The following is a 141,630-nucleotide window of genomic DNA, read 5'->3' as shown; positions in this document are numbered from 1 at the left end:
TCAGGAAAGAAAGAAAGAAAGAAAGAAAGAAAGAAAGAAAGAAAGAAAGAAAGAAAGAAAGAAAGAAAGAAAGAAAGAAAGAAAGAAAGAAAGAAAGAAGAAACAAAGGAGACAAACAAAACAAAAACTCTAGCTCTGGGGGATCTAATGTAATGCACTGTGGTCTCCAAGGGCACCTGCACAAATATAGTGCACAAAAATTCACACGGGCACATGGCATACACATAAAAAATTATTATTTTAGTGTATAAAAGAAAATTGCTCAGATATATGTATACAAAACCATCATTATCTTTATGCTAAAAATTAATTTTAAAATTTAGGGGCCCACACCCAAGAGTAGTTGAATAACACAAATTAGACTCGTTTGTTTGACTGATTTAGAAAAGAGAGAGAACATGAAGCAGAAGTGGAAAGAGTGGATCTGGGAGAGGTTGAGGAGTTGGATGACTATGATTAAAATACATTGTAGGACATTTTCAAGAAATTAATAAAAAAAATTTAATTGGGGGCCAGGGAAATGTTTCAGCAGGTAAAAGTGTTTGCTGAGAAACATGATCTTTGGGACCCACATGAATGGAAAGAGAAAATTGAATCCCAAAAATTATTCTCTGACTTGCACACATATTATGGAATGTACACTCCCACACACAGACGTACACAATACATTTTTGAATTGAGGTATAAAATCTGAACATATCAGGCATCATCAGGTGTTTAGATCTCTGAAGTTTCACTAGATCTACAATAAAGTTCCAAGAGTTGAACTCAGTTCTAAATGTGCCTCAGATTGACTAAATACCCTTGGCAACATCACTCAACTGTCCTGAACCCCAGTGTTTTCACCTATGAAAATCAAGAGTATCTATTTCATACAGATATTTTAGAATTAAGTGATATTACATAGGAGAAAACATTTTGGAAATGATTTGCTAGAGCTGTAATAGCAAAATACCACCCACAAGGAGCCTTGAAACAACAGACATTTATTTATTTTTCCCCCCAGTCCAGAGGACAGAAGTCCGAGACACGGGTATTGACAGGACCTTCTGCCCCCGAAGGCTCATGGGATGATGTGTTCCTGGCCTTGGCCTGTGACCTTTGTTCTGCTTTGTCTTGTAGATCTTTGCCTCCATCTTCACATCTTCCTGTGTATTTGTGTCCAAATTCCCCTCTTTTGTAACGACACTGGGACACTGGTCTTAAAGGATTAGGGGCCCACCGCCCTCCAGTCTGACCTCATCCTGCTGACTTTATCTGCAAAGAGCTGATTTCCAAATAAAGTCCCATCCCCAGGTACTAAGAGCCAGGACTTCAGCATATGAAATACAACCCATGATAAGCTCTCTATGAGTGTTATACTAGAAAATCTGGGTCTCTCACTGTTACTGTCCCTATTTTCAGGTTACCTCCTTGACCATGTCCCCTTACCTTGTTACTGTTCACTCCCAGCTTCCTGCCTCTCTGCCCCAGTCTTTTTGCTTCTGACATTTTCTTTCCCAAAATGTACCCCAACAGTTCTGTCAGATTCCCTCAAGTTTCTCCACCTAGCCCCAATTTCTGTCTCCCACAGTCTCAGTGTTCTCAGCCTGGCAGCCTGCTTGCCAGTTTGCCTCAGTGGGACAAGAAGTATATTGCTGTCCCTGGGAAGGCCTGTGCACAGACATGTGTGGCCATGCTGTCACTTTCTGGCTGTAAGTCTGTGTGTCTGCCTTGTCCCCTGTTCTTTTTTTCAGTTTGGTATTTTTAGACAGGGTTTCCCTGCATAGCCCTGGTTGTCCTGGAACTCCCTCTGTAGAGCAGGCTGGCCTCTAACTCACAGAGATCCACCTGTCACTGCCTCCCGAGTGCTGGGATTAAAGGTGTGCACCACCACGTGGTGTTGTTCCCTGTTCTTTAGTAAAACACAGCAAACCCAGAGCACTGGACAGGGCCAGCCTTGTCACGGTATCCTGCCCCATAGTTCCTAGGGACTGCAGCTTTTGGTGTATGATTGTTGCTTCGTCTGGTAGAGTTCTGTGCAGCTGCCAAGATGACCTATCCCTCACAGAAACATGTTTTCCCTCTTCCCTGACCATTCACTATGGTTTTCTGCAGCTAACTGGTCACAGAATCTGTGGCAGAGGTGTCTCAGGGACCCCCAATGTGATAACATAGCAGCTTCTCCTCCTCCTACAGTACCTGGGGGTTAGCCAGTTAAAGAAGGAAGGGGAGGCCTGTGGCCAGCAAAGCCTTGACAAGCACACACTTGCCTCTTTTTAAGACAGTCCCAGACACCTGAAGTGCCCTGGGGCCCTGAAGAGGTACCCAGCACCAGCCGAAGGGGGTGGAAGGTGAAAACACTGGGGAGGAGAAAGCTGGGGTGAGAAGACTGAAGCGTGTCTGTTAGATAGTATTGGATATTTTGGGGGAAGGAAAATGGCAGACACGAAAACTGGAATTGTACTGCTGAGACCAGGAAGGGTTATGATAGGTGAGGGACAGTGGGAAAGGAGCCTGGACCTGACGAACCAAAGCAGTTGGAGCCATTGGGTTATTATCAGGTAGTGCCTTAAGGCTCTGGGGTACACCAGAGAACAGGAGACAGAGATTTGAAGGCAACTGATGGGCCTGGGGGGAGGGTGATAGGACATAGGGCTGGATGGGACAGGGCAGGACAGAACTTGCAGGGTAGGAATCCTCCCCTGGAGGCAGAATGAGGCCACAAGGGTGGATAAGGCAACAGGGTACCTATTGATTGCCTAGGCAGAGTTGATCGCCTCAGGCAAATGACAGCAGATATTGAAGCCAGCTGTCCTGGGACTGGGACTGTGCTGGGAGTGTCACTTATGGGCAGTGGCCTCCTCGAGGTAGATCCCAATTTTGGGCCTCTCCAAACCCTGGCAGCCTAGTTCAGGACTAATCCTAGGATACAGTGTGTAACTCCCTTTTCCAGGAATGATGGTGGGATGCAAAGCAACAGCTTGTGGTCCCAGATCCTGGGCCCTGCCTGGAATCAGCTGCTCACTGCCCTGTCCAGCTGCGCACAGCCTAAGTGGACTGTAGGGCAGAAGTCTCAGGCTTCCAACTCTCTTCATTCCTGGCTCTAGCCACCTGGCTAGAACCCTTCCGTGATCCAGGCTGGGACAAGGTACTAGAGACAGTTATGGCCTTTTCCCAGGGTTGGTTAGGCTGGGGTTTAAAAAAGAAGTGTACCTTTTCCTGGCAGAAAGACAGACTGAATGAGGGCAGACAGGAGTAGTGATAGGGATGGAATAAATGTTTTGAACACACTGTTGATGTGAATTCGAGGGTCTGAAAGAGAAATTACTAAGCTAACTAGTGGCCTCACAAAACATGAGTCCACCTGCAGCCTCAGAATGTGACCTTATTTAGAATAAGGCAAAGGGACACTAAATATCCCAGTGTATTATGGAAACTGCAAATAAAGATCTGGGGATGAAATGTGAGCAGGGAGAAGTGGGAGAGGGGAGGCCAGAGGGGCACAACAGCCAGGTCACGTAGGACCTACAAACTGGACTTTGTTCTCAAAGTCACAAGTTACCATTAAGGGGCCCTAAAGGGAGGAGTAGCCTAGTGTCTGTCTTTGGACAATTCCTCTGGCTTTGGAATAGGAATGGGGGCTGGGAAGAAGCTATGCTGAAGACAGAACAGTGCAGGTCAGGAGAGGCAGGAGTTGATGGAGCCAAAGGGATATGTATATAGACCTTTAAAGTCTGTAAGAGTATGTGAAGGCCATGGAAAGGGACAACAAGCTAGAGGTGTGAAGGAATGACCATGAACTCAATTTTGGATGGACATCTTGAAGTGTCATGGGGCTTCCAGGTGGCAATAGCCAGTTGACAGTTAGAGGTATGGACAAGACACACTTATGTCACAGTTGTGACCAAAGAAAGAAGCTGAGATCACCCAGTGAGGACACGGGAAGGCATGGAATGCCTGAGAAGGAGACCTGGGGCAATTGATCAGGAGGAGGCAAAGCAAGTCAGAAACCTGGGCAGCTGGGGGAAGGGAGGGAAAGGTAGGAAGCCAAGAGGGAGCACCATGGCAGCTGAGCATCAACGCAAGTGCAGCTGAAATGCCCTTGCCCACAGAGCTAGGTTGTGGGAATCTCAGCAGGTAGGGGGATGTGTGGTCCTGGGCACAGTGGCTGGGGAGTAATTACATCCAGGCCCCAGGACTGCTGGGGACCAGAGTGAGGTGGCATTCAAAGGACTTACTGAGGGAGGAAAGATGGTATGTGTGCACACTGATAGGAAGATAACAGGATGTCCTGACAAAGGAAGAGGTCTCTGCTGGGTTTGAGGGTGTAAATGAAAAGGCTGACGTAAGACAAGCAAAAGGCCCTGCGCCACTGAGTCTGAACACCAGGTGTCCAGAAGGCAAGCTGTTGCAATGCTCTGTGAAATCCAGCTTGCCCCCCTCCCTGTCCCTCCTGCCCATTCCTTATCAGAGTCATCTACCTCAGGGATGGAGTGTAACATGAAGGAAGGGAGGGAAGGAGGGAAGGAGAGAGGGAGGCATAAGCTAAAACCAAGTCACCAGGGACAAATGTGGCAACAAAGTGGGGGGAGGAGTACCTCCACCGCCCAGCAGCAGTCTGACCCCAGGTGATGAGTCACAGACCTGGATTCTTGGGAGATGTTTGCAGGAGAAGGCAGAGCACCCGCAGGAGGAGCTTGGAAACCAGAAGGCGAAGTGGTGCTACCTGATAAGCACAGATTAGGTGGCAAGATGGATCCTGAGATGCTGGCCAGGGAAGCTTTTGAAAGCCAGTCAAAAAGAATGAACAGAATTCAGGTGAAGTCAAGGATGGTGATTAGTTGGGGGATGGAAACTAGCTGTACAGAGAACAGAAGATGAAGGCCTCAGCAACAGGGCTGCGACAGGGAGACAAGCTTCGCCAGGAGGAAGAGGATATTCTTAAGCACAAGCCTCCCTGCTCTGAAGCCAGGCTCTGAACACTACTCTTTAATTTGTAGCCTTCAGAGCCCTTATCAAACAGCCTGGGAGAAGAGGGATTGGTCCCTGGGAGACAGCACATTAGGCTTGCCTCTGGGACGTGTGAATTTGAGATATCTTCTGAGCGATCCAAAGAAAGCCACTCAGAGTGCAACTGGGCCCAGGGTCTCTGAGGCAGAGGCCTTAGGATGTGTGTCAGTATGTGGACATTGGTCAATGGTATGGGCTTAGAAGTGTCCTTGAGAAAGTAGGACAACAGGCCCTACTCCGTGACACTGGTGGACAAGGGGGATGCCACAAATATGGAAGACAGGATTTCCCAACACCACTCCTCTTCCAAATACAATTCAACAACCACTTACCAACAGACAGGACATGTAATGACAATCCAAGCTATGAAGTCACAACATGCAGAGGCCAAGCAAGGTGTTTCCAGAAGGTAGCGAGACCCTCACTAGAACCTGAGCCTTTGATTGGTTTTAGTGAGCTCCTTGAGGCTCTGGCCAGGTCTGGGACATGAACGAGACATTAAAACGTGTTTACAAATTCCCTGGTATAGTAGCATATATTCATAAGCCCAGCACTGGGGAGAGGGAGGCAGGAGGACCAGAGTTCTAGGTCCTCCTCAGCTATGTATACAGTTTGGGGTCAACCTTGCCTCCATGAGATTCTGTTTTAAGAAAAGCAGTGTTGGTGTAAAGATGGTGACCTGACACCAGCCCCATTAGACCTAGGAATCTTCTACATCAGACTTCAAAGATGTGGCTTGAGGAGCTGAGTGTGGGTGGTGCAGACCAAGCTCCTGAAGAAGCAAGCATCTACTGAGATTAATAACCAAGGTCCCAATCCATGACCTGCAGGCTGCCCAGCACTTAGACCTTAGTATCAGGAAGCAAGCCTTGGTACTAAGCCTTCCTCTGGCTAACCTGTGTCACTCTTCTGGCCAACCAATCCCAAACTGGCAGCTCTGACCATTGGGAAGTTTTCCCAGGCTTATAGCCTTGGAGCTTCTGTCCTTCACCCATCTCTTCTGCCACCGAAGCTGTAGAGAACAACTACCTCCAGGCCACATGAGACACAGCCCTCAAAGCTGTCGCCAGCTCTCCAACTACATGACCCCAGAGCTGAGTTTTGCAAGTTGAAAGACTGGGTCACCCGCACAGTCACTTACATTCTATATGACTCACAGACATTCTCCCTGGAGTCTTCCACTACTAGAAAACCAAGTCTCAGGTCTCTCACCCAGGTGGTAACAACCAAGAGCTCATGGCCAACTGAGCAGATCTTAGAGTCACCATGTTCTTCCTTCTCTCTGTCAATGCAATGGCGCTGGACACAGCTTGGGTAATTGCTTAAAGGAAGCAGTGCTGCAGACAGTTCAATATCTGCAAGCAAGACAGTAAGGTACCCTCGGAAGAAACTTAGAGACGTCATGGGTTTGGTTGGCAGCTCTCCACCCTCAACATTTCTCAGGCCTCTCTGAGACTTTGCTGTTCCCTGCCTCAATCCACTGCTCTCTCCATTTTCTCACTACTCAAGGCCTAGCCCCAGGATAAGTAGATCACGTGGTGTGGCATCTGTGTCCTCCTTGAGGGGCTCTCAGAATGCTAATCAGTTACCAATGTGGGAAGGAGGTACTGAGGGGGAATAGCTGCTTGCTAAATTTAGGTGGGAAAATCCCCAAAGAGATGGCAGAAATATCCTGAGCCTTCCTTGTGGCAGGCAGTCCTCAACAGGAAAGTGGTGAGGGGTAGCGAAGATGTCAGGATAGGTTCACCTGCAGTGTCAGCCTGGGGCTTTGCCTGGTGGGATGACCCCACCTCCTTTCTGTTCAGCATTTTGTCCATCTAAATTGCAGTCCTTTATAGCCAGGAGCAAAAGGAGTTGACTTCTTCCTTGCCCTGGTGACCAGATGGGTCCTTGTAGGATGCACTGAGAGCTCAGGCCACCCAGGCCCAAACCTGTGGGGAAGAGTGGCCCTAGTCCCCACGTTCAGAGGTCATGTCCCACTCTACAGACTGAGACCCAAATGGTGGAGTCTGTCAATTTGGCTTTGGCTCCTTGATTGAAAATAATAGAACTAACTCCACCACTTTTTTCTGTGCCCCAGGAGCATCTAGAAGCACTAAATGAAAGCATAAGCACCCTGTCACTACCAGCCAATGCCACCACTTGCCCTCATGGTCACCATGACTTGAATGAGGCCTTCCCACAATCTCCCAAGCTCCTCATTACCCAAAAGGCCCATAGAGGAGAACTTCCTACATATAAGGAGACTCCTCCTGACATTTCTAAGCTTAAAAGCTAAGATAGAGGCAGTAATGCTTCAAAAGGCAATCAGGCTAGAGAGTCAGGACAAGGTGCCAGGCCTCCCCCAAGTCTTTCTCTTGGAGGCCACTTAGCTCGACCAGCATTGAATCTTTGCTTAGAATGTCATTTCTGGTACCTAAAGCCCAGACTGTGCCCCAAGATATGCCACAGCTTACCACAGGGACTTGAGAAAGTCTCATACTGAGCAGGGCAGGAGCATCTGAGGCTCAGCCAGCCTGGGAATCTAGGGACAGGAAGTCAGTGGAGCCCTGGACTCTTCAGTTCTGGGGAAGCAGGATAGCTGGAGAAGAAGGCCACCAGAGGAACCAACAGAGAAGATAGTTGGGGTTCTTATAGCTGCATAGGACCCCCCTACAGCCTCTCCAGGAGTGTTCCTTCCCCTCCCCATGACAGGAGCCCTGATCTGGGTTGTCCATGGCTGCCTGCTTCACATATTATCTTGTTTCTTATGATGAGCAGGCCTGACTAGCAAGGCACATTCCTGGCAGGGGGTGGGGGAACCATCCAGAGATGTGTCTAGAAACAACACTCACAGAGGCCTTTCTCCTGACCCGCGAAGAAAGCAGTGGTAGGAGATGTCTAAAGTAGGAAAGCTGACATCTGTCTGTGCAGCCCAGTCCTTCCGTCTTTGGGAACTCACCGTGTTCCTGGTCTCCTTCTGTTTTTTGACATCCCTTGGGTAAGCCTGGGAGGCACTGATTTGCCTGTTCTTTCCTTCTGCATAAAAATCACGACTTCTGTCCACCCTCACCTCCCTTTGCCTGTCGAGCCAGTGGTGTGGGTGGCTGGCTCTTTCCTGGTAGAAGGATTATATCATCTGTAATGTAGATACAGACACACACAATCCTTCTCTAAAGGACAAGACAAGGAGTAGGAGCCCAGCAACTGCCAGAAGGGGTTTATAACCACGTTATTGGATGTGGCTTTGGAAGTCCTGCCTCCAGAAATCAATCACTCTGCAGACTGACTCTCTCTATTCCACCCTCTCCCCCCTCTTCTCTCACCTCCCTCCTGTTCCTGCTTAGAGTTTATACACCTGGGGCCCTAGGACTCCGCTGCCTGGTTGGCCCCGCTTTTGACCTCATCTTGCAAGAGTAGCTTGTAAGCTGCCACCATGGGCCACTTTGTTTAACACGCCTGGGTATGACCCTGAAGAAAGCCACCAGGTTCAGGAACATCTTCTAAATGGGTCTATAATTTGCATATGAAAGCATGATACATGGTAGCAAGATGCATCTAGAAGACACTAACTGAAGCACTGTTGATCAAGGATGGGACCAAGGAAGGGGTTGGGCTAAGCACAGAGCTAAGCCTGCTTACTCACAGATGGTAGGTGCCATGGCAGTCTGGGGCACCTGTGATAGCAGATGGCTTCAGCCACAGGCATTCTTCACTGTATTATTAAATGGTTGCCCAGAAATAAAGGTACAGGTGTGTGTGTGTATGTGCATGCTCGCGTGCATCCAAACAGTGCCCCCAGATGTGAACAAGGTTTCTATGTGAGAAGCCTTCAGCCTGGGCACAGCACTCAGAACAAAATGCCACGGGGCACAGAAGAGGCTGTGGAGAACTGGGTGGGGGCAGAGCTCCAGAGCAGACAAGAGCCTTCCTCTCTGTCCAGCTTGGGAATCCTACACCAGGACTGAGGCTTCAGCAGGCATTAATTTCCCACGTCTCTCCCACAGTTCCACTTGCTTGGACAGTGGTCATAATTGGGACCAAAAAAGTGTGCCTTAACAGTTACAGGTGATCTTACTCCAAGGACTGCTACATCATGGAGTGGCAGAGCTGGCCCAGACATGTGTGACACTGCCAGGTTGAAGATTTCTCCATCCCAAGGAAAGCCTGTCATCCTAGCTCCTCCGCTTTGCCTGGGTTTTGGGGAAGCAGAGAGAGATTCAAGAGAGCATGGGGTCTGGAATGGCAATGAGATGGCCTTCACCCAAAGGCTGTCCCTAAGGAATGGAAAAGAAAGGAAAGGTGTGACATGCTCGTGGCCCTGTGCGAATGCCTTGATCTTTTAGGAAACAAAGGGACTGGCTAGAATGAGCTCAGAGGAGGCGGCATAGAGAGGGCAAAGGGATAGAGCTGAACAATCCTCTTATCCTGAGGTTTGTCAGGAACCACGAGGACCTAAACATTTAAACATGGCTGCTACAGAGATACCGTGTCCCCACTTCAGCGATGGGAATCTGCACTCAAGCCTCTGTCAAAAAAGTTGTACTTTTTGTTTTTTGTTTTGGTTTTGTTTGTTTATTTGTTTGGTTGGTTTTTTGAGACAGGGTTTCTCTGAGTAGTTTTGGAGCCTGTCCTGGAACGAGCTCTTGTAGACCAGGCTGGCCTCAAACTCACAGAAATCCACCTGCCTCTGCCTCCTGAGTACTGGGAAGTTGTACATTTTAGTCCCCAACCTCAACAGAGCACAGGCTGGACCCTGATAGTCAAGTAAAGTCCCTAGAGATAAAGAAAAGACTCTATTTCCAGAAGCCAGACAGGCCTGGACCTTTCAGTTTCCCAGACATCTTCCAACCAGCCTGGCTTTCTTCTCTTGCAGCAAAGAGTGGCTCTTATTGCCTGAAGAGCAGCGATTACTGTGGGAGGCTTGAATGGGAGCTCTGTAAAGATGGGGCTACAGAATTAAGGCAAGCATACCTCCTCCAGCCTCTCAGCTCTGAGTCACTCAAGTGCGGATGCACGGTGGGGGGGGGGGGGCGTAGTTTACAAACCTGTCTAGAAACACATTTGAGCCAGTTCATCAGATGAGTGCCCAGGCCACATGCAAAGTTGCCCCGTGTTCTCTGTAAACAGGAGCAGGGAATGACTGTCCTCATCTTTCTTGCCTCTCTGTATTTTCCTGTGTTCATAGATAAAAAGAGAAAAGTCCCTTATGATAGAGCACAGCTTTCAGCTTTTTTTTCTGTTTTGTTTTGGTTTTCAGTTTGGTTTTGGTAGGGTTTTTCTTGGTGTTTTTTGTTTGTTGTTTGTTTTGGGGTTTTTTGTTTTGTTTTGTTTTGACTTTGTTTTGTTTTGAGACAGGTTTCTCTCTGGCTGTCCTGGAACTAGCTCTGTAGACCAGGGTGACCTCAAACTCACAGAGATCTGTTTGCCTCCGCCTCCTGAGGGCTGGGATTGAAGGTGTGTTCTTTTACTTTCTAAAGAAAGGTCCCATAACCTTGGAATAGGGCACAGTTGGGACTGCCAAAGAGACCCGGGTCCAGAAGTAGGAAGGAACCAAAGGCTGGCCTGTGTGCCACCATTTTGGCGTTTGCAGGATCCAGTCCTGAGCTCATCAACTAGTGCTGAAGGGCAGGAAGAGCCCGGAGTTGAGTGGTCTAGAGAGAAAGCTGGCAGCCAGTCTGGTGTCCCTTCCTGGAAGGGAGGCGTTGATAATGCTGGCTTCTGCCTAGAAGAGAGTGACGTTTTGCTGAAACTGAGATAAAGAGGGGAATCTAGGGCCAAGAGCATGGTAAAGAGGGGAATCTAGGGCCAAGAGCATGGTAAAGAGGGGAATCTAAGGTCAAGAGCATGGTGGTTGTGCCAGGATGCAGAATCCACATTCTGCCCTGGCTCACACATCAGAGTCTGATCCTGCTGTAAAACTCAGCTGAAGATTATAGGATATTGCTTCCCTTCCCAAATGTACAGACCAAGAAACCAAATCCCAGGGATGGGACCTCTGTGGCTGGAGATTGGTGGCTGGAGGCCAAGCTGTCACCTTCCTTCTTTCACAGGGGTAAATGACTCAGGGGAATCCGCACTGCTGCAGACACAGCCTGCAGCCCAGCAGTCAGGCCTCCCTTGGCTGCCCCCCCCCATCCAAGGAGTTGCTGGCACCCCAGCCTTCCTGGCCTCACAAGCAGAGAAGCCAGCCCTTGGCAGTGCGTGACCAAAGACTGGTTCTCAGCATCTCCCCAGTGTGGAACTTCCTGAGTCCCAGATCACCAATGACTCCCTTGGGAGCCCTAGAAAGAACAAGTCCTTTCCTCTCAGTCCTTCTGACCCAAAGCTGGAAATGAGACCTGGAAACAGTTGGTATCCTGTACAACTGTTCACCTGAGGCTCTAGACTTCAGTCAACTTGTGGCCTGAATGGCCACACAAGTAGTATGGATTCGCCATATTACTTGGCACCCTTTTCCAACCACTGCCTCAGTTGATCTAGCTGTAGCATGGGAACCGTCTCCCTTGACTTCCACAGAACTGATGTGAGGTTCAAATACAGTACTGGATGAGAATGCTTGGGACCTGTGATGCAAAGGGAAGTAAATGGAAACCCAAAGGCTCCAAGCCCCTCCCTCAATGTCCTAGCAGCTCCACCCTTTCCGGGCACTAAGGCTCACATGCTATTCCTATTAAACAAAATCTGACACATGAGAAGACAGTGACGGGGGGGGGGGGGGGGACCTGGTGTAAGGGGGCACTTGCAGCACTGTCCATCAGACCTTACACCCACTCTGTTGTGGGGACTGGAGGTGGCCCTGGAAGCCAAGCCATATGCCCTGTCGCTGGTGGGCCCCTTCACTTCTGCAGGAAGGAGGTATGCCAATGTAGACTACTATGCAACCACTACCCAACCCAAACACAGATGAGGTCAAACCTCCCCACATACTGTAGCGCCCAAGCTCGTGGTAAGGGGGGATAAGCAACAGTGCTTTGGGGAGGCATGAGACCACAGGAAGCATCAATCAAGCAGAAGAAGAGGGCAGGGGCCTGCAGGTGGGTGGGAGAGGGGTAGGGTGTGGGAGGCAGGGGAGGTGTTGGGCAGGCCTCAGCCCCTCCCCGATCCTTCCCAGCGCGCCGCTGGAGACATTGCCCCTCCTGGGCAGGGGGCGGAGAAGACCGCCACAGGAGGGGAGGAGGCGGCGGCGGCGGAGGCGGTGGCGGAGGCGGGATTTGGAGTTTCCCTCCGCTGCGGCGGTAGCAGCGGCGGCCCCTAAGCCCCGGAGCTCTGGTGGCGTTTGCGGGTGGCAGTTGTGTCAGCGGCGCTTTTCACTGCCCAAGCTACGGAAACTTCCTGACCGCGACGCACAGAGCCAGGGATCAAGCTGAGGCCAGCAGAGGTGAGCAGAGCACGCGGAGCCCCACCCCGCCCCCACCCTCTGGCTGCCTACCTCCAAGTACGTTCCTCCACCTTGGACCCCCAAAGTCCTGCCAAACACGTCCCAAAGGCCCCTAGGCATGCCGGGGAACAAGAATCTACAAGACCCATTAGATCCTAGCACTACATACCCCTGCCACCCTGCCCGTGCGCCCTTCCATGTCCCCTGCCATTTCCACCAGCTCCACAGTCGTGAGCGCACAGGTTCCTGTACTGTACATAACAACACCCCCTGCCTCACTACTCACCACTATCCCCAACTCTGCCAACACCATCCCAGACCCTGCCACGCCCCAGTACACCCAGGTGCTGACATAGTGCCAACACATCCTGCAATGTCTGCACTAACATAGCTCTCTAGCTCTCTCTCTCTCTCTCTCTCTCTCTCTCTCTCTCTCTCTCTCTCTCTCACACACACACACACACACACACACACATACACTATGTCCCTATCATCACAAACTTCCCATATGCCCATTACAGACACCCACCCACGTCCCCACAGTCCAGAGTCACTGTTACCCACCCACTATAACAAAATGCACACTCCAGCGGCCGAAACTCCCCATTCCCCAGGCAGACACCTCCAGATCTCCAACACCCTAATATACAGGGACACCTGCTAGATTGCTAAAGCTTCAGCATCCCGCCCTGCCCCCATCGCAAATAGCCTTGAACACTACCCTACACGTCTCTGAGTCCCTCCTACCACCACCCCAACACCTGGCACACAGGCTCTAAAGACTACAGCATTTGGTTGCATCTCTGCCAGGCAGTGGCTTTCTAGCTTGGGACACCCCTCCAGATGCCTCCTTAGACCTTGAGATTCCCCAGGGACTGATTTGACTTCTTCTTCTCTAAGAGATAAAGAAGGCAATTGAGGCCCAAGGTATGGATGGTACTTAGATCTGGAGACAATGGGTGTGGGGCTGGAAGGACAGGAGAGGCAGGCACTGAAATGGAGGAGGCCTAGCTGGGACCAAAGGGGTCCTTCACATAGTGGGTTGCTTCCTTAAGGGCTGAAGTCTGCATGCACTGTTTGTGTTCCAGACTGCATGTATGCTGTGAGGAGTGCTATGTGTGCACGTGTGTTTGTGCGTGTCTGGGAGGAGTGTGTGCTGGATAAAAGGAAAAAGCAGGAGCAGCAGGAGCAGCACCCTCCTGGGCTCCCCCAGGCAACAATTGGTTTCATTCATTCATGCCTTCTTTGTTAATGAGTATTTCTTCTGCGAACGCCCTCAGGCCCTCACTGGGGGGCTGGGGCCAGCTTGGGACCGGGCACACACCAGTTCCTGCCTTGGAGGAACTCCCAGTCCGGCGAGGAGCTGGACCTGGAAAAGCATAAAGCCATTCCCAGTGGAAAGTGGGTTTTGTGGAAAAGACACTGCATTTGGTAGAATCCCTGTCTCTGGGAGTTGCGCTCCTGGCCATGTGACCCGGCCGTGACGGCTGAAATCCTACCACTGGGCCAGGTGGGAATCGTGCATTTTGCTGGGGGCAGTGCCGCTCTTGGGCAACTCAGGGGGACCTAAGAGAGCCCGCATCACGCGCTGAACCTGTGGGGGTCATTGGTCCGGCCAGGAGGCTCTGGGGCGCTCAGCTGGAGCGGCAGTGGGCTCAGCGCCCACCCTGCGGCGGGTCGCGCGAGCGCCGCCTGACACTACCGCCGCCAAAGGGGGCCAGCGGAGGCCCTAAGTGAGGCGGTCTCCCCAACCCTGGCGGCTGGGAGAAGCGGGCGAGGGGCGGGGCCAGCGCGCAAGCAGACGCTGCCAGGGACATGAGTGGGGGCGAATGCGGGGGGGGGGGGGGCTTGGCTGCACCGAACCCTGCAGTGCGGGGGTGGCAACAGGTTCCCATTTGTCCTGTTTGCTGGCACTGCGGGCACGGCAGGCGTCGCGCACTGAGCGCTGACTTTGGAGACTCCCTATTTCACACTAGAGTTGGGGCCTTGCCAGCAGGGGCCTAGAACAAGGTGTAGGCAGGAGTAGGGCCAATTGTTGACGCCGAGGATTCCCTCTCCTTCACCATTGCGGGGTACCTCCCTCCCATGTGCATCCCCAGGACAGTTCCTATCACTTCTTCCAGAAAACCTACTCCAGAGAGCACACCTAGACTTCTATGAGTATCCATATTTCCTTCAGGTTGAAGATCCTCCCTTCAAGCATTCTGAGCCTCCAGGATTGGGAGGGTGGGATACTGGTTCTCCAGCTGTCTGCATCCACGGTCCCATGCCACCACTACCCCATTCACAATATAATCAAGACAACCCCAGCCAGCCCTACTTACAAGTGTGGTACGTTGCAGAACTTCTGTATTGTCTTCAACCTCTGGCCTACCGCCAAGGTCTTACCTGTAGGTGCAGTGGAGTTATGGAGGAAGGACCTAGTCTGGATACCCATGGCCAGGCGGCACCAGATGCCCACTTCTGACACTGTGAAACTAGTATGGAAAGGAGAAAGTAGAATATTGAGAAAGAAAGAAACCCACAGCGCTGCCTCTTCGAGGCCACTGTGAGATAGAGAAGGAAGCCTGCCGACTTGCCCATGAGATCAACAGGGTATAGGGACTGGGACAGGAGCAGCCAGCAGAGGAGACTTGGGTGGAACTGTGTCCACAGAGCCCCAGAACCCTTTGAACACCAACATTGAAACTCATCTTGGAAGCGGGGACATGGCGAGGTGGGAGCTCAGTAACCTGATCTCCTTGGTAGTCCACTACAGTGGTGAAGGGGGGGGTACGACACACGACTGGAGGGCCCTCTGAGGTAGCCTTAGTCTGCTTAGTCTGTATGGCCAGCTTCTTCGCTAGCATCACTTCACACAGCATCTCATCTTAACTCTGACTTACTAGAGGAGTCTTTTCAGAAGGCATACATGGTCTGCAGTGGTGTTAAATGTTACTCTTTATGAGACTTTACATTTTTCACCCCTGAGAAAAATGCTTGCAGTACCCATTATGTGTGCACCAGTCCGCTTTCTTGTCTTTCGTTCCTTAAGCTGGAGCGCCAGAAGTAACTTATAAGTGTGAGTTTTTCTTGTCTGATTATTTTTTGTTTGGGATTTTCATTGTTTGTTGTTGTTTTGTTTTGTTTTGTTTTTTGAAAGGCCGTTTGAGACAGGGTTTCTCTGTGTAGTCCTGGCCGTCCTGGAACTAGTTCTGGACCAGGCTGGCTTCTAACTCAGAGATCTGAGCATCTCTGTCTCTTGGGTGGTGGAATTAGAGGTATGTACCACCACCCTTGTCCAGCTTTCTTATCTGGTTCTCCCCCCCCCCCACACAGGATTTCTCTGTGTAACAGTGCTGGCTGTCCTGGAACTTGCTTTGTAGCCCAAACTGGCCTCAAATTCACAGAGAACTGCCTTCCTCTGCCTCCCAAGTGCGGGGGATTAAAGGTGTGTGTTACCACCGCCCTGCTCTTGTCTAGTTTTTGTTGTTTATTGTTACACTTGTTTCCAAAAGGGTGCTGCCAAAACAAAATCCCCCCTAGGGTGAGAACAGCATACTTGTTTAACAGCAACCTTGCTAACACTGGGTGTTCTCATTTTGAGAACATTCTACTAATGTTAGTTAACAGGGAAGTATTTTCCTTATTTTTTTGAATTGCCTTTCCTTCCAAGCCTGAGCTTCAACCTTTCCCCAAATATTCTTACCCCATCGCATTCCTTCCTTCAGGCAGAGTGTGCAGTCCTTGAGTTCCTTACCCATTTATCTGCGGGGTCTTAACCCTTTGATTATTTTGTGCAAGCTTTATCTTATCTGTTGTGTGTTTTCCTTTAACACTGTTATTTACTTTTCTTGGGCTTTAAGCAGAGAAAGAACACATGGCCAGATGGGGCTTTTTTAGAAGCCTCCCCCTACCTCTCCTTTCATTGTTAGCACTTATCACCCTGATATCTCATTCGGTGTTTTTGCTTATTGTTAGTGTGTCCTGCTGGACTGGAAGACCCAGGCAAGGGGAGCCCCTGTGTGTCTTTCCTGTTCATCACCTGTCTGGTGGGCTGGTTGGTGGCCACCAGCTTTTGTGGACCGAATGGTGCTCTGGCATGGGGCAGGGTGGAGATCAAGCTGGTTTCAGAAACTAGGACAGTGACTTCTGTAGCCATGGCCAGTGCAAAAGACAGGGAGGATGGAGATGGTGACACTGCAGTGGAACGACTTACTTCCGTGTGGATCCATCCAGGGCTTTATGGGAAGAAGGCCACGAGGAGGCGGCAGGGATGGCTTTTAGGATTCATCATGTAATAAAAGCATAGTGTCCCAGTTTAGAGTTGGGTGCTCAGAATTTCTGGGTACCTTTAGCCAGGTCTGTACAAATAAAGCCCAGATGGGAAAAGGGGACCCAGGAGCTGCCTCGTACCTTAAGTATTTTAATGGCATTTCACAGTAGCCCAAATTGGATGGCTCTGATTAGCCCATTATACAGATGGGGGCCATCTAGTTCCAGACAAGGGCTGATAGTTTAGGATTATTAAGTGAGTTGTTTGAGGTAGTTTCTGGTTCTGGGGCTCTGGGCTTTTGTCCCCACCCCTCTTCCTGCCTCCAGAGACCAGACTGGCGCCGAGCAGGGGCAACAGCAACTGGTCCCCTGCTGGGCCCCCCGACCTGCCCTTGGCCTCTGCCCCGACCCTGTCCCGCCTGGGTTGAAGCCCTAGCTCAGCCTGCTGCTCGCAACTCCCACCGGGCTGTTCGCTCGCACTGGTAGGCTGGCCTGGCCCCTGAGCCCGCCCTGCCGTCCCACCGCCCCGCCCCGCCCCGCCCCTCCGAGTTGCTACTAAGTCAGTCCGAAGGCAGAGGCTTCCAAGGTGGAAGCTGGATCGGGCTGCCAGGAAGCGGCCAGCGCAGGAGTGGCGCGAGGCTTGGCTTCCACGTGTGAGCCTGCTCCGCCACCCCGCCGTCTCCGAGAGCCCAAGCCTGGGGACTCCCTCCCCAGGGACGATACCTGCGCCCTGCCGTGGCACTAGCTGTGGCCAGGACGTTCACGCGCGGTCGCCTGCCTCTGGATCTCGCTCCAGGTCTCTCCTTTTGTTCTCTCCTGGGGTGGGGAAGAGTGGGGCCGGGTCAGCTCTTACAAGGACTCGCCTAGGCCCCTCACCTTGGTGACCCTCTTGTTCTCTGGGTTTTTCTGGGCATAGAGGAAATCCAGGCCTTGAACCCAATTTCTCCACACATCCAAAGTCGAACTTGGGAAGTGATGGAGATCGGGGCAAGTGAGAAACTCAGAAAAGGGGTGTGGAGGGAACTTGCTTTAGTTCTAGAACCCCAGAAAAAGTCTTCGTTCAGGAGGCCACTAGACGCCCAGCTTTCTTCTTCTGGAATGTCTCACGCAAACTATCTAAGCGGGACCGGGAGCAGCATCCCAGTGGCGGTAGCCTCGGGTGTTTTTCCTGGGGCACCTTCCTTGGTCTTCTCACTGTGGGTGGAGTGCAAGGAGAGAAGCAGGCGATGGAGGAATGTCCCTGTAGGGACACTGGGCGCCTGCCCTCAGGACAGGGGTTGACTTCCCTTCTCCAGTAGTCTGGTCCATGCCGCGGGACTAGAGACAAACCTGCCCTCACTCCGCGCCTGATCTCTCTCCACAGCACCCGCTGTCCCTGTCCGACGTGCAGAAGTGAGGAACGCCGCGCACCCATGGAGAGTCTGGGTCGTTCGTGCCTGTGGCTGCGCCAGACGCTGTCGCCCCCGCGCCCACAGCTTCTGCTGCTGGACTGCCGCAGCCGGGAGCTGTACGAGTCGGCGCGCATCCGCGGGGCGCTGAGCGTGGCCCTGCCCGCCCTGATGCTGCGCCGCCTACGGAGAGGGAGCCTGTCTGTGCGCTCGCTCTTGCCTGGGCCACCGCTGCAGCCTCCCCCACCCGCCCCTGTGCTTCTGTACGACCAGGGTAGTGGCCGAAGCCAGCGTGGAGAGGCAGACGCAGAGGCACAGGCACAAGAAGCCCCAGAGTGGGAGGCTGACTCGGTTCTGGGCGTCCTGCTCCAGAAGCTGCGGGAAGAAGGCTACCTGGCCTACTACCTACAGGGTAAGTGAGGGGCAGTGGGCCGAGAGAGGGCACAGGCCGCCTCTGGTGGCATCAGGTCAGGAGAAGGCCGTGCCTTCCGAGGAGGTTTCATAATTACTTTATCCTTGGGCAAACTTCACCTTATTTTGTGTAAAATGTAGGTAAGACTCCCTCCCAATAACCTGCCAGACAGCTTTTGGGAAGGTAGACCTGAGCATGGCCTTGGGCTTGTCCTTCATCCCTCTGAGCCCATTTATAAGTTTGGAAAATGGGGAGAATGGTCGTGAAACAGCCACAAGTGCTGAGTGAGGATGGGTGGGTATCGCAGCACTCACCACACGTGGTGCTCCAGTATAGGTGAAACTGATGGCTTGCATGTCCCCTTTGGCAATATCTGCAACCCACCTGGGCTGTGTAGGGTCAGCTCTCTAGCCCCAGCTAGGGATTCTTGGCTACCCAGGTGGCTATAATAGCAAGACCCCCTCCCATTCTTTCCTGACAGGTGGTTTCAGCAAATTCCAGGCCGAGTGTCCTAACCTTTGTGAAACCAGCTTTAGTGGTCCTGCCAGCTCAAGCTTGGCCTCAGTACCTAGCCCTGTGCCTGTGGTGGGGCTAGGGGGTCTGTGCTTGGCCTCTGATGTCTCTGATGCAGAGTCTGAGGCTGACCGCGACTCCATGAGCTGTGGCCTAGATTCGGAGAGCACCACATCCCCTCCAACTGGGCTGCTACCACCCTTCCCAGTCCAGATCCTGCCCAATCTCTACCTAGGCAGTGCCCGAGATTCAGCCAACTTGGAGAGCCTTGCCAAGCTTGGCATCCGCTATATCCTCAATGTCACCCCCAACCTCCCTAACCTCTTTGAGAAGAATGGTGACTTTCACTACAAGCAGATTCCCATCTCTGACCATTGGAGCCAGAATCTGTCCCAGTTCTTTCCAGAGGCCATTGCATTCATTGGTGAGTCCTCCCTATCCCCACTGTGTTCTCTCTCAACCTGTCCCCACCCACCAGACTGACTCCTGGCCTCTCCTGCTCCTTACCCTCTCCTATAAGATTAGCTACCATTCCCAGAGCCCACAAGGCACTTGGGGAGGGGGTAGAGCTCTGGTCATCTGCCAGTGAAACTTCCCACATATGGGCATTGAAGGATGGGGAGACTGAGATGCTGCGCCCCAAAATTCAGTTGGCTCTGACCTCACTCGTGCTGACCCTTGCCTGGGGGGGGTGTTTGTTTCTGTCCTGCTCTACCTAGATGAGGCCTTGTCCCAGAACTGCGGGGTGCTCGTCCACTGCCTGGCAGGGGTCAGCCGCTCTGTCACTGTCACCGTGGCCTACCTCATGCAGAAGCTCCACCTCTCACTCAACGATGCCTACGACTTGGTCAAGCGGAAGAAGTCTAACATCTCACCCAACTTCAACTTCATGGGGCAGCTGTTAGACTTTGAGCGCAGCCTGCGCCTGGAGGAGAGGCGCTCTGGGGGGCAGGGCAGTGGGGGGCCGGAGTCCACTGTCTCAGACCCACCTTCTTTCTTTACTACCCCTACCAGTGATGGGGTCTTTGAGCTGGACCCCACATAAGAGCTGTGTGGGGCTGCTGGGCTGATCCCTACCTACGACCCCATGTATTAGCAGGGATGGGATGCAGCCATAGCGGGCGGGGGGGGGGGAGGGGGAGAGAAGCTCAATACCTCACATGGGGGTGGTGGAGCAAGGCAGGAACAGAGCAGAGGCCTGCCCTACCCCAGATTCTATTACACGTGCCTATGGGTGGATCCGTGGCTACGGGCCAGACCTGCACCGCTTTAGAGCGGGACCATGCTCCAGAACCTGCCTCTTCTGCGACTGTTACTTTATTCTTTCGGGGTGGGCTTCCTATCCAAGAGACCAACCATTCCAGATTTCTGCCTGCTGCCTGGGCCCTGCCCCTTCTTGCAGTTTCCTCTTCAGGAAGATTGTATCACACTTTGCCACAGGGACCTGCTCTCAGTTCCTTCAGTCTCCAAATGGCCACCTGTGGGGAAAGGCCTCACAACTTTCACTGTTGTAGTCTCCTTCCTTCCTCCCTGACTAGAACTTCGACTTCTTGGGGCTCTGGGATGGGGACTCTGAGAGGCAATGGCTGCTCTCAACATCCACAGGGACAGCCTCTCTGGGTGGCTTTTTGCTGGGCAGTGTCACATGGGAGGGCATGGGCCTGGGAGCCAATAGGCAGGATCCCAGCCACACATCTGGTGCCCCGACTGTTTCTTTCCTCCTCCCCCAGATGTCTTGACAGGATCACTGAGACTCTTTGTGACTGAGGGTGGTCAAACTGCCACCGGAGGAGATGGGGTCTCAGAGTGAGAGCTGAGGGGGAGGGAGGGAAGGATGAAGGCCTCAATTTTGCTGCTGTGTGTCTCACACAGCCGGTGTTGGTTTGGGGGGCAGGGAAGGGGCCAAGCTGCAGACACACACATGGTCATTCATCGAAGTCCACACCCCTTTGCAAACAGTGTGTATGTATGTGTGTGTTCACACTTGCACACTAACCTACTCACACATTCAGCCTGGAACTGGCAGTACCTGTGGCAGCAGGACCATCTTGTCTTTGAACCTGGAGAGGGTTGTGCTTATTTGTTTTTGTAATCCACTTTATAATCGCTCACTTTAATTGTTCCTCCTGAATAAACAGTTTATTTAATATACTCAACAGAGGGTGCTGCTTCTTGGGATCCTTGGGGAAGGGAGGGAGAGGAAAGGGAAACTCACCCATTCCTCATTTCCCGTCTGTATGCTCCCTGTTGGTTACCTGATCACTCACAGTCCATTTGAACTCCTATTCTAGCACACACTTAAGAAACTGGGGTACAACAATAAGCCAGATATGAAGAAGCTGCTTCATTTTCAGAGGAGAATGAGATACAGTGTGTGGGCCAGTGCCACAATCAGAGAACGGAATTAAATACCCCAAATCGGTCAGGAAGGACGTGAGCTGGGTAGATCATACAATGTGGAATCGAAGCTACAAAAGCCTAGGCAGGGTCAGGGAGAGTTGTGCGACTCTTGTTCACTGGACCGTCTGGCATGTTAGGTAGAGTCCACATCACTGAGCCATGTAAGTTTTAGGTAGGGCTTTTCTGCTCAACACTGCCGGTGCCTTCACCCTTTCACGAGCAGACCTGGGAAGCTGTTTTCAAAGCCTAGAGATAGAACAGAAGGGAAGGAAGAGCAGCAGAGTGTGTATGAAGGAGAAAGTAATGGAGACCGAGTTGTATCAGTAGGGTTTCCAGTCAGCACAGGCATACCTGAGGCAATAAGCTTGCAGAGAGAAAAAATTGATTTTCGGCTCACATTTCAAAGTTCCAGGCCACGGCTGGTTGGCCCTGCACTCTGGGCAGCACCTGATAGCTGGAGTGTCAAGTGAGACGCATGACCAAGAGGAAAAGGAAGGGACTGGTGTCCCCTAAGACCCTTCAAGACATCTCGAACTGGCCTGGGCAGTGGTGATGCACATGCCTTTAATCCCACCACTCAGGAGACAGAGGCAGGCGTATCTCTGGTCTAGAAGAGCTAGTTCCAGAACAGGCTCCAAAGCTACAGGGAAACCCTGTCTGGAGGGGTGAAGGGGAAGATGTCTCAAACTAAAGACATAGCCGCTCCCCCTAGGCTCCACTTCCCAGTAGCAGTGCCTGAGAGACTAAGCTCTTAAACACGAACTTCTGAGACATTCAAAATTCCAACTGCAGCAATAGACTTAGAAATGGGATGTTCAGGTAACACTCCCAATCCAAAAACCCTAAAATGAGGGTGAAATTTAAAACCCTGTGACCAAATGGTTGAGCTGCTGATAAAATAAGAGAAAGGTTCTGAGGTGGGGAAAAAAACAGTGAGGAACGTCCAGTCCAAAACTGCCTGGGGCATAATATCCTAGGCCTGAGAGCCAGGAGCCTCCACAGGAATGTAGCCTCTCGTACGTGTTGGTCTTTAAAACTAGGATACACTACTTCTTTCTTTCTGGCAGGGTCACATGTAGCCCAGGCTGGCTTCAAATTCACTGAATTCATTTTGAGGCTGAGGATGACTTAGAATTCCTGATCCTCTTGCTTCCACCTCCCAAGTACCAGAATTCCAGGCAGATACCACCACCATAGCAGGCAAAGTGCTGGCTGACTCATTAAATTTATGGTAGTTTGTGACAGCAGCAAATAAATACAATAGATGACCTGGAAAAATACCCCTTCAGAAACAAATAAGGATGCATACTTATCTTAAACTTATATTTGTGTCAAAGTGGAATGAAAAGAAAATGTCACCCTCTGAGAATTTCTTGCTACAATAAAAGCAACACGTATACAAAAGGACTTATCACACCGGTGCACATATACAAGAATGCAGGCAAAATACTCATAAAATAAAATATTAAAATAAATCTTAAAAATAGCAAAGTTTGGGGCTGGAGAGATGGCTCAGCGACTAAGAGCATTGCCTGCTCTTCCAAAGGTCCTGAGTTCAATTCCCAGCAATCACATGGTGGCTCACAACCATCTGTAATGAAGCCTGGTGTCCTCTTCTGGCCTGCAGACAGAATACTGTATACATAATAAACAAATAAATAAATATTTTAAAAAAATAGCAAAGTTTAAGCTGAGTGTGGTAGCACACACCCATGATTCTGGCATTGGGAGTTGGGATCAGGAGGATTAGGAGTTCAAGGCCAACTTGTACCTTGTCAAAGAACTACTGGAGAAATAGTCTTACCCAGGGAAGAGCACACCAATTGATTATTCAATACCAAATGGTCGGCCCTAAAATCATATATACAAGTAATATTATACAGACTGAGCAGATTGTATTTAGAAATATATATATATATATGTAAAAACAATTAATACAAATAGAAGCCATGAATTTGAAAGAGAGGAAGGAGTGGTTTATGAAAGGATTTGGAGGAAGGAAAAAGAAGGGGTAATTTATGTAATTATAATCTCAAAAAATAGAAAAAGTAATTTTGAAGAGACAATGCCTGAAAATTTTACACTATGGAAAGACTTTATGGGGGAACTGCTAAGTCTCCCCAGTCTCTGTCTTCCCCTTTACATTTTTATAAATAAAATACCCAACAGTCAATAGAGTATAAACATCCCAAGTACAGACTTCATTTTCTGTCCTCCCTTGTGCCAACTGTGGTCTTGTTTTTATGTATCATCTACTTTTTCTGGTAGTACCTTAGCAGTATGTGTGTGTGTGTGTGTGTGTGTGTGTGTGTGTGTGTGTGTGTGTGTGTGTTCTTTGAGCTCACCAAGTAGGATAGTCTGTCTGACTACTCAGTATGCCCCAGCAATCCGCCTGTCTCTGCCTCCCCAAATCTGGATTTATAGCATGAGCTATCACCTCCAGCTTTTTAATGTGGATTCCTGGGTACTGAATTCAAGACCTTCTGATTGCAAAGCAAAGCACTTTACTGACTGAGCCATTTTCCTAGTCCAGCATTTTAGCATTTTATTTATTAATTTTGGTTTTTTAAGATAGGGTTTCTCTATATGGCCCTGGCTGTCCTGGAACTAGCTCTGTCAACCAGGCTGGCCTCGAACTCACAGAGATCTGCCTGCCTCTGCCTCCCAAGTAAGGGATTAAAAGTGTGCACCACAACTGCCTGGCACATTTTAGCATTTTAATAAGTTATTTAAAATTCCCAGTCTGTTAAATCCAACCTCCCTACACTATCTGATTTTGGTTTTGGTACCCACTTTGACTCATCCTTGGAACTGTCTTGTTGAGAGTTGAGCATTATATACCAGGGGAAAGGAATCACTATAACAGTCCCCTGCAATGTGGTAATGAAGTGGCAGCGAGAGGCCATGTTCTATAATGCATTATGTCTTGGGGAACCTGTCTCTGCCCTGTGCTTCTCAAATTCTGACTCTCCAAAAGTGGGGCAGGATGACCACAGGAAACTAGAGCTGGCCATTCCATTTCCCCATCCACCCCTGCCATGAAGGCTCCAATAAAGCCCAGCAGGGCAGAACCTGCCTCAATAGCTTCTCTTGAGGTCAGGATGTGTTAAGAATAATGTGGTCTGGATGCATTTTTTAAAATATATTTTTATTGATATTTATTGAGCTCTACATTTTTCTCTGTTCCCCTCCTGCCTCTCCGCTCCCCGCTTCAGTCCTCCCCCAAGGTCTTCATGCTCCCAATTTACTCACGAAATCTTATCTTTTTCTACTTCCCATGTAGATTAGATCTATGTAAGTCTCTCTTAGTGTCCTCATTGTTGTCTAAGTTCTCTGGGATTGTGGTTTGTAGGCTGGTTTTCTTTGCTTTATGTTTAAAAACCACCTATGAGTGAGTACATATGATATTTGTCTTTCTGGGTCTGGGTTACCTCACTCAAAATAATGTTTTGTAGCTCCATCCATTTTCCTGCAAAATTCAAGATGTCGTTATTTTTTTCTGCTGTGTAGTACTCCATTGTGTAAATGTACCACATTTTCCTTATGCATTCTTTGGTCAAGAGGCATTTAGGTTGGTTCCAGGTTCTGGGTATGACAAACAATGCTGCTATGAACATAGTTGAGCACATGTCCTTGTGGCATGATTGAGTATCTTTTGGATATATACCCAAAAGTGGTATTACTGTGTCTTGAGGAAGGTTGTTTCCTAATTTTTTGAGAAATCGCCACACTGACATCCAAAGGGGTTGTACCAGCTTGCATTCCCACCAGCAATGCAGAAGTGTTCCCTTTTCCCCACAACCTCTCCAGCATAAGTTGTCATCAGTGTTTTTGATCTTGGCCATTCTTACAGGTGTTAGATGGAATCTCAGAGCTGTTTTGATTTGCATTTTTCTGATGACTAAGGATGTTGAACATCTCCTTAAGTGTCTTTCAGCCATTTTAGATTCCTCTGTTGAGAATTCTCTGTTGAGGTCTGTACTCCATTTTTTTTTTATTGGATAATGTGATCTTTTGGTGTCTAATTTCTTGAGTTCTTTGTTTATTTTGGAGATCAGCCCTCTGTCTGATGTGGGGTTAATGAAGATCTTTTCCCATTCTGTAGGCTGTCGTTTTGTCTTGTTGACTGTGTCCTTTGCTTTACAGAAGCTTTTCAGTTTCAGGAGGTCCCATTTATTAATTGTTTCTCTCAGTGTCTGTGCTGCTGGGGTTATATTTAGGAAGTGGTTCCCTGTGCCAATGCATTCAAGTGTACTTCTCACTTTCTCTTCTATAAGGTTCAGTGTGTCCGGCTTTATGTTGAAGTCTTTGATCCATTTGGACTTGAGTTTTGTGCATGGTGATAGATATGGGTCTATTTTCATTCTTCTACATGTTGACATCCAGTTATGCCAGCACCACTTGTTTAATATGCTTTCTTTTTCCATTTGATATTTTTTGCTTCTTTATCAAAGATCAGGTGTTCGAAGATGTGTGGATTGATATCCGGGTCTTTTCTTTGGTTCCATTGGTCCTCCTGTCTGTTCTTATGCCAATATCAGGCTGTTTTCAGTACTGTAGCTTTTTGTAGAGTTTGAAGTCAGGTTGTGATGCCTGGTCTGGATGCATTTTAAATACCTAGGTTCTCTTCCCCTGCTGGAAACATGAGCTTGTTCTTTGTGTGAGCCCTACTAGGTTTATGACGACAAAGTTCCTAAGAGCATGCAAATCTGCAAAAACTTAAAACTTTTTTAAAATTAAAACTAATTGTTTAAACTTTCCACTCTGAGCCTCTGCAATTCAGCAATTTCCATGAAGTAGGTCTTCAGTGATCCCAGGTGGCTTGTAGGTTCCTTGGGTTCCTGTGTGTGCTTGCCCCATTCCAACCTGGTGAGGATGGTTTATGAATTTGAAGGAGTGCTTCATTTTCAGCTACTTTGACATTGTTTAGCATGGCAATGACTTCTCAGCTCCTTATGCAATGGATCACACATTAGTTTCCTAGGGCAACTTCTAGAATAAATACAGAGAACACTGACTCCAGACTAGAAAAGGGAAGCGTGAAATGATGAAGGGAAAAACTCTCTATTAATGCAGAAGTCAAGAGAGAAATGAAAATACAGAAGCACTGGAATAAGTAGAAAATATAAGATGACCTCTGGGACAATATTAAGCATCTAAGGTGGACAATTTAGAGATATGAAGAATGAGAAAGAGAAACAAGCTGTAGCATGACTTTTCCTGGAGAAGATGGGAATAAGCATCTATTCACCCCCAGACAATATATCAAATGAACAATTCTACTCAACTCTAGCTTAGTGAACCAATGAGTTTATTGGGGGCATAGTTACAGGGGCATTGGTGAGCATGATGAGTCCAAGGCAAGCTGTCTCACCTAAAAGCCCATCTCAGCAGAGATAAACAACTCATGAAAACTCCATCTCTGGAGCTTCCTGAACAACTTGCAGGTTTCTTGGTCTACTGGAGAGTCTCTCTTCAGATACTGTTTACTGCTGAGGCCAGAGAAATGTCAGTGGATAACTCTTGTATGGGACCTGGGTTAAATTCCCAGCACTCACATCAGACAGCTCAATGAACCCTACTAAGAAAACGTGGGCATTAGTCAATGTTTCAATAAAAGGACATACCTCACACAGACTACTAATGAGGAAAAGAGGAGAATTTCAGTCACAGTTTTAGAAATTTAAAGTAGAAAGAACATAGGCAAGAACTACCAGTTAGCTGCATCAGCTCAGATCATAGATAGCAATTGCACAAATCCCAGGAACAAGTAACCACCACATTCCAAGACAGGAATAGAGAGGCTGTAGGGAACTTGAGAGGTCACACAGAACTACTTCCCAGGAGCATACCCCAAATGACCTAAGGACCTGTCACAGGCTCCGCCACTTAAAGGTCCCATCCAAGTCTTTCATCACAGAAACTTTTGATAGAGACACAAACTCTATTTCAATCATAACAAATACAAAGAATGCCATTCACAGATACTCCACAGTCACCATTTAAAGACAAAGATACACAAATTGAGAAAGTAGCAAGAGAAAAATGACCCACAAAGCCAAATTAACATCTGACTTATGGTCAGAAACAATGTAGGTCAGAAGTCAGAGGAGTGATGCATTCAGAGTGCAAAAAAGCAAATAATATTATCAATCAAAAGGTCCATACCCAGCTTTTCAAAAGTAAAAGTTTGGGGTGAAGATGTTCAGTTGGCAGAGTGTGTGTCTAGCAAGCATGGAGCTCTGAGTTACATTCCCAGCACTGCATAGAACCATTCTCTAAAATACATTTACCATTTTCCAGAGGTTTTATTTTGTTTTTATTTCTATATGTGAGTGCCCATGGGAACAGAAGAGGATTTCGGATTCATCGGAGTCAGCTGTGATGTCAGCTCTTCAAGGTATTTTATTATATAACAGGTCTCCTTTCCTATCTTCTCAGGCTCAAATCAATGTTTCAGCTAGTTCAGAACTGGCAAGGACACTATTCATGACTTTCTGCCAGTCAGCTTCTCATTGTGTCCTCACCTGGCATCTCTTCAGTATGTGCCTGTTGAGAAAGAGAGCAAGTGAGCTCTCTTGGCGTCTCTTATAAGGACCCTAATCTTATCAGATAGGGGTACCATCCTCACGATTTTTAAATTATTTCCTTATAGGCTCAGTTTTCAAATATAGTCCCATGAGAGTTTCAACACGTGAATTAGAAACATACCTTTTCAGCTCATCACAATCTACAGATTATCTGAGGATTCAATGATATCTCTGCCAAAATCTCACTTTTTTGGCAGAAATTGACAAACTGATGTTAAGAATTTATATGGAAATGCAAGAAACTTAGAATAGACAGAACAATTTTGAAAAGAACAAAGTTGGAGGGCTCTCAAATCCTAATTTCAAAACTTATCACATAGCTACAATAATTAAGACACTATGGTACTGACACAGGAATAAATGGAATAGAATTGAGACTCAAACAAAAGAGATCTAGCAGGGTGTGTAGATTATGTCTAATCCCAGCATTTGGGAGGCAGAAACAGGTGGATCTCTGAATTCAAGGCTAGCCTGGTCTACAGAGTGAGTTCCAGGACCCAAAGCTACATAGTGAGACCCTGTCTCAAAAAAGAAATGGTACTGGGACAGCTAAACAGCCTATGTAAAAGAGCAAAATTGCAGACTGGGAAGATGGTTCTGTGGGTGAAGCACTTGCTCTGGAAGTATGAGGACCTGAGTTCAAATCCTCGGAACTCATATTAAATGCCTGGCATAGCTGCATGTGCCTATAATCCCATTGCAGAATGGGCAGAGACATGTAGATCCCAGTGCTCAATGGCCAGTCAGCCTAGCCAAAATAGTGAGCTTCTGGATCAGAAAGAGGCCTATTCTGAAGGCTATCAGATAGACAATGACAGAGGAAGACAACACACAAAATCCTGCTCTGACTGCCTGAACGGTCATACACATGCACACACAAACATACACCTACACATATACACACTGTTCTATAGCAGTTTCATCTCGCTTGAAACTCCATCTTGGAAGGAAACTTGTTAGTTAAGACTCAGGAAGTTCTAAAAGGAGGCTCTTCCTTAAGACTTAGGAAGTAAACAACTCAGGAGTCTCAAGAAGTCCCTGAAACTGACTATATTTACAAGACCCCTCCATTTCTGAGGTTACATGTGCACACACACATAAGAAATTGAACCCCAGTGGCTCACGCATTTAATCCCAGCACTTGGGAGGCAGAGACAGGCAGATCTCTGTGAGTTCGAGGCCAGTCTGATCTACAAGAGCTAGTTCCAGAACAGGCTCCAAAGCTACAGAGAAGCCCTGTCTCAAAAAAACCAAAAGAAGAAGGAGAAGGAGGAGGAGGAGGAGGAAGAGGAGGAAGAGGAGGAGGGGAGGGGAGGGAGGGAGAGAGAGAGAGAGAGAGAGAGAGAGAGGGAGAGAGAGAGAGAGAGAGAGAAATTGGACCCTAAACTCAAGTGGCATACAAAAATCAGCTCAAAATAAATCAAAGACCTGAATGCAGAAATTAAACTCCTGTTGTGGGATGCCGGCCTCAGCATGGTATGGCATTATCATCTTGAAATTAGAGCAGCTGTGATAACAGGCAAGAGAGCCTTAAAATTGGACCCCCTAACATTCTCTCTTGGAAGTAGAGATCTGGCTCATAACGTCCATGAGGTTCCACCCTTCCCCAAAGATATATAAGGGTTCACAATTTCTAAAAGAGGAAGAGTTCTTTCTGTAGCTGCTGGCGAGTTATCCAGATTCCTTGTACGTAACTCCTCAACTATGCTCCTGTACGTAACGCCTCACCTATATTCCTGTAAGTAACACCAATTAACCTTACTAGTCCCATTGGTGGAATAATTTCCTTGGTCTGTTGGTGCCTTATTTGGAGTGAATATATGTTTATCTGTATCTCCTCAAAATGTTAATACAACCACTTAAAAGAAAATATTAGCATCAATTTTGTTAATCAGTATTAAACAATAGTTCTTCACAATATTATGTAATTATGACCTCCAACTTAAAATATTGTCTCCTGGAGAGAGGAGGGAAGCTCAAGTAATTTACCAGGTTCAGGAAAATAAGGAAATTTCTAAGGCTCTGAGAGCTCAAAAATTTACAAGATTCTTTCCCCAAGGTTGAGAAAGCAGTAAACAACTGTAGGCTGAGCTGCCAGCAAATTGTTCAGGAAGCTCCAGGGATGTAGCTTTCATGAGTCATCATCCATGCTGGGATGTGCTTTGCAGAGATACAGCTGTCTTTGAGTCACCCATGCTCCTGTAAGTAACCCTTCACCTGTGCTCCTGTAAGTAGCACCGGGAAACTCGGAGGCTCATTGAGCCACAGTTGGGTGGAATCATTTCTTTGGTCTGTCATCAGTGCCTCATCTGAGGTGAACACACATTTGTTCATATCTCCCCAGGAAAAGTCACAAAACATACACCACAAGCACAGGAAACCAAAGAAAACTGTTGGAGTTTATCGCAAGTTTCAAACGTCTGTGAATAAACAAGTAAAAAGACAGCACACAGAGTGGGAGAAAAGACAACTTGCATATCTGATAATGAGCTACTAATAGAAAATAAAAAGAACTCATTAACAAAAAGACAAATGACTCAAAAAATGAACAATTAGAGAATCAGAAATCTAAGGGTAGCTAGGTAGGATTAGCTTCATAACAAGCCCTGGTCAGTTTGTCCAACATAAGTCCCTGTCTCAAACACACACACACACACACACACACACACACACACACACACACACACACACAATGTGAAAAAGATGTATAACATCATTGATCGGCAGAGGAATGCAAATCAAAGGTATGAAGTACCCTTGAGTGACTCTAAAAGAAAATCACAGGCAATAGCAAATGTGAGCAATAAGGTGGAAAATGGGAGCACTTATGCTATGTAAAATGGTATTGTCTGCTTTGGAAAACATCCTGCTATTTCCTGCAAACATGGAATTTCCATATGTCTTGGCATTTCCTTTTCTAAGTCTATATTCAAGACAGTTGAACCAGTTAGGGTAGTGCATGCCTATAATCCCAGTTCTGGGGAGGCTGAGGCACCAGGTAGTGAGTTCCAGGCCAGCCTGGAGACCTTATCACAAAAAAGCATGGATAATGGAAAATATGTTTACCAAAAATCTTCCACACAAATGTTCATAGCAGCATCATTCACAATATGTAAAATGAAAAAACAACCCAAACATCTATTAATGGCTAAACAGAGTTTATCCATTAATAATAATGAAGTCTCATACACACTGCAATAAAACATTATGCAGAGGCTAAGCAGCCAGACATTGAAGCCCATAGATGGCATGACTATGCTTCTTTGAAATTCTGGAATAAAGCAAATTCACAAAAGCAGGAAGTAATTTAGTGGTGGGCAGGGACTAGGGAGGACTGCTAATGGGTACAGGGTTTTCTTTTGCAGTGATGAAAATGTTCTGAAGTTACACAGTGGTGATGGCTGTGAAACTCATTGAACTGTACACGATACTAGGACTGAGAATGGAGCAGTGTCTCATGAATCCCACAGTGGCCTTGAAATTGCTATGTAGTCCAGAAAAACTTTAAACTCCTGATCTTCTGCCTCCACCTACTGAGAGCTGGGATACAGATCTATGCCATCATGCCCTTACACTTTAAAGAGTGAAGTTTGTGCTGTGTGAATTTTGTCCTCATATATGTTGTGTACTATATACATGCCTGGTGCCCTTGGAGGTCAGAAGAGGGTGTTGGAGTTACTGATGGGTGCTGGGAACTGAGCCTGTGTCTTCGGCAAGGGCAGCAAGTTTTCTGAACTGCTAGGCAATCTCTCCAGGCCAGTGAAAAAATTTTAACCTTGGGGGGAAAGTAATTTTTTAAAACCAGTAAGAAAATAATAACAAAAAATAGTAGTTGCCATATTAATGTTGACAAAGAGGATTTTAAGGCAAAGGCAATCTTAGTACTACATTTTAATAAAGTATTGGACCAACCTGAAATGTGGAACTGAAAAGTACATAAAGCAGCAAACCAAAGGACTACAAAGATATTCTGGAGAGATGGCTAAGTGGTTAAGAGCACTGGCTGCTCTTCCAGAGAACCCAGGTTCAATTCTTATGGTAATCAACAATTGCCTGTAACTCTAGCAAAGAGAATCTGGCAAAAAGCACTTAGCCTTTGCTTAGAGGATCATTCAAGGCATCTTACCCCTGGGGACAGTGAAGGAGGAGACCTGAGGATGAGGTTTTAATTTTGATCAAAATGGCCAGATAGAGTTGAAAATATTGAAAACTATGGCTCTGCTTGTGAAAGCCCCAGCCATGAAGTCTGACAACCTGAGTCTGATCGCCAGAACACATAAAGTGCTCACCTGGTGTTAAGGATGGAGACCCGAGGCCTGGCTAAAGCTAGGCTTAGGTAGAGGATGTGGTTGCAACATATCCTTTGGATATACGCCTGACAGGAAGGAACTTGTGGCTATGTTGATAACTCAGTCACTGTCTGTCCAAAGGACCTTCATCCCTAGCTCTTTCCTGGGTTTTTGGCCACACCCTTGACTTATTCATGGCCCACTCCTGCCCTTCCCGACAGCCTACATTCACTGAGTCCAACTTCAGCTAAACGTTCTTTGTGTCACGTGCCTTGTTCTTCTGTGAACCCAGAAGTGCCTATCTCCAAGTTACTATTTCTACTCTAAACTCTAGAGGGATCTTTGTAGGGCCCAAATCTTATTCTCCACCCCTACCACCATGGGAAGATTTCCTGGCTTCTATTTAACAGGACATTAAAGTAAGTCATAGAGAATGCTAACAAGTACACAAAATCCTTTAAAGACAAGACTGAAATCTAGCCTGGTATTCTCTCTCCTTGAGGACACTGATAAGAGGGGGCTGGAGAGAACTCTCCCTTTTTTCAATTACCCAGTCCTTATGACCCAAGCAAGCCCCTCCTTCACATGAAAGCAGACAGGATAATTCAGGGTGAAAGAACAGTTTTCAGATTCTCCCTCTGTCACAGGCTGTGTTTCCTTGGCTCAGTTAGCATCTCTATGTTTCAGTTTCCACACATTAATGATGAGGGTGATGGTCACCTCATTCCCAGGTGAGCTTTAAGTAACTATACATTAAGCTTTTCCAAAGCCTGGTCTAAGGTAAGTGCCCAATAAAGAGTCATTGTCAGCTTCCTTTTTAATACAAGAGAGAAGCCTTCCATAAATATTAGCTATAAAGTTAGATACATATTTGCTACAAGAACAGTGAAGAGTAAGTTGCTCTTTCTCTACTTTTGGATCCCTCAGGCATCTTGAACTTACTGTATCCAAAAGTGATCTTATTACCTCTCCCACCAAGCATTCCCAGTTGAATCTTTCTCCAGATCTGTTGCCAGAGCCACCCACTCAAGTCCTAAAGCGTTCCTATCACAGGCTGGGGTTGAGTTTCAGTTTGTAGAGTGCTGCCTAGCATGTGCTAAACCCTGGGCTGGCTGTCCAACAGCACATCACACACCTGCAACTCCAACACTCAGCAAGTGCAAGTCCATCTATGGCCACATAGCAAGTTTGAGACCAGCTGGGTCTACTACATCAGACTGAGTCTCAAAATAACAACAAAACACGCTCCTGTCTGTCCCTGAAAGACTGGGCCCCGCTCCTGATTCACAGCACCTGACTTTTATAGGCATCTCAAGTCCAGCTCTCACCCCAAACTGAACAAGATTGCCGCTTGTGGAGAATACATCAGGAGCACCATTGACCACAGGCTGTCCCCTTCCAGGTTTTGGTGTGGCTCCTTCCTCTGTTGACCAGTCTTAGTGCCTGAGCCTGCAATGACGGACGTCTTAGAGCCCCTACTTTCCAGTAATAGGCAGAGAAGACAGGGAGTCCCTCTGCCAGGTGACCCAAAGCTCTGCTCTCACAAACTGCCTTCCTCCAAGGGGAAGATCTGAGAATGAAAAACATGCTGCCTCTGTATAAGCCAGGGGTACCCTGGTATTCCACTCCAGTATGATCAGGATGGACCTCTCGCCCCAGTTCAGATTTATCTAGGGCAGGATTTAGGAGGCTGGTGGCCAATGAATGGATTTGCGTCACTGCCCCAGGTACTGAAGGAATAGTCTAAACATGTGTCTGTGGCATCCCCTGCTGGTGGTGACAACGTATTGCACCCTATGCAAGGCCATTGCGTCAAGGGGGCAGATGTGACCTTGCCCTATGCCTAGACAGGAAGAGCACCCACTCAGTGATGCTCTGATGCTCATGCTCAGAGCTCCCAGAGTAGCTAGGAGAATACTTTTCCTGTAAAAGTCATGATGGTCATCCTCATCAAAACACCCACTTTGCCCACCAAAATCCTCCCCTTGCAGTGGCAAGGTTGGTTCAATCAATTCTTCATCAACAAAATAAGAATGGATAGGTATCGTGAGTGACTGAGGGGAAAGGTGAGAAGCAGGGGCAGTCTGACCAAAAGAGGCTCCAGGACAGGTCACTGGAGGTGAGTGAACCAAGCTGCTGAGACCCATTTATGGTACCAGATGTCCAAGGTTTCCCTCCAGTGACCCCATGGGGTGAAACAACAGGACACTGGGCAAGCATGTTCAGGATATCTGGTCCAAAGCCTGAAGCACAAAATAGCCTGGGGTGACCATCAAGCTGCTCACTTGCTTCCAGACCTCCTGGCTCCCATCCCAAAACTTAGGCCAGCACTGTATTAGACCTCAGTATCTCCCTTTGGATCCCGAAATTTGATGAGACTTCTCATACACACATCCCAGTCAGGCTCTGTCATCCAGCTCACATACTGGGAGTTGGAGCAGAGAAAGAGGAAGCAGAGCCTCCTCCAAACTCTGGCTGGCTGAGGCCTTCTCCTGACTGTCCCAACAAGGCAGGCTTCTGGAGCCCTGAGCGTGGTGGTTAAGTGGGACTGGAGCCACTAGAACCAGTGGACAGCCCACAGCTGTCACCAGAAGCAGCCCTGTAGAGGAAAGTACCCCAAACTCCAGTCACCTTCCCCACAGGCTCAAGTCCTTTCCAGCTCTGGGCATCTATTCAGCCCTAAGGATCTGGAGTTGCTGCTGCTGGTGGTGAATTATGTCTCCTGCCATCGCCCCCTGCTGGCAGCCCAGTAGACCTTGCTGGCATCCATTTTCTATCAAACTAGGGACAAACAGGCAGCCTATTACTGGCAGCACCCTGGGGGACAGAATCAGAAAGTCCTTGAACAATCCAGGGTGCCTGTGCCACAATCCTAGCAAGAAGAGGTTCTGGAGGCGAAGACAAGGCCCAGTGCATATCCACTGGCGGTGAACTTGCTTCCATCAAGTCCTTCCATGAGGTGACCCGCAGGCCCGTACTAGCCCAGACTCAGTTCAGCACCAAGGCATTGCTCTGTTTGTCTTTATTGGTTGGGAGGAGAGGGAACTGAACAGCTACAACACAAGCAGGGCCACCCAGTCAGCAAAGCACAGAACAGCCATGCGATGCATGTGTGCGTGCAAGGTGCAGGAAGGATAGCCCCGAAATTCACTTGCAAACACCTCCTCAGTGTCCAAAAAGTGTGACGGCAACATGGGGAAGACAGCCTCCACCATAGGTAAGGGTAGGGACTGGGAGGGATACACTGGGGAAGCCCCCTAGCCCAGTGCCATGCACCACACCCACAGTCTCAAACTTTCCAGCAGAGAGGCCAGCTCGGGAGACAAGGGGCAGGGAAGGAGACCAAAAGGGCCGGAGGAAAGAAAAGCTGGGAGTCAGTCCACTTGGTCTTCTTTGACATCCACCTTGGATAGAGGAGAGAAAAAGGAAGCAGAGGAAAACAGGTTCAAAAGGCGCCAGCCTTCCTGGATCCTTCCTAGCATCTTACTCAAGCCTTGGCTTTCCTGAGACTCCAGAGGTCATGCCCCTATCCCTAGCATAAAGTGTCTGCTATAACGTTCTGCCCAGCTTCTCCTTCTCTGACACTCTCTGACCTTGATCTGCAGATCCCACTTAGTTCACTGCCATCCTCTAAATTCCCTAAGAACTCAGTTCTCAGAGAGCACTGGGCATACACACCTGCTTGTCACCACTTGGGGGACTGGCTAGTCCCAAGGCCTGGGTGGCTGTGACAGGTCCTACCCTGCCGGGAGACCTCCTCACCCTCTGGGCTCTGCCCCAGCTTACGGATGTGGTGTAGGAACGATGTGGCATTGAATGCTCGCTGTGGGAAGAGAGTGGGGTCAGGCCAAGCTGGGTCCAGCAGCAAGATCAATTCCAAAACCAGCATCAAGACATCAGTGGCCACACCCTGAAACAGGAGCATTGTAATCTCTCTCTCCTTGCTCACCTTCCAATGGGTCCGGGCAAAATTCTTCTGAATCTGTTCACTGACAGAACCCAGGATGTCTTTGTCCAAGGCTGCATCCCCAGAGATCCTAGAGAAAGGTTGAGAGTTGACACAAGTGTCGTTCCTGTCCCTGTACCACCTGCCAGGCATCCCACTCACCAAAGATGCTGTAAGGCCTGTTGGCAGGTGAACCTCTTCTGGGGATCACGCTCCAGCAGGTGCCTGATGAAGTCTTTGGCTGGAGCAGGGGGCAAAGTCAGTCTTCCCTGTCCCTGGTGCCCTTCGTCACTCCCCAGTACAAAGCCAGTCTTACACTCACCTGATTCTGAGATGTCATCCCAAAAGGGAGAATCAAACTCGTAGCTGGCCCTCAAAATCTGGCTGAAGAGTTCAGGGTCGCTCTCGTCGTAGAAGGGGGGGTACCCACACAGCCTGGCACCCACAGATGAATCACCCAGATGTCCACCCCTCCCCAACCCAGCAGGGGCAGGCATGTAGGAGTTGAGCCGTCCCAGCGGTCACTCACAGGATGTAGGAGATGACACCCAGGGCCCACACATCTACGGCCTTCCCGTAGGGTTTCTGCTCCAGGAGCTCTGGGGCTGGCAGCCAGAGGCAGACAGACAGACAGACATGTCTGCACAGGCACGCACACATGTCATGCCCTTGAGGGCAACACCTGGTGTACTTATTCAGCCCCAGGCAGCAGGTGTCCTAGGTTCTGGAGCTTTGGCATCCCCAGGGTCACCAGCTCCCTCCCCACAACAGTAAGCACTTCCCTCTTACCCACATAGCCTGGGGTCCCACAGGCTGTGCCTAGCATGTTGCCAGCTTGTATTTTGGACAGGCCAAAGTCAGAGACCATGATCTTGGAGTCCTCAAAGGGTGTGGCATAGAGGAGGTTTTCAGGCTGTTGACACATGGAGTCAAGGAAAGGATGTGAGTCCCAGAATGGTATAGGCATTGGAATAGGGTGGGCCTCAGCACCCTTAATTTCCCCAGACCCAGACTGAAGTGTATTTTGGAAAAAAGACACTCAGGGCCAGAAGGGGGTGGGGCCCAGCCAGGCACCTTGAGGTCCCGGTGCACAATGCCCAGGCTATGAAGGTAGGAGACAGCCCCGAGGACCTGCCCTACAAGGTGGCTGGCATCCTTCTCTGTGTAGGAGCCCCGCTCCATGATGCGGTCAAACAGTTCACCACCGGTCACCCTGGGGACAGGAGGAAGAGGCAAGAGGTCAGCTGACCCAGGCATGGATCCTGGCATTGCACCCCTTCTGCCCAACCCCCCAAGCAGCACTCCTCACAGCTCCATGGCCAAGTAGAGGTGAGAAGGGCTCTCATGAACGTCTTCTAGAGCCACAATGTTGGGGTGGCTGATCCTGCAACAGAGAGAAAAAGGCTCCTTGTGGAGCACTGCATCCCCTTCATCTGGAAGAGCTCTGCCCTGAGCCCTCCCCTCTTCTCTTCCTTCTTCTGGACTCCCATTCCCTACCAATCCCTGCCCCCACTAGCCAAGGTCTTCCTAGAACACACACTTCTGGAGGCCATTTATAAAGCACAGATGGATAGGGCACCTCTAATGTCGCCATGGAGACGTGCAGACTCAAAGGGGAAGAGACAGGTACGGCCCCCCTGCAGACTCAACCAGGCCTGGTAAGTCCAGAGGGACTCAGGCTGTGGTCACAGATATCCCCAACCCAAGGGTCAGGCAAGCGCACCTGCGGAGTACTGCAATCTCATTCTCCACCAGGGCCTCCTTGCCCCGAAGGGCTTTCTTGGGGATGCACTTGAGGGCCACAAGATGAGCAGAGCCCCTTTCCTGGGCCAGCATCACCTCGGAGAAGGCACCCCTGCCATAGAGCCAGATGGTGGGAGGCAAGAAGGGAGGGGAAAGGTGCCAGTGAGGAGAAAGAGCAGAAATGGAGGATTCAGGCCATACCACCCACCCTAACACACACCCACAAGTGTGCACACACACATCCCCACACCACCTCCCACACATTCACACACATTGCCACATTCACCAGCATTTACATACCAGTGCCCACACAGACGACATACCTCACAGTTCACCCCCATGTTCACACTCATACCACACTCACCACTCATATGCTCCCTCACACATTCGCTCACATGTGCACAGGCCTCACATTCGGAAGCGGTCATTCCCACAGCCCGGCATGTACACTCACGAGCCCAGCTTCTCCCGGATCTCATAGACACTGCTGATGTCCTCCGTCTGTTTCTTGAGCAGCAGCATGTCTGGAGTGGGGGGGGGGGGATGGAGATGGAGCAAGGCCCTTGGAAATGCGTAGCTCCCTTGCCCACCAAGCCAGATGTCTCCCAACTCAGGATGGAGTCACCCCACTCCCCAGTCCAAGTATACCTTTCCCCTCCCCCACAGTCAGAATCACACTCCCACTGAGACAGGCCACTGCATGTGGGCCTCCCACCCAGGTATGCTGCTGTCAGCCTGTGCTTCCCCACTCTAACATCCAGAGCACACGTAGTGTTAGCCAACAACACTACGACACCCCTTTCTGCCTCCACTTATTGAGCCAGCACTGCCGGCTATTTTCCAGAAGGCTTCATACACTCCCATCCTGGCTTATCCAGGCCCACCTCCACCCCTAAGGCCTGTGCCCCTCCCCCACCAGACCTGCCACCGTGGCACAGTTCAAGCATACACCACCTAGGCCACCAACCCTCTCGAATGCACCTGAGACCCTGCTCGCAGCCACCTGTCACAACCGCAGCCACCCAACCTTTGACTGGCCCCTTGGCGCCTCGAAGTCGGGGGTGGGGGTGGGGGACTCCGCAACCTCGGCCGCCTGCGTCCAGAGCTGCGTGTACCGCGCGAGTGCGGGCAGGGGGCGCGCTGGGCGTGACAGGTGTGCGGGAGTAGAGGGAGCTGCGGAGCTAAGGCGGCCGTTGGCCTGGACCCTGTATGCCCTGGCCCGCCCGTCCCGCTAGCCCGCTTGCCCCCAGCCCAGAGCTGCTGGCAGGTGCTGCAGACCTGCAGGTGACGCCACCGCAATGTCGCCTAGCGCAGTAGCTGTGGCGCCGAGCCCCCCGCCCGCGTCCCTCCGGCCCCGCCCCCTTCGCGCGCGCCCCCGCGAACCCTGGGCAGTCGAGCACGCGGTGGCCATGGCCACAGCACTGCAGAGCTCCTTGTAAGGCAATTCCTGGGCTCTGGCCACCACTATCTGGCTCCTTAGTTATGCTTGTTGACTACTAAATGTTCCAGTGCCCCGTAGCCCCCGCTAGGTGGCCCCAGGACCTTTGCACCACCGGTGACTTCATCCTGAAGTGTTGCATACATGAACCTGGCTGTCTGCCTTCCCTGAACTGTTCTAATGTGCTGTCCACAAAGAGATTGTCTAAACCATTTGCTATATAGCAGTCTCTTTTCCTAGTACCTACTGGCCATTGTAACCTTGACATAAACACAGTGGTGACCTGGCCTAAGTGTCCACTAGCTGGGCTTTCTCTGCTCCCACCTTTACCTCCTGCTCCTCCTCTTTTGCACCACAGCATTCCCTTTGCTGAGGTCACATAGCTCCAGGAGGCACATATGCCACTCCTTGGCAGACTAGGAGTATCTGCAGCGTCTGATGACTGTCGTCCCCTCTTCAACCTCCTCTGAACCTGCCCCCTGGCCTTTGCATGCACTACCCCTCTTTTCCCGAATGTCTGCTCAGTTCAGCCCTCCCTCCAATAATTAGTTTGGTGTGCTACCTCCTCAGACAGGCCTCCCTTGCCTGTTCTTGCCAGTTCTCTAGTTCATGGTCTGTCCCCTCTTCAAAACATCTGCTCCTGCAAACCACCTTGTCTTCTGCCCCAAAGCGAGTGACCCAGACCAGGGGAGGCACTTGGGAAACAGCACTTTCTGCTGATGGGGGTGCTGATAATCTTATGGGGACCCAAAGAAAATTTGGGATTATGGTCAAGTCCTGACTGGAGTATTCTGTGAGGCTGGATCATCTCAGCCAGCAGCCTTGAAGCTGTTCTGGAGGTAGGAAACTGCAACATAGGGGTTCTGAAACATTGGGTCACCTGAGCCATCCATTTCCATTGGAGATTTTTCAGGGAGTCTTCCCACACACCACATAACTGGCCAAGAAGTAAGATGTAAGGTAACAAATCACAAGCCTCGTGGTAAAATATAAAATAATAGAAATGGATTAATTTAAGATGTAAGAGCTAGCTGGGTGGTGGCCGCACATGCCGTTAATCCCAGCACTTGGGAGGCAGAGGCAGGCGGATCTCTGTGAATTCGAGGCCAGCCAGGTCTACAAGAACTAGTTCCAGGACAGGCCCCAAAGCTACAGAGAGAAACCCCGTCTCAAAAAATCAAAACAAAACAAAACCAAAAAAGGTAAAAGCTAGATAGGAATATGTCTAAGTTGTTGGCCAAACAGTGTTATAATTAATATAGTTTTTGTAATTACTCAGGTCTGGGTGGCTGGAAAACAAAAGTGCAGGCTCCGTTTACACAAACATGGAGACTTAATTCTTCCTCATAAAAGCCTGGCCTTAGCTTGGCTTATTTCTAGCCAGCTTTCCTTACCTTAACTCATCCCCAGCTACCTTTTGCCTCTGGACTTTTTCCTTTTCTCACTTCTGTATATCTTACTTTCACTTTTTTTTTCTTTTTTGGTTTTTCGAGACAGGGTTTCTCTGTAGCTTTGGAGCCTGTCCTGGAACTAGCTCTTGTAGACCAGGCTGACCTCAAACTCACAGAGATCCACCTGCTTCTGCCTCCCGAGTGTTGGGATTGAAGGTGTGAGCCACCATCACTCGGCTTTACTTTCACGCTTACTCTGTGGCTGGCCACTTGAGTCCACCTCTCCTTGTTCTTGCTCTTCTTTTTTCCTCCAGATTTCTCCTTCCATTTATTCTCTCCACCTGTCAACCCTGCCTATCCTTCCCTGACAAGCTATTGGCTGTTCAGTTCTTTTTTTTTTCTCAAAGTTTATTAAAATACAAAAGTCTCCATTTCCACCCCTCCTCCCAACACCCTCCCACTCCCCCCACTCCCTCTCTTCCTCCCTCTCCATCCCCAAGAGCAGTCAGGGTCTCCCGCCCTGTGGGTAGTTCAAGTTCCTCCCCCCTCCCTCCAGGTCCAGGAAGGTGAGCATCCAAACAGACTGGATCCCAGAAATCCAGTATACGCAGAGAAAACAAGTCCCAGTGTCATTGTCAATGGCTTTTCAGAAAGACTCCGGGCCAGCCACATTCAGAGAATCCGGCCTCATTCAGAGAATCTGGTTGGATCACGTGCTCGCTCAGTCCCAGTCAACTGGCCTTGGTGAACTCTCATTAGATCAGTCCCCTTGTGTCAGTGGGTGATCGCACCCCTCGCGGTCCTGATTTCCTTTTTCATGTTCTTCCTCCTTCTGCTCCTCATTTGGACCTTGGGGGACTCCGTCCGGTGCTCCAAAGTGGGTCTCCGTCTGTATCGCCATCCATCGTCGGATGAAGGTTCCCTCTGATCTTGCCTTCCTTACTCACGTTCTCTTTCCTTCTGCTTCTCGTTTGGACCTAGGGAGTAAGTCCAGTGTTCCAATGTGGGTCTCCGTCTCCATCTCCATTCATCGCCAGATGAAGGATCTATGGTGATAAGCAAAATATTCATCAGTATGGTTATGGGCCAAGGCCAGTTCAGGCACCCTCTCCTCTGTCCAGAGAACAATCTGGGGATCTCTCCTTGGACCTGGGATCCCATTTATAATCAAGTCTCTTGTAAACCCTAAACTGACTCCCTTAGTTGAGATATATTCTTCCCTGATCCCATAGATCCCATATCTATCCTTCCTTCCTCCCCCTCTCCCAGTCCCCTGAGCATTCCCCATTCCTCCCCTGCTCCCTTCTCTCTAACCCTCTCCCCTTCCAACAACCCTCCTACCCCCCCCCCATGCACCCGAGGTTACCTGGGACTCTTGTCTATTTCCAATCTCCAGGAGGAAAACTACCTGAATTTTCTTCAGGTTCACCCTCCTATCCAGCTTCTCTAGGATCACGAATAATAGGCTCAAAGACCTTTAATTATGGCTAGAATCCATTTATGAGTGAATACATACCATATTCCTCTTTTTGTTTTAGACAGGCAAAGAATCACAGCTTCACAGAGCTAAACAAATGCAGCATAAAAGAATGTAACACATTTTTGCAACATTAAAGCAAATGTTCCACAGTATAAAGAAATGTAACACATCTTAAAATAATAACATCCACAACAGATGATTAAGGCAGAGAATCATGAAAATCAAAAAAGTATATGGTGGGGTCTCTTGGCGGGATGTTCAGGCAGTCCCCTGGTCCCCCACTGCCCCTGCCTGGGCTCCCAGGCCAGGCCTCGCTTCTGCAAGCCATGCCTGGGACTCTGAGACCATCTAACAGCACTTTGGTGGATGAGTTGGAGTTGTCATTCGAGGTTTGCTTCGCTTCCCTTCTGAGTCACGATTATGTCAATGGAACTGATCAGGAAGACATTTGAAATGGTGTTGTTCAGTGTATCCAGAAGTTTTTGGACATTGCAAGACAAATAGAATGTTTTATCTTACAAAAAAGATTGCAGGCTGGAGAGGTGGCTAAGAGGTTAAGAGCACTGGCTACTCTTCCAGAGGTCCTGAGTTCAATTACCAGGAACCACATGGTGGCTCACAACCATCTGTAATGAGATCTAGTGCCCCCTTCTGGCCTGCAAACATACATGCAGGCAGAACATTATATACATAATAAATAAATCTTTTCTTTAAAAAAAGGTTGCAGTTGTCTGTCCAGAAACCAGATCAAGTTATCAAAGAGGATGTCTCAGAACTAAGGAGTGAACTGCAGCAGAAAGACGCGCTGGTCCAGAAGCACTTGACAAAGCTGAGGCATTAGCAGCAGGTGCTGGAGGACATCAATGTGCAGCACAAGAAGCCAGCTGAGAGCCCCAGGGCTCCTTGGCATACCTGGAGCAGGCATCTGCCAATATTCCTGAGAGTACTCTGCCTGGGATGCAGCCGTGTAGTCTTGCCTGATATCTTCCTGTATAGACATGGCCTATTGGAAGAATTCCTTTGATGATGTGTGGGCGGTAGTTTATGTTCCTGACAATTTTTATGATTTCTTTATTAGGTAGGATTTAAACATAGCCTAGGCTGACCTTGAACCTATGAGTCCCTTTCCTCAGCTTTGCTAGTTCTCTAAATTTCTGGACTTCTTTATAAAATACCTGAAGCTTTGATAAAACAAGTAAAGTTGTTTTTTTCAAATTCTTTAGGAAAGTTTAGAATGTAAGAATGATCACTCACATTCTTATTTGACCTTTGCCATTTCTTTTGACAACATTTTGTCATTTTGTACCTTCATCTCTTTGATTTTTTTTTTAGTTGTGAATTTGGTAAAACCTGAAGGAAAAGATTTTTTTAAGATTTATTTATTTATTAAGTATACAGTGGTCTGCCTGCCTGTATGCTTGCAGGCCAGAAGAGGACGCTAGATCTCATTATAAATGGTTATAAACCACCATGTGGTTGCTGAGAACTGAACTCAGAACCTTTGGAAGAGCAGGCAGTGCTCTTAACCACTGAACCATCTCTCCAGCCCAAAGAAAAGATTTTTTAATAGTTTGAGAAGCCAGGGGATATAGAATTTGGTGTCAGCCTTAAGAACCACCCGTGGTAATAGATGCAGAGCTATAAATCTGCTGTTACAAAACTTTGAACTACCTCACAAGGAAACTGACTCAACAATGCCATTCTTCCAGAATGGCACAGGCTGAGCACACTTTGCAAGTGGCTCAGAAAGGTTAAAATATGCTGCTGGTGTAGTATTAGAGAAGGATGCTTACCTTCATGTTCCGTTGTTATCTGGGGTAAGCTACATTTTCTGGCTCCTTTTCCACTGTCTTGAAGGCACGCACAGCAGGAGCATGTGCTGAGTGCTCTCAGACTGTGAGTGCTGGTCACTGGAAGAAATGGGGTCACAGGAAGAAGGCACAGGTGAGGTCTGAGGGCCAAAGCCTGGCTTGGATTGTCTCTAAGTTTTATGTGCTTGTTATTTATTTTTTTCAAAGCAGAGTACCCCTCTTTACCCAAAACAAATATTCCCTACCTCTTGAACAATCAGTGCATCTCCAGCTTGGTTTTGGTCTTATCCATTTTGGTGTCTGGAACCTTGAGTACCCAGTCACAAGCATTGATGTCCACTCCTTGCCTAGTCTGGGCACAGCCATATAGTCTGTGAAGCTTCTGAATCCCCTTCACTGCATTCCAAGGTATAGCTTTTCTTTTTAAATTCTATCAACTTTCTTAACTTCTCCATATGCATGCTGAATTGTGGCTGTCTCTGTGTTACTTGCCCTGTAGTATGCCTGTGAAAATTAGGCGTTTCCTTGCTAACTCAAGATCTTCCTATTTCCATGTGTGTGCTTGGTTGTATGATGTCTAGCTCATGGACCAATGAGAGTCAGTTTGAGGCCGCCACATCCCCTTAATAGAATGTACAAGTTAAACAGCATTTAAAAATGTAGGCTGGGCGTGGTGGTATGTTTTAATCTAGCATTTGGGGGATTGAGGGAAGAAGGGCCACACTTTAATGCCATCTTCAGGTACATAGCAAGTTTGAGACTGTTGTAGGCTCCATGAAATCCTGTCTCACAAACCCCTGATGAAAACAAAAACAGAAAAACCACCCACTTTATGAAGCACTTACCGGCAGCTTTACATTTTATGGATTTCTTGGCTAAAACCGAAATAAACTGATTACATTTTGGTCGGTTTTTCAATAATAAAGGTGTTGGTGAAAGTAAAAAAGTAAAATGATTGCTATTTTGCAAATATTATATTTCACAAACGTATCACATTGTTTCTGAGCAACTGTTCACATTAGAGACTGTTCACATTGAGCAAGATAAGAAGGCCCAGAGTCTACCGGAGAACAGCAGTTGCCAATTGGAGGAGGCCTATTTCCTGTTCTGGGGATGGGCTGAGTATCTGCACATGATGTGATTTTGTTTCTTTGAGGATTGGATTTTTCGTTGTTGTTGTTGTTGTTGTTTGAGGTATGCTGGCTAGCTTTACATCATCTTTACAAAAGCTAGAGTCGTCTGAAAGGAAGGAACCTCCTTTGAGAAAATACTTTTATAAAATCCTGCTACAGGGCATTTTCTTAACTAGTGGGTGGTGCTATCTCTAGGCTGGTTGTCCTGGGTTCTATTAGAAAGTAGGCTGAGCAAACCACAGGGAAGAAACCCAGCAGCAACATTCCTCCATGTCACTGCATCAGCTCCTGCCTTCCTTCAATGAAAATATAAGCTGAAATAAAGTCTTTTCTCCACAGGTTACTATGGTCATGGTGTTTTATCACAGCAATAGCAACTCTAATTAGGACTTGATACCAGGATACTGGGGTGTTGCTGTGACAGAGCTGACCATGTTGTTTTGGAGAGGATTGTGGAAGGACTTTAGAACTTTGGGCTAGAAAAGGCATTATAGTTGTGTATCCCCAGTCCTCTTCTTATGCAGTGCTGGGGCTGGGACCCAGGGCTTTGTTTATGTTAGGCTAGAACTCTGCTAACTAGGTTCCATTCTCAGAACTCTTAAAGCAATTTGGATGTGTCCACCTTCATGTGAAAAATCACATGCAGGTACAAGAGGCCTGTAGTCCTGACTACCTGGGAGACTGAAGAGAATCAGGATTTCAAGGGCAGCCTGAGCAACATGCTGAAACCTCCATCTACAAAAATGATGTCACAAGCTGGGTTTAATGATGCATTCCTGAAACACTTGGTAAGTGTAGGCTAGAGTTCCAGGTCAACCTCAGTCAAACGACACCTATAAAAAAGTGGCATCCGGGGGCTGGATAGATGGCTCAGTGGGTTAAGAGTACTGGTAGTTCTTCCAGAGGACCTGTGTTCAATTCCTAGCACCCACATGGCAGCTCACAACTGTCTGTAGCTCTAGTTCCAGGGGATCTGATACTTTCATACCAATGCACATAAAATAAAGTTAAATAAATTATTAAAAAATGTCATCCTAGGTTTTTGTTTGTGTAGTGAGGGGCTGCGGGCAGGCCTGCTTTTCGCCTCACCCAGCTCCCGCACGGCTAGCTTAGTCCCAGAAATAACAACACACAAATTGTATTCATTTAAGCACTGCCTGGCCCATTATCTCTTTAGTTACTGACTAACTCTCATATCTTGATATTAACCCATTTCTAATAATCTCGTGGTAGTACCACGAGGTGTGGCTTACCAGGAAAGATTCAGCATGTCTGACCTGGTGGCTGGCTCCATGGCTTCTGGCTCACAGCCCTCTTCCCAGCATTTTGTTCTATTTACTCCGCCTACCTAATTTTCTGTCCTATCAAGGGGCCAAGGCAGTCTCTTTATTGACCAATGAAAATAACACAATAGACAGATAACCCTCCTCCATCATGTTTGATACCAGTTGTCTTAGTTACTTTTCTATTGCTGTGATAAGACACCATGACCAAGGTTTAATTTAGTCCATGATCATCATGTCGAGAATCATAACAGCAGATGGGCAGGGATGGAACTGGAGCAACAGCTCAGAGCTCACATCTTGATCCACAAGTAGGAGGCAGAGAGAGGAAGAGACACTGGGAATGGTGTGAGTCTTTTATAACCTCAAAGTTAACACACCTCCTTCAATAAGGTCACACCCTGTAATCCTCCCCAAAGAGTTTCATCACCTGGGACCTAAGTATTCAAATATTTGAACATATGTGGGTCATTATCATTCAAAACACCATGCCAGCCTTTCAGTAATTATAACATTTGCAACTATTTAGACATCCAATGAAATACTGAGCATGTCAACTTCAAGCTACATTGTGTGTGCAGTGGGTATTGGTGGCAGTGAATAAAGAACTTTTCAAAATCATTGCAAAAATCAGCTTGAAGAGGCTGGAGCTTCCTGCTTCTCCCAGAGGACCTGAGCTCCATTCCTAGTATCTCAATCAGGGGCTCACAACTGCCTATATATTTCAGTTATAAAGTATACAATGCCCTCTTCTGGCCTCCACAGGCTCCTGCACGCATGAGCACAAATCAACACCCCTCCATATACATAATTTAAAATAAAAGAAATATTTTAAATTACATTTTTATGAATTCTTTGAAAATGTAATACATTCTGAATATATCTACTCTGCCCAACTCTTCCTAGACCCACCCAATATTATTCAAAGTACACAGAGAACTCAAGTAGAAAAGTGAACAATCCAGTTTTTAAAAACAGGCCAAAGCTCTAAAGAGACACCTCAACAAAAAAATGCAACAGGCAAATATGTATGTAGAAAGGTGTTTACCACCATAACTCATTAGGAATTTCAGGACGCTCTTAGATACCTCCTAAAATGGCCAAAACCCAGAATAACTGATAACAGCTAATGTTGGCAGGGACACGGAGACTGTGGGATAGTCATCTACTACTGCCTGTGGGAATGACAACTGGAACACCCACTTTAGGAGTCAGTTTTGTAGTTTCTTTTTCTTCCTTTTTTTGTATCTGGTTTTGCCTTGTTTGGTGGTGGTGGTGATGGTGGGGTGGTTTTGTTTTTTGAGACAGGATGTTTGTAGCTTAGTCCGACCTCCACCTCATAGAGATCCTCTTGCCTCGGCCTCCCAGGTTCCATTACATCGGATAAGACAACTTCTCTATTTGGGGGGTAGGAGATTGAGACAGGGTTTCTCTGTAGCTTTGGAGCCTGTCCTGGAACTAGCTATTGTAGACCAGGCTGGCCTCGATCTCACAAAGATTCGCCTACCTCTGCCTCCCAGAGTTCTGGTATTAAAGGTGTGTGTCACTACTACCCAACTGAGGGTTGGCAATTTCTAATGAAGCTAAACTTACTCTTATCATAAAGTTCAGTGATAATAGTCCTTGGTGTATATGACACAGACTTTAAAGTTTATGTCCATCAGCTTTCTTCATAATTAGTGAAGACTAAAAGCAAGCAGGATACCCTCAGTAGCTCAGTGGAAGACTAGTCAGTGAGGAAGAGGATAGAACTATGCACCACACAGAGAAACTAAGAATTCTTCAGAAGATTTTCCTGAGCCAGGCATGGTGGCACACACACTAAGGAAATAGATGCAGCAAGATCAGGAGTTCAAGGTAATCCTCAGGTACACAGCAAGTTGGAGGCCAGCCTAGGATACACGAGACCTTGCCTCCACCCACAAAACAAACAACATGTCGTTAAGTGAAATAAGCCATAGGGAATGAACCACCTATGATAGATTCCATTTCTAGAACATGGCAGAAAGGCAAAAGCATAGATAAAAGAAACAAATCAGCAGTGGTCAGGGGAGCGAGAGGGGACAGTGTTTTACTAGGGGAAACATAGGGGATTTTGAGAGCAGTAAAGCCATTCTGCATGGGGATGTCATGGTAGAAGAATGACATTCAGCAGAAGTGTCTTGACAGTGGAAGAGGGAACTGCAGTTTATACAAGTCCTGGTGATCTTCTAGGACGTAAGGTAGTCACAATACAGAGTACAGACTGATAAAAAGACCTTAACGGTATCACACACATATACATCGCTGAAGCAAGGGAAAGGACTCTTTTCAGTCACTCTAGGCAAGAGTCTGGTCTATAAGACTTAAGTGGAGGCTGCAAAACAAGCATAGGGCCCTGGATTCCATATCCAACAATGCAAATTATAGGAGAGGTTGGAGGGAAGAAAGGGAAGGGGTGTGATATAATCATATTTTAATTAAAATTTAATCTAAAATATTAAAATACATTAAAATAAAATATTAATGCATGTGATTAAGAGTAAAGCTGGGGTCAGGCAGTAGTGGAGCACGCCTTTAATCCCAGCACTCAGAAACGCAGAGGCTGGTGGATCTCTGTGAGTTTAAGGCCAGCCTGGTCTACAAAGTGACTTCCAGGACAGGCAGAAATACACAGAGAAACTGTCTTGGAAAAAAATAAAATTAAATTAAAAACGATTAAAGCTGGGGCCAGGTGGTGGAGTGTATGCCTTTAATCCCAGCAGGGGGCAGAGGCAGGTAGATTTCTGTGAGTCCAAAGCCAGCCTGATCTACAGAGCTAGTTCCAAGACAGCTAGGGCTGTTACACAGAGAACTCCTGTCTCGAAAAACAAAACAAAAGAAAACAAAACAAAAAGCTAGTTGGGGTCTCCAGAACTCATATAGAAAGCCAATGCATATCTGTAATCCCAGTCCTGGGGAGGTAAAGACAGAAAGATCTGTGGGACCTGATGATCAACTGACCTATCTGAATTAGTGAGTGCAGGTTCCAAACTGAGTGGAAGGCCAGCAAGATGGTTTGGCAGGTGCTGGATGCCAGATCCAATTAACTGACTTTCATCCCCACATGGTAAAGAGAGAACTAATTCTAGAAAATTTTTCTCTGACCTCCACATGTGTGACATGGCACACACACACACACACACACACACACCTAAATACACAAGCTTTTTAAAGATGGGCATGGAACTCAGGAAACAGAGGCAGGCTAATCTTTATGAGTTCAAGGCTAGCCTGGTGTACATAATGAGTTCCAGGTCAGTCAGAACTACATAGTCTTAAAAAATAAAATATTAAAGGCAGATGGGGTGTGGTGGGAGGGTATGAGTTAACAATCCTAAGACCACTAGATCTTTATAGTGTAGTTAAACCTATCTGGTGGCCAAAGGTGGAAGCCAGGTTGTTTGCACAGGGAAGAGGCTAGAATGATCCATATGGTGAAGGGTTAGAGTCAGAGACATCAATTTGAATTCCTATTTAGCTTAATGCAGACACCAATGCATGTCTATTTATAGATAGTACACAGGGTAATGCCTTTTGTAAGATTCCTTGCTCTGTCTGCTGAGAGGGCCCAGAAACACTAGTGCACAGCAGTGAGCATTTCCAATGAATGACTCCTTGGAGAAATGGCTCATTCAAGACCCACAGCAGGAAACACATAAACTGGGCATGCAGTCAGAAAGCAAGAAAGTGATCAAATAGGTATGTACACTCATACAAGTGATGAAGGTGTCAAGGATATACAGAAGTGAGCTGGAAGCAAAGGTCAGTGGTAGAGCACATGCCTAGCATGTCTGAAGCCAGGGGTTCCCCATATAGTACCAAAACAGTTTTTTCAAAGGGCCCATGTTGGCTCACAACTGTTTGTAACTCCAGTCCCAGAGGATTATTGAACCTCCTCTTCTGGCCTCAGGTACACAAGTGGTACACAGGCATACATGCAGGCAAAACCCCCATATACATGAAAATAATAACATTTAAAAGGGCCCATGATAATTAACATTGTCAACTGGGCATGCTTGTGAGGGACTACCGAGATTAGGTTAATTGAAGTTGGAAGACCCACCTTAATTGTAAGCATCAACATTCCATGGGTTTGGATCCCAGACTAAAAAGAGAAAGAAAATCAGAGGAAGCAAGCTGAGCAGAAGCCTTCATCCGTCTCTGAATGCTGACTGAATGCAATGTGACCAGCTGCCTCATGCTCCTGCCACCATGATTCCTCCACCATGATGGACTGTACCCCTTACACTATAAGCCAAAATAAATCTCTCCTTCCTTAAGTTGTTTTTGGCAGGTATTTTGTCACAGTATCCAGAAAAGTCACTTAGGCAGGGGTCCAAGGGAGTCAACTGAAAAAGCCTCCAAGAATCACAGATGTAAAATGTAAGCAACACATTAGAGAACTATTGAGCTATTAACAAAGATATAAACTACATCTAGTGTGGTAACACACAACCTGCAGTCCCACCACTTGGGAATCTGAAGCAGTAGAATCAATGCAAGTTTGGGACCAGCCTGGTCTACATGGCAAGTTCCAGTTCAGCTAGGGCTATATAGTAAGACCCTCTTTCAAAAGAGCAAGTGAGAAGTGAGAGCCAGGTGTGGTGGTGCACACCTTTAATCCCAGTGCTGGGAGACAAGCAGATCTCTGTGAATTAGAGGCTGGCCTGGTTTATATAGTCTCAAAGCAGCAACAAAAGCAAAGTAACAGGAGAACAAAAAAGTACAAAGTAAATATTCCTAAGTCCACTTATTAGCAAATAAATATGAGAGAATAAATACACTCCTCTGAGGACTACTACATAATCATCATACCTATTCTTGTCTGTTACAATTTGTAATATGGATTAAAGACTTGTTCACCAGCTGGTAGTGCTATGGAGAGGGATGGAACCCTTAAAAGATAGGCTTAGTGAGAGGAAGTTAGGTCACTGGGGTGTGTCTTTAAGGAGGATATTGGGGTGGGGACCTCTTCTTATGGCTTTCTGATCAAAATGGGGTGAGCAGTTCTTGACTGCCATAGCCCCAGGGAGGTGGGAATGTCTTCCTTGTAAAGAGGGTACAGTACAGAAAGAGAAGAAGGGGTCACTTTGATAAGTGGGAACCTGACACAGCTCCACCAGACAGCCATTATGAACAATGGCCAATGGTGCTATAAGCACTGATTTACCAAAGAATGGATAAGTATGGCCTTACAAACAGCTAGAGTCCAGCTAGCTATGAAAGAAATGGTGGAAGACCCAACAAGGGACATTCAATCTCCATCGGCTCTCCTTGGATCTATCAGGGTCATCGAAACAAAGCACTCCTCACAGTGACCACGATAGCCCAAATGATAGCCCAAATCAGTGGTGAATTCTGGATGGGATCTTGGGACAACAAGAGTACTTGCTGCAGAAAGCTGAATAAACTGGCCTATACTTGACAGAGGAATTCTGTTGACTCATTAAATGGAATAAATGGAATAATCTAGGATAGATGCAACAATCTAGCATAAGAATTTTGTGGCAGAGGAGTGTGGGAGCACTCACTACCATTGCACCGATTTTTCTGTAAATCTAAAAGGAGTATAAGCTGCATATAGTGTCCCACATCTGGAATCCCAGCAGTCTGGTGATGTGGGATTCCCTCTGTATGCTGTGATTACCACTAATGAATAAAGAAACTGCTTTGGACCTATAGCAGAGCAGAACTTAGGTAAGCAGGGAAAACTAAAATGAATGCTGGGAGAAAGAAGGGTGGAGTCAGAGAGAAGCCATGGAGCCGCTGAAACTTTGCTGGCAGGCCATGACCTTGTGGTGATACAGAGATGAACAGAAATGGGTTAAATTAATATGTAAGAGTTAGCTAAAGCTAATGGGTCAAGTAGTGATTTAATTAAAACAGTTTCTGTGTGATTATTTCGGGTCTATGCTAGCCGGGCGTCCAGAAACCAACAAGCAGCCTCCCTCTAACACTCTGGAGATGAAGACAGGAGGATCAGATGAACAAAGTCACCCTGAGCTACACAGTAGGTTCAAGGTACCTGAACTAAATCTTGTCTGAAAACATTGGAAAAAACATTTCTGTAAACCTGAATGTAGTAAGTCACACCTGTAATCTCAGCACTCGGGGGATTTAGACAAGAGGATCTACTCAAGTTCAAGGTCAGTCACTGTCCCACCATGCCCCCGCACAAAGGGAAAAAGAAGTTTATGGTAAAATGTAAAACACCAATCCTTTCAGATCGTCTGTGTGAGTGAGCACAGCTGGTAGACAAGGCAGACTGCTGGGGTGGAGGCTTCTGCAGCTGCACCTCCAGCTCCAGGAACCTTGACTCTGGTTCATTTATTCCCCTTACCTGTTGGCTCAGGAGTTGGAAGTACAAAGCCTTGCCAGGTGGACCCCAGTTTTCCCTTTGTTCCCAGCTCATTCTAATTCCAAAGTTCATTGTGCTCGGCCTCTAAAGGAGGTGGCCCAACCCTACCTTCAGCTGCCTTGCTCCTTACAGAATCACTGTAGGGGTGACAATCTTCATCTAGTCTTCTCTCAGTCCATGGCCACCTCAGGTCTGGGAAAGCACTAGGTTCAACCTTAGCCTTATTTGCCAGGCTCCAACAATAAAGGGCCCTGTGGCAGCCCTCTCCCAGCAGCTTGTTCCCTCTACCCCAGTCTGCTCTCAGCTTCTACCCCAGCTCCTAGGGACTCTCAGCACAGTTCAATGCCATTATGACTGGAACACCAGGGCCCCAAAGTGCTGATTCGGAAGCTCTTGTGGTTATCAGCTGAGATCCTGGGGAGTCCACCATGCTCCTCACTAGCAACTGCACACACCCCCAGTAGGAGTTTGCCCTGGAGAGAGCCTGCCCAGGATTGGAAAGGCTTTTGTTTCCCCCTACTGCTCTGCACCTCCTAGGAACTCTCACTAGACACATGAACTGACCCCATCAGGGCACACGCTTCTGAAGCACAAATTCTAATTGTTCTTAATAATAAAAACTCAGAGTCAGCTATCAGGGGTGAAAGCTGAAGGATCCGAGAAGCAGTGTGGCCAGCCACTAGAGAGTTCTTCCGTCTAGCAATGCTCAGACCGCAGGGGTGATCCTGTCTCTACGAATCCCTCAGATAGCATGCTCAGACTGGCTGTTCCTCAGACTACTTGTTCAGACTACGTCAGACTGTACTGTTTCCTGTCTCCTCCTGCCTGCTATTCCTCTCTCTGCCCAGTCACATCACTTTCTGACTCCATCTCCATGGTGCTGGCATTAAAGGTGTGAGCCATCACCACCTGGCACTCTTTCTCTTTGAGGGTGGCCTTAAACTCACAGAGATCCGCCAGCCTCTGCCTCCCAAGTATGTTGGGATTAGAGATGCTGGCCACCACTGCCTGGCTCTGTTTCTCTTTGAAACTGGATCAATCTAGTGTAGCCCAGAGTGGCTTTGAACTGACAGAGATCTGTCTGCCTCCTCTGTCCTGGAATTAAAGGTGTGTACCACCACCACCTGGCCTCTAGTGGCTTATTTGTTAAAACACAAACAAAAGCTGGGTGGTGGTGGTGGTGCACGCTTTTAATCCCAGCACTCAGGAGGCAGAGGCAGGTGAATCTCTGAATTTAAGGCCAGCTTGGTCTACAGAGCAGGCTCCAAAGCTACAGAGAAACCCTGTCTTGAAAAACCTAAAATACACACACAAACAAAATAGGTCTACACACGTCCACAGTCTGGAGCAAACACCACAGGCACAGAGGCTGCCAGCACTCCACCTGGTTGGTTCTGCTTTTTAGCTTCTTGGGAATGGTTCATGGGTGACTGACAGGGCAGTTGTCACCAGTGTCTCTTTCTTTAGCCTCCTGACATCAATAGAAAGTGAGTAAAGAAATAGAATCAATGCCACTGAAGGATGCCAGTGGGCCAGTGTGGTCCTAGCCCAGAGCTAGCCACTGGGGTATGGAGATGTTCAGGCCCCAAGAAGATTAGGTGGGCAAGAAAACCACTGCTGCAGGGAATTTAGAAAGACCAAAAGACTAGAGGGGAGCTCAAAGGTGGTGTCATTACCAGGCGAGGGACAAGTGGGACCCCATGGAATCAGGTCTTGAGGTCTATCAAACTTATCCTCCGGAGATATAGAGGCCCAGGAAACCTCAAGGTCACACCAGTTATTTTCAATGTCATTTCATTTGTTTCCCAGATCTCAACAACCTGGCCACCTTCTGAGGCCTCAAGGCGGTGCCTGCCCCAGTGCCTAAGCTTGGGTGACTGGTACCTTAAAGTGCCTCTTGTGCCGAGGTGAAGATGATACTCCTTACATTCCTATACCTGGGCTTGGCACATGCCCTTACCCAGCTGCTCAGCACAGGCCTAGGATGGAGAGAGGCCCTCACCCTTGCACCCAGCCTTGACATTTTCACCTTTGGACCTCCCCACACACCGCAGTGACCATCTCCTCAAAGTGTCATCGGCTCACCCCCATGTTTCTCAGGCCACTATGTTCTTTCCCTCCCACCCTGACTCTGAACAAGCAGGGTCTTAAATCCCCAAGAGTAGCCAGCATCCAATCCCAGTCTGCTCTCACTTCCACAGGCTGACTGGTCTCTGCCCACACCTCATCCAGGTCACTTCTGCCGCAGTTCCTTTCCCTTTGCAGGTCTCACATCCGCGCACTCTATCCTTCTACTACAATGGAGTCCTCTGTACCGGTCCTTGGCATCGGATTCTTTCCTCTCTTAAATGCCCCTTGTTCCTTGGGTGGCTCCAGCACTTCCAGGATGTGTGCTATGGGTAACTCCTCTATGGCCTTTGTTTCTTCAGGAGGACTTTGGTCCCAGGCTGGGCCAGAGAAGACCCAAGTTTGAGTTCTCTGATGAGCAAAGAGACTCTGCCATGAAACAGGCACGTGACACACACACACATACACACACCCCTCCTCCTCCTCCTTCTCCTCCTGCTAGCCTGGGTGAAAATGCTGCCCCTCCCTCCTTCCTCACCTATCAGGCTCAATCTGGCTCAGACTGAAACTGCTTTTCTTTCTAAAGCCGCCTGATGGCTGCAGGCTTAGCACGAAGGGATGGGGGATGAGCCACCTGGGGACTTTGGTATCTGATCAGATCAGGGAGTTTGGGATTGAAATGGGCACGCTTCACCTTTCTAGTTCACCCCAGGCTAGTCTTGGACCTGGAAAATTCCCAAGAATCCTCTCAGTTGCCTGGAGGTCCCTATGGAACAGAGTAGGCAGGTGTTGAGTTTAGGGAGAAGGTCTGTACAGTAACCAGGCACCAGGGGGCAGTCTTACCCTATTCTTACCCCCGCATCCATAGGTCACACGCCCTACCCACCCCACAGCAGGCAAAGGGTGGACTAACTGGAGTGTCATGGAGTCCCCTTCTCTACCTTGGTGACAACTTGTAACCTTGATCCTCAACCAAGCAAGCTACCCTTTGCTCACTCTGGAGACACACAGAAATTGGTCACACCCAGAGCTGACACCTGGATCCTTAGCCTATCTTTGGGGAGGCCTAAATGTCTTGAGGAGACAGCTCAGTGCTTCTGGCAAAGTTCCACAGAACCCCTGAAGGCAGATCTCCCTCTCCAAACCAACGCAGAGATAGTCCTTCAGGAGGCAACCGACAAGGGCACCTGCTTTGGTGCAGGTACCAAGAAACTTTGCACCTGGGTACCAACTCTTCCTAGGTCCTAATTGGGAGACATGAGGCAGATTAGACGAACCTTGGTGAAGGACGGTCCACCAGGAAGGGAGACTCCAGGCTAGAAACAGTGGAGGGAAGGAGAAGGACTTAGGATGTCTGGAAGTCAGCCAAGGACTCAGTTTTCCTGGTGGTTCAGAAAAACCTGAGGGGACTTTGGCCCCACCCGGACCAGGTGATCCTGGAACGACTGGCGGCTCGGCCCACTGAGGAGGAGGTGCTGGCCAGCGCCCCAGGTAGCAGCCATCCTGCTCCGAACTAAAGCTGGAGGAGGAGGTAGGCGGAGTGACGGGGAGGGCGGGATGGAGGGGGGGAGGGGAACAGCCGGATCGTGGGGGTGGGGCGACAGTGACATCACCGGGAGTCGGTTCTTAAGCAGCAGCCGGTAGCGCCGGGAAAGAGACAGACAGTTGGAGTGCCTCTTGAGTCCGCCGCAGCCGGAGAGCGGCTGTAGCAGCCGCCACCGGGAAGGAGGGGGGCGAGGCGAGCCCGGGGCCACTAGAGCCGCTAGCTCCAGCTGAGCCGCGGGCGAGGACAGCCGGGCAGAGCTGGGCCGGGGCCGGGGGGCGCGGGCCGCAGGCCCCTTGCTCCGGCCGCCGCTTGCAGACTGTGGGCTTCCGATGCCACCCGCGGCGCGCTAGGGTGAGCCTCCGGCCAGGCGAGCACTCGCCGCCGCAGCCGCCGCCACCCGAGCGGCGGGCAGGAGTCTCGGGAGCCGCCGCCGCCCGGTCAGGCTCCACCGCCGCCCGCGCGCTCCCGGGCCCCCGACACACATGAGATTCTTCAGGCTCACTTTCAAGTGTTTCGTGGACTGCTTCTGACTGCGCCGCCCCCGCCGTCCCGCACCCCGCCCGCCCGCCGCCCCGTCCCCCGGCCCGGCCGCCCCCGAGGCCCCCGGGCGGGCCCGCGCTTTCGGGGCCCTCTCTCCAGGTGCCGCCGAAGCCCCTTGCCCGCCTGCCACCCTCAAGGCGTCGCGACCCCCGGCCCGGCCTCGCGGTCCCAGGGACCATGGCGAAGAAGAGCGCCGAGAACGGTATCTATAGTGTGTCTGGCGACGAAAAGAAGGGTCCTCTCATCGTGCCCGGGCCCGACGGTGCCCCAGCCAAGGGCGATGGCCCCACGGGCCTTGGGCCGCCCGGTAGCCGCCTTGCCGTGCCACCACGAGAGACCTGGACACGCCAGATGGACTTTATCATGTCGTGCGTGGGTTTCGCCGTGGGCTTGGGGAACGTGTGGCGCTTCCCCTACCTGTGCTACAAGAACGGCGGAGGTGAGTGCCCCCGCCCCTGAGCATCACAGCTTCTCATCAGGGGTCAGTTCCCACCCCAAGCCTGCCACAGGCCCACCAGAGCAGTGGGGTGAAGTCCAGAGGGTGGGGAGGCCCGCCCAGAGCGCGTGGGGACCATAGTGCCCCCTCACCGGCCAAGCACTCAGTGGCCCAGCGCACCAGCCTCCACCCCCCTCACCGGTCATGTGCCTGGCAGTGGAGGGGGAAGCTATCAAAGAGAGCTTCCTGATGAACTGAGGGGGTTACCTCCCAGACTTCCAGCCCAGACTGGGAGTGATTGGCCACTGAGGTGGGAAGGGAAGGCCTGCCCCCAGTGGAGGGGACTCCAGGAGGTGAGGAGCCCTGCCTGCACCCGTGGGTCAGGCACACAAGTGACACATTGTGTGCCCCCCCACGTGTGCACACAGGAACACACACAAACACAATGGGCCACTCTGTCCCTCCCCCACGCTCTCCCCTCCTCTCCCTTTTCTCTTCTCTCTTCTTCCCTCCCCTTTGACCCAGGCTTGGAACACTTGGTGCTTGAGCCAGGCTTGGGAAGTCTGCGGCCTGGCCCGACTGGCGCCGCCACTAGACAAGCTGCATGCACATCCCATGCCCAGTTGCTGAAGCTCAGCTTAGCAACAGTAGTGGGCACTTGCCTGTCCTGGGACTGCAAAACAGAACTGGATTGCTTGAGAGCTAAAGCAGCTAGGTGATGGGTGGGAAACTGAGTCCCAGAGGGAAGGCCTCTAGTACAAGGTCACACACAGAAAGGATGCTGGGAGCAGGATCCCGCCTGGCAAACTGCAGTTAACTCCATTACTGAGTAGCTGAGCCTGAGCAGAGTAGGGGGTCCTAGAGCAGTAGGGGGAAGTAGGTCAGAGCTGCAGCTGCTCTGTTCTCCCTTCCTTCCTACTAGCCCATCTAATTACTGAAATCTTGCCTCAGCCCCTTTCTTTGGCTTGTCTACCTGTGTCCTACACCAATACCCCCATAAGCAGAGGCTTGCCACCCACTCAGCTTCCTCCTGTGACAAAAGTACAGGGTAGTTGGGCTCACTGCCTTTGAACAAGCCCCCAAGTCTGAGCACCCAGCCTGGAAAACACACACGCACACACACACACACACACACACACACACACACACACGCACGCGTGTGCACGCGCGCACACACACCCTAGCCATTCCATCCTGTTCTGCTGCCTGCCAAAAAGATGATCTGCATGCATAAGCCTGTGTGGTTTTGATACCTGTGAAGTCACCCTAGGTGGTGTCCGCAGGCCAAGGACCCCATGGTAGAGAATACTGGCTAGGCACTGTTACTGTGCCTCCTCTCAACAAACCTAGAGTAGATCTCCTAGTATTGTTCACCTTGAGCCTCTGAGTCAGTGACCACTCTTGCACTGATTCACCCAGTGGGAAGTCATGGGACTGGGGCTCTGCCTGGGCCTTCTAGGACTTTGGAGGCTGGTCTGGTCTGTGAGGCCTGGGCAGCTTGCTTGGCTGAAGGGTTTGGGTTAAGTCCTTGCCTACTGCTGGGGCTCATTGGGACACATCCCGAGTCCACTCTATGCTTCCTCCACTAGGTGTGTTTCTTATTCCCTACGTCCTGATTGCCCTGGTTGGAGGAATCCCCATTTTCTTCCTGGAAATCTCACTAGGCCAGTTCATGAAGGCCGGCAGCATCAATGTCTGGAACATCTGCCCCCTATTCAAAGGTGAGCCATCCTGAGTACTCAGTACTCCTTTTTCAACTACTGGGATGAGGGCAGGGGAACAGAGTATAGCTATGACCCACATGAAGAAATTTTGTCCTGAGCTACTTGATTTGGGGGCTAGGTAATACCCTCCCAGGCTCAGGAGAGAATCTGCAGTTAACTTAAAGAGTCAGGAACTAGGGTGGAGTGGCAAGCTTGCTTAAAAGGGAAAGGATGAAGCAGAAACAGCTAAGCTTAGGGACAGAACCTGTTGGACACACTTGACTCACTCCAGAGGTCCTTATCCTTGCCTTCTGTAGCTGCAGGGTGGCAGTGGGACCTGGGAAAGGGGCAACATTTGAAGCCGAACTAGCAGCAGAATATAGTAGCCACACAAGGTAGGAAAGGAGGGCTATCTAGCTCTGGGCTAGATAAAGGAGCTGAAGCACAGAGATTAGTAGAGGAACAGGGCAAATGTTAGTGGGAGACAGACAGGAAAGGTGGCCCACTGTTGGAGCACACACAGTCGTGCTCAAAGTTTGGAGAAGCCTCTGGCAGGATAAAGGGAAGTAGAATACAGGGAAGGAAGGAGACATGTAAGAAGCAAGCTGTCAGGAACTCAGCAAGAATCAGTGCCAGCTCTGGAAAGGGAGATAATGGGGGTGGTAGAAAAATGGCCATAAAGAAGTCCAGAATAAAAGGAAGCTTCTCACTCAACCTTAGGCCTGGGCTATGCCTCCATGGTGATTGTCTTCTACTGCAACACCTACTACATCATGGTGCTGGCCTGGGGCTTCTATTACCTGGTCAAGTCATTCACCACCACTTTGCCCTGGGCCACGTGTGGCCACACCTGGAACACTCCTGACTGTGTGGAGATCTTTCACCATGAAGACTGTGCCAATGCCAGCCTGGCCAACCTCACATGTGACCAGCTTGCTGACCGTCGATCGCCTGTCATCGAGTTCTGGGAGTGAGTCGGGTGCCTCTGGGCCAAGCCTGTCCTATCTCATCCCTTGGGCTCTCTATATGTGGCCAAACCCTGGAGCACATGGCCAGGCATGCAAAACAACCACTCCTGGGCTTTGTCTGTCCCTATCCTCCTGGAGTGCCTAGGTCAGTCCTGGAGCTTATAGACATTGCTCCTACAGCAACATGTCATTTGCCATTGCCCTATCATGTTGACCCGGTTAAGAAGCCGAGAGACTGCATATTTGCAGAAGGTTGGGGTGAGCATGACCTGGGGTAGTCATACAGATCAGGTTTGTGGTGAGGGAGGACCCATCAACTCCAAAGCAAATCCCAGTCACTGTGCCCGCTGCTGACCTGACCCTCAGGTGCCTTCCTTTCTTTTCTACCCTAGGAACAAAGTCTTGAGGCTCTCTGCGGGGCTGGAGGTGCCAGGGGCCCTCAACTGGGAGGTGACCCTGTGCCTGCTGGCCTGCTGGGTGCTGGTCTACTTCTGTGTATGGAAAGGGGTCAAGTCAACAGGAAAGGTATAGCTGGAGGCAGGCAGGGTGGGGGCAGCATTGCCTGGGAGGGACACAAATACAACAGACAACAGGAGGTGACTGGACTGAGTAGACAGGTCTTTATTGTCACCCTGTTGATGGGCATTATTTCTTGTAGCCTTCAGACCTGAGGGTGAAGGTGAAAGGTCCAGGCCATACCTACCCTTCCCCATGTCCACCACTCCATCTCAACCCTTTCTCTTTCCTTCCTTTCCTTCTGCCTCTCTCTGTTTCTCCTTACTTATCTCTAGATGCCTAATCTTTGGGGCTCTCCTCACCTCTATGATCCTCAGGCCCCCCAGGAAGACTTCATATAGCCCTCCTTCAGAGGTTCCTTCTCAGGTTACAGATACAGATAAACCAACATATTAAAACTGCTAAGCCATGGAACATGGTCAGGTGCCTAGAGGGCCAGATAACAAACATTCATTCACAACAGAGTCCTCAACGGCTGTCTTTCTCCCTCCCTCTCCCTCCTTCCTTCTCTCTATCATCACCAATAACACTGAGCTATAAAACCAACCCTGTCCTCTTGCCCAGCTAGAATCCCTAGCTGCCATGGACCCCATCACCCTATCAAGGATGCCCTGGAGTTTGGGACCACAGGATTCTGAGGAATATGTACTTACTACAATCCCATGTAACATTGTCACAGATACTCCTTGCCCATACTCCCCAAACCTTCCTGTTCTCACAGGCATGTCCCCACATGGACATACTGAGAAGCTGCCCGTTAGGAGAGTTCACATTTTCTCACTCCCCATGGACTGATTTTCCTCTTTATACATTAGAAGTGCCTAGGGACCCTCACCTTGGAATGCCATGGTCCTGTCTCTCCCCTCCTACAGCTGACTAGTGCCTGCTATGAGGCTGCCTGGCTCCAGTCTGGCCCCTAGCTTCCCTGGGGATGGTTGGTCATTTAGGAATAGAATGAGTGCTACTGGCTTTCCTCACCCAAATTCTGAGCATGACTGCAGTTTGGGGAGACTGTGGCCCATGTGGTCAGCTCACAGTAGCCACCAAGCAGGACGTCACTTAAGGGGAGCAGGGGTTCAGAACCTCTCTGAGCACCCTGGCCCCCTAGATCGTGTACTTCACTGCTACATTCCCCTACGTGGTCCTTGTCGTGCTGCTCGTGCGAGGGGTGCTGCTGCCTGGAGCCCTGGATGGCATCGTCTACTATCTCAAACCTGACTGGTCGAAGCTGGGGTCCCCTCAGGTGAGGAAAGGTGCTTTATGACAGCAAGACTGGGGTACACAGCCTGTTGATTAGGGTCCCTTATGACTCTGCTCTTTGCCCATCCCTTCCAGGTATGGATAGATGCCGGGACCCAGATTTTCTTCTCTTACGCCATCGGCCTGGGGGCCCTCACAGCCCTAGGCAGCTACAATCGCTTCAACAACAACTGCTACAAGTAGGCACCCGCCTCTGCCCTGCCTGCCCTGCCTTGCCCTGCCCTGGAGCAGTGGGGCTGCCTAAACCAGAACATTCTACCCCTCCACCCCCAGGGACGCCATCATCCTGGCACTCATCAACAGTGGGACCAGCTTCTTTGCTGGGTTTGTGGTCTTCTCCATCCTGGGCTTTATGGCCACAGAGCAGGGTGTGCACATCTCCAAGGTGGCAGAATCAGGTGAGCTCCAGACCTCAGCCCACCTCCAGACCTGCAGAACTATCCTGATGTAGGGCATGCACAAAAGCATTCTGAAACGTGACAGACGAGTTCAGCTAGCTGTTGAGATGGCTCTAAGCAGCTGAAACAAGGCTGTTCTCTGGAGCCAGGAGGGCCTCCTGCCACCTACCTCTAAGGCTGCAGGGTGTGTCTTCATAGTTGTTGAGTACTGGAGATAGAAAAGGAGCTGCTCCTTCAGCCCCTGCTGTGTCACTCCAGGGCAACCAGAAACTACCATGGCTTTTGGAGCCCAGGGAGAGTAGTGTGAGTCAGGAGGTCCTGCTAAAATGGGGTGAGGCTACCAAGGACCACAGCCTTCCAGACTGTTGGTTTGAGATGCCTGTAGGACCTCAATGAGCCTAGCCATGCTGGGGCACAAATAGCCAAGTTTTTATTATCTGGGGGATGGGCACGACTTTGAGCATCAGGGTACTCAGGATGGTGCTGAGGGCCAGTCTCACCCTGCATCTTTGCACTCAGGACCTGGTCTAGCCTTCATTGCCTACCCACGGGCTGTCACACTGATGCCTGTGGCCCCACTCTGGGCTGCCTTGTTCTTCTTCATGCTGCTGCTGCTCGGTCTGGACAGCCAGGTTTGCAGGAGCTCTAGGGCAAGAATGGGGTAGGGGCTGGTGGTCAGGGGGCTTGGCACATTGGGCAAGAGATGCACGGGGACATGGGAGACCTGGGTCTGAGCTGCCCTGGCCACAGTTTGTAGGTGTGGAGGGCTTCATCACCGGACTACTGGATCTCCTCCCGGCCTCCTACTACTTCCGTTTCCAAAGGGAGATCTCCGTGGCTGTCTGCTGTGTCCTCTGTTTTGTCATCGATCTCTCTATGGTGACTGATGTGAGTAGGGTAAGGTGGGCTGTCAGTCTCCAGCCATGGGCCATCATCTTTCCTGACCTGGCTCTGTTCTCCAGGGCGGCATGTACGTCTTCCAGCTCTTTGACTACTACTCAGCTAGTGGCACTACCCTGCTGTGGCAAGCCTTTTGGGAGTGTGTGGTGGTGGCTTGGGTTTACGGTAGGTCAGGGTGAAGGGCTGGGCTAGAAATTGTAGGGTGGAAAGGAAGGGACTAGTCTCCAACTCTATCCTTCCCATCCACCTCACCCTATTCCAGGAGCTGACCGCTTCATGGATGACATTGCCTGTATGATTGGGTACCGACCTTGCCCCTGGATGAAATGGTGCTGGTCCTTTTTCACCCCATTGGTCTGCATGGTAAGACAGGGGAAGCTAGGCAAGTGGGGTTGTGTAATGAGGCCTCAATGACTGAAGACACGTGTCCACACAGGGCATCTTCATCTTCAATATTGTATACTACGAGCCGCTGGTCTACAACAATACTTACGTGTACCCATGGTGGGGCGAAGCCATTGGCTGGGCCTTTGCACTCTCTTCCATGCTGTGTGTGCCCCTCCACCTCCTGGGCTGTCTCCTCAGGGCAAAAGGAACCATGGCAGAGGTAAGGTCCCTACCCCACTCTTTCCTGGGAGGGGCAAACCATTATCCAGAAGCACAGCCAGCTCAGACTACAGAAGAAAAGCTTCTGTGGAACCAAGGAAGCAAGGCCCACCTGTCACTTTCCACACAAGGGCCACTTAACCCTGCTTCCCACTGTAGGGAGCATGACCTGGAAGGGTGCCTTGGTGGCAGGTAGCAGAAGCTATTGCCATGGGGGAGAGCAAGTGACTCATGAGAGGTTCTACATGCTCTCCTCTCCCACAGCGCTGGCAGCACTTGACCCAGCCTATCTGGGGCCTCCACCACTTGGAATACAGAGCTCAGGATGCAGATGTCAGGGGCCTGACCACCCTGACTCCAGTGTCTGAAAGCAGCAAGGTCGTCGTGGTGGAGAGTGTCATGTGATAGGCACCCCAGCTCACATCACCAGCTCATCCTTTGGTAGCCATAGCAGCCCCTGCTTTAGCCTCTACCCATCCCTCCAGGGGGCTTGCCTTTCCTTGACAGTTCGGGGGTCTGCCTGGGGGGAAGGGGAGGAAGCACCATGAGTGCTAACAAAAATAACTTTTTCCATTTTTAATAAAACACCAAAAATATCACAACCCACCAAAAATAGATGCCTCTCCTCCCCAGCCCCCAGCCATGCTGGTACTTGCATTGCTTCCAGGTCCCCCACCTCCTGTCCTTCCACTCAGTTCCCAGGACCCACCTCCTAGCCCTGCCAGCCCCACCTGCCTGCCTCCTAAGCTCTGCTCTGTAACACACCTTCACTCTGCAAACAGTGGCAGCTTGGGGAACAGGAGAGGAGGGAAAGAATGAGGTGGGACAGGAGGGTAGGCAAGAGAGGAACAGTGGAAACAAGGCAAATGTTTCAGCTGAATTAGACCCCTCTTCCCACCCCTATTCTAGAAGCTAGAGAGCCAGTCAGCAATGGAACCTTGTGTTCTTGCGCCAATTGCCACCGATATTAACTGTATGAGCTTGGGTCTGAATGTGTGTGTGTGTGTGTGTATCTGTGAGCACGCATGTGCGTGTATAGAAGATGTGTAGATCTTATCTCTTAGTGAAGGTGAATACCAGAAGTTAAACAGAGCCTCTGGGCAAAGAAGGCTTGTATTTTGCACATTTTATAAGGAAAAAAAAACAGAGTGAGACTTCTGCTTGTATATTTCTAAAAAGCCCCAACCACCCTCACCTTACCACTCCTCTCCTTCACATCCCCATCTTTCTTCTCTGACCCTAGCCAAGGAGTGTGAATTTATACTTAATTTTCATAGGCAAAACAAAAGCTTCAGGCTGTTGACTATGTGAGTCTGTTGTATGGATGTTTTGTACGGTCTCCAGCCTGAGACTGGAGGGGGTAAGTGGGAGCCTCCAGGGCATCCCCACACTATCCTTTTCCCCTAAGTCTATGGGGTAAAAGGCTATGCAGCATTGTCCCAGGGATCTGGGTCTGCTCACCTGGCATGCTCAGGCTTGCCCACACCCGGTTCCTGGGCTGGGTATGATTGCAGGGATCGCCCATGGAAGGGATCCTGGGCACAACAGCTCCCACCTCTGAGCTAAAGGCTGATGTACCTTTGACATCTCAAGTCTTCCGTAGCAGCTTAAACTCACATCTGTGTCCCGTCAAGCCTGAAATAGCCAAGTAGCCCCTAGAAATGCTTCCTTCACACAGGGCTAGACTAAGCCAGGGAGGTGGGGCTGGGTAGGAGTGCAGGCCTTTGGGGACATTCTTACTGTGCTAAAAAAGCCACTGCAAACATAGCAATAAAAACACTTCATTTTCCAAAACTGGCTCCAGCTTCTGCTTCTCTGGAAGATGGATAAGGTGGGGAGCCGGGTGTGGGGACCTTCCTCCAGCTCCAACTTGGCATTAGGTAAGGCCCATTCTGAGGGACTCTACACCTAACACCTTGCCAGAAACTGGAAAAAGTGGGGAAGAAATGCAGGCATAAAGCCTCAGTCCCCCAAGAGTGAAGAGCATGGGGTGACATAAGTTCAATAGGAACAAATACAGCAGAGAAGGGAGGCTGCAGCCGTGAGTCGCTCGCTCTAAGAATCTTACGAACTAGGCATGATAGCTTGTAGGCCCTGCACTTAAGATATTGAGGCAGGTGGATCAACGGAAGTGTGTTCCTGAACAAGTAGCTTTCCAAGATCGAAAAGTAAAGGGTACCCTGGGAGCACAGACAGTAAGATATAAGTTTGGGCAATGATCCACGGACTAGGGACCAGCATCTGGACCTGGTTTGTGGCACTTAAGTGGGGTAGGGAGGGTTCTTTGGATTGGGTTCTACTTTGCTGGTAGGGCCAAAAGGGGCTGTAGATGACTACATGATGCAGGATTGAGGAGTCAAGACAAACACCAGAGATTTGGTTTGAGACACAGGATGAATGGTGCTGCCAGGTCCTGTGATGACAATTGGGAGTTGGTTTGGGCATGTCTTGTCGTCCAAGTGGAGATCTCTGGTTGGCAAATGGACACAGGAGTTAGCCTGGAGCTAAAACTTCTGAAGTTCTCAGCTGGTGGTAGAGCATAAGTGAGTAAAAAGGGAGACTCAGCAAAGTACACTATCCTGGGCCCTGGCTGGCCAACAAGGATTAAGATGGTACTATAGTTCACTGTGTAGCAAAGAGATCATGGAGACTTGGACAAGAGTGGTCTTGGGCCACATGCAAAAACCTCACTAAAAATTGCAATAAAAGAAGTCAGGTGGGCAAGGTAGCAAACCTGTCAAATTTTGACCAAAAAGTCAAATTTTGACCAGGAAGACCAAAAGTTTAAGGTTGCTTGTGCTGCAGAGTGAGTTCAAGGACAGTCTAGTAGCTAAGGATATTGATCAATGGCAGAGAACCTACCTAACATATTCAAGGCCCTGGTTATCAAAGGTGTGGAGCATGGTAGGGTGGTGGTGAAGTTAGCTTAGCCTGGCAATCCCAGCTATTTGGGGAGCTAAGGCAGGGGAATCATAAATTCAGTCTGTCCTGGGCTACAGGGCAAGTTTAAAGTAATCCTGGGCAACATACGGATTGTTTCAAAACATATAAAGACCAAGAGATAGAGGTCAGAAGTAGAACACTTGCCTAGCATGTATAAGACCCTAGGTCTTACAATGCCCAATGGAAGAAGGGAGGAACCCAAATATACATGAATTAAAGTATGGCTTATCCATAAAATACAGTACTACTTAACCTGAAATAGGAAATTGAGATATATGCTACATGGGTGGCCCTGAAGGACATGATTGGTGAAATGAGCCACTTACAAAAGAACATTGTATGATTGTACTCACAAGAAATTCCTGTAACAGTCAAATCCATCTCTATGGATGATGAGTACCAGGGGTTGGGGTTAAGGGAACATGGTTTAAAGGGGACAGCTGCAATATGGGGAGATGAGCACTTAATTGTTATGTCCAACTACTTAATGCCATCAAACTATGTACCTGAAAATGGTGAAGATATGTAATGTGAATTCTAATTGGTCTTAATAAAAACATGGAGCCAGATACCAGAGTAAAAACAAAGGTCAGAGAAGCAAAGGAGCCAGCCACTACAGAGAGAGACTTCTTACCTCTACTGAATCCTCAGATAGAAAGGGTGAGCTCCTGTCTCCTCCTGCCTTATATCCTTCTTTCCGCCCAGCCATAATCCTGTCTCAAACCCCTAGTGGCAGGATTAAAGGTGTGTGCCTCCCAAGTACTGGGATCAAAGGCATGAGATCCCAAGTGCTGCAATCAAAGGTGTGTGCCACCATGCCTGGCCTCTATCGTTAACCAGTGGCTAGCTCCACCTTCTGATCTTCAGGCAAGCTTTATTTGTTAGAGCACAAACAAAATATCACCACAAAGACGTTTTATGTGTTACAAGTATATGAATTTATGTTTTACCATAATATAAAAAGGTGATACAAGATAGGTCTTGGAAGGGTGGGACATAGTGCACAGAGGTCAGTCTCTGATAAGTATGTGGTACCACAGCAGAGACCAGACAGCTCTAGTTCTGTTATGTGCAAAGTGGTTGTGTTCTATGCAGAGCAGGAAGCAGGCATCACCTGGTGCAGGCTATAGCCTCCCTTTCCCCTTCTTAGCACTCTTATTCAGTTTCTTTATTCCTTCACAGACCCCCTGCTCTTGCCCAGAGTGCTACTCCCAATCTCCTGCTTGCTCTCATCCTCTAAATCTCAGTCTGTTATCTTCAGCAGCAGAAAATCTTCGCAAAGTCCAGTAGACTTTTCTCCAGGCCCTCATACCAGTCTCTCTCTCAACTAACTCCACCCATAATGAGCTCAGAGTCTCAGGCTTTCTCCACCTAGTATCTATTCTGAATAAGAACACTAGTGTGTGTGTGTGGGGGGGGTCACACTAAAGGCCTTCCCAGCAAACTGTCACAACACCAGATACAAAAAATGGTAGCATCTCAGAAAGGCAACTTCACAGAGTTCACTGTGTGCTTCACTGGGTGCTACCATAGATGGGGCCTATTTACTCAGGAAATCAGCTTCTATACAAGGGTTTAGGAAACTGAGACCAAAAGGTCCAAGTAGAGTAAGAAAATAGAGTGGAAAACCATCAGACAGGCTGTCCCAGAAGCTGGGCTAGAGAGGAGAGTGCTCAGGGTCGGAGAAGAAAAGCAGGAGAGGTGATCTGGACTTTAGCCTTCCAAAGCACAGACAAGCAAGCTTAGGGAAACCCAAAGTAGTCCAGAACACTTCCTGGAAAAGCAGACTAGTCCTATGCCTTGGCATAGCAACCAGAGGGTGTTACCTCTACCCTCATGGGCACTGCCTCTAGACTGCTGGGAAAGGGGTAGCCTCCTCACAAGGCAGCCATGCTTTGAGGATGGGTAAGAGTGACAGGATACTTGAGAAGGCAGGTGATTGGCCTAATCCCAGACAGGTCAGACCGAAGTAGGAACATAGTTATTTGTCAACCTCTAGTCAATATCAACATCTTCAGGAGTCACTCCAATTCCAAGAGACACTAACCAGCTCCCACAATCCCTCTTCAGTCTTCACAGACAGTAGGCATAGCACACACCCTGAGCAGGAAGGCTAATGGGGGACAGGGGGTGACAAGCATGTGATCGGGAACAGGCCCTTTCTTGTGCCTTGTTGGAGGGAAGCTTAGCTGCAGGCTGATCTTGCTCTAAGGAAGCAAGCAATGAGGGCATGGACCTGTCAGCAAAACAAGTCAGTGCAGAGAGGCAGGACCCCATCCCATCCCATAAGTCTTCATAGCTGGTGGGCAGTAGAGACACAGGCACTCTGCAGTCCCTTCTTGATTGCCTTGCAGCCCCCCTCTACTGCCTTGTTCTGCCCTAGCCAGTTCTAGGTCACTGCCAAGGACAGTCTCCTCTCCCAGTCAGCATTAGTCAGAGGTCACGCTGTAAACCTTCAGAAGGGGGTTGGGCAGCGAATGACTGGTGGCGCTCTGCCACATTCTATCCTTCCGAATGTGATGAATAGGAACCCAGAGAAAGTACCAGGAAGTCCTGCTGGTTTACCTGGCTTCCCAGACAGTTACCAGCGCCCAGGGAGGCTGACAAGACAGACACTCCCTAAGAGCCATAAAGTGGAGTTGTCCTGGTTGAAGCGGAACAAGAGGGGTAAGAGCAGGGGCAAAGAAAACAGGAGTTTTGAGGGCAAGCGTGAGCCTGCTCTTCAGGGGCTAAGAACAAGTCCAAGGAAAGGAAGAATGTCACACTGAACCTGTGCAATCTTCTGGACACTCTTCAGCTTCGAGAGGGCAGAAGCAGAACCATCCCCAAAACCTCAGACACAAATAACTTGTAACCTAACATTTATTGTCCTCGGGATAAAACAGGTGACCTGTCTCACAACCACTTTAAGGACATACAGCAAAATAAATGGGGCTCAACTGCAGGCCAGGTCACAAGTGCTCTTCTACACTTCTAGGACTGGAAAGTACCCTGGCCAGGCAGGACCATGGCAAATTACTCCAAATGAGCAACAATCAGGTCCCTTTTGGTTTGATGGCAGGTATGTGTAAAGGGGTCAAAATAATGATCTGTAGGCTGTAGAAGAAAACTGGGGAAGTAGAAGGGGATAAACCCAAGTACCAGAGGGAGAGGGTAAGCTCTCAGTAAACAGTGAGCATGGATCAGGACGAAGCATCAGGGGAAGAAACAAGCCTTTACTCCTCCTTCTTGTCCGAGGGACCGCGTACTAAGGCCTAGAAAAGGAAAGAAACCCCAAAGAAGTTAGCAGACCCTATCCCCAAGCCCTTGGGCCTTTAGTATTATGCCCCCAAACATTTGGCTTTTCTCTCCTGTTAATAGCAAGTACCCAGGCAAACAAAGTACCCTACCCTCAACAGGACCCAAAAGTTTGCCAGGGTGAGTGTATCAGCCCATCCATCCACTAGGGAAGACCCTGTACCTACTGCCAGAAGAGGAATGGCAGGACCTCAGTGAATTGAGCCCCATCAAGAGCAGTGGCAGCTGGAGGTGATAACTGTAGCTCTCTTTTACTACAATGAAAGCAGAACCAAGACCTCCTCTAGAGCACACAGCAGACCACCAGCCTTTTAAGTTCCAATTTAGGGCCTTTCCACCATTGTGTACTATGTACTGGTGTTCTTAAAAACCAAATCTTTAGGGGTCAGGAGATAGTATCTGGCATAAAAGTGTGAGGACCTAGGTTCAATCCCCAGAACACATAAAAAGACAGGTAAAGTAGAACATACTTGTTATCCCAGAGTTGGGAGACATACGAGGCAGATCTCTATAGCTAGTCAGCTTAGTTTACTTCATAAATTCTAGACCAATAAGAGATCCTGTCTCATAAAAATAAGTTGGATAGCTCTTGAAGAGTGATACCAAGGTTATCCTCTGGTGTCCGTAGTCATGTGTGGACATGTGCATGGACACATAGACCCCCAAGTCCTTTCCAGATAGCCTGATATATTCTGAGGGCACAGGGACTCCCTGTGGGGCTGGGCTCTCCCTCTAACTCACTACCTAATACAAACCAAACAAATCTAGGAATATCTATTTATCTCCTTCCACTCATCTTCCTGACCACCTGAGCTTCCAGCTATACCTGGAGTTGTGAGGCTAGCCTAAAAACTCAGATAAACAACCAGAGCCTACCAAGTGAGGCACCCTTTGAAACTTTCTCCTCATTTGCCAAACAGTATTCCCCCTGGATCCCACAGGAGAGGTAGCTAGAACAAGATCCCTACTTATTGAAGGGTTTTGTTTTTTGAGGCAGGGTCGTAGTGTCTAGTCTAGGCTGACCTAGAATTTTCTCGATTCTCCAGCCTCAGCTTCCTAAAGTACTGGCATTTCAGGTGTGGCCACCACACCCAGCTTTCCCAAGAACGTTCCTGATTTTTTTTTTTTTTAAAAAATCTACCACAGCTGGTCATAGCCTAGAATGATAAGTACCTCCTCTTTAAGGGCTTGGCACTGGATTTAAGGTAGTAAGGGCTCAAAGCAGAGAGAGCCAACCTATTGATATGAGCTGCCCTTAGCAGGTTCCAGCCCAGCACCTAGTACCATGCCATACCTCCTGCATGAAGGGTTGTAGCAGCTGAGTCTGCCCACACTTAGCAATTAGCAACACAAGAAGCAGTAAGGGAGGGCAGGAGAGCAACACCAGTAAGACACCTAGACCTACTACAAGGCCTATAGAAGTAGCAGCAGGCTCCCCAGCACCCCTAGGAACTGTGCTGCAGGATCCTGACCTGAACCCTAACCCCTACAGGTAGGGAGACACTGACCTGCAGCTTGGCATGCTCTTCCAGCAGACGGTCGTACTCCTTGGTAAGGCCCTCAGACTGCTTCTGCATGGCAAGAGCCTCGTTTTCAGCTTTCTCTAGCTCTGGCAACAATACAAATGAATACAGGAAGAAATTAAAAGACTGGGATTATGTAAGAAAAAACACCTACCTATGAATAACATGAAAAATTGTTCTGAATCTGTCTCAAAAGAGGTTGTACAGACAGTTTCCAGTGTTTGTCAATGTCTCTGCCTTGACATCTCTTCTACTAGAGAGGTGAAAGGAAGGGAAGACCCAACAGGTTCACAGAACAAAAAATCAGAGCACCGCCCCTATTGAGTCCCTTCAATGGAGGGATGCTGATGGTTCTCAGGAGGGGTGAACTTTTGAATGGCCAGCAGTGACAGGCCATGAGCAAAATCCCAGCATTAAGTGACAGTGATACCTTGCAGAGTATCAGTGGCCAATGCCTACAGTATTGAATGAGTTTGGGCTTAATGTAGGAGAAGGAAAACAGAAGGGAGAAAGGGAGAATAGACCACACAAATTCTTCCTGACACTCCTTTTGTTCTCAGCTCCCAAGCATCCTGCCCCCCCCCCCCCCCCCGCCTGCCTGTCTTGACAAGAAACCCCTAGGAGGCACTACTAAAGCATGCACAGCAGCTGCTAGGGCTTCTCCAAAGCCCTAAACCACTAAAATGTTCTAGCTATGAACTTGCTCAGTCACATTTGGGTGTAAAGGTGCAGAATGCTGTTTGTTTCCACCCGACTCTAAAGTTTGCACATGAAGTGTACTATTAATACTTGATCCAAGGGGGCAGCAGTATGCAGTGGAGTGTAACAGGAGGGCAATCTCACTTTTCTTGCTGTTGGCCAGCTCATCCTTTAGCTTCTTCAAGTCATTCTTCAGGCTCTTGTTCTCCTCTAACTTCACCTCAGCACTCCCAACATCCAACTTGCCTCCGTCTTCAGCCGCTCCCTAGGGAAAGTGAAGGTGAAGCATCTCCAGAGCAGTCAGCGTACTCCTTTGAACTGTAATTCCTCAAGCTACCTCCAACAATTACTTGCACTTTTGGAAATGTCAAGACAGAACTGACCACTATAAGCTCCCAGGCACGGACCAGGCTATGGCTAGCTGCTCAGGAAAGGAGAATAGCCAGTAGGGGTACCTGCTGCATTCTCACAGGCCGCACACTCTGCCTACCCTGGCCCCTAGACCTACCTTCCCACCAGTAAAGCTCAATTTGCTGTCACCTGGAACTCTCTGCCCAGATAACCTAACTACTCTTATTCCTTCTCTTCCTGGCTCTTGCAGCTGACTGCAGCAAATGACCCCAAAATTTGTTCCTATCCACCCCACCAGTCTCCAAACCATCACTCTCCTTCCTAGCTTAATACTTCACCTCCTCTGACAGGCTAACAAACTGGTCTCTGCTTCTTCCCTAGTACCAAGGGGTCCATTAGCCCCATGTTGCTGAAAGTGTTGCACTGACAGCTAACTTCTGAAGAATAAGAGGCTGAGAGTCCCAACAGAAGTCCCTGTTCCCAGAAGATCTATTCTCATCAGAGAAAACTGCAACTGGCACCAGCATATGGATACAATAGTAGTGATACCCTCTTCCTTTACTGTGCCTCTACCAGCTAACAGAAGGCACCAGACTCACCCCAGATTCTTTCAACAGGCACACCCTCCCCACTAAAAACTTCCTTTATCAGGCAACAGCACTCTCACAAAGGTCCCAGTCTAATAGTGACCACTGTGAACCCTTAGAAATGTGGCTCTAGAAGGCAGACTTAACTCACCTTCTTTAGCTGGTCATTCTCCTCCATGTATTTCTTGGCCGCCTCACTGGCACTTTCTGCTTGCTTTTTAAAGGCTTCATTGGAGGCCAGCAGTGTGGCCTGCTGGGAGATGAGAGTTACCAGGCGTCTAAGTAAGCTGCAATTGTTTACAAAAAGAGGGAGAAGTAAGAAGCACAAGAGCAAAGGGCCTGGCAGGAACTCTTCTTGGCTGCTACCTGTTCAGACTGCCTCCAGCCTGGACCTGGCAACACAAAGTGGGGCCCAGGAATTGTCCTTTGCCACCTCCCCCAAACAGCTACTCTGGGCTCTAGGAAGTTATCTCGGAGGGGTTGGAAACAGAAGCACATCCAGACATGGCCTAGCTATATAGAAAAAGATCTTAAACCACCAGCACTTTCCAGGTAAGGGCCTAGATGTACTAGACAAGCCTCAGCACTATTTGCTTCATTGCGAGGTCAGGCTTGTTTCCCTAAGAGAACAATGTCAGAAAAACAAATTTGGGCACTTCCAACATGCCAAGTGAATTCCTCATAGCTACTTTATGAGGTAGTTACTTTTGCTACCCTCATTTGACAGAAAACCTAGGTTCAGCAGAATGAAGCAATATATCTAAGATAAAGAGCCAGAAATTCATATAACTATAATTCCAATTCCCATCTACCTGCATTGAGAAACATTCTCTCTCAGCTTCCAAGTCCCAACATGAGTAGATAAAACTCTTCGCCAAATCCCCTTCCCAAACACATCTTACAACTAGCTGCCATAGTGTATCTAGTATATAATAGCATTCAAACTGAGGTTGTCTTTTGCTACTTGGAACAGAGAAAGACCAACCAGGACACAGCCATCTGTTGCCTGTCTCGAGCATCTGGAAAGGTAAACAGATAGCAAGTGGGGATAAACACTGGTCCCTGAACAGTAAGACTAGATAGAGGACAGAAGGACTTGCTACAGTCTTGAGAAAGACACTGCTCAGGCAGCCAAGAAAGGAGAGTACTTTCCCACATGTCTCGGAAAGTCTAGCCACAGCACTTGGAGTCAGGCAAAGTGCATGCAGAGGCCTGGGGAAAAAGGAAAAAAAAATATGTCTGATGCCTGTGTTCCAGGACACTTCAACAAAAGTGCTTGCTCAGAGGAGCAGCAGCAGCCTTGGTAGCCTATTCCAGGGCTGGCCTTTCTGGTCCATGATGCATTTGCGCTCTGTCATTCCACCTACAGCCTGGGTAGGCAAGGGAATCAGAAGCACAGAGCACTATTCTCATCTTCAGCCCAGGCTCTGCAGGGCTCTAGAAGAACCCTTTTTGGGAACGCACATGTGGAATAGAGGGGTTTTATAGGTCTTGCTTTGGGGAGACACTCCCAGGGGTCTCCGGTGGCACAGTGAAAACCAGGCTGTTGATTCCTGGCAGGAGAGGAGAGTTTCCAGTGACATGTGCTCTCTAAAATTAGCGGCCCAGACCTCGTGGCCTAGAGCTCAGGTTTCCCTGCCTCAGCTTCGAGCTGCCCACCAGCCTGCCCCCCACTGGGCTGAAGCCCTGAAAGCAGAAGTTACCAAGCACTCCAACAGCCAGCAAGAAGTCATGGGCCTGACTTACAGTGGTCAGAAGTCACAGAGAAGCCAGAAAGAAAAGCAACTCCCAACACAGAAGCTTCCTGGTTCCTGAACAGATTTCTAAAAGTTTAAGAAAGCCCACTCCATATCTAGAAATGGGGGGGAGGGGGCGCACCAATGCATGCCATCTAATGGTAAAAATGGGGTCCATGGACACTTTTGGGTCCTAGCAAAGATGAGTGAGTAAAATCAAGGGTTCCCACTCCTACCTGGACAGGCAAATAGCTGCTAGGGAGTATCCACAGCTGTCACCCCAGTGGTAGATGACACAACCAGAAAGGCAGTACTATCAGGAATGACAATCACAATGCAACAGCTATCTTCTGTGCTATCAAAGGCTTTTCCTCAGATATCGCAAACCAGGGTTTCCTAGATAGTTCAGGATACCCACAGAAGATATACCAGATATACCAGGATGCCCAAGAATAAGATCTTGGACAGTGTCTGCTCACAATTCTGGCCTTTGGTTTCCAGTCATTAAGAAGACAACCACAATGCCAATGAGGTCCTGATTTTCCTTCCTCTGGTCAACTGTCATGGACACTTCCCACTTCCCTTCCAGAACACCCTCATTGGCACCCCCAACATACACAGTGCAGTTCTTTCATACCACCTGTGTCACCATCCCTTAAACATGTCTAGTTCTATACATCAACCACCATATCCTTTCTTAGCCAGTTCAACTACCACCTCCCTTAGGAAACTCTTGTTGGGGAGGTACCCTCTGATGCTTCCACAGAAGCCCCCAGTACACTCCAGGCTCTTGTATCCACTTTCTCAGGATATTCAGTTATTGGATTGCCCTATCATGCTACAAATACCTTTAGGCTGGCCCTATAGCAGCCATCTCTGCTCTCCCAGACCAAGTACAATGAAAAGAAACTTTCCAGGTGACCTAATTTCACTCCTGGGACAGGGGAAGGGCCGTGTTTGAGGTTGCTTGTCAGGTCCAAGCCTGCCCTTTTTTTCTTGCAAAACCCATGTCTGCCTGGCACTGGGGGAGGGGAGGAGGACAAGCTGATATAGCACTTACCACACTATCTAACAAAAGAGAAGATAAAACAAGCAGCAGGAGGTGCTGGCTCACACTCTTTCAGCGAGCAAGCTGGGCTTATGGCTGAAGTGGAAGCTGAGAAGCTACATGGAAAGCTCAATTCACTACCTCAAGCTGGGCCAGAGACCCAAGCTCTGCCCTCCACCCCAAACCTTAGGGCCCCAGCAAGACAGATTAGGCCCTTTCCAGCATTTGCCAGCCTCAGAGTGAGCTTTCTGGAATATTTTACTGCTCTTTCTCACACCGAGCTACGCATCCAGATACCACTTGCTAGTCACCTCTCAGGTACTGTCCCGAGGCCCCTAGAACTGAGTGTGGTATATGGTGAACAAGGACAAGCTTGAGAATTGCCATACTGTGATCCTAAAACACATCAGCCTGCAGAAATCAGAAATGACTACTTCATGGCCTCTACTCCTGCTGTGTTATCTATCATGCATTGTTTTGTTTTATCTTCTAAACACTGTTAACTCATATCAACTGTTCATACCTATTTACTTTTAAAAAAAACACACAGGTGACGTGGTGATGCACACCTTTAATCCCAGCACTTGGGAGGCAGAGACAGGCAGATCTCTGTGAGTTTGAGGACAGGCTGGTCTACAGAGCTAGTTCCAGGACAGCCAGGACTGTTTCACAGAGAAACTCTATCTCAAAAAAACCAAACAAAAATAAAAAGCACAAGTAAAAACCAAAGAGCCAAAGAGAATTTCTAAAGGTCTAGGGTACTCATTGACAACAGCTCAGGGTTCAGATTAACTAAATCCAAGCACAGACATGAAGCCCAGAGAACAACACTTAACGGAATACAGATGTGTCCTGAACTCAACTTGTCGTTCTTGGTAAAATATTCTTGGATGCTAAGCAGGGCACAATGCTTTCATAAAAGGCCGAGTAAACAAGAGAAGGCAAGAGAAGCTGAATCTCTCTCTGGCCTCTAGAGAAACAGGCCAAATATGTCAAGTAAAGAGACAAGGCTCACAGGGACTTTTCACCTATCTGCCTCAGTGAGCAAACAAGAGAAAAACATGAACAGGAAATGGGAAAAGGACCAAGCCCAATTGAAAAGTCCCATGATGTGGCTCAGAAGAGCCTCAGCTGAGAAGCCGCCCCTTCAGACATAAGTTGTATATCCAAGTTCTTCTATGCTTCAACCCCATGCCAAGTAGGGCCCTGGTGTCACAGTGCCACCTGCTGATTTTATGCTGTTACAGTCTAGCATATATCATCTAGCATACTAGCATACAGTCTACAATGTGGCATGGCCCCGGGATACTCTGAATATGTCTCAGTTATTGAAGAAAAGGTGAGATGGCTACCCTGACAAGGTACCACAACCAGGAGATGCCAAAGCAAGAGCAGGTGAAGCAAGGTAGCATCAGAGCTTCCATTGCCCAAGGCCTCTCAAGCTCAAGTACCAGCAGCCATAAAAATAAGGAAGAGATAGGGCGTCAAACCAGCCATGCTCAAAAAAAAAAAAAGCATAACGCTCAAGGCTCTCCAAGGAGATCCATATGGCTGAGTCATAGCAGAGCGTAAAACATGACTCCTGGGATCATAGCATCAAGGATCTATGTCAAGTCTATGCCCAAGGTGACATGTCAGAAAGATCCCTTGACCAGGGCATAACAGGAAAACTAGATAGAGCAAGAATAGCAATAGAACACTTAGGAGAGGTGGTGTGGGAGAATTGTCTGTATTCTGTCAATCATATTTTAATAAAACGCTGATTGGCCAGTCAGGCAGTATAGGTGGGAAAGCCAGACAGGAAGTAGAGGTGAGGCGATGAGAACAGGAATATTCTGGGAAGCAGGAAGCTCCCTCCGTCACTCCTGCGCAGACCACCGAAGAGGCAGCATGTAACTTGCCCAGCTGAGAAAGGTAGGAAGTCATGTGGCTAATGTAGATAAGGATAATGGGGTAACATAAGTTATAAGAGTTAACAAGAAGCCTGACCTAATGGGCCAATCAGTTTATAACCTTATGGAGTCCTGTGTGTGATTTCTCCTTGGGATTTGCCGGTTGTGGGGTACTGGGTGGGACGGAAACCCCAACAAGCTGGCCCCCTCATGTTACAGAGAGGCTCCTGCCAGTGGACACAAAGGATAATGGTGACTCTGCTGTGGTAGTAGTCATAAGGGTAGAGGAAGAAGGGACCCACAGACTATGTCATGAGTACAGTTTCAGATTTGAAGAAAAGAGTTCTGAATGCTATTACAGAAGAATGTGAAAGTTTGTCAACAGTATTGTTTTTATACTTAAGATGGTGACAATTTTAATGTTTTTCATTAAAATTGCACAAAACACATGAGATGACAGGACAGCATACCCTCAGTTCCTGGGTTCGGAGACAGGGTTAAAGTAGTGGTTTTCAGGGGCTGGAGAGATGGCTCAGAGCATTGCCTGCTCTTCCAAAGGTCCTGAGTTCAATTCCCAGCAACCACATGGTGGCTCACAACCATCTGTAATGAGGTCTGGTGCCCTCTTCTGGACTTCAGGCATATACATAGAAAGAATATTGTATACATAATAAATAAATAAATAGATGAAAAAAATTTTTGAACAAAAAGTAGTGCTTTTCAGGCATAGCACATGTCACAGGAAAAAATCCAAGAGGTAGGAAAGAGACTCAAGTATTATATCATGGAGGATGGGCATGGTTTCTGTTAGGCTAAAGTTAGAACCATGGGTGAATGTACCTGGCTTTCTCTCACCACTGGCACTCCATCTTCCTAGCTTCCCTGTCCTTTACAGCTCCCAAACCTCTTCCTCTTTCTGGAATACACACAGTCCTGACTGTCTGTGCCCAGTAGCTTGCCTGCCTTGTCCTCCCAGGCATGCCCCCCTCCCTACCGTGTGCTCTGCTCTCCCTATCCATGAGCTGCTCCCTCAGAAAATTCCTTATCAAGCAGTCCACAAAGTTCCCTTTCTTTTTTTGGGGGGGGGGTTGTTGCTTTTGAAGCAGGGTTTCTCAGTGTTCTGAACTAGCTCTGTAGACCAGGCTGGTCTGGAACTCATAGACATCCGCCTGCCTCTGCCTCTTGAGTGCTGGGATTAAAGTAATATGGTGGTATGCTACCTCATCCAGCCAGAGCTCCCTTTCTAGCCAGTGACCACATTCAATATGCTCAGAGCAAAACATCCCAGCTGCCAGTGCCTCTCACACCACCTCCTGGTATGGGACAATGGTCTGTATTCTATCAATTATATTTTAAATAAACACTGATTGGCCAGTAGCCGGGCAGGAAGTATAGGCAGGACAACCAGACAGGAAGTAGAGGCAGGTCAGTGAGAACAGGAGAATTATAGGAAGAAGAAAGTCCTAGTCTACAGTCATGACCCAGCCACAGAAGACGCAAGATGTGACTGCCTCGTCAAATAAGGAACCGAGCCACATGGCTAACAAAGACAAGAATAATGGGCTAATATAAGTTGTAAGAGTTAATAGGAAGTCTGAGCTACTAGGTCAATCAGTTTATAACTAATGGAGACCTCTGTGTGATTTCTTTGGGACTTAATGATTGCGGGAACTGGGCAGGACAGAAATCCCGACAACAACCTTCTTCCTGACTCCTATTACTGCCTTAGTTCAGTCACCTGCATTTCTCGTGATGATTTTTCACTCCTAAATTCTCCTGCTTTCCTCCAACCTATATACTTTTACAAAAAAAAAACTTTAAATTCATGAAGCTGACCAGACATAGTACTACTTACATAACTGTTCACTACTGAGAGATCTTGCCCTTTGTCTCTTCTGACCCACCTACCCTACTCTACCAGCCAGGGCCTGTCCAGCTCCTCACAGTGAATTAAGAACACAGAAGGAAGGCTGGCTGCTCCAATACCCCCCATCTACCGGACCCTGCAAGCTACAAGCCCCACCCTGCCCCCAAGCTGAAACAAAGCTTGCTACAATACAGAGAGGACCAAGAAGTAAGTGACCAGTCACCTGGCGGAACACCCCACGCTCTAGGCCCTTCATTCAGGGCAAAACCCTGAGACCCTCTCCCACCTGTCTCGGCTTCTCTAGCCAGCCAGTAAGAGAGTTTCCTGCAGGCAGGCTGCCCCAATACCCACCCCCATCCACCGGACCCCACAAGCTACTAGCTTCATCCCACCCCCAAACTCGCCTATCTTCCTGCAACTTCAGTGGAAGTCTGAAACACAGCCTGCTACTACACAAAGACCAAGAAGTGAGTGACCAGCCACCCAGCGAGACACCCCACTCTCTAGGCCCTCCATAACGGAGCAAAAGTCAGGCCCCTCCTCCACCTATCTCAGCTTCTATAGCCAGACGGCAGGTGAGTTTCCTGCAGACACAACTGCTCCAACACCCCATCCCATACATCAGATCCTCAAAACTACAAGTCCCACTCCACCCCCAAACCCTCCAACCCTCACCCCCATAACCTCAGAGGAATGCTGAAACACAAACTGCAACTACACAGAGAGGACCAAGAGAGGACTCTAAAGCACAAGCTAAGAGTACACAGAGTAGACCAAGAAGAGAGTGAACCAGAAGAGAAGAGCAAGAAAGCAGGCTAAGAGAGACCTCAGTGGCTCCCTGAGACACAGACAGTAACAGTATAGAGCAAACCAAGAACAGCTCCCAAAGACACAGACAGCCACTGCAAGGATTGGACCAAGATGCAAAGATACTGTGGGCACCAATTGGAGGAAGAGATGGGTAGACGCCAATGCAAGAATTCCTCCAACAATCTAAAAAGCAACATGGTAACACCAGAATCTAGTGGTCATACAGCAGGAAGACTTGATCATCCTAACCCAGAAGAAGCAGAAGAAAATGATTTTAAACTTAACTTTATGAAGATGGAGACCTTTAAAGAGGAAATGAAAAACTCCCTTAAAGAAATGGAGGAAAAGATAAACAAAAATGGAAGAAATTAATAAATAAAGACCTCAACATAAATCCAACCACATTGGACCTGATAGAAGAGAATGTGGAAAGTAGCCTTCAATGCATGGGCACAAGGAATCACTTCCTAAATATAACACCGGTAGCACAGACACTGAGAGCAACAATAAATAAATGGGACCTCCTGAAACTGAGAAACTTTTGTAAAGCAAAGGATACAGTCAGTAAGCCAAAAAGGCAGCCTACTGAATGAGAAAATATCTTCACCAACCCACATCAGACAAAGGACTAACCTTCAAAATTTCAAATAACCCAATAAAAATTGGGATACAGAACTAAACAGAGAATTCTCAACAGAAGAATCTCAATCCAAAAGACACTTAAGGAAATTTCAACATCCTTAGCCATCAGGGAAATGTAATTCAAAGCAACTCTGAGATACCATTTTATACCAGTCAGAATGGCTAAAATCAAAAACACCAATGATAGCTTATGCTGGAGGATGTGGAGTAAGGGAACAGTCATCCACTGCTGAGAATGCAAAGTTGTACAAACACTTCACTCACTGAAACAGTCTATCTGAGCTAATGGGAGCTCACCAACTCCAACTGGCCTGGGAAGGAACAAGCATAGGACCAAACTAGTCCCTCTGAATGTGGTTGACAGTTGCATGGCTGGGACAGACTGAGGGCCCACTGGAATTGGCACCAGAATTTATCCCTACTGCATGTACTGGCTTTTTGAGAACCTATTCTCTTTGGATGGATACCTTGCTCAGCCTAGAAATAGTAGGGAGGGTCTTAGACCTTCCCCAAAGCAATGTATCTTACTCTCTGTGGGTGGAATGCAGGAGGGGGGTAAGTGGAGAGAATGGGAGGAGTGGAGGAAGTGGGAACTTGGATTGGTATATATAATGAAAAAGTTTTTCTTTTTAAAAAAAAATTAAATTAAATAAAAAGAACACAGAAGGCAAAGAGAGAGCAGGGGCTACACAGACATCCCAAAAAGGACCAGGAAACTCAAACAAGGTCAGATTAGCTAAGGCATAGAAAAATAATAATTGAGTAACATTTTCCACTGATTAATATTAAATATATATTCATATTTATTTTACATTTATATTAATATTATATCTATATCTATCAGATAGATAGATAGAGATAGATGGATGGATGGATGGATGGATGGATGGATGGATGGATGGATGGAGAGAGAGAGAGAGAGAGATTGATAGATCTCCAAAAGCTTTGTGTCCCTACCAATTGGAAATTGGTAGATACACAATGCTGGAGACAGATGAGCTGTCTTGGGAAAGCATTCACTAGCTTAAAAACTCAAGTTAGCAGCCGGCCGGTGGTGGTACACGCCTTTAGTCCTAGCACTTGGGAAACAGAAGCAGGTGAATATCTGTGATTACGTGGCAAGTTTGGTCTACAGAGTGATTTCCAGGACAGCTAGAGCTACACGGAGAAACCCTGTCTTGAAAATCCTGGGAAAAAAAAAAAAAGGTTTAAGAACTTTTTTGTGGTTTTGCTCATGAAACTGAAACCCGAAATCTCATGCAGAACAGGCAATCCCTCTACCATTAGCCATGCCCTCTGCCCCTGAGAAATAACTATTAATAAGAAGGGAAAATGTTGTAGAAGTATACAGTTCCTGAAATGTAGAGGTAGGAATGCGTACTGCATTGGAGGGGGTAACTTCTAACCCTACAGAGCCCTGGCTGACATTGAACATCTTCCTGCCTTTGCCACCCCTGTGCTGGGATTATAGGAATGAGCAGGTAAAGCTTGATCTGTTTTTCAAAATGATGTAGATTCCTCAGGAGAAAAAAAAATTTCCATGTTCATGGTCAAAGCATTCAAAACTTGAAACCTCAACACAGCCAGTGACAAGATTCGGGAGTCAGAGAGGCTTCTGAATTACTCTGAATGTTAACTTCTTCCTTGCAGAAATGTAAAACTTTATTATGTGCCTTGTCTTAAAATGCTTAATGATTAATAAGATATATTATGTACAGAAGGATCTGGAAAGGTATATATCAAGACTGGCTATTGCTGGTATAGTGGTGCATGTTTTTAAGCTCAGCACTTGAGAGGCAGAACCAAGTGAATCTCTGAGTTTGAAGCCAGCCTGGGCTTCATAGTGAGACCATCTCAAAGGAAAAAAAGAAGTGCAGCTATAAACAGGGATAGAGTGGTGGCTCAATGGATAAGAATGCTTGCTGTATAAGCATGAGAATTTAAATTCAGACACTAGCCCCCAAATCAAAAAGCAGGTGATGGCTACATGTACCTATAATCCTAGTACTGTGAGGAAACAAAGACGGGAGTTTGGAGGACTTGTCTGCCACTAACACTGAATGCCAGTCTTGTTTCAGGCTCAGTGAGAGACTTATCTCAAGGGAAAATAATAGAAAGTGACAGAGACAAACACTCTGGCCTCCATATCTCCACACATATATGCACATACACCAAGTGGTCATAGAACATTTTAGAGAGCCTATTTTCCTATTTTTGCTCATTTAAAGTCTCGTTTGGGTGAGATGAAGGTCAAAATCAGTTGAGCAAAGTTTATTTAATATGCAAAAGACCCTGGGTTCAATTTCTAGCACTACAAAAAGCCTTATATTCCTTTAATAAACATGTGCTACCATTTTGTTTGATCTGCAGATATATGAATGGCAATAAGATATTACAGTTACTAACCTCTTACAATACTAATGCAAACTGGATAGTGGAGTTTAACTCACAGACTAGACCAACACCTGCCTAGCAAAAGCCAGGAAAAAGTATTTTACTATGTGATCTGAAGTTGGACGTGAGCTTAACTCACTCATCCAATCCTAAAAAGTTTCATCATTGCAAAAAATCTGATATCTGGACCATATCTAGCATTAGGCATGAACTCCGGGTATGGTAGTCTCTCTTGAATGTCCTCTACATACAAAGGCCCACCTAATATTTTGTTTGTGATCTAGCAAATGAAGTTTGCCTGAAGATCAGAGTGCGGAATGAGGCACCAGTCAGTCAGATAGGCCAGGCAGTAGTGGCACATACTTTTAATCCTAGCAGTGGGAATGTGTTCAAGGCCATCCTGGGCTACAAACACTAGTTTGATCCAGTCTCAAAGGAAAACAGAGTCAGGCGGTGATGGTTCATACCTTTAACCATCACTAGGGAGGTAAGACAGGAATAAATATGGTTGAGCAGAGAGAGAAATAAAAGGCGGGAGGAGACAAGATTCGGGATTCAGTCTGAGGACTTGTAGAGATAGGATACCACATTTGGTCTGAGGATTTTAAGAGGTGAGAACTAGTGGCTGGCTGCTCAGCTTCTCTGATCTTTCAGCTTTCACCCCCTAATATCTGACTCTGAGCTTTTATTATTAAAACCAAGTAGAATTCACACTACATAAAAGGATTGTTACAGTTCCTCTTGGTTTCAGCTAGAACCTGAATAAAATACACTAGGCTCAGACACATACTCCCCCCACACACAGCTGACCAATGTCCTAGATAAGCCCTTGTTGAAGACTGGGGGTGAGATAGGAAGGCTGCTTATTTAAAGCCAAAATGCTGCTGGAAGAAAAGCATGGGTATGGGAACACAAGTCCCCTGACCTCTAATACCCGTTCTACTGCTCATACAAGCAGATAACCCAACAATGTGAAGGTGTCTGATGTTCAGCTATGTTCCCACAGAACATGGGCATCTCTCTGCCCTGACTCAAACATGCTACACTAAAGGCACAAAATATCATAAATAAAGGGACATCTCAAATTAAAAAAATGGAAAGCAACAGAGGAAGATATTGACTCTGGCCTCAATATTCACCAATACACACACAAACACAAACAAATCATATTTTAAAAGTGTATAAGAGCCAGGCATACAGACAGTGGTAGTGCACAGCTTTAATCCCAGCACTTGGGAGGCACAGGAAGGCAGATTTCTGGTTCAAGGTCAGTCTGCTCTACAGAGCTAGTTCCAGGACAGGTTCCAAAACTACTCAGAGAACAAAAAAAAGCCAGGTGTGATGGTTTACACCTATAATCCCAGTACCTGGAAGGCTGAGGAAGGATGGTGAAAGAGAAGTCCTATCTGAAAAACAACAAAAAAGGCAAAGTAATGGTATCTAATTTTAAGTGCAGCAGTCAGGAGGCAGAAGCAGGTAAATTTCTATGAATTTACAGACAGCCTGGTCTCCAAGGGCTACAAAGATCTCTTTTTGTTTGTTTTGTTTTTCCGGGCAGGATTTCTCTTTGTAGCCTTGGCTGTCCTGGAACTCTATAGATCAGGCTGGCCTTCAACTCAGAGAGATCCACCTGCCTCTGGGCTGGGACTAAAGGTGTGTGCCACCACCACCCAAAAGGTCTCACTTTTTAAAGTAGCTAAGTCTGGAGGGGCTTATGTACAAGAAGATATGTAGAACAAAAACAAAGGGATAAAAGGTATTATTATTTTACTATTAGGGCCAATCAACAGTGTTTGTTGACAGATTCAAGAACATACTTCTTGCTGGGCAGTGGCACACGCCTTTAATCCCAGCACTTGGGAGGCAAAGGTAGGCAAATCTCTGTGAGTTTGAGGCCAGACTGGTCTACAGAGCAAGTTCCAGGACTGCTAGGGCTGTTACACAGAGAAACTCTGTCAAATAAATAAATAAATAAATAAAAGAGCATACTTCTTTTTGGTTTTTTTTTTTGGCGGGGGGGGGGGGGGGGTTGAGACAGGGTTTCTCTGCGTAGCCCTGACTGTTCTGAAACTTGCTCTATAGAACAGGCAACAGATTGGCCTCAAACTCCAAGATCTGTCTGCCTCTGCTTGTTACTAGATAGAGCCACAGGAGGGTGCTATAGGCACAGCTAGGTAGCTGGCACGTAGTTCATGGAGCAGACACATGTGGCTGCTTGAGCAATCTGAATAGGAAGTTAAATCAAGCCATTTGTCTTGCCATATATGCTTGTCAAAGGCTAAACAACAATTGTCAACATAACAGATACAGGATTAGGACTACATGAGCAGGCTCAGTGGTGCATACAAACTGAAGTTTTCCATCCTAAGTACCAATCACTCTAAGAGAACTGTATACAAGATCTACTTTTTATCTGAAGCTACCCAACTGCAAAACATTTTGTACACTGATTATGGTAATTGCCTGATAGGCTTCATTTCCCAGTGTTAAATCACTTATATGAAAAGGATACATCCTTGTGTTTCATTCTCAGCACAAGGAAAACGCAGAACTATGTGCCCCAAAGTGAGGACTTTACTATACATTCATACACAGTTTCCTCAACAATACACTGCACATGACAGGGCTCTAATTAGATTAATGTCATTTTTGTCTATAGGAAATACACAGCTGAAACAGAAAAGGAAACTGAACATTAAAACTGCAAAATTCACCAGGCAGCGGTGGTGCATGCCTTTAATCCCAGCTCTCGGGAGGCATAGGCAGGTGGATCTCTGTTCAAAGTTAGCCTGGTCTACAGAATGATTTCCAGGACAGTCAGAGATACAGACACACCCTGTCTCAAAAACAAAACAAAACAAAACAAAAGCAAATAAAAGTTAACCGGAAGGTGGTGGTGTACTCTTTTAATCCTAGCACTCAGGAGGCAGAGGCAGGAGGATCTCTATGAATTTGAGGTCAGCCTGGTCAACATAAAAATTCCAGGGCAGACAGGGTTATTACAAAGAGAAACCCTGTCTCAAAAAAACAAACAAACAAAAAATAATCAAAAATCAAAATAAAAGCAGCCTGCATATGCAGTATTTATAAAGTTTATAGTATGGTAGTCCTTCACATTCACTTCTCAGCCACTCACAATACCTCACCCAGAGCAATGGCCAGTACTGCAAGCTATATTCATGCCCTGTTGTAGGAGATTGCTCGTTTGTTCCCAGCTGCCAAGAACCAAATAATCACACAGAAACTATATTACACTGTTTGGAGAGTGGCTTAGGCTTCTTACTAACTTTTATATCTTAAATTAACCCATTTCTTTTAATCTGTATATCACACAAGGCTGTGGCCTACCAGAAAGGTTTTGGGGAATCTGTCTCCTTCGGCAGCTACAAGACGTCTCTTTGACTCTGCCTACTTTATATATCTCTGATCGGATTTCCCACCTGGCTACATAGTGAGACCCTGTCTTGGTGGCCAGCGGTGGGGTGGGATGTCAGATTCCCTGGAATTGGTTATGGATGGATGTGAAGCCACCACGTGGGTGTTGGGAACCAAACCTCCTGGGTCCTCTGCAAAAGCAAGTGCTCTTAACTGAACACTTTTGGTTTTGTTGTATTTTTGAGACAGGGTTTCCTTGTGTAGCCATGGCTGTCCTGGAACTTGCTCTGTAAATCAGGCCATTCTAGAATACAGCCTCCTAAATATTGGGATTAAAGGCGTGTATCACCACCACCTGGCCCCCAGATGTTTTTTTGTTTTATTTTGTTTTTAATGCTGAGCACTGAACTAAACTACAGTCTCTTTCCCTGCCTATGAGTTTTTGCTACTAATTCAACTAAGCTGTAACAAGCCCCCCAAGTCTTTGTGTTCCTGTTTACCTCAGTCTCCTTGCCCTTGATGAACCTTATATGCCCATTTATAAATGTCTTCCCATTAAAAATTCAAGTCTCACATTTCAGCCTGCTCAATTATTGAGGTGATCTAGAAAGCTGGGATTCTGAAAGGTCATTCACTTACTTGCTATTTTTGTTAGTGTCTACTTCTTGTCCTATCTACTCACCACAGCCTCATCTGCATGGCATAGGCCAAGAGCAGAAAGAAAGCCTCATGCGGCCTCTATCTGAATGGCACTGATCAGCATAGTAGCAACTTATGTGAATTAGAACTACACCTAAGTACACGAGGTAGGACAGTGCCTTGCCCACAGTTTAGCATTGGGGCCCTGAGATCTTTCAGTATTAGGATATTTTATCATTTATTGAAAAATAATCCTCAGGGATAAATATTAAGGAATGAACCTGAGAAATCCACAGAGTGACTGTGAAGACACGATTCTCCCTGTCTACTTCCTTGATCTAAGCCAGTGCAACCCCTTGGCCCCGTCTCTTCCTTTTCTGTGTGCTGCTTTCTCCTCTTAGTCCAGAGAACTCAATGACCCATTCCAGTCAGCAGAATGTGGACTTTACCCTCCAAATGGAGGTCGGCTCCATTGGTGGTGGTCTCGAAGCAATCGGAGCAATCATTATGAGCAAATCTCCCCAACATTTCAACCTGGCAAACATTACTGATAATATTATGTTTGATCTATAGAAAGGAGGGATAAGACTTACAGAACTCTCCAGTAATTTGGATCCCCTTTCTCAAAAGCACACCAACCTCTCTAGAATATGACTTCAGGTCTAACACAAATCTTCCCAATCTTGTCATTTCTCCATCTACTCTCTCCACTTGGTAATTGGGAAACAAGCATGTTCATCGTCTTCCAACATTTATCCTACTCTGCAGTTCCTTAAGAATCAGTAGCAATTCCATTTCTAGCTGGTCTTATAGTTTCTGAATAAAATATCATGTCTAAGTAAATTGTTTGGAGAAGCTTGGTATTCTGGTAGAGCCTTATATGCTTAGAGTTTCGATCTGTCCACCTCCTTACTTAACAAAGCCATGTAAAGCCTGCTTTCCACACAGTTCTTCTCATTTCCCCAAGCAAAACAGCAGGTTTTCACTGTCCTTACTCTATGCATGTGTGTGTGTGATTAGAGATGTCACCTACAGTCTTGCACACACTAGGGGATTCTTGCCACTAAGTTACACCCCTAGCCCCATCCCCATTGTACTTTTAAAAACTCTATATTTAAAGTATTTGCTGAGTTCTTTCAGCATTCTCACTTCCTGAGTTTCCTAAATTTGAAGATGCTAAGCTTGAAGATGATCAAACATACTACTTTAAGTCAAGCAGGTTGACATATATTTAATAATCCCAGCTACTTTAGGAGGCTGAAGCAGAGGAACAGTAATCTGAAAACAGCCCAGGCAACTTGATGATACCCCATTTCTTTCTTTTTCTTTCTTTCTTTTTTTTTCAAGACATGGTTTCTCTGTGTAGCTTTGGAGCCTGTTCTGGAACTAGCTCTTGTAGACCAGGCTGGCCTCGAACTCACAAAGATCTGCCTGCCTCTGCCTCCTGAGTGCTGGGAGATGATACCCCATTTCAAATCTTAAAGCAAAAGGGGTCTAGAGAGATGGCTCAGGGGTTAGGAGTACTTGTTACTCTTGCAGACAACAGATACAATTCCAAGCACCTATACAATGTCTCACAATCATCCATAACACCAATATCAGAGGATCTAACAAGCACACATGTGATGCACATATATGTATGCAGGCAAAAGATTTATACACATAAAATAAAAATAAATCTAAACAAAAATTTTTCAGTAATACAAATAATATAGTAGTAGAATATGTGCCTGGTATGCAAGAGGCCATGGCTTCAAGCCCTGATACCACAAAAATATTTAATGCTCACATGTACATAAACATAGTCTTAAAAATGTCTTAGAGTTGAAAGTGAAAGTAGTAGAGCATAATGTGCTTTGCATTTGTAGAGCCCTAGGTTATACAAACATAGTAATGACTCAGCACACTAAAACACTAAAGAGATATAAAGATAAGTAGACACAGACACACACAGAGAGACAGACACACAGATACACACATCCTTACTTGCCTCCATATTTTACCCTCCTCAACTTGGATCCAGAAAATCCAAGATCATTGGAATGATTGTTTTCTGAAAAGTTAAAATCTGGACAGGTAGTCATACTAATGCCTACTGAAGCACAACATGCCAAGTGATTAAGATGATAAAAATCCCTTAAACACTAAATCTTGAGTCTTTGGGCCTAACGCCAGGTGAGAATGACTATCTTTGATATTTGAGAATGACTAACATGAGAGTCCAGTAAGTCACAAGGTAGCACTGTCTGAATGGCCTCCCCAAATTCATCTGTTTAGCTTAATCTCCACTGTGATGATACAAAGAGGTAGAGTAGGGCCTATTGGGAAATCATTAAGCTTTGAAGGCTCTGCCCTCATAAACGGATTAGTATCTTATAAAGAAGGTCCACAGGAAACTAACTTGGGCTTTTTATGCTGTTAACATGTGAGAACAGTGTCCCTCTCCTCCAGAGAATGCAAATGCAGCATCGAGGTACCACTTCAGAAGCAGAAATCAGCCCTTACTAGACACCAAGCCTCTCCACGCATTGACTTAGGATGCCCCAGCCTCTAAAACAGTGAGAAATGCATTTATTACTGCAGAACAAATGAACTAAGACAACTGGCCCTAAACAATAGAGCAACAAACATTTTTGGTTTGATTTTTTTTAGCAATCAAACCTAAGGTCTTGCACATACCAGGCAAATCCTTTACTACCAAGCTATATTCCAGTCTAATATTGATATCCTTTTAATACCTTCTTCGCCTGCCTTAGCCTGAACATGTCTAATTCTCTGCTAGGCCCTTAGACTAAAGCCCAAGGGTAAAACCAGAAGCAGAAAACAGGGCTCCAGATGCTAATAGGCATTTTCTACTCATCTAATCTTACCCAACTAGCCACCCTTGCAACCTTGGTCGAGCATTTCAGTCTCATAAGATATTACCAGAAAGACGCTACAGATCACAACATGATCTGGATACAAATTTACGCTAGGGAAGGCCCCGAGGACAGGGTGAGTCACAACCCATTCATGTTACTTCTGCGTACTCTACCCAACTCAGTACCCTGTATACTCCAAAACAGTTATGCCCTTACTAGATGGGCTTCAAAGATCCTTTCCTAGAGAAAAAGCTTTGCAGCTTACTTCAGTCTACAAGCAACCAGAGCACAAGATGTAACACATCTGACCTACCACAAAATGTGGTTAAGATAGGGTCTTCTCCTAGGTATGGTAGCACACAACTTTAATCCCATCACTTGGGAGGCAGAGGCAGGTGGATCTTAATAAATTTAAGGCCAGCCTTGTTTATAGAGTGAGTTCCAGGATAGCCAGTGATATGTAGTAATACTGTCTCAAAAAAAAGATAAGGTCTTCTAGAATTTGTTGCACTCTACTCCCAATCTCCATGCTGCCTCTGAAGGTCAGGAAGCAATTCTGTGGTTTATGAAACACAAACAAGGTCTTTGGGTCCAGGATATACAATGAGGAGTTAAAGTCACAGTAGAAAGCAAAACTACACAGCTCTATATTCTTGGTTAGCCCACAGCTTCCTTCACAGGTCCCTGGCCCCTACTCACAAGGACAGCAGCAAGGAAAAGCCAGCAATATAGAGATTCCTCTGAGCACGGAAAAGCTTCATGTGAAAGTGCTCCATGGCACCTGGATTGTTCTGGAGGTTCACCTTTTCTGTCACATCATCATATTTCCGGATCTCACGTACAGCATCTATGGAAGAGCAGAGATGGCCACTTAAAAAGAAAAACAGGAAGCAAGACTCCTTTCCTTCAAATCCAAGTACTAATTCTACGCACACCTTTTGTGAGAGGTTTTATCAAAAGTTTCCCAACCTTAGACCTTCTTCTCTTAACTTTCTATAAACTAAGCCTGTAAACTAGATAGATCATAAACTTGTACTATACTCCAAGATGCTCTTCAAGATTGAGGCTTTGCTGGCAATGGAAACAGATTCCCTTTCCCATGATACTCCCAACCGCAATTTGTTATTTTTCTCTCAAGTTGAACTGTCAACCACTTAACTGATAAGTCAGGGGTCCTGTTGGTGGAAAGCTCACAAGACCTATTCAGGAAGCATGGGCCACAGTAAGCATTATTATTCTTTACTTAATTAAAAAAACTTCATGGGCTGAGGAGATGACTCTGTGGGTAAAGGTACTTGCCATCAAGCCTGACCACTTGAGTTCAATCCCTAGAACTCATATGGCAAAAGGACAGAACCAACTCTTGTTAGTTGTCCTCTGTGACATGCATGTGTCCCCAACCAACAATGAACTGTAATTAAAGGTTTTTTAAAGAGGAATTTCATGCCCATCAAAAATTCAAACAGCAAAATTGTAAAAAGAAGTTTCTTAATACAATCACTTAGAGTAGGGTAAATAACACAGCTATCATATTTAAAGTCAATTGTTCATAAAACCCTATATTGTCTATATAACATACATTTGTCACTGAAATTATCTTCAGTCTGTGTTTTCTGTCCACCTTCCTCACAACAGATATGCTACAAACAGAAAGAACAAGCCTTCTTCTCTATATCTCCTACAGTTTAGCACGGGGCACATAGCAAAAACTGTAACTGTTGAATGAGTGAACAGCCTCTGCTCCCACAAGCGCCACTGACTGATGCACAATGCTCTGGTTTAATAATATAAGTCCTCAGAATCTTTTGTCTGTAATGCAGAAATGGAACCTTAGTGTATCTACTAATCTCCTCCACCACTTAACTCCCAAAAGAATTTTAGCTAGGTGGTGGCGGCGCATGCCCTTAATCCCAGCACTCAGGAGGTAGAGGCAGGAGGATCTCTGTGAGTTCGAGGCCAGCCTGGTCTACAAGAGCTAGTTAGATCCAGGACAGGCTCCAAAGCTACAGAGAAACCCTTTCTCAAAACAAAACAAAAAATTAGCAGGATTTGATGGCATACATCTTTAATCCCAGCACTTGGGAGGTAAAGACAGGAAGCTCTCTGAGTTTGAAGACAGCCTGGTCTATGTAGGGACTTCCAGGACAACCAAGGCTACACAAGGAGACACTGTCTCCCACTATCACCACCACCAAAAAAGAGGTCAACTCCTTCAACAAAGGCGGGACATTTTTGAAGTCAAGACATAAAAATCTACCTGAAGAGCTGAGTATGGTGATATATACTCATAAACCTGGCATTTGAGAGACTGAGGCTTGAGGGTCACAAGTCATAGTTAGCCAGGGCTACAAGATGAGACCCTATCTCAAACAAACGCCTAAAAACAAAAAAACCCAACTATCTGAAGGCACCCCTTAACACGCCTCCATGTGAGATAGGCAAGATCTCATTGTTTGGGTACTGTTCAGTTTGTAGTTTCTAGTTTGAGACTACTTGGTTTTCAAGCTCATCTTGCATAACAACAATGTGCCTGCCCTCATACTATTTTTTGCATTAAATCTGTGCCATGAAGCACTCTCAAATGCTGCCAGTAGGAACATAAACTGTCATAACACACCTGGTAGAAAATAAAATACATTCATACCCTCAGGTTCACTGATGTGGGATTTCCCTCTATATGCTGTGAATACCATTGGTTAATAAAGAAACTGGCTTGAGCCTGTGCAGAGCAGAATAGAGGTAGGTGGCGAAAATTAAACTGGATGTTGAGAGTAAGGAGATGGAGTCAGAGAGAAGCCATGTAGCCTTGCCGGAGACAGACACAAGAACTTTACCCAGTAAGCCACAGCCACATTGCGATACACAGATTACTAGAAATGAGTTAAATTCAGTACTGAAAACAGCCTGGTATTGGCATAAGAACAGACAGGAGGACCAATGGAACCAAAGAAAAGACCCGGATATCAATCCACACATCTTCGAACACCTGATCTCTGATAAAGAAGCAAAAAATATCAAATGGAAAAAAGAAAGCGTATTTAACAAGTGGTGCTGGCATAACTGGATATCAACATGTAGAAAAACGAAAACAGACCCATATCTATCACCATGCACAAAACTTAAGTCCAAATGGATCAAAGACCTCAACATAAAACCAGCCACACTGAACCTTACAGAAGAGAAAGTGGGAAGTACACTTTAACGCATTGGCACAGGAGATCACTTCCTAAATATAACTCCAGCAGCACAGACACTGAGAGAAACAATTAATAAATGGGACCTCCTGAAACTGAAAAACTTCTGGAAAGCAAAGGACACAGTCAACAAGACAAAATGACAGCCCACAGAATGGGAAAAGATCTTCACTAACCTCACATTAGACAGAGGGCTGATCTCCAAAATATACAAAGAACTCAAGAAATTGGTGACCAAAAGAACACATAATCCAATAAAAAATGGAGTACAGACCTAAACAGAGAACTCTCAACAAAGTCTAAGTCTAAAATGGCTAAAAGACACTTTTTCTCAGAAAATTAGGAAACAACCTTCCTCAAAGACTCAGTAATACCACTTTTGCGTATAAATCAAAAGGATGCTCAATCATGCCACAAGGACATGTGCTCAACTATGTTCACAGTAGCACTGTTTGTCATAGCCAGAACCTGGAACCAACCTAAATGCCCCTCGACCGAAGAATGGAAAAGGAAAATGTGGTACATTTACACAATGGAGTATTACACAGCAGAAAAAAAATGATAGCTTGAATTTTGCAGGAAAATGGATGGAACTAGAAAACATTATTTTGAGTGAGGTAACCCAGACCCAGAAAGACAATTATCACATGTACTCAGTCATAGGTGGTTTTTAAACATAAAGCAAAGAAAACCACAATCCCAGAGAACTCAGACAACAATGAGGACACTAAGAGAGACTTACATAGATCTCATCTACATGGGAAGTAGAAAAAGACAAGATCTTGTGAATAAATTGGGAGCATGGGGACCTTGGGGGAGGGCTGAAGGGGGGAGGAGAGAAGCAGGGAGGGAGCAGAGAAAAATGTAGAGCTCAATAAAAATCAATAAAAAAAAGTAAAAAAGATTTATGTATGTATATTGTCTTTTGTATGAATGTACACATGCACACCAGAACACGGGGAAAAAGATGTCTAAAGTACAGCACGTAAATGGAAAAAGTACAAAGAAAAGTGTATGAGTCCAGGTTGTAAATATTTCAACACATAAAAAAGTATTCATGAGGGCTGGAGAGATGGCTCAGTGGTTAAGAGCATTGCCTGCTCTTCCAAAGGTCCTGAGTTCAATCCCCAGCAACCATATGGTGGCTCACAACCATCTGTAATGAGGTCTGGTGCCCTCTTCTGGACTTCAGGCATACACACAGACAGAATATTGCATACATAATAAATAAAATGAATATTTTTTAAAAAATTTAAAAAGTATTCATGATAGTTATCTATGCAATGTGTTACAAGGGATTGTTAAGTGTTTACCTTTTGCATTTAAAAAATATGCATTATTTTTATAATCACAAAAAACTAAAATCATTTTTATATTGTTACTTATACTTAGGAATCCCATCACTCCAAAGACTACCTTGGCAAACAATCAAGAGGAACCTGGGAATAGGAGACACTGTATGCTATCAACAAGGACAGTAGTAGAACTTCCTCTCAAGCCTCAGTCCATAAAAGTAATTTCTTTATCTCCAACTCTCTCAGAAAGGAAGGGCTCTAGCTCGTTATGCTCACTATTGTCATAATATTGTTATCAACAAGCATGTCTAGCTGCAGAAGGTATGTAGACTTTTCTAAGTTATGCTTTCTAAATTTTTAAATCATCTTTGTGTATGCAGTGTGCACATGTGTATTTGTGTATAAATACAAGTATATCTCAGAATACCTACGGAAGAGGATAACCTCAGGTGTCAATCCTTGTCTTCCACCTTGATTGAGATAGGGCATGCAAACTACCAGGGATACTTCTACTCTACTTCCCAACTCCCTATAAGAGTTCTGGGACTGTAGACACTTACATTCATCATCTGAATTTTATGTGGATTATGGGAATTTGAAATCAAGTCCTTACATCTGCACAGCAAGTGCTTTTACCCACTGAGCCATCCCCACATCTCCTAGATTATGCTTTAAGCATTAAAGTAAGAAGTCAGCAGTCATTAGAGCCATATTTCCCTAGAATTCCCAAGCAGACACCTGCAGATTCCTGATCTACAAAAACCATCGTTTGTGTCATCTAGTAGATCTACATAGTTCTCTCTGGTCCGCTGAGTTGTACTAGAAAATCAACAACTTTTGTGACTCTAGAAAGAGGACAGAGCAAAACTGATGGAATAATCCCAACACTTCGTCTTGTCTCTACAATTTTTGGCTCTATCCCAAACTCAAAAGCAAATACACAAACTTAGCAAAAAAAAAAAAAAGTCAGGCAGTGGTGGCACACACCTTTAATCCCAGCACTCAGGAGGCAGAGGCAGAAGGATATCTGTGAGTTTGAGGCCAGCCTGGTCTACAGACTGAGTTCCAGGACAGGATCCAAAGCTACAGAGAAACCCTGTCTCAAAAAACACAAATAAACAAAAATGACAGTGGTGGTGTATGCCATTAATGCCACCATTAGGAGGCAGAGGAAGGCAGACTCTGTGAATTCAAGGCTGGGGAGGCAGGAATGGCGGATGGAGACCCCATGACAGCAAGATGATGTGTTGCTATGATTGGTGTAATAAAAAGCTGAACATCCAATAGCTAAGAGGAGAGTATAGAACGGGCTTCCAGGAAGAGAGAGAACTCTGGGAAGAAGAAAGGCAGAGTCACTAGCTAGACATGGAAGAAACAGGATAAAGCTGTACAGAGATGAGGTAATGAGCCACATAAAAGAACATAGATAAAACAATATGGATTAATTTAAGTTATAAGACCTAGTTAGGAACAAGCCTAAGCTAAAGCCAAGCTTTTATAATTGATAATAAGTAACTCTCCATGTCATTATTTGCAGGCTGGTGGTCCTAATGAAAAAGTACTTACTACACATGGCATCCAACATGGAGGCTCAAATATTCAAACATTAAGAACTGAGAATGGTAAGAAAAGTTTTACACAAGGAGCCAGATGTGGCTTCCTAGTCCTGCATTTTCTCAGATGGGCCCCTGGTCAATGTACAGAGGCTCAGCATACAGAGGTATGACTATTGGCTGCTGCCTGCAGACTTCAGCCAGCTGCCAGAACAGAACCATGCAGTAGATGGACTGACCCTTGGCTCCCGAGGTCAGAGAATACTGCAGATGCACAAAAAGTCAGATCCAGACAAGGAAAATCTCTTAACAGATACAGTATGCTTAGAAATGTGCTTAGATGCTGAAGAAAAAAATGGGATAGACAATCATAGAAAAATAAATAGTTTGAAAATAATTTTGGGGGGGGGGGTTTCGAGACATGATTTCTCAGTAGCTATGGGGCCAGTCCTGGAACTTACTCTATAGACCAGGCTGGCCTCGAACTCACAGAGATCCACCTCTCTCTGCCTCCCGAGTGCTGGGATTAAAGGCGTGCACCAAAAAATAATAGTCTTTAAAAAGTAAAGTAATATAAAAAAGAATAAGCCACATAAGGATGGAAAATACACAGGGTGACTAGATCCTGTATGGTGCTTTGTTGACTCTGAACTGTTTTAAATGCTAATGAATAAAAAAATGACAGCTACTGTTGAATTGTGGGAAAAAACTGTTGCATTATACCAGCATATACATTTTAAAGATGTCTTTTAACTTCAGAATGGAAGTCAAGTGATGTGGGATTCCCCTCTGTATGCTGTGAATATGTTTAATTATCACTGGTTAATAAAGAAGCTGCTTTGGCCTATGGCAGGGCAGAACAAAGCTAGATGGGAAAACTAAACTGAATGCAGGGAGGAAGAAGGCAGAGTCGTCAGAGAGCTGTAAGGTAGCCTCTGAGAAAACAAGACATGTAGTAAATGAGGTAACACTACAGTCACGTGGCAATACATAGACTAATAGAAATGTGTTAATTTAAGATGTAAGAATTAGTTAATAAAAATCCTGAGCTAGTAGACCAAACAGTGTTGTAATTAATATAGTTCTGTGTGATTATTTGGGTCTAGTCAGCTGGGAACAAAAGAAGACTCTCCACTTACAGTCAGGAAATATGTTGTGTTGAGGGGAGGTTGTGCCTTTATTTCCAACAGGAAACAAAAAGAAAATGGCAACCCTGACTCCTGGAATCTCAGAATGAGACTGAGTCTATGAGCTGTCTCCTCCCGTCATACATTCCTCTCTAGAGAAGAGTCAGTAGCTAACTGTTTTGCTTTCCTGGCCTTCAAGTTGAACCCCAATTTCTGTCTCTGGGTTTTTATTAATTGTGCTACAAAAAGACATGTTACTTTGGAAAGAGGTTCTGCTTTAATTTCCATAGAAAATAAAAGACTGTGGATTTGTTCAAAGTTAAAAATGATCAGGTTTGATCGAGGAAGACTCCCTGAAAATTCTGGCTACAAAGAAATAAACCTAGAAGAACTACAAGACACGTGACGTTTATTTTACCTGCTCAAACATAAAACAAAAAATCATCTTTGGCTGACTTGTGTACTTATATTTATGCAAAAATATACTTGTATTTATGCAAAAAAATGTATGTTATCTTTAAAAGTTTATGTATTTTCAGAATGAGGGGATCAGACACCAATGAAAACAAATGGCCCAGGCGATCCAGCATCTCAAAATGACTGTTGCAGTTTCTCTGGGGAAACTTCATCCAGCTTCAAGGCTGCTGGCTGAGATGATCCAGCCTCACAGAATACTCCAGTCAGGACTTGTGACTTGTCCGTAATCCTAAATTTTCTCAGGGTCCCCCAAAAATTATCACCACCCCTAATCAACAGTAGTCTAAAGAGCTATGACCACATTTCCAAAAAATGGGTTATGGATACTTATTATCATTTATAGAGGGTTAGTTACAAGTTGTTATTGGTAATGGTCATTAAAAAAGCTGAACAAATGAGATTAGATTCAGGGATCTCATTCTAAAAAGAAAAGGGAGAGATACAGAAATGATAGGATAAAAGGGTAGATTATTGAATCTGCTTTAATCCAAAAAACAATTATTAATCTCAAAATATTTTGCCTTGAGATGGAGTTTGGTTCACTGATACAAATTTAAAGTTAATTTTGCTATACTCTATGTATATTTCTACTCTTGTTAAGGTATTTTGCTTACGCAGCTCATTTAAAAACTGCAATGTATAATTAAGAAATACAGACTAGTAGTCATCTACAATAGTCAAACTTATAGTCATGTTAGGTATGTTTTTCAAGGTCATACACAGATATAGACAGATGGTCTCAAATAGTTCAAAGACCTACATAATATGGAATTTAATATGTTTAATAACCTAAGGCTTTTCACAACAGTGAGGCACATATGCTTCTGGCAAGCACCAATTTACATCAGAGAAGATGATGGGCATCAAAAAAACTGTATGCAGCCTGTTTTCTTTATGGCAAAAGCTAGTCACATGGGTAAAGAAACCGCCCTTGCCTCAGTTGCTGACAGTTCCTGTCCAAACTGGACCAGCAGGATACAAGAAAAGCAACTGCTGAATTTTGCCAAGACAAGGTAGGATAGTCCTTCAGAATTCCCTGCTTCACAGAATGTCTGCCAGATATGCTAGGTCTGTAGGTCAGAGGTGGATGCCCCAACATTACAGAGGAACTTTGGGTGATTGTCCAGACAGCCTGATATCTGACATTAGGTAGCATTTCTACTCTTCTGGGGTCTTTGATGGAGTTGAAGACTATATAGTTAAACTTACAGTTTTCCTTAGTTATGATAGAAAGCAAATTAGGTATAAAACTTCAGACACACCAAGATAAGATAGATAATAGAGTATTTTCTCTAATTTTGCCAAATACGAATAGATGGGATATTATAACTATAATCTTACTTGATAACTGTTTCTGTTATATATAATTTTACCATGTTAAAGTTAAAATCTTTCTTTTTGGTTGAGTGGTAGTGGCACATGCCTTTAGTCTCAGCACTTGAGAGTTAGAGGCAGATGGATCTCACTGAATTCGAGGCCAGCCTAGTCTACAAAGTGAGTTCCAGGACAGCCAGGGGCTATTACACAGAAACTATGTCTCGAAAACAAAAAAAGAAAGAAAGAAAGAAAGAAAGAAAGAAAGAAAGAAAGAAAGAAAGAAAGGCTTTCCTTTTTAATTAGGCAAAAGGGGGAAATGATGCGGAATAATCCTTTTGTGCACTGTATATATATCTGTAAATGGAAGTGGAGCTTTTCTATTCCGACTGCCCAGTATTCCACAGCATATATATTGCTATGATTGGTTTAATAAACAAGCTAACTGATCAATAGCCAAAGAGGATAAAGTTAGGCAGGGAAAACCAAACTGAGATTGATGGGAGGAGGAAGGGTAGAGTCAGAAGAGCTACCAGACAAAGAATGAGTCAGATATACAAAATAGGATAGAGGAGAAACCATGAGCCTCAGGACAGCACATAGATTCTTAGCTAAAGGCTAACCTGTAGCTCCTTATCTACTGGGAAACCCTGTCTAGAAAAAAACAAAACAAAACAAAATAGATGTCAAGTTTATAAGGTTGGGAGACATAAAAGCTTAAGCTGTTTATCAAGAAAATGTTTTAAGGTCTACAAAGATATTTTAAGGATGGTAATAAAAGTTATGAAAGAAAGTGGGTTAGGTACAAAACTTTGGACTAAGATAGAATAGATATTTTCTCCGTATATGCCAAACACAAATGGACAGCACATTGTGAATCTAATTCTTACATAATAATTGTTCTTATAATTTTACTATGTTAGAGTTAAAATCCTTCCTTTTTATTTAGACAAAAAGGGGGAAATATTGTGGGATATTTGTATACTGTGTGAAGATGTATTGCAGTGAATGGTGTAATAAAGAACTGAACGGCCAATAGCTAGGAGAAGATTATAGAAGGGACTTCTGGGCAGAGAGAGAACTCTGGGAAGAATAAAGGAGCCAGACAGATGCAAAAGAAGCAGGATGGGCAGTATGGAGATGAGCTAACAAGTCACGTAAAAGAACAGAGATTTAAAAATAGGGTTAATTTACACTGTAAGAACTAGTTAGAGACAAGCCTAAGCTAAAATCAAAAATAATAATAAGTCTCATTATTTGTGGGCTGGCAGTCATGATGAAAAAGTACTACTATACTATTATTGCTTGGCATTTCATGAAGTTCAACTCTAAGCAAGACCTGCATACTCCCTATTGGCTCCTATCCCAGAAACTGCTCAGACCCTAAGTGGAAAAAGCCACCTCTTAGAGTCTTGCTAAAAGCACTTCAAGAGGTATGTGAGCAAGTGGCACCCAATAGCTGTGCCTGGGAATCTATAGGCATATTTGGCCTGTTCACAGGAAGTCCCATCAACAAATCCCATCAAATCCTAAACATTAAGGGAAAATGCCCAATGCTGAAGCTAGTGGATGGAGTTGTGCATAACACTAACTCAAACTCTACCCTGCAGCATTTTTACTGGAACTTGAGGAAAGTACTCCAATGCCTATGTGGGCATCACATCTCTGAAACAGGACTTGATGTTTCACAGCAGAGTAAAGAGAATAGAGTTCAAGCAAGGGAACATACTGATAGCTCATTATAGCAAATCAACAATCATTCAACAGTCAGACAACTGGCCCCCTGTCTCTAAATGGGTTCACTACCACGTCACTGTAAAATGTTCCTCTTCTATCTTTTTGTTTTTTGAGATAAGGGTCTTTCTATGTAGCCCTGGCTATCCTAGAAGTTTCTATGTAAGACTAGACTGGCCTCAAACAGAAATTCACCGACACCTACCTCTTGAATGCTGGGATTAAAGGCAAGCACCACCTTGCTTGTCTCCACTTTCTTCTTGATACCACCTACCATGGCCACAGACCTAAGCCTGCCCTCTGATCCATTTATCTTTCAAAGTCTTGTGGATAATGCATGCTAATGCTGAAATTTACAATACCATACAGCTGTATTACCTGGAAAGACTTTATACCTATGCATATACAGAGAGGTCTCAGCTGTCTCTAAGACATGCTGTCACCTAGTTTTCTACCTCACACTATAGGAGAAAGCAGAACACCATTTCCAGCTAGGTTATTTAATTCGTCTGTCTTGTACTTGGAAGCCCTGCTTCACCAACCATGCTGGTATATACATGTAACTCCAGCACTTGAGAGACTAAGTCAGATGTTTAATGCCAGCCTAGACAACAGGGTAAGACCCTATCTCAAATAAAAGAAACAAAAAACAACTCATGTCTTTTTTTTCTTTTTTTCAGAGCATTTTTGCTTTTTTTTTATGTGCATTGGTCTTTTGCCTCCATGTATGTCTGTGTGAGGATGTCAGATCCTCTGAAACTAGAGTTACAGACAGTTGTGAGCTGCCATGTGGTTTTTGGGAACTGAACCCGGGTCCTCTGGAAGAGCAGCCATTGCTCTTAACTACTGAGCCATCTCTCCAACCCTGTCACGTCTCTTTTTAAGATGAGAAAACAACAAACAAAAAGCAACCAGGCACACATCTCTTTAATATCAGCACTCAGAGGGCATAGGCAGACAGATCTCTGAATTTGAGGCAAACCTGGTCTACAGAGCCAGGACAGCCCAGGCCACATAGAGAAACTGTCTTGGTGTGTGTGTGGGGGGGGGGGGGGTGTTCGAGACAAGGTTTCTCTGTGTATCTCTGGCTGTCCTGGAACTCACTCTGTAGACCAGGCTAGCCTCAAACTCATTGAGATTCACCTGCCTCTGCCTGCGTGGAGAGACTCTATCTTAAACAACAAAAAATAATAATAACAGTGATAAATAAACAAATAAAAACTAAAAGACAAAATAATTTTGAAAAGATGATGTCAGGCTTCAAGGAAGAAGACCACACTGCTGTCTCCATGACTGGACCAATGTCACAGGCCAGTTAGTTCTCTTCACATCATTTCTAAAATAACTAGGGTACCCTGGAAACAAAGGTGGTCTAAGAGTATATAAAAGTCACTAAGTGTAAGCCCACATGGACTGCTATGGGAACCCATTGAAATGAAGGCCTTGCTAATAGCACCTCCTTTGCAGATAAATGACTACTTTGTCTCTGAGAAGGTAAAACTTGTTTTCTATCCATCCAATATGACACAGGGCTTTAGAAGCCATGACATAGGACCTGGTCATGGAGCAACCCCCTGCTACAGCTCACTCACCAATGACCAACAGCACAAGGATGACGATGAGAACCACAAAGAAGGTGTTGCCATAGGATACTACCAGCTCGACCAGCCGGGATTTGAAAATCTTCTGCCATCTGTGAAGGAGATGAAGACAGACACTAAACCTTCACAATACAAACCCTGAGTAAAATGTAAAGACAGTTTGGTGCTCTTCTCCAATGGCCAAGGGACCTGTACAAAAATCAGTCTCAGCTGCTTATATATTTCCCCTATTAAGTTCAATAGTACTTAATAAAAAGATGTTTGTCAGGGATGGAGAGATGGTTCAGAGTAAAGAGCACTGGCTGCTCTTCAGAGGACCCAGGTTTAATTCCAAGCACCCACGTGGCAGCTCTCAACTGTCTATAACTCCAATTCTAGGGGGTCCAACATGCTCACACAGACATACATGCAGGCAAAACACCAATGCACATGAAAAAGAGAGAGAAAGAGAGGAATGAACAAATAAATAAATAAATGATGTTTGTCCACCTGCAAAAAAAAATTCTTTTTTTTTTTCGTTTTTAGTTTTTCGAGAAAGGGTTTCTCTGTATAACAGGTTTAGCTGTCCTGAAACTAGCTCTGCATGCCAGGCTGGCCTCAAACTCACAGAGATCTGCCTGCCTTTGCCTCCTGAATGCTGGGATTAAAGGCATGCACCATCACTGCCTGGCTGGAAATCATTCTTAAAATACCAGCAGTCTCTAATAACGGAAACTTAGTTTTCATTGTACTTTCCCTTGTAGTAGTTGAGTGTTTGCCACAAACATAGTTATTCCTTTTGTTTTTCTTTTCATCTTTTTTTTTTCCTGTGGCAGGGTCTTATTACATAGGTCCCTGGCTGTCCTAGAACTCACTAGGTAGACCAGACTGTCCTTGAACTCAGGGATCCACCTGCCTCTGACTTCCTGTACTGGAATTAAAGAAGTGTGTCACTATGCCTGATTCCTTCTGTCTAATATGTGGCAATCTTTTTTTGTGTAGATACCTACCACTCTAGGTTTTAAAAAGGAACCCAGATGCTCCATCATTTCCATGAACAAACATTCAAGACATAGCTCTAAAAAGCCTTCAGAAGGAGTTCCATAGTACCAAAAAAAAAAATCAGCAAGTCAGACTGATCATGGTGGCACACACCTTTAATCCCAGCACTCCGGAGGCAGAGGCAGGTGGATCTCTGTGAGTTTGAGGCCAGCCTGGTCTACACTGCAAGCCAAGCCTACATACTGAGATCCTGTCAGCAAACCACCCTCATCATCAAATGCAGGTTTAAAAATGAACAGTTAGTTTGCTAGAAACATGACATGGCATGGTTCTGAATTTGCATTTAGTGTTTTAAGCTGGTCTTAATCAGTTCCCCCTTCCTTCTCCTTTTTTCACTTTTTTCTATGTGTTTGTATTTATGTGTGGATACACGTGTGTTCTGGTGCTGTGCATGAGTGGGGGGTCTTAGGTGTATATCTTCTTTAATCATTCTCTACTTTATTTTCTTTTTTGGAAATGTCTCACTGAACCCAGAGCTTACTGATTCAGCTAGACTGATTAGGATCCTCCTGGTCTTTGCTTCTAAAGAACTGTATTACAGGAGTGCGTCTCCTTGTTCAGCTTTTACATGGGTGATGGGGATCAAGCTCAGATCCTCATATTTGTGCAGTAAGCACTTTATTGACAAGCTATCTCCCTCCCCAGTCCTTATCATTTTCAGATAGGAGGGTCTCATGGGTAGCCTCAAACTTGGTAAGTAGCCAAAATAGGCCTTGAACTCCTGATCCTGCCTTAACCTCCTGAGTGGTGGAACCAAGTTAGTTGTCCTAGAAAACATCCAAGACTACATACAGTCCTGCCAATGTTTTTGGTCTCTATATTTCCTGTAAGGTGGATGCCAATATGAGTTTTGGCAAGAATATTCCTTAGGTATTACTAACTGTGGTGATTTTATAACATGTTAATTTAAATAAGGATAATGTGCTGATGTATTAAGTATAATTTAAAAATTAGTAGCTAATTCACTTTTAGCAAATCTTGTTTGTTAAAAGGGAATATGGCTTCATCCTTCATAGGCTGAGTAATGCTCATGAGCCTACTAAGCATTGCCAGTAAGAGCTACTTAGGAGGACAAAAGTCACCAAATCAACAATGAAAGCCAGTGGTGCAAGTATTCTGATTTCCACACAGCCCTGAGGCCTAAAGGTAGGCAAGAGAATATTAGTCACAAAACTGAAGATAGATCTTCCTTTACAAAGGACCAGAAGGCAGGGTGTACAGAAAAGGAACTGAAGAAGTAACAAGGCAAAACAGTGTGCAGGATTAGTGATTTAATAACAAACAAACCAACAAACCTCCTGTCACCCTCATCTAAGACAGGTTTTACTTGTTTCCATTTAGCCCCAATTTCAGACTGCACCAACTCTACACACAGAAACTATAAGGTTCAGGGCTAGACAGGCACCTTCCACATAATGCTTGTCTTGTTGCTCTACTAGTCATACCTTTTGGGGGAAATGAAGGGAATACAGAGAAGCAACACAGCAAAGACCTCTGCGTAGAGGAAGGTGGCAACTGCAGTCCACTGTAGACTCATCCTGTGACTTAAAGGTTTCCAACAGAGAGATGGGCGTTTGTCTCCTGGTAGGGCAAAGGGAACAGGAGAAACCACGTGAGCTGGGCAGCTCATCTAGTTCAAGGACCCTGGAGAGGCTGGGGCTGCTACTCTTCACAACAAGACTCTGGCACTCTGCTTCAGAGCTTGTGAAGCCCTGGCTGAAACTCAACAGGAATACTTGGCCAATGATGCTTCAAAGGGGCTGCAAAGTTACCCCAAGATACCCCAAGACCATGTTCTCAGCACATAGATTTATTTGGTCCCAGAGGGACAAACAACAGGAGTTGGAGATCTAGGGAGAAGGGAAAGAGGTATTTGTCTCTCTGTGACAAAAGACTGCCTCTGTATAGAGAGACAGACATGACCCAAAGGTAAATGGCAGTAAAAGGGAAAAGGAAATCCCGTGTTAGGATGAGTTAATTTTGAATGGACATGATAATTATGGCACTCCAAAAGGGGGCTTTTGATTGTTGAACTTCAATACTTTGATAGCTGCATCTTGGTAGTCAGCCTCAGGAAGAGGTAGTAGCCAAATAAGGGAACAGACCTTGGTGACTAACTTTAGGAATGTAATCTAACAGTTTTTAGCAAGGAAGAGGGAATGGGAGAGGGAAAAGCCTGCCAGAGCCATGTTTGCCATGCTTGGGCCTGTGAGAGCCCCTCCAACGCTAGCCAGGCAAAGAACTTCCCTTGACTGGGATAGTTACTTATGGCCCTCCAGCATAAGTGTTACCATGACAATGTACCTTTGTTGATGATTCCTTTCGGGGGAGGGGGAGTCCAAGGGATTCCTTAGACCTGTTTAACAAAAAAAAAAAAATGTTTCTTGTAAGAACAGTACATGAACAGGGGCACCCATCAGGCTCCCTTCCCAGACAAGAAGCCTTTGATAGAGGAGCTACTTCTAATTCAGTCGTTCCTTCAATGGGCCTGGGACTGCAATGTTCATATGTGCACGTTCTGCAAACACCACCGCCTCGGCCCCAGCGCAAGCAAGGAGGCCCATTCCAACCTCCCACAACAACACCAGAGAGGGTCAGATAACCCAGGAGCCTCCCTCTGAGGCTGCTTTTCGGAAACTAAACAGGCCTTCCGACTGCTCCTGCGGATGCATGAAATGTGAAGCATTAATGTGCCCTCAAAATGCCCACACACAAGAGCGACTCCTAGAGGACAGAAATCCAGGCCAAAAACAAATGCAGGTCTCTACAGAACACCTCAAAGCCTTACCCAGAGAAAGTTCCAGAACCAGAAAGTCTCGCCCGAAGCCAAAGGGAACCAACAGCCTTAGTACGCCACAATGCCACCCAAGTCCATTGTGCCAGGTGGCCTTCAAGGTGCTGGACCTACCTGGGCAGCTCTCTCGGATGGGGTTTCATCACTGACCCCCGCCCTCGTGCCCCGCTCCACCTGCCACCCCAACATCCCTCTACTGGACCCTGCCCTAGACTCCTAAGTCAGCCCGAATCCAGAGATTTTACAGAATCCCCAGTCTTTCTGGGACACTTAGTTCCTGCCCTCATGAAGGGACTGGTGGTCCGAGAGGCAGCCACAACCGCGGACTCACCTTACCGAGTTTCAGGCAACGCGTACACCCTACCGCCACTACCAAACTCTCACCACCGCTCCAGCCCGCCCCTTAGCCCGCGACCGGAAACCGGAAACGCGCGTCGGGCCCCGCCTACAAGCTCTCGTGAGGCCCCAAAGGCTCCGCCCGCTGACGTTTCCCGCCCCGCCCCCAGGCCTCGGGCAGTTGCCTAGGTCTTCAGAGGAAGTGTCGATTGCCGCGTCTCTGACTCTTTGAACACGCAGGGGTGGTGCTCGGAGGAGCCTTGGCGGGAAGGCTAGGGCCGCTTCTCTAGCCTACGCGGTCATCCCTTGTCTCCGTGGTCAGAGAAGGGGTGGGGCTCAGCCGTAGGGCGAGTACCGGGTGGGGTGCCCCTTGCCCGAACTCCGCCTCCTGCCCCAACTCCACCCCATTCCCCTTGGGGAGGGGAAGGTGGGTGGGAATTCGGGGCCTTGGCCAAGTCCCTGTAGCTTCAGCCGAGCTGCCGAGCGGACGAACACGCCTGTTGCCCCAGGGAGGGGCGTCACAAGGCGGTGGGAGGAGAAGCAGTAAGAGGAGGTGGAGCGGAAGAGACAGCCTCTTTGCTTAAGATCTCTCGAAGCTGACCTCAGGGGCTAAGGGATTATCTAGAGAGGGAAGCCTGTTTCCTCCACCTGGGCTGCCTGAAGAGGCCACGACCCTGGAGGATCCTAAACCAACATCCAGGGGCCCCAGCACCACCCCAGGGGCCTAAAGTCTCAGGGATCACTTCAGGGTTTCCAGTTGCCTAGACAACGAGCCCTGGATCAAAGCAACAGCCCTTCCAGCATCTGCCCGCAACTGCAGCCTTGGGCAGTAAGTAGTACCAGCCCTCAGCCTGCCCACCAGTCCAGGTGACATGCCGGTGCTCTCCACTCCACGGTCCTCGAGGGTGACCACGCTGAAGCGCACAGCTGTGGTTCTGGCACTCACAGCCTATGGAGTCCACAAAATCTACCCTCTAGTACGGCAGTGTCTGACTCCTGCCAGGGGCCCTCAGGTGCCAGCTGGGGAGTCCACGCAAGAGGCCTCTGGGGCCACAGCAGCCAAGGCTGGTATGAACCGAGTATTCCTGCAGCGGCTCCTGGTGCTCCTGAGGCTGCTGTTCCCCCGAGTCTTATGCCGGGAAACAGGGTTGCTGGCCCTGCATTCTGCTGCCCTGGTAAGCCGAACTTTCCTGTCTGTGTATGTGGCCCGCCTGGACGGCAGACTGGCCCGCTGCATTGTACGTAAGGACCCACAGGCCTTTAGCTGGCAGCTGCTGCAGTGGCTCCTCATCGCCCTTCCTGCCACTTTCATCAACAGTGCCATCCGCTACCTAGAGGGCCAGCTGGCTCTGTCTTTCCGAAGCCGACTAGTTGCTCATGCCTATAGCCTCTACTTCTCCCAGCAGACTTACTACCGAGTAAGCAATATGGATGGACGGCTTCGAAACCCTGACCAGTCTCTGACAGAGGATGTGGTAGCCTTTGCTGCCTCTATAGCCCACCTCTATTCCAACTTGACCAAGCCACTACTGGACGTGGCCGTGACCTCCTACACTCTACTTCGAGCTGCCCGCTCCAGAGGAGCTGGCACAGCCTGGCCCTCAGCCATCGCTGGCCTGGTGGTGTTCTTAACAGCCAACGTGCTTCGAGCCTTCTCTCCCAAGTTTGGAGAGCTGGTGGCAGAAGAGGCAAGGCGGAAGGGTGAACTGCGCTACATGCACTCTCGAGTGGTGGCCAACTCAGAGGAAATTGCCTTCTATGGGGGTCATGAGGTGGGGCAGATTGAAATGCTGCTTATATAGGAGAGGCGGTGGCTGGGAGACCCTCAGCAGCCAGCTATAAGCCATAGGGAAAGCCTAAGGCCTTCTCAGGCTAATGTTAAAGCTGTAAATAAGCACTGGGACAAATTTGGGGTAGACCTTGGATGACTGTAGTCTGAAGGTGCAGAAATGAAGAAATGGCACTACTGGGTGGGAACTTCCCGGCGCTGGCTGCCTGAAACCTCTAGGCTACTTCTGCTTCCTGGGTGAAATTGTCTTGGACTTGAACTTTTATATTCTAGTGATTTGAGATACTACTGGTTCAGCTCACTCCAGTATTGCAGTCAACCATTCCTGTAACCAGCTGGGAGAAATTAGACTCCTACCATCTGGGAGCCCGGATGGTAGGACACAGCCTGCTACCTAATGTCTCTTGCATCTCTGAGCCCTTTGAAGGCCAGCGTCCAGTGGAGTTAGCTGGCTGGGCTGGCTGGTATTATGGGCATGACTCAGCCCAAGCAGAGGGTCAGAGCTCAGCACAGCAGCTGTAGTGGTGTTGGTGCTCAGGGTCAAGGCTGTCAGAGCCCCAGGCAGGCCTGGTTAGTGACCGACAGGCTTGGCAAGCAACCTGCCCTCCCTCCCAGGGCTAGGGATGCCTGACCTAGCTTCAGCCACTGCATGCTAGGCCTGACAAGCTCCCCCACCACCACTGCCATTGTAGCCGCCCTTCCGCACAGATTCCAGCCACTGTGAGCTGGGCTGTGGCCAGGAGAGCCCTCAGACACCGGGAAAGGCTACTTGAGGCCAGTGCAAGCCTCATTCTGTGGCAGCCCCTCCCCTTCCTTATGCCTGTGGTTGCAGCTGCCTCAGGCCTTATTCTGGCAACTAGTTTCGGTTCTCTAGTGCTGGGGGCGGGGGAGGGACACAAGCACCTATTTCATGAAGGTCTCTGTGTTTCCTGGGTCAGGTAACCACTTGCTCCAGGACCTTGTCAGGTTGGCTGCACGACTTGTAAAGAATCAGGCTTGTCCTTGACTTTTGGAAAGGATCTTTCTCTGCGATCTGCAAAAAGAGACATCTCTGGTCCAGGTCAAGTTTCAGATTAGAAGAAAAAGTGCCTCACCCTCACTATAACCCCTCTCCCATTCTCTTCTCCTGAATACTGGACTGCAGGGGTCTTGGCAAGCAGCCAGGCCTTGGGTGAGGCACTTGGCACAATACCTATAGCTACACCATCAACCTTAGCTGACAGTGCTCCCACCTCAAGGCACAAACCTAGATTACCAGGGTACTTCAAGGTGGTTTACTCACTTCAGGAATGAGAGGCTGGATTTGAGGAAAACTGGGCTATATGAGTAGGCCTAGGCAGAACGTGCAAAAGAAAGGGCATGGTGTTTAGAAAGACTCCCTCTGGGCTAGCTTCAGGAAATAGCACATTCAACAATAGAGTTCACTTTCTGGGACACCCTTAGTCTGTTTGTTTAAACTGTATGATATGATGGGTCACCATGGGTAGATTGACTGCCTTGGTACAGGCACATGTCCCACTCTAATCCCACTGACTAATGTACTGTAGCTAGGTGTCTAGATTCAAGTCATCAATTTATTACAGAAGGGAATTAACTGGCTGGCTGGCAAACAACAGGGTATTATATTCTTGCTAGAATTTCAGATAGTGCATATGCATGTGTACATACACATGTATACATATACATGTATACAACCTCCTGCTTGAAAAAAAACAAAGTAAATCTTAAATCAGTTTCTAAGTTTATAAGAATCTGGTTATCAGGCTGAGGCGGGAGGATGACTCTGAGTTCATGGACTACATAGTGAGTTTCTGGGCACATAGTGAGGCTGTCTCAAAAATAACAAAAAAGCCAGGCATGGTGGTACATACCTGTAATCCCAGCACTTGGAAAGTAGAGACAGGAAAATTGCCACAAATTTGAGGTTGGCTCTGGTCTACATAAAAGAATTCCAGACCAACCAGGGCTATATAATGAAACCCTGTCACAAAAGAAAAAAAAATAACAGCAGTCTGGTTCTCTAGGCCTGGGAATGTGGTAGTGTTCACCTAGCTAGCATGCCCAAGGCTAGAATGGCCAAGGTCCTAAATTCCATCTACCATACCTCAAAACAAAATGAAAATCTGGTTCTCTTAACAGCCCAACCCATTCAGTCCACATTCCTACACTGCTTGCTACCTCCAGGCAATATGAGTTTAGGCAGGGCACATGGTCTCTTTGTTTCTGTGTACAACAATAGATGTGAGAAGATACACAATGAAGTGTGTGTCAGTAAAATGGAGAAAGAAGTGAAAACACTTGACAACCAGTGCCCTACTGGGCATGCGGTGGGAGGCAGAGCAATTTAAAACACCAGTCACCTTGCCATGAATAGTTCCCAATACTTCTAGACTTCTCTGAGGCCTGTCTGATTGCAACTGCCACCATATTTGAGCGTATATTCACCTTGTTTTAGTGGGAAAATTCAGTGTAATTTTCTCACAGCAAAGAGTCCTAGGAAAGTAGCAGGAGCTGGGCGATAGTGGCTCACACACCTTCAATCCCAGCACTTGGGAGGCAGAGGCAGGAAGATCTCAGTGAGTTTGAGGACAGCCTGGTCTACAGAGTGAGTTCCAAGATAGTTAGAACTGTTTCAGAGAGAAACCCTGTCTCAAACAATGAAAGAAAGAAAGAAACAAAGAAAGAAAGAAAGAAAAGTAGCAGGAAAGGGAGCCTGAGTAGACTAAGACCATTGACTGAATTTCATAAAACGAATAGCTTTATCATTTGCTCTCCCATGCTGATCTTTGCTTAGTTCAAGGTAGAAAAACTTGCTCATGATTTCTGGAGTAGGGAGGCGTTAGGAGGGAGCCCAAAGAAATGGGGTCAGCAGATGAAAGGAAGCTGCCCTCAGGGGCCTGGATCTGCCCAGGCAGGGTACAGAGAGGGAGTGGTGAAAGATCCAACCACAGCAGTAATTGAAAGAGAGGACAAGAGCTGCCCAATAACATCAGGCAGTCCCTTATCATCACCCCTATTTGAGACTTGGCCCTACCACAAGTATAGTCCCCAATCCCTTGGCGTTATGGCCATCAAACAGCATAGTATGTATGTGGGCTGTACTTGAGGACTCACTATCACCCCCAAGGAGTTGTCCCATGACTTTTGGATATCTATTGTCCTTGTAGGTGGAGCTGGCACTACTGCAGCACTCCTATCAAGACCTGGCTTCACAGATCAACCTCATCCTGCTGGAACGCCTATGGTATGTCATGCTGGAACAGTTCCTCATGAAATATGTATGGAGTGCATCCGGCCTGCTAATGGTAGCTGTCCCCATCATTACAGCAACTGGCTATGCAGAGTCAGGTAAGAGCCAAGGATTCAGGGACTAGGGCCCAGAGCTCAGGCAGCCCACTTTCCCCTTCTATGTGGGTGCACTGAGCCTACTGGCCTTGAGATGATCAGAAGTCAGGCATTCCTCTGAGCTCTTAGCTGCCAGGTATGAATCTCATGGTCCTTGGTGCCCAGAAGCCTAGCATAGGACCACAACTTAGGAACTCCACTTTTCCACATGTGCATACCCTTTATCTACCTGTCCTCAGCCCAGTTTTAATTGGAGATAAGCATAGGGTGGCTTAGGTAAGCCCTTTCATGACCCAACCTTCATTTTTTCCAACAAATGGTTCTCATAAATGGCAAGGGTAGACAGACATCTTTGTACGGAGTAGGAAGCCTGCCCTGCCTGTCATTTTGGTGGTGGTCAGCTTGTCTTTATTTCTGTTTGTTCCCTTACTGTTTTACAGTTTATTCATTCACCTTTCAGAGGTTGCCCTTGAAAAGGTAAACATACATTCTTGAAAACCTCTTCAGGTTAATTAATAGCTCTCCTCCTCCCAAGCCTTAGACTAGTTTACCTGGAGAAGCAACCTCCATGACACCTGTTATTACAACCCAGCCTTAATTTTAGTTTTGTGGGTTTTTTCTTTTTGTTTTGTTTATGTGTTTTGTTTTTTGAGAGGTCTCTTATAGCTCAGCATAACCTTGAACTCAGTATGTAACTGAGTATGACTGTGAATTGTTGATCCTCCTACTCATTTCCTGAGTTCTGGGGATTACTAGTGAGTACCAGAACACCTGACTATCATGCTTTCATTCTCTATTATGGCTTTGTGTGTATGTAAATTCACCCACATGGATACTGATTTCTCTGCTCAGCATTCCCTTCCTTCAGTCATCCCTTCCGATAGACATTTTCAGAAGTTCACTCTTTCTTTTTGTGGTTTGTTTTGATTTGAAATGGAGTCTCTCTTTATAGCCCAGACGACCCTTGAACTTGGCCATCCTCCTGTCTCAGCCTCCCCAGTGCTGGGATTACACTTAGCCTGGCTAAGCTAAAAAATTCTTTCAGTAAGGGGATCTGATGCCCTCTTCTGGCTTCTGCAGGCACCAGGCGTGCACTTGGTACACAAACATACATGGAGGCAAAACACACATATACATAAAATTTTTAAAAATATTTAAAAAGAAAACCATACATATATGGAGAAAATACAAGGTTGATACAGGAAAAGCAGAATTCCATACCTAAACATAGTTCACTAAAGCTGAGGAATGCAAAAGAGAAAGAAATGGGTATCATCTTTTCTTTTCCTTTTGTTTTTTGTTTTTGTTTTTGTTTTTTATTTTTCGAGCCCTGGCTGTCCTAGAACTAGCTCTGTAGACCAGGCTGGCCTCAAACTCAGAGATCTGCCTAACTCTGCCTCCTGAGTGCTGGGATTAAGGGTGTGTGCCACCACCGCCCAGTTTCATGGGGTCTTTTTCACTTAGCTTGTCTGAAAATATCTTTCACTCTTTTTATCTTTTACTCTTATTCCTAAACTAGTTAGGTTAAGCATAAAAATTTAGTGGAAAGTTAATTTATTCCAGTCATTGACAAAGTTTCATTGTCTTCTCCCTTCTTACATAGCTATTAAATTTTCTTTGTGAGTTTAATTATAAATGCCATGCATTTTCTCTACAGATACCTTTCTCATTTTCTTTCTCTTTTGCATTCCTCAGCTTTAGTAAACTATGTTTAGGTATGGGATTCTGCTTTTCATGTATCAAACTTGTATTTTCTTCAAATATGCATGTTTTCTTTTTAAATTTTTTTTTAATTTTATGTATATGTGTGTTTTGCCTCCATGTATACCAAGTGTACCAAGTGCATGCCTGATGCCTGGAGAAGCCAGGAGAGGGCATCAGATCCCCTAGAACTGGAGTTATAGACAGTTGTAAGCTCCAATCCTAGGTCTTCTGCAAGAGCAATGTCTTAGTCACTGTTCTATTGCTATGAAGAAACACCTTGATCCAGGCAACTTATAAAAGAAAGCATTTAATTAGGGGCTCACTTATAGTTTCAGAAGATGATGAGTCCATGACCATCATGATGGAGAACATGGCAGCAGACAAGCAGGCATGGCACTGAACAGTAGCTGAGAACTTACACTTTACCCACAAATTGGAGGCAGAGAGCCAGAGAGATTGAACCTGTCATGATGAGCTTTTGAAACTCAAAGCCCACCCTCACCTATTATGCCCAAGTTTCTGATCCCCAAATGAATTTAGAGCTGGATTTCTGACACAAATTACATGAAGGTGTTTTTAATTATATTCGAGCTCAAGTTTGGACTATACCTCCACCACATCCACTTCCCTCACCCACAGTGGGTGAGCAAAGTGCAGTCCTGAACTTGGGGAAGGGGGAAAGGGGCAAACTTTTAAAAGGGAAACATGGTCAAGGGAGTTCTGAGTCCTGTCATCTTGGGATTGAGTGAGGAGTACATAAGATAAGGTAGTTTCTGAACCCACTGGTCAGTTTGGGGGCACGAAAACCTAACAAAGGACTATTAATAACTGACAAGGTATCTTCAAAGACAAGATGCCTCCCAAGAACATCTGGACCTCATTAAATTTTATGGCCCTGCTCCCTATCATTTTAATTGGCCAATTTTGGGGTATCTGTTCCAATGTGCTATGGCAGCACATTTCCGGAGCCAGGGTCAAAGCACAGTTATTTACCAGGTGGCCTTTAGGGAAAACGGAATTCCTGTAAAATTAAAGCTTAATTAAATCTTTGGTCTCACACACCCTCCTTAACACATCTCCTCCAAAAGGCCATACTTCCTAATTCTTTCCAAAACAGTTTCAACTGAGGACCAAGCATTCAGAAATATGAGCCTACTGGGCCCATGCTTATTCAAACCACCAAAAACAGCAACTGTTCTTAACCACTGAACCATATTTCGGCTTTTCAGTTTCTCGGTAATTCTCCAGGTCACCTGTTGTTTTTCTTTATTATGTCCAACTTGAATTTTTTAAATAATTTAACTCTTTCTGGCTACCTTTATGTGCTATGCCTTATTGCTCTCCCAAGTACTGCCTCTCTGTATAGGTCACTTGTTTGTGTGGTTTCTCTCCCTCACCTTTTATTTTGAGCTGGATGAGGGTGGAGATGTGGCAAGTGCTGTTCCAGGTACTTCAAAGAAAGCCTTGAAGGAAGATACTTTACCACTGGGGACGATTTTAGATAAGCTTTGTTTTGCTGTCCTGTAATGGTAGCCCCAGGATGGGAAAAGGGGTGTGGCTGCAGTATCTTGTTTACTCCTCCTGCCAAGCCTAAACTCCAAAGGTCCTAGGACAGTCTGCTTCTAGAAAGCACTAGCAGCTCTCCTAATGTCCTGGCCATAAAGAATTGTGGACCCCCTTTCTTTGTCTCACTGACAAAGAAAAAGGAAGGCTAATGTCTCAGCTGTCTACTGTAGTTATGTCTTTGAAGACAGTAGAAAGGGAGATATTTAGGGCTGGCGAGATGGCTCAGTGGTTAAGAACACTGACTGCTCCTCCAGAGGCCCTGGGTTCAATTCCCAGCACCCACATGGCAGCTCGCAGCTGTCTGTAACTCCTGTTCCAGGGGATCTGACATCATTATACCAATGCACATGAAATAAAGTTAAATTAAGTTTAAAAAAAAGAAAGGGAACTATTTAGACTTAGCTCACCACACCCTTAGCGCATTAATTTCCCCTCCCCCATTTCCTGGGCCAAACCCCAAAGACATTCATCCTGTTCCCTTTCAGGCTTTTCAGCTTTTCAGAGCTGACTCTTTGTACCTTTTCCTCCCTGAACAGCCCCAGCCATTAAATCGCTTGAGGGTCATGTATGTCCTGGTTACCTCTTCCCACAGCATTAGCCCCAGAATCCTGGTCCTGTCCAGGGCTTTATTATTTATCCACTTATCCAGCCCTTCATTATTTATCCATCTGCACCCAAGGGCCCATGAAGATGGCTTACTTCATGTTCCCCACCATCATTTCCAGGTTTCATGTGTGAAAACCTTGTTCTGAGGCTGGCAAAATAGCAAGCAAGTAAAAGATGCTTGCCCTGAAAACCTGGTGATTTGATTAGTTTCTGGCACCCACACAAAAGTGGAAAGAGGAGAGATGGATGGCTTAGTAGTTAAGAGCACTGGCTGCTCTTCCAGAGGACCTGGGTTCGATTCCCAGCACCCACATGGCAACTCACAACTGTTTGTAACTCCTGTTTCATCCAGGGAATCAAATACCCTCACACAGACATAGATGCAGACAAAACACCAATGCACATGAAATAAAAAGAGATAAATTGTTTTTCAAAAAGCAGAAAGAGAAGCCAGGCAGTAGTGGTGCACACCTTTAATCTCAGGACTCAGGAGGCAGAGGCACCCAGATTGCACCCAGATCTCTGTTATACAGAGAAACCAAAAAAAAAAAAAGGTGGAAAGAGAGCTGGGTGGTGGTGGCACATGCCTTTAATCCATGTGGGAATCCACGGGGAAGCAGAAACAGGTGAATCTCTGTGCGTTCAAGGCCATCTTTGTCGACAGAGCGAGTTCCAGGACAGGTTCCAAAGCTACAGAGAAACTCTATCTCAAAAAAAAAAAAAAGTGAAAAAAAAAAGTGAAAAAATAGAACCCATTCTACAAAGTTGTACTCCCACCCACACATGTATGCTGTTATACACATGTACTCACGTATTACATATTCATATACATACTAATATTAATAATATTTTCTTAAACCCTTACTCTTATGTGGGTCGCAAGGTTATGAAAGTCGAAATTGTCAACTAAAGAGACTTTAAGGGTGTGACTATGGAATGTAAACTGTGACCAAAAATGTAGCTTTAGACAGGAGTGATTCTTGTAACAAATCAGAGATGTCTGTTGACAGGAGGTTAGAGACCACAGAGTAGGATGTGATGGAGAATGGGGGAGACAGCAAGGTCAGGGGGAGAAAAGTCACATTTAAGAAACAAAGCTCAGAAAGTGGGATTGATATGGTACCCAACAGAAAGTAGAGGCATTCTAGGTGATAGGAGGTACTTAAGCTAAGAAATGAAACTCAATGCTTGGTGGCTCATTTTTTTTTCATTATGTGTATGTGGAGGCGAGTATGTACATGTGAGTGCAGATGCCTTAAGAGGCCAGAAGCACTGAATCCCCTGGAGCAGGAATGACAGGTAGTTGGAAGCTACCCGACATGAGTTTTGGGACTCATACTCAGATCCTCTGCATTTAACCACTGAGTTGTCTCTACAACTCCTGTTCTTTTTTTTTTTTTAAACTTTATTTAACTTTATTTCATGCATATTGGTATAATGATGTCAGATTCTCTTGAAGTGGATTTACAGACAGCTGTGAGCTGCCATGTGGGTGCTGGGAATTGAACCCAGGTCCTCTGGAGGAGCAGTCAGTGCTCTTAACCACTGAGCCATCTCACCAGCCCCTACAACTCCTGTTCTTTTCTCTCTCTCTCTCTCTCTCTCTCTCTCTCTCTCTCTCTCTCTCTCTCTCTCTCTCTCTCTTTTTCTTTTTGTTTTTTAAACATGATTTCTCTTAGCTTTGGAGTCTGTCCTAGAACTAGTTCTTGTAGCCCAGGCTGGCCTCAAACTCACAGAGATTCTCCTGCCTCTGCCTCTCGAGTGCTGGAATTAAAGGTGTGTGCCACCACTGCCCAGCTTCAGCTCCTTTTCTTAATACATGTTATTGAGATGTGATGAACAAACCATACAATTCAGCCTTTTAAAAAATATACCTCAGCTGTGAGTTCAAGGCCAGCCTGATCTAAAAGAGCTAGTTCCAGGACAGGCTCCAAAGCTACAGAGTAATCCTGTCTCGAAAAAAAAAAAAGATACACACACACACACCTCAAGTCAAGTGGTGATATATATCGTTTTTTTTTAACAATTGCGCAATTATCACCACTATCTAAGTCCAGAACATTTTGATTACTTCTAAAGGAAATTCCATATCCATTATCAGTCACTCCTAATCCTCAATCAGTTCCTGGCACCCTCTAATCTGCCTTCCATCTCTATGAATTTGCTTATTCCAGACATCACATAAAAATGGAATCATATGATATATGACCTTTGCTGTCTGGCTTCTTTCAGTGAACATAATTGTTTCAAGGTTCATCTATGTTGGAAGTGAACCAGTCCTTTGTTCCCTCTTATGACTGACTAATATTTCATTGTACACATATACCACAAGTTCTTCTCTCTCTGTTCTTTTGAGACAGACATATGCCATCACATCTGGCCTATTATAATTGTTTTTAACTATATATTCATTGTGTGTAGCAAAAATTTCATAAAGACATGTTTGTTTGTTTTTCTTTCTTTCTTTTTTGTTTGTTTTTCAAGACAGGGTTTCTATGTGTAGCATTGGTGCCTGTCCTGGAACTCACTTTGCAACCCAGGCTGGCCTTGAACTCACAAAGATCTACCTGTTTCTGCCTCCCAGTGCTGGGATTACAGGCATGCACCGCCACTGCTCAACTTTGTTTTTTTTTAAGACAGGGTCTGACTATGTAGCTCTGTCTGTCCTAGAACTCATTATGTAGACCAGATTGGCCTCTGTCTCTCAAATGCTAGGATAAAAGGCATGCACCGCTACTGTGTTCAGCTTTCTTTCTTTTTTGTTTGTTTGGTTTTTGAGACAGGGTTTCTCTGGGTAGCTTTGGAGCCTGTCCTGGAACTTGCTCTGTAGACCAGGCTGGCCTCAAACTCAGAGATCAACCTGCTTCTGCCTCCTGAGTGCTGGGATTAAAGGTGTGAGCTATTATCACTGTGCGCAGCTACACTCAGCTTAGTATGATGATCTCCAGTTCTATCCATTTTCTTTATGGCTGAATAAAACTCCGTTGTGTATATGTATCACATTTTCATTATCTATTCATCTATTGATGGACATCTAGGCTGGTTGCCACTTCTTGGCTGTTGTGAATAGAGTAGCAATAAACATGGATGTGCAAGTATTTCTGTGGTAGGACTTAGAGTCTTTTAGGTGTTTGTCCAGGAATGGTACAGATAGGTCATATGGGAGTTCTATTTTCGGTTTTTTGAGGATCCTCCACAGTGATTGATATAGTAGCTCTATCCATTTACATTCCTGCACAAAAAAATAAAAGAGGTCCGTACATATCCCAGCATTTCTTGTCATTCCTTTTTTTATTTATTTTTGGTTTTTGAATTTGCACTATAGACCAGGCCTATATTCCTAGGTCCGATGATAATTCACTGTTTAGCTTTGTAAAGAACTGCCAAGTGCTTTTCCATTTTATCTCCTCCCAGACATGGGTGGGGGTCCCACTTCTTGCCTGACCTATGTCTTTGTTCCGGCTTCCCTGATAGGACATTTGTTTGTTTGTTTATTTATTTATTTATGGTAGTAAGATGAGAAAGTACACATGTTACTACACACATAGAGGTCAGAAGATAACTTTTGGGAGTTAGTTCCCATACAGATCCTGGGGATCAAACTCAGGTCATCAGGCTTGGTGGCAAGCATCTTTACCAGCTGAGCCACCTCACCAACCCACCTTATTGCTCTTTATATATCTTTGATTTTTTGAAACAATGTTTCACACTATATAGCTCAGGTTGGCCCTGAATTTGTGGCAATCCTCTTCCCTCAGCCTTCAGAGAACTGAGATTATAGGTGTGACTACCACACCTGGCATATATAGCTTTGTGAACTCAAGATCCTCCTGCCTCCACAACCCAGATGCTAAACTGCTCTGGGCTAAGAAAAGTTTTAGAGGACTATACCTTTACTAGCCATGTGGTTTACAGGTATTCTTTCCCCATCTGTATGTTGCCTTTGCCCTTTGCTGATGATGTCCCACAGTGCTCAAAAGTATTTATTTTGAAGTTCAGGTTGATCTGCTTTTCTTTTATTGCTTGTGTTTCTAGACTCATAGCCAAGAAATAAAATCCAAGAGCAAATTTTACCCATTTTCTCCTTTGAGTCAGTTTTCATTTATGCTGTGAGAACATATGTGCTTCTATTACATCTGCCTGTCATAACATGGTATACACAATGCTTATCTTTCCATTGTGGGCCTTGACTTTCCACTGTCTGTTCTGCCCCCAACCTTGGCTTGTAGACTCAGAAGCCATGAAGAAGGCAGCCTTAGAAATGAAGGAGGAGGAGCTGGTCAGTGAGCGCACAGAAGCCTTCACCATTGCCCGAAACCTCCTCACAGCTGCTGCAGATGCCACTGAGAGGATCATGTCATCCTACAAGGAGGTAACCCCAGTGCAGCTCCCACCCTGCCCACTTTCCCATTCCCAAACTGGTTGGGGTTGAGCCCATGTCACCCTCTTTATAGGTGACAGAGCTAGCTGGCTATACAGCCAGGGTGTACGAGATGTTCCAGGTATTTGAAGATGTCCAACACTGTCGTTTTAAGAGGACTGGAGATCTAGAGGAGGCTCAGGCTAGGCCTGGGGCCATGGTACGGTCTGGTGTCCGTGTAGAGGGGCCCCTGAAGATTCAAGGTAAGTACCCTCTGTGTAAAGTGCTTCCTCTGCCTTCCTGCCCACTGCTTTGTCTCTTCACATTACCACCCTAACACTCAAGCAGCCCTGTATACCCTGTCTCATCCACTTAGCACTCATTGCCAGAAAGGTCACTTGGGAGGGGACTGGCCAGCCGCCTTCCTTCTCCAACCACTGACTACCAGTTCAGCTGCTGACACACCCTCCCAAGTGTGTTGGTTTGGATTGCCAGTTAAGACAGAGGGGGTTCTGAACTCTTAATGCTGGATATCGCACACCCACACAAGGCAAACAGATAAATCAAGTCAGTGAGTGAGGGACAGGGGTGTAGTTCAGTGGTAGAGTACTTGCCTAACATGTATGAGACCTTGGGTTCATTTCCCAACATTGCAATAAAAAAAAGGGCATTGCATGGCTAGGAATATAGCTCCGTTAGTGTTTGCCTAGCATACACAAGGCCCTCAATTCAATCCCTGCTGCTACATAAAGCACACATGATGGTGTCAAGGTCAGCATTCTGTCTAAAATTAAATAAATGAATAAGTAAATAAATAAAATATTTACATTCATAAGCGAGTAATCCCAGTACTTGGGAGACTGAGGCAGGATTGCTGCATATTTCAGACCAGTGAGGGCTATAGTATAAGACCCTGTTTCAAAAAGAAACAAAAGAAAAAGAAAGTCAAGGCAGAGCACAAGCACAAAAGAAAGTCCACCCAGCTGCCAGTTCATAGGAGTCAGGGCACTAGAGCAGAGGAGCCCAGGCATTGAAGCTAATCTTACAGTATTTCCAAGAGAGGTTGTCACAGGGCAAGACTACCCACTCAAGCTGGGCAGTGGATGCAGAGGCAGGCAAGCATCTCTGAGTTCAAGGCCAGCCTGGTCTACAAGAGCTAGTTCCAGGACAGGCTCCAAAGCTACAGAGAAACCCTGTCTTGAAAAACAAACAAAAAACAGAAAAAGAAAAGAAAAAGAAAAAACTACCCACTCAATGCCTTGGGTTCCAGAGGACCAAAAGGAAACAACTGAGGGCATACTACTTGACTCTGGGGTTATTAACTTGTTAGAAGACCTCTGTTTGTCCATAGGGCCCTGGACCACACCTTTCTATTTAAGAACCAAGGGCCTACTCTTGAGGTAGATTAAGCCTGTGCCAAGGGAGAAGGGGTGAGCATAGGAAAGCAGGAAAATGCTGTGTTCCTATCCTTCCATGCCGTCTCTCTACAGGCCAAGTGGTGGATGTGGAGCAGGGGATCATCTGTGAGAACATCCCTATCATCACACCCACAGGAGAGGTGGTGGTGGCCAGCCTCAACATCAGGGTAAGTCAAGTGAAGGAGCATACCTAATCTGAAATACTAACCAGTCTAAGCCAAGTACCTGGGGACAGGTTATGTGGCCACCTGCATCTGTGAACTGTAGCCCTTGGCATCTTGCTTAGCTATCAATGGTGGTATTGTCCTCAGGTCTGAGTGGAAGATGGGCCACGGTCAAGCTGAGAGACCAACATGACTCTGACCTTGAGTTCTGAAGCAATAGCAGCCTGAGTGCTGATAAACGACACTAACAGTTATCAGGATTGTCCAAGGGTTACCAAAGTGTTCCTGGTTTGATCATTCGCTCTTCCCACAAGGCTTCCCTGAAGTCTGAGCTATTAGAAACCAAAGATATATCAGAGAGTGGGCTGCCCTCAAAAATTACCCACTGCTTGGTATGGTGGTGCACACCTTTAATCCCAGCACTCAAAAGGCAAAGGCAGGAGGATGTCTGTGAGTTTGAGGCCAGCCTGGTCTACAGAATGAGTTCCAGGACAGGCTCCAAAAAACTAAAAAATAAAAATAAGAGCCACCAAAGAATGATAATCATTTCATGAGAGGAACCCAGTAAAGCTTTTACTCAAAGCATAGGTAGGCACAACTGGAATTAGGGGCTGAGAGACAAAGGGACCTGGGCCTGCCTTGTCCCAACAAGGGAGGAAGCTGAACAGATACAAGAGGAAGTGGAATATCGGCTTTTGGCCTTCACTGAGGGGTTGAGCCTAAAGAAGAGCAAGATCCTAGAAAGCCAGTTGAGGCAGTGTACAGAATATGTCTCCTCTCTAAACAGTATAACATAATGGTATGGTCCCTGATGGACCCAAGGTAGGTAGTTTCCTGGTTTGCCCAAAAATCGAAGATACTGCGGCCTGGATGAGCAGATTGCACCTGGGTTGAGAACAAGGCTGCCAAGGAATCTGGTGGAAGAGTGGGGCAGGGGCCCTGAGGGAGCCTGAAACCCTCTTGCCACTCCTGTCCTTCAGAACCAACTGCCTATGCTGGTGAGTGTCCTGGGGCCTAAACAAGCCCCCTGGACCGAGCAGCATTATCACCAGAAATGGACTTCTTCCATATTCTGGTGAAGTCTAGCTTCAAGGGGTAAGATGGTTCCTTCTTGGAGAGAATGTGCACCCCAGGCCTTGCCTGACTTCTGGTTTAGACAGTCCTTAATATTCCTGGGTTTCTGCTGTATCGCCCTACTCTCTGCCTCTATCCTCACACACATACGCACCCCTCTGTGTGTGTCTATTTGAATCTTACCTTTTGTAAGGACTCCAGCCATGTTGGATTTAGCACACTTCCCTCCAGTGTGCCTTAGTGTCCATTTAGCTAATTTCATGTGCAATGTAGTTTCCACTCTGAGACAGTAGGACATAGGACTTCAGATAAATCCAGGGTGCACAGGTCAACCTGTCACATTGCTCAAGGTAAATCAAAGGCTGGAACCTGGATCCCCCTGGGAGCCCTGTGCAGCGACACCCTTATCACTTGCAGATAAGGAAACACCCACACTGAAAGAAGGAAGGGACTGAGGATGGTAGTGCTGGGGATGGTCTTGCCACGTCTGCTGCAGAGTGCTGTGTCTCCTTTGTGACCCAGTGTCTCTGCCTAGCTAGCAGTGACACTAAATGAACTAACCCCTCCTTTCTGCCACGGCTGCCAGAACTCCATTGCTCAGCTATTCTGGGGCCTAAAGGCCAATAAGGCCCCTGTGTTTGTCTTGTGCTATCCAGCATGTTAGGGCCTTAGGGGACAGAACCAAGTCTTGTCCATTCCCTTATATGCTAGACCTGGCATTCAGCTGAGGTTCTGCATACTGGACCCCATCCCTGTTGCCTTATAGCCACTTGCCAAGAAATCAAGAATGGACTTGGTGGCTGGGGTTCATGGCTCACACCTTTAATCCCAGCACTTGGGAGGCAGAGACAGATGGATCTCAGTTCGAGGCCAGCCTGGTCTACAGAGTGAGTTCCTGGACAGGCTCCAAGGCTTCAGAGACACCCTGTCTCAAAAACAAAACAAAACAAAAAAAAATTAAGGAAAAAAAAAAAGAATGTGCTTGGTGGCACAGACTTAAAATTCTTGCCCTTGGGATTCTAAGGCAGGAAGACTGAGTTCCAGACCAGCCTAGGCAACAGCAAGACCCTTCCCACCTGCCAGCCTTGTATAGTAAAGGAAGCTAGCTTGCTTGCTTTTCTTCATTCCTATCTTACTCACTTCCTTCCTTTCTTTCTTTTTTTGAGACAGGATCTGGTGTAGCTCAAATTGGCCTTGAACTTATTGTGTAGCCAAGGATTTAAGTTGAATTGAACTTGAACTTATGATCTTCCTATTTCTATCTTTCAAGTTCTAGCATTACAAGCATACATGGTTTATATGGTACTGAAGATTGAACCCATGGTCTGTGTATGTTCAGCAAGCACCCTGCAACTGAGCTGCATCCCCATCCCAGATGTAGAAAGCTTTATGAGACTGGAAAGGAGGCTACATTGATTCTGGGTATGGGGAAAGAGACTGAAGCTCTGGATGCCATGCCCTGATTCTTCCACAGGTGGAAGAAGGCATGCACTTGCTCATCACAGGCCCCAATGGCTGCGGCAAGAGCTCACTGTTCCGAATCCTGGGTGGACTCTGGCCCACATACAGTGGTGTACTCTATAAGCCCCCACCCCAGCGCATGTTCTATATCCCTCAGAGGTGAGTTAACCCATTTTCTGTGTCTTTCCCCACCTTTTCCCATCTGTGCAGTAGGAGAGTGGGATGATGGGTCTTACACTCATGTCCACAAATAAGGATGATACACATACTTGTGTCCATGCACACGTGTGAGTATATGGACATGTTAGCTTGGCAAGTGCCTGGGTGTGGTATGTCAACAGTTGGAAAGCTTTGTGGCCAGGACCACCTTGCCCCAGTGGACATGCAGCTTTTCCCACAGGCCATACATGTCCGTGGGCTCCCTGCGCGACCAAGTGATCTATCCCGATTCTGCAGAGGATATGCGGAGGAAGGGCTGTTCGGAGCAGCAGCTGGAAGCCATCTTGGACATCGTACATCTTCGCCACATCCTGCAACGGGAGGGAGGTAGGGGCAGGGCATGGGGTTACACACCACTCACCCTTTGTCCTGGGACTTTAATGGGGAACTTGTTGCCAACCTACCTCTGGCCTTGTCCCCTAATCCCAGGGGACAAGAGTTACCTCAGCATTCAGGAATTCAAAGTGCCTGCCAGGGAGGAAGGGTATACAGGTTGCTTGGATGCCAAAAAAGATTTGTAGCAGAGCACTTGCCTCATTGGCTACCTAGAGACCCTCTGTCAAAGAAAAAGAACAACAACAACCTAGGACCTACTACAGTTACCTTGTTGGGGAGCTAGATGGCAACAGAACAGGCTGCAACTGGGGCTTGGGATACAAAGATATTGGCTGCCTCTGTGAAGTATTGGGAAGTCTGAGGATTTAAGTAACCAACTAACAGAGAAGTTTTCCATTTGAGCAAGCTGACCCTTCTGTGGGTAGGGTAAGATGACCGGCCAGGTATATGCTTCCTTGCACAGAGGCTTGGGATTGTGAGTGAAGAGCAGAATCAATGAGTGACTCTGAGGAAAGCCCCAAGAGGGAGGGACAAATGGCAAGAGAAAGTGTTTTTGAGAAGAGAAAGCTTGTTGAAGGACATTTCCTCTAGTGCCCTGTGCTTAGTGGCATCAGGCCATGAGATGTGGCCCAATTCTTCTAGTGAGGGGCTTCTGTTCTGAGGAGAATACTCTAACATCTCTGGGGCTCTTTGTCCTCAACATCTGCTGCCTGTGGAGGGCAGTGTTGGCAGGTTCTTTATTGACAACCCATTAGGTGTCCTGGGGCTGCCATGACTAAGTACCATGAACTGACAGGCTTCAACAGAGAACTTTGTTTTCTGGCATTCTGGAGATATATTTGGGTGTGGCAAAGCCAGCTACTTCAGAGACTATGAGGAAGGACACACCAAGGGACTCTGCTCAGCTGATAGCTAGCCAACTTCTTACTGTGTGTCTTCACATCATCTTTCCTCTGTACATGTCTCTCTGTTTAGATGTCCATTTTCTATAAAGGCAACAGTCACACTGGGTTAGGGTCCACCCTCTTGACCTCAACCTGAGCACAATTGAAAAGACCCTCTCTCCAAATCCTGCTGGGGAGACAGTACTTGTTCCAGATAGTTCAGTTATTAGCATTATAGGCAGATGAGGACGCAGAGCAGAAGTCTGCAGGTGGACAAGTTCAGCCAGGATCAAATGTGCCCTGGCTTTCCATCAGCCTCATGCAACCCTGCTCCTACCCTCACTCCCACTGGGTACATGTGAATTGAGCTGAGCCCCTCACCTCCTGCCCAGGTTGGGAGGCTGTGTGTGACTGGAAGGATGTCCTGTCTGGAGGTGAGAAGCAGAGGATCGGCATGGCCCGCATGTTCTACCACAGGTGAGCACTACAGTGCCTTTCATGGACATTCAGTGATTTGGAACCAGGAGAGGGAAAATGGGTGCTCCCAGTCGGTGGAAGATAACTGCATGGAGGAGCCTCGCCCCTCCTCCCAGTACAGCAGGGCCATGGTTCACAAGTGGCTGGCCACAGGCAGGAAGTTGGACATTGGTGGGTAACCCACAGCTTTCCTCTTCATCCACTTCCACCCTAAGGCCAAAGTATGCCCTCCTGGATGAGTGCACTAGTGCTGTGAGCATTGATGTGGAAGGCAAGATCTTCCAAGCAGCCAAAGATGCTGGTATCGCCCTACTGTCCATCACCCATCGGCCCTCCCTATGGTAGGTGTTCTTGGAGTTATAGCTGGGGCTGCCTGCCACCTGAGCTGGGAAAGCAGCTGTGACAGCCTTCCATCTCTCCTGTTCAGGAAGTACCACACACACTTGCTGCAGTTTGATGGGGAGGGAGGATGGAAGTTTGAGAAGCTGGACTCTGCAACCCGCCTAAGCCTGACTGAGGAGAAGCAGCGCCTGGAGCAGCAGCTAGCAGGCATCCCCAAGATGCAGGGGCGCCTTCAGGAGCTCCGCCAAATCCTTGGCGAGGCTGCAGCCCCAGTTCAGCCCCTGGTCCCAGGTGTCCCCACTTGACTGGGGACCTTGTCCCCAGTCCCCATCCTTCTTCAGGCTCTCGGATCACATGAAGGAAACTGCAGTTCCCACCCTCCTCTCACTGCCCTGCATGCCTTCCCCCTCCCAAACCTCCTAGCCAATTGCCTGCCTTCCCTGAAGACCCTACTCTTGAGCAAGTCGAAATGAATGAGGACACTCTGCTTCTTTCTGCACCCATCCAGCCTTCACCATGAGGTCTGCTCCACGAACTGTGCCATGTTAGGGCAATGTGTCCTTTACTTTTCTCTAGGAAGGGGTGGAGGGTTTGGAAGGCCCCAGTTCTGACCCTACACCAGTATGCCTGAGCCATAGGAAGTAAACAGGAGCTGTCCCCTTACTCCCAGCTGCCAGAATGTGTGACAAGTCTGGTAGTTGTGGGCCACATCCCTCCTGAAACCCAAGTTCTCATTGTTCCTTTGATCCATCCCTTTGTTGTCATCTCCTAGGGTGGACAGCCAATGCCCCTGTCCCACAGAATATCCCTCCCAGCCATGGAAACAGCCGAATGGGGCATAGACTCAGACAGGGCCCAAAGCATGCCCTTCCCCATGGTAACCCCCAGAAGGGCATAGTGTTCCTTCTGAGCCATGAGAAGAATGGAGCCCTGGCCTTCCCACTCCTTTGCCTTCTACAACCTAATTTATTGAACTCCCAGTTTATAGCTGTCTGAATTGCCAACGTGAGCACCCTGCCAGCACAGGAGGTGACTGGGTGGTTCCTTCAGTCTGCCCAGCCTCTGGTGCCAAACCTGACCCCTCATCAGCCTATACTGCCAGTTGCCACTGGGGGTGCCCTCTGCCTGCTAGGCAGGAGTGAGGGCACAATGTTCCCAGCTCAGTGCCAAAGATGGGTCATAGGAGGTGCTGTGTCTGTTAAGCCAGCCCTCAACAAGTGGGATACCCCCTCCCCACTGCCGCTGTGTGCCTTTCCTGGGCCCTCAGCCCTCTGACTGGGTGCCCCCTCAGTCCCCTGAAGTAAAAACCTCTGGAAAGTACGCTCCTGCCTCCTGGACTTGGTGTCTGGTAGAAGTTCTAGGGAGTAAGCTGGGCATGGTGGTATATACCTTAACCCTATACTTGGGAATTAGAGACAGATGGATTTCTGAGTTCAAGGCCAGCCAGGTCCACATAATGAGTTCCAGGGCAGCCAGGGTTGCATAGTGAGACCCTGTCTCAATAAACAAGCCCCAGCCCTCTGGAGACAAAGGCAGACAGATCTCTGTAAGTTCAAGGCCAGTCTGCTCTAAGGAAGACAGTTCCAGGACAGTCAGGGCTGTTACACAGATAAACCCTGCCTCAACACCCTCCCCCCCCAAAAAAAACCCCAAAACTTCTGGGGAGAGATCAGAATGTTGGCTGGAGAAAAGGGGAGACCTGATCCCAAACATGGGCCCCAGTAAGAAACTGATCAGCTGCTAATTTCATGGGGCACAAAGACAAGACATAAATGCCAAAAGCTGGTTCAGTCAATATTCTCTGATTATACCTTCTGTGCCCTAGGGAGGCAGAGCTAACAATCATTGCTCTATAATACCACCTGACTTTGAGACCATACTGGAAAACAGGGACCTCTGCCTAGTCCCAGGGGGAGAAGTGCAATGCTATAGAAAATCAGTGAGCTGCCAAGGAGGGAAGCTGAGCACTGAGGAAGCCACAGGAAAGAAGTTATTCCTAGATTGTATTGCACTGCACCTTCTAGGAAGAGGGAATAGCTTGTGCAAAGACCCAGAGGTGAGTCCAGTACAGGGGGAAGGAAAGGCCTGGATTGAGACAAAAGGTCACTAAGGGGACCCATGCAGTATGGGAATGACCTTGGGTTCTACATAAAGCAGCTCTCCTCCCTAGGGCACAGAAGGTATAAGCAGAGAATACTGATTGAATCAGTGCAGCTGTATTTGGACTCTTGCTGGAGACAGGCCAGAGTACTGCTGCTAGGAATGGGGTAGGAGTGCTGTGGGCAGTTCTAGTAAAGCTAAAACGAGTTCTGCTCAGCATTTCCACCCTCATGTCATAACAAAAGAGCCAAGAACAGCTGTTCAGTCAGAAACCAATGGTGCAGATGTTTATTATGTAGATTCACAGATGTCCGAGTGCCCACAGATGAATATTTTTTGGCCATAAAAGGTAGTGAAGCAGTGATACATGCTACATACAACATGTACAGACCCTAAAGACATGATACGGACAAAGAAACAAGACACAAATGTCCAAGTATTATATGATTGTATTTAAATTAAATTATCCAGAACAGACAAATCCATAGCAACACAAAACAAATGTACAGCTGCCAGGGATGGGGGGAGGGGTTGGAAGAATGGATATAGGAAGAGATTGTTTAACTAATACAAGGTTTCTTTTGGGGGAAGGTAATGAAAATGTTCTGGAACAACAAAAGTAATGGTTGTGCAATATTGAAGATAGAAAAATAGGTGATGGATTAGTAGAACAATAAATTACCCAGACATGGTAGGTAACTCAAGTCTATAATCCCAGCACTTAAACTCTTGAAGGAGGATTGGCACAAGTTTAAGATCACCTTTGGCTACACAGTGTACTCCAGGTAAGCTAGATTCAAGAGTTAGGCCCTTTCTAAAAAAGCCGAAAAGAAAAAAAAAAAAAACTAAGTAGGTTCATAAATGATACAGAAAAGAGGATTTATATGATAGAAGGATAATGATGAAGATGGATGGATAGATAGATGATAGAGATAGATAGATAGATCAATAGATAGATGAGATAGATAGAATTCTAGTTTGCTTTTCTACTAAACATTCTGATGCACCACGCAGTGGTGGTACATGCCGTTAATCCTAGCACTTGGGAGACAGAGGCAGGTGGATCTCTGAGTTCGAGCCAGCCTGGTCTACAGAGCAAGTCCCTGGACAGCCAGGGTTCCACAGAGAAACCTTGTCTTGACAAACTTAAAAAAAAAAACCAGTATTCGGACCAATACAACTTTGGAGGGAAGTATTTGTTTGGCCTATACTTCCAAAAGTCAATCATTAAGGGAAGTCAGGGCAGGAGATCAAACAGTAATGTGAGTAGAAACCATGGAGAAAAAAGCTGCTTACTGGCTCATTCCCTCTGGCCTATGCTCAGCCAGCTTTCTTTAGAACCCAGCCCTAGGAATGGTACTGCCCACAGAGGACTGGACCATCCTTTATCAATTAACAATCAAGAAAATGCCCCATCGGCATGCCCACAGACTAATATAGCTGAGGTAATCTCCCAAGAGACTCCCTCAGATAACTCTGGGCTGTGTTAAATTGACAGTTGAAGCTAACTAGGAGAAATAAATATGGTAAGTTGTAAAAGACAGTAGATAGCTGATAGTGTCTTAGTCAGTGCTCTTTTGCTGGGAAGAAACACCATGACCAAGGCAATTCAACTCATTAAGCATTTAATTGGGTCTTGATTAATTTCAGATGTTTAGTTTATTATCATCATGAAGGGGAGTATGATATGTAGGCAGACATGGTGCTGGAGAAGTAGCTGAGAGCTCCACATCCTGGTCCATAGTTCATAGGCAGCTGGCAGAGAGAGAGACAGGGGGGTGTGGGGGCTGGGCCTGGCTGGTATGGGCTTTTGAAACCTCAAAGCCCTTCTCCAGTGACACACTTCCTCCAACAAGGCCACACCTAATCCTTCTCAAGTAGTGCCACTTCCTGGTGACTAAGCATTCAAATATATGAGCCTATGGGGGCCATTCTCATTCAAATAACCACAGATTATAGGCAAACAGACAGACAGATAGATGATATATATATGACAGATAGACAGAGAAAGCCAAACAAGCAGGGCCCTTGCCTCGGCAGAAGCCTGAAATCTAGAGGGGAATCTGAGAATTAGGAGAGGCAAGGTGGCCCCTGAATTTGGGCTGTCTGGGTGTGTAGGGGGTGGTAGTGCCCTTTCAGGGAGAGGCAGATTAGAAGAAGGAGCTGATTTGGGGAGATAGTGTAGTTTCCAGAGGATGAAGAAGCCACGAGTAGCAGCCAGTGCAGCTCATGGTGTTCAGCTGAGCAGGATCAACAGAGGCAGGTGGTAGAGGAAGTTGAGGAGTTGAGGTGACTTCAGAAGGTTTGAAAACCTTGAGTGACACATGAGAAATAGAACACATGATTGGTTAGTCCTCGATTCTCCTCCAAACTCTGCCAAAATGACAAATAATTTAGCTATCCGAAGGAATATAGTCACAACAGAAAGTAAGGGAGGGACTTAATGGACAGTGTGTAGACGCTCAGCAGTGGGAAGGAGCAATAGCCTATTTAGGAACCGGGCAAACTGAGCAAGTGATGGGAGGCACCAATAGCTGTGCACCCAGCGTAAAGGCCACAATATAAGGCCTCAGGAGAAATGAATCTCTCCACCACCATGATCTTAGACTTCCAACCTGCAGGCCTGACTACATGGTACTGAAAGAAACAATGTTGGGGCTGGAAAGATGGGTCAAAGGTTAATAGCATTGACTGTTCTTCCAAAGGTCCAGAGTTCAATTCCCAGTACTGACATGATGGCTCACAACCATCTGTAATCTGGCGCCCTCTTCTGGCCTGCAGGCATACATGTAGGCGGAAAACTGTTTATATAATAAACAAATAAAGTCTTAAAAAAAAAAGAAACAAACATCGTATCGTTATTTTCAGAAGGGGAAAGGCACCCAAGGCCTCTCTCTTAAAAGTCTTATGGGGCCTCTTCCCAGAGGATAATGAAGAATTCCATCTGTAGACCTGCAATTTTCTAAGAATCTCACCAGAAACCCCCTTTACAGGAAAAGGGCCTAATGGCTTCTGGGGCTTGTGGAAGTCATAATACAATTTACAGGAGTCAATTCTCTCTTCCTCCATGTAGGTCTTGGGGATCAAACTCAGGTCATCAGGCCCAGCATCAAGCCCCTTGACCCACTGCTGTGTCTCGTTGACCCACGTGGCTCTCAGTTTTACCTACCAGATTATAATCCTACCCAAACTACTTCGAGAGGCACCCTATTATCTCAGTTGTCAAAAAGAGAGGGCTGCAGAAATTGCTTAGCTGTTAAATTTGGTTCTTAGCAACTAAATGTGGCTCATAACCATCCTTATCTGATGTCCTCTTCTTTTTTTAAAAAAAAAAAGATTGATTTATTTATTATGTGTACAACATTCCTTCCATGTGTGCCTGCAGGCCAGAAGTGGGTACCAGGTCTCATTACAGATGACTGTGAGCCACCATGTGGTTGCTGGGAATTGAACTCAGGACCTCTGGAAGAGCAGTCAGTGCTCTTAACCATTGAGCCATCTCTCCAGCCCCTGATGTCCACTTCTGACCTTCTCTGGTACCAGGCACATACATGGCACACAGACATACATGCAGGCAACCTACATATACATAAAAAATCTAAGAAAAATTTTAAAAGATGTGAAAGAAAAAAATTCTTGGGCTGGAGACATGGCTCAGTAGTTAAGAGCACTCCCTGCTTTTCCAGAGGACCTGAGCAGAGATAGAGAAAAAAAGAAGGTGGAGTCAGTGAGATGCCATGAAGCTGCTAAAGGAGAAGGCACCAGAACCATACTGGTAAACCACTATCTTCGTGGCAATATATAGAATAATAGAAATTGGTTGATTTAAGATGTAAGAGTTAGTTAGGAAGTCTAAGCTAAGGCCAGGTGGTGGTGAACACCTTTAATCCCAGCACTGGAGAGGCAGAGGCAGGTGGATCTCTGTGAGTTCGAGGCCAGCCTGGTCTACAAGAGCTAGTGCTAGGACAGGCAACAAAGCTACAGAGAAACTTTGTCTTGAAAAACCCAAAGGTGGGGGGGGGAAGAAGTCTAAGCTGTTGGCAAAACAGTGTTGCAATTAATATAGTTTCTGTGTAATTATTTCAGGTCTGGGCTGCTGAGAACAAACAAGTAGCCTTCAACTACACAGTCTAAAAGTTCAACTTTTTAGCTGGGCAGCGATTGCTCACACCTTTAATCCCAGCACTAAGGAGGCAGAGGTAGTCAGATCTCTGTGAGTTCAAGGCCAGCCTGGTCTACAAGAGCTAGTTCCAGGACAGGCTCCAAAGCTACAAAGAAATCCTCTCTCGAAAAACAAAAAAGAAAAGAAAAGAAAAAAGAAAAGATGCCAGTCATGCCGATAGGATATGTTATATGTTAAAGAGGAGTAGACAAATTGGAGGCCAACTGGGCTATACCTTGGACCTCAAGAGGCAGCTTAAATGAATAAAGAAAAGTATTTGTTATCAAATCTAAGGCTAATGAACTGAGTTCAGTTCCCAGGACCCACATGGTAGAAGAAAAGAATTTTGTGTCAGGCAGCGGTGGCGCACACCTTTAATCCCAGCACTTGGGAGGCAGAGACAGGCAGATCTCTCTGAGTTCAAGGCCAGCCTGTTCTGGGGAGCTAGTTCCAGGACAGGCAGGGTTACACAGAGAAACCCTGTCTTGAAAAAATAGAAAAAATTATAATTTTGTTGTTCTCTGATTTTCATATCACCCTCTATGTGACCCTGTCTCACATAGCAATAAGAAGTAAATTAAAAATATTAACTAAATATAAAAAGACTGAAGCCAGAATCAGGTGTGGTGACTTGCAGCTGTAATCAAAGCACCTGGGAGGTGGAAGCAGGCGCATCAGGAATTGGAGGTCGGTCAGCATGGGCCATACAGTGAGTTTGAGGCCAGTGTGGAGAACTCAGTAAGAACATGTCACAAGTGAAAGCAATGGTGGTAGAGCACTTGCCTGCCGTAAATTTGGTGAGAAGGAAAGACAGACAAGGGAAGGAGCAATTTATCTCTAGTCCAGACTTTGGTCAGAAAAAGACCTGAGGAAGGTGGATCCCTACCATACAATCCACACAACCTGCAAATCTTTTCTAGGCTAGGTAAGTTGTAGGGTAGAAAAGAGGATTGAAAATTTCCCTGGCTTTGCCTCCTGGATTGCTGTTGCTAGGACTATCTGGAAAGCTAAAGTGAGTGCTGAGTTAAAGAATGTCAGGTGACTGATAAACATCTCTCACAGCCTTTAGGGGTGGGATCAGTGGGACAGGGAGGGCAAGAATCTAGAAAAACAAGTTACTTTACTTTTGGAAAACAGATTACTTAGTTTTATGAATTGTCACTGTTTAATAAAAATGAAGTTTTTAAAATGATGTGGCCTTGGTTAACAGCTACTATGCAAGAGGTTCAAGCTCCAGTACCATTTTTAAGAGAAGAGGTAAAAAGGTGTTCTGACATTTTACAATCAGCCTTTGTGAGGAAGAGACAAGAAAGATCACAGGTTGAAGGTCAGCCTGGGCAGCTACCAGGTCAATCTGAGTTTCAGAGAAAGAGACCCTGTTTCCCTTCCAAAACTTTGCCTCAAAGCATCACAGTTTGTAGTGCAATGTGTGTAAACCCCTGGTTCAAATGGCAGCATGCTCCTCTAAAAGAAAAAACAAAACACACAAGAACAAAACCAAAAGAGACACCTCCAAATAATTAAAACAATTCTGGAAAAGCAATACTGAGTCGGAAAACACTTTTTGGTTTCCAAATACTGCTGAGTAACCTATTACAGTGAAGTACTGGATGACAGAGGACCTGACGGAACACGATAGGAGTCCAGACATCTCACCAAGAAATGGTAGCATGACTTTTGACAGGGATACCAAAGCTACAAGCTAGAAATGGACAATTCTTTCCAAAATACTTTTAGGGGAGCTTAAAACAAATAGTTTCAGGGAAAGAAGATACCTACATGCAAAAGAATGAAGTTCAAGGGCTGGAGAAATGGCTCAATGGTTAAGAGCACTGGCTGCTCTTCCAGAGGTCGTGAGTTCAATTCCCAGCAACCACATGGTGGCTCACAACCATCTGTAATGAGATCTGGTGCCCTCTTCTGGCATGTGGGCATACATGGAGGTAGAATGTTGTATACATAATAAATAAATAAATCTTTAAAAAAAAAGAATGAAGTTCAAGGCTGAAGAGATGGTTCATCAGCTAAAAACACATAATGCTCTTAGGGAAGACAGCTCAGCTCACAGCTGCCTCTAACACCAGCTTGAAAAGACCCGATGCCATCTTCAGCCACCTGCACTTCCCTCAGCATACACATAATTAAAAAGGAAATATTTTAATTAAATTAAAATTTTTGTACTACACATAAATATTTGTTGTTGTCATTGCTTTAATTTTAATTTTATCATTTTTATGTGTGACACGCACTCCTTGTCCAGCAAGAAGGAACGATCACAAAATCAAGAATCCTTCTCAATCACAATTTATTGGAGCACTTGATTGAAAAGGGGAATGGGGAAAAGGGATGACGAGAGAGAGCGAAAAACCCAAAGGCAGCTGCTTTTCTAGGGTGAGAGGCCCGAATGCTGATTGGTTGATGCCATTCTGCTAGGGCCCAAGGCCACAGGACAGGTCAGGGAACCAAGGCTCTGAAATGCAAAACACAGGCCCCAAGCACTCTGGCCTGCGTGGCAGCATCAAAGGATCTGTATACCTCCAGGCTGTAGGACCGCTGGCACTATCTCGCCAAGGTGACATCCTGGCGGCTCCTTACATTTATGTATATGTGTGTTTTGTCTGTATGTATTTCTGCATACTATGTACACACCTGATACTCTTGAAGACCAGAAGAGGGCATTGGATGCCCAGGAACTGAAGTTACAGCCATGAGTTGTCCTGTGTGTTTCTAGGAATCTAATACAGGCCATCTTGAAGAGCATGTAGTGCTTTATGCATTGTTTTGTTTTTGTTTATTTTTTGGCTTTGGGTTGTTGTTGTTGTTGTTGTTGTTTGTTTCTCAAGACAGGGTTTTTCTGTAGCTTTGGAACTTGTCCTGGAACTAGCTCTTGTAGACCAGGCTGGTCTTGAACTCATAGCGATCCACCTGCCTCTGCCTCCCAAGTGCTGGGATTAAAGGTGTGTGGTGCTTTTGAACTGATGAGCCATCTCTCCAGCCCTGACAGCTTTTTTTTTCATAAACTGATTGGATTGGCCCATTAGCTCAGGCTTCTTATCTTATTAACTCTTGTAACTTATATTAACCTATTATTCTAGTATATGTTAGCCACATGGCTCAGTACCTTTTTCAGCAGGGCAGGTCACATCCTGCTCCTTCTGTGTCTGAACAGCAACAGCTTACTTTTTTATGTGTACTATTGCTTCACTTTTAAATCGTCTCCTTGCTACTTTGCAATCTCTGTGTGCTTATTTCAGTTCCTTGAATAAAACACCAAGAACCTGAAAGTACTCAATTCAGACAGTGACCATTGGTAGTTAACATATTAGCCATTGTTATGGGCCCATGGGGAAGCAGAGCAACTTAGTGGCAAGATCATGTGACAGAGGAGGCTGCTCCCGTCATAGTGATCTAGAAGCAGAGAGAAATGGAGAATGGGACAGGAACAAGATACACCCTTCAAAGGCCCACCCACTTCCAGTGACCCACTTCCTCCAACTAGACTCCGCCTCCTCATCACCTTCTTGTAGAGGCATCCAGTAAATGGATCCATGGCTGGATTAATCCACTGATGATGTCAGAGGTCTCATGATCCAATCCCCATTGTTCTGGTTTATTTTTGTCAACTTGATACAAGATCCCCTGAAACTAGAGTTATAGGAAATTGAGCCCAGGTCTTGTACAAGAGCAGCAATTAATCTTAACTGCTGAGCCATCTCTTCAGCTCCGATCCATTGTTTTTCTACATTTCACCAGAATACAGCCAGGAAATAATTTTTAAAAATAACAGCTTGGGGCTGGAAAGATGGTTCAGCAATTGAGAGCACCGGCCGCTCTTCCAGAGGTCCTGAGTTCAATTCCCATCAACTACATAACTCACAACCATCTGTAATGAGACCTGGCACCCTTTTCTGGCCTGCACGCATACATGCAGGCAGAACACAGTATACATTAAATAAATGAATCTTTAAAAGAAAAAAGAAAAAAAATACTTTTAAACCAAGCGGTGGTGGCACATGCCTTTAATCCCAGCACTCAGGAGGTAGAGGCAGGTGGATCTCTGTGAGTTCGAGGCCAGTCTGCTCTAGAGAGCTAGTTCCAGGACAGGCACCAAAGCTACAGAGAAACCTTGTCTCAACAAACAAAAATAAAAAGCAAAAAATAAAACAAAACAAAAAATAATGTCTTAAGGCTAGGAAGGCAGAGCAGGCAGATCTCTGTGAGTTCAAGACCAGCCTGGACTACAAAGCGAGTTCCAGGACAGCAAGGACTGTTATACAGAGAAACCCTATCTTGAAAACAAAAGCAAAAAATAAAATAAAAAAATAATAGCTTGGGGGTCCATCAAGGTGAACTTGCCTGGCAAATCTGATGACTTGAGTTCGTTACCCAGACCCACCCTGGAAAGAGAGAACTGATTCCCAAACATAGTTCTCTAACTTTTACATACGTTCTGTGGCGTGCATGCTGTAGCACACGTCACACATACACAGGACAACAGCGAGAATGACGATGACGATTAACTTAACATAGAAAAGTTGGCCAAATAGGACAGGTATGATGGTAGTCCCAACAGTCTGGAGGCTAAAACCAATTCAAGACCAGTCTAGAGGCTATATTAAAATACAGGGTGAGACTCTGTCTCAAACAAAACAAGACAAAATGCCAAAGCATACATACAGGGGCTGGGGATATAGCTCAGCAATAGATCACTTGCCTAGCATCCATGAGGGCCTGGGATCACATACAAAAATATACATAGAAGCCAGGCGGCTGTGGCACAGGTCTTTAATCCCAGCACTGAGGAGGCAGAGGCAGGAGGATCTCTGAGTTCAAGGTCTACAGAGTGAGTTCAAGGACAGCCAGGACGATACAGAGAAACCCTGTCTCTATTTCAAAAATCCAACACACACACACACACACACACACACACACACACATACATACGAGAACAATTAGGCTGACCAGACCCCTTTCCCCCATAGGAGCCTGGTGTACAAACAGCACACTCGTTTGGAGTGACCTCACCCTGCGGCCTATATGGGCTACCCTAAGGGACCTTGGAGACAATCATCTCCAATCTAGGCCCCAGACAGGTGTTCACAGTGCCTTAGGGAAGCCTCAGGTCACCACGGCCAGGGGGGGTCTCACTGTCCAGGCCATCAACGTCTACCTGAATCACCCCTCAGAATAAGGAACATCTGAGGGAGGCCCTATGGAAAGCCAAGTTCAAGATCTCTGTGCTGCCAGAGGCAAGTGGTGTTATTAAGCCCCTTCCTCCCACTTTCTTGCCCTGGTCTTCCTCACTGAGTTCCTCTTTGTCTGTCTCTCTCTAGACCCACTGTTTAGCCAAGGATGACTCTGAACTTCTCATCTTAATTCTTCTGCCTCCTGAGTACTGAGATGACAGGTGATTTAGTAGGGTAGAGGGAAGCACCACGGTAGAAGACCTCAGAGTCATCCTTGGCTAAACAGTGAGCTTCAGGCCATCCTGATCTATGTAAGATTCTGTCTCAAAAAAGAAAGAAACTAGCCTCCAGAGGCAGAGGTAGGCAGATCTCTGAGTCTGAGGCCAGCCTGGTCTACAAAACAAATTCCAAGACAGCTAGGGCTGTTGCACAGCCTGTCTCAAAAAACCAAACCAAATCGAACAAAACGACAATGAGAGAGAGAGAGAAATTCCGAAATCCCAAGTTAGTGTTTACATTCTCTGGTATGGATCACTTTCTTCTGTGTCTTTCTTTCTCTTAACCCTAGTGCTTAAAATCCACATTAACATCTTTTCACAAACTCCATCTCTACCAGGTAGATTAGAACATACCTTTAATTCCAACACTCAGGGAACAGAAGTAGGAGGATTTCTGTGGATTAGAGGACAGCCTGGTCTACAGATTGTGTCCCAGACCAACACAGACTATGTAGTAAGACCCTTTTTCAGAAAAAATGCTGAATGTTGGGCCTAGAGAGAAGGCTCAGCAGTTAAAGAGCACTGGCTGTTCTTGCAGAGGACCCAGGTTCTGTTCCCAGCACCCACATGGCATCTCACAACTGTCTGGAACTGTACTTTCAGGGGATCTGATATCCTCTTCTGACCTCTCTAGGCACCAGGCACAAACATGGGGCATAGTCATACATGCAGGCAAAACACCCATATACATAAAATAACTTTTGTTTTTCGAGACAAGGTTTCTCTGTAGCTTTGGAGCCTTTTCTGGAACTAGTTCTATAGACCAGGTTGGTCTTGAACTCACAGAGATCTGCCTGCCTCTGTCTTCTGAGTGCTGGGATTAAAGGTGTGCGCCACTGCCACCCAGCAAGATAAAATATTTTTTAAATGCCAAGTGCATTGGTTTTATTGAGGATACCACATCTGTACAGTGGAATTGGGAGGGAGAGGCAGGAAGCCCATATCTCTTCTGACCAGTGAGTCCCTTGCCAGCAGCTAGAGACCCAGGCACACAGCCAGGAGATGACACCAGACTAGTAGAGACTGCCTCCCTACCTATAAATGAGTGGCATACAGCTGGTCTGTGGAGGACTCATATAGAGCAGGGTGACACATCTGCAAAGGGTACTAGTAAGAGGGACTAGCCCTATGCAGGATTGTAGCAGCATAGTTCCTTTTGGGTAAAAGTCAACATAGGTCACTGATGTTACCAGCTGCAGCTGCTCCTGTCTGCTCAGGGGGCATGAAAGAAGCCTGTGCAGGCTGTTTCCATGTGCAGTTACAGAGAATGAGGCTGCTTGTTCTTCTTTCCTCCTCCTTTTTCTCTTCTCCCTTCATCCCCTCTTTTCTTTTTTCTGTTTTTTTTTTTTTTTTGTGTGTGTGTGTGTGTGTGTGTGTGTGTGTGTGTGTGTGTGTTTGGATAGGCTCTCACTGGCTAGGAGCTTTCTTTCTTTTCTTATTTTTTTTTCAAGATAGAATTTCTCTGTGTAACAGCACTGACTGGGAACGTTTGATATGAATCACCTTCAGCGTTTGTCACCCCAAAAGCCAAGCTGTCATCCCATATCCAGAAGGCCTTATTAGCCATGTCTCCCTGTTTGTGGGTTCCTCCATCTTTCTTTCTCATCTCCATTCACTCTCTCTGATGACCAGCCTGTTGAGAAAGAACATCCCAGGGTAGAAGTCCTGAATTCTCCCGTCTTTGTCACCTGCACCTATTCAGTACCAGGCTTTCAAGATCCTATGTCTACCCAGGCGGTGGCACACACCTTCAATCCCAGCACTTGGGAGGCAGAGGCAGGCAGATCTCTGTGAGCTCGAGGCCAGTCTGGTCTACAAGTGCTAGTTCCAGGACAGGCTCCAAAGCTGCACAAAGAAACCTTGTCTTTAAAAAAAAAAATCCTATGGTCCCCCAAACACATCTGCAATGCATTTGTTTCTTTCCATGGCTATAGTAGCATCCCTAATCCAGGTCTCCCCCAATTTTCATACCAGGGCTCTAGGCTTATACTTGATCAAATGCAAAGTTCTGGAGTTAGCAGCTGTGACCATGATTTACTGACCTTTGCACCCTTGAAGTCCACCCTCTACCAATCTTATGTTCCAGTCAGGGGACAAATACTACAGAACAGGGGTATGTCATCCCTTTCTTTCCTCCTCTCTGCCTGCCAAGGTTCACAGTTCAAAACCATATGGCCAAGTTAGAACCCTGTAGATAACTCTTCAGCTTTGCTACTTACTAGCCATGAAACTTCCCTTGCGCTGCTCCCCACCCCCACCCCCGCCCACCATCTGTTGCCCGGAGGAAATGACCAAAGCTCTTTCTGGAGTCACTGGGAGGACAAAATGTGTTAATATCATTGGATATTTAGCATTTTCTTTTTCTCTAGATGGATGGTCAATGGGTACTCCGTGGGAGGCTAGGAAATGCCCACCTCGGCAGTGACCTGGTCTTAGCAGCTCCAGTCAGGTACCTATAGCCAGCCAGTCCTGCACTGCACCTACTGAAGTCAGCAAAGGGGAGTAAAAGCCTGCCTTCTGTTGTTAGACAAAGGGGCGGATCAGGATGGGTCAGGCTCTTAGCCTGGGCTCACTGGGATGTGTTGGGCTGGGCACAGTTGCATTTTGGGGCAGGAGACTGGAGCTCCACTGAGACCGCTGCTGGGTAAGCAACTGCTCCTCAGAACATTGGTGGCCCACCAGGTAGGTAGGAGCTAGGGGCTGCTTTGGACATCATGTATAAGGACACGTTTCAAGGCTGCCAAGGACAGGGAAAAGCTAGAATCTGTTAGCCTGACTAGCTAGACTCAGGCAAAAGCCATCAGACACCAATCTGGCTGCACGGTGACACCTGTGTGATACCTGTAGGCATGGTATCTCCTAGCAGGGCTTAGCACTGAAGCTAGAAGAGGGAGAACCAAGACTTCCGACCCAAAATGAGAGAGAAGGCACCAGCCTGGAATGGGTGCAATGTAAGGAGGCTGCCTGCTTGGCTCCCCACCCCCACAGCCAACCAACTGGTTCTGCCAGATGGCAACAACCACCTGCCACTTCACCCAGAGCTTGCTGCCATGCTACTGTGTGAGCTATAGGAGTAGCAAAAGCCCTAAGCTGAGTAAATCTGTCCCTGTACTGTGGGCCTTAAAGTTAGCTGGTCCCAAAGTTGCAGCAGAGGAACCACCTGCTACTGCCACTCCCTTCCCTCCTATGGTGATAGGCTCTCCCCGGGAGGACCTTCCTGTCCCATGTCTGAAGACAGGGCTCAATTCTGGCAAAGTCCCCTGTGGTCCCTCTACCTCAGCCCCTCC

At 46.8% G+C, this 141,630-nt stretch overlaps 5 protein-coding genes and 1 pseudogene across 11 annotated transcripts; 4 read left to right on the top strand and 2 right to left on the bottom strand.

Annotated features, from left to right (window-relative positions):
- Positions 1-12,231: 12,231 nt before the first annotated feature.
- Positions 12,232-21,075, top strand: Dusp9 (dual specificity phosphatase 9). 2 transcript variants are annotated; one of them, XM_087902781.1, is made up of 4 exons: positions 12,232-12,352; positions 17,970-18,406; positions 18,888-19,343; positions 19,639-21,075. In XM_087902781.1, exons 2-4 carry the CDS (start codon positions 18,019-18,021, stop codon positions 19,962-19,964), a joined length of 1,170 nt encoding a protein of 389 aa, XP_087758907.1. In that variant the 5' UTR covers positions 12,232-12,352; positions 17,970-18,018; the 3' UTR covers positions 19,965-21,075. The 2 variants fall into 2 exon arrangements, with proteins under 2 accessions (XP_087758907.1, XP_085540478.1); XM_085684352.2 differs by lacking the exon at positions 12,232-12,352 and adding an exon at positions 17,190-17,402.
- A 14,130-nt stretch (positions 21,076-35,205) lies between these two features.
- Pnck (pregnancy up-regulated nonubiquitous CaM kinase) lies at positions 35,206-39,369 on the bottom strand. 5 transcript variants are annotated; one of them, XM_048457719.3, is made up of 12 exons: positions 39,271-39,369; positions 38,342-38,411; positions 37,868-37,999; positions 37,454-37,528; positions 37,219-37,357; positions 36,934-37,057; positions 36,674-36,749; positions 36,467-36,579; positions 36,307-36,385; positions 36,148-36,235; positions 35,877-36,021; positions 35,206-35,602 (listed from the first exon to the last, which is right to left on the bottom strand). In XM_048457719.3, exons 1-11 carry the CDS (start codon positions 39,296-39,298, stop codon positions 35,884-35,886), a joined length of 1,062 nt encoding a protein of 353 aa, XP_048313676.1. In that variant the 5' UTR covers positions 39,299-39,369; the 3' UTR covers positions 35,206-35,602; positions 35,877-35,883. The 5 variants fall into 5 exon arrangements, with proteins under 5 accessions (XP_048313676.1, XP_048313677.1, XP_085540475.1 ...); XM_048457720.3 differs by lacking the exon at positions 39,271-39,369 and adding an exon at positions 39,166-39,232; XM_085684349.2 differs by lacking the exon at positions 39,271-39,369 and adding an exon at positions 38,869-39,058.
- Positions 39,370-56,522: 17,153 nt separating this feature from the next.
- On the top strand, positions 56,523-65,536 carry Slc6a8 (solute carrier family 6 member 8). Its single transcript, XM_048457595.3, has 13 exons — positions 56,523-57,394; positions 58,981-59,112; positions 59,815-60,064; positions 60,455-60,587; positions 61,687-61,821; positions 61,914-62,017; positions 62,112-62,236; positions 62,756-62,868; positions 62,987-63,124; positions 63,199-63,301; positions 63,399-63,499; positions 63,573-63,743; positions 64,007-65,536. Exons 1-13 carry the CDS (start codon positions 57,133-57,135, stop codon positions 64,145-64,147), a joined length of 1,908 nt encoding a protein of 635 aa, XP_048313552.2. The 5' UTR covers positions 56,523-57,132; the 3' UTR covers positions 64,148-65,536.
- A 3,993-nt stretch (positions 65,537-69,529) lies between these two features.
- On the bottom strand, positions 69,530-107,197 carry Bcap31 (B cell receptor associated protein 31). 2 transcript variants are annotated; one of them, XM_048457737.3, is made up of 9 exons: positions 107,058-107,197; positions 106,047-106,098; positions 105,188-105,323; positions 102,693-102,793; positions 91,106-91,253; positions 73,294-73,429; positions 72,349-72,469; positions 71,491-71,591; positions 69,530-69,939 (listed from the first exon to the last, which is right to left on the bottom strand). In XM_048457737.3, the coding sequence occupies exons 3-9, from the start codon at positions 105,277-105,279 to the stop codon at positions 69,901-69,903; spliced, it is 738 nt and encodes a 245-aa protein (XP_048313694.1). In that variant the 5' UTR covers positions 105,280-105,323; positions 106,047-106,098; positions 107,058-107,197; the 3' UTR covers positions 69,530-69,900. The 2 variants fall into 2 exon arrangements, with proteins under 2 accessions (XP_048313694.1, XP_048313693.1); XM_048457736.3 differs by lacking the exon at positions 107,058-107,197 and adding an exon at positions 106,868-106,998.
- Positions 107,198-107,341: 144 nt separating this feature from the next.
- Abcd1 (ATP binding cassette subfamily D member 1) lies at positions 107,342-127,937 on the top strand. Its single transcript, XM_048457734.2, has 10 exons — positions 107,342-108,644; positions 111,829-112,009; positions 120,112-120,254; positions 120,337-120,505; positions 121,733-121,827; positions 124,373-124,518; positions 124,760-124,905; positions 126,191-126,275; positions 126,491-126,616; positions 126,703-127,937. Exons 1-10 carry the CDS (start codon positions 107,745-107,747, stop codon positions 126,920-126,922), a joined length of 2,211 nt encoding a protein of 736 aa, XP_048313691.1. The 5' UTR covers positions 107,342-107,744; the 3' UTR covers positions 126,923-127,937.
- Positions 127,938-137,821: 9,884 nt separating this feature from the next.
- LOC125415507 (small nucleolar RNA SNORA70) lies at positions 137,822-137,948 on the top strand (annotated as a pseudogene).
- Positions 137,949-141,630: the final 3,682 nt, after the last annotated feature.

This window comes from Myodes glareolus, chromosome X (genome assembly GCF_982192425.1).
Source record: "Myodes glareolus chromosome X, mMyoGla1.1, whole genome shotgun sequence".
In the NCBI taxonomy this organism is placed as follows: Eukaryota; Metazoa; Chordata; class Mammalia; order Rodentia; family Cricetidae; genus Myodes; species Myodes glareolus.
Note: the sequence above shows the minus strand (reverse complement) of the source record. Positions and strands in the feature narration are given on the sequence as shown.

Coding starts and splice junctions, on each gene's coding strand:
- Dusp9 (XM_087902781.1), top strand. CDS start 18,019: ATGGAGAGTCTGGGTCGTTCGTGCCTGTGGCTGCGCCAGACGCTGTCG. Junction 18,407..18,887: donor CCTGGCCTACTACCTACAGG/GTAAGTGAGGGG, acceptor CTTTCCTGACAG/GTGGTTTCAGCAAATTCCAG. Junction 19,344..19,638: donor AGAGGCCATTGCATTCATTG/GTGAGTCCTCCC, acceptor TGCTCTACCTAG/ATGAGGCCTTGTCCCAGAAC.
- Pnck (XM_048457719.3), bottom strand. CDS start 39,298: ATGGCCACCGCGTGCTCGACTGCCCAGG. Junction 38,000..38,341: donor ATCCGGGAGAAGCTGGGCTC/GTGAGTGTACAT, acceptor GCTCTATGGCAG/GGGTGCCTTCTCCGAGGTGA. Junction 36,580..36,673: donor GGTGTCATCTCCTACATCCT/GTGAGTGACCGC, acceptor TGTGGGTGCCAG/GCTGTGTGGGTACCCCCCCT.
- Slc6a8 (XM_048457595.3), top strand. CDS start 57,133: ATGGCGAAGAAGAGCGCCGAGAACGGTATCTATAGTGTGTCTGGCGAC. Junction 60,065..60,454: donor CCTGTCATCGAGTTCTGGGA/GTGAGTCGGGTG, acceptor TTTCTACCCTAG/GAACAAAGTCTTGAGGCTCT. Junction 62,018..62,111: donor TTCAACAACAACTGCTACAA/GTAGGCACCCGC, acceptor CTCCACCCCCAG/GGACGCCATCATCCTGGCAC.
- Bcap31 (XM_048457737.3), bottom strand. CDS start 105,279: ATGAGTCTACAGTGGACTGCAGTTGCCACCTTCCTCTACGCAGAGGTC. Junction 102,794..105,187: donor CCCTTCATTTCCCCCAAAAG/GTATGACTAGTA, acceptor TCTCCTTCACAG/ATGGCAGAAGATTTTCAAAT. Junction 91,254..102,692: donor CCTTGTGCTGTTGGTCATTG/GTGAGTGAGCTG, acceptor GCTCTTCCATAG/ATGCTGTACGTGAGATCCGG.
- Abcd1 (XM_048457734.2), top strand. CDS start 107,745: ATGCCGGTGCTCTCCACTCCACGGTCCTCGAGGGTGACCACGCTGAAG. Junction 120,255..120,336: donor TCATGTCATCCTACAAGGAG/GTAACCCCAGTG, acceptor CCCTCTTTATAG/GTGACAGAGCTAGCTGGCTA. Junction 124,906..126,190: donor CATCCTGCAACGGGAGGGAG/GTAGGGGCAGGG, acceptor CCTCCTGCCCAG/GTTGGGAGGCTGTGTGTGAC.